At 45.3% G+C, this 142,930-nt stretch overlaps 8 protein-coding genes across 16 annotated transcripts in view; 1 reads left to right on the top strand and 7 right to left on the bottom strand.

Annotated features, from left to right (window-relative positions):
- b3gnt2a (UDP-GlcNAc:betaGal beta-1,3-N-acetylglucosaminyltransferase 2a) overlaps nt 1-3,803 on the bottom strand; it is a 10,538-nt gene extending 6,735 nt beyond the window's left edge. For 3 of the 7 annotated variants that reach the window (XM_027013759.2, XM_027013762.2, XM_027013763.2), the window contains exon 1: nt 3,545-3,735. The gene's annotated coding sequence lies outside the window, so the exon portion shown is untranslated. The other 4 variants (XM_035535040.1, XM_027013761.2, XM_027013760.2 and 1 more) reach the window with 3 other exon arrangements.
- A 3,606-nt stretch (nt 3,804-7,409) lies between these two features.
- On the bottom strand, nt 7,410-13,961 carry commd1 (copper metabolism (Murr1) domain containing 1). Its single transcript, XM_027013754.2, has 3 exons — nt 13,780-13,961; nt 12,691-12,972; nt 7,410-7,721 (listed from the first exon to the last, which is right to left on the bottom strand). Exons 1-3 carry the CDS (start codon nt 13,951-13,953, stop codon nt 7,614-7,616), a joined length of 564 nt encoding a protein of 187 aa, XP_026869555.2. The 5' UTR covers nt 13,954-13,961; the 3' UTR covers nt 7,410-7,613.
- A 16,232-nt stretch (nt 13,962-30,193) lies between these two features.
- usp34 (ubiquitin specific peptidase 34) lies at nt 30,194-75,284 on the bottom strand. Its single transcript, XM_035534656.1, has 78 exons — nt 74,912-75,284; nt 69,036-69,123; nt 67,784-68,264; nt 67,401-67,451; nt 66,361-66,510; nt 66,203-66,270; nt 64,941-65,133; nt 64,547-64,608; nt 64,128-64,209; nt 63,721-63,813; nt 63,434-63,559; nt 63,050-63,179; nt 62,759-62,889; nt 61,565-62,427; nt 60,987-61,201; nt 60,785-60,900; nt 60,495-60,622; nt 60,260-60,349; nt 59,782-59,877; nt 59,576-59,658; nt 59,345-59,499; nt 58,851-58,964; nt 58,605-58,704; nt 58,274-58,433; nt 57,944-58,070; nt 57,465-57,615; nt 57,191-57,291; nt 56,186-56,380; nt 55,936-56,061; nt 55,637-55,759; nt 55,076-55,159; nt 54,810-54,896; nt 54,330-54,530; nt 54,116-54,198; nt 53,969-54,009; nt 53,751-53,875; nt 53,361-53,513; nt 52,338-52,498; nt 51,911-52,215; nt 50,667-50,830; nt 50,347-50,412; nt 50,021-50,167; nt 49,761-49,817; nt 49,582-49,659; nt 49,221-49,315; nt 48,755-48,927; nt 48,455-48,605; nt 48,107-48,185; nt 47,608-47,661; nt 47,405-47,500; nt 47,261-47,325; nt 47,066-47,141; nt 46,892-46,939; nt 46,118-46,183; nt 45,765-45,845; nt 45,589-45,674; nt 42,602-42,770; nt 42,143-42,217; nt 41,752-41,903; nt 41,427-41,580; nt 41,309-41,353; nt 41,082-41,186; nt 40,436-40,583; nt 40,170-40,300; nt 39,498-39,671; nt 38,435-38,764; nt 38,170-38,327; nt 37,910-37,988; nt 37,653-37,779; nt 37,216-37,323; nt 37,024-37,128; nt 36,247-36,371; nt 35,931-36,054; nt 35,573-35,652; nt 34,951-35,091; nt 32,016-32,162; nt 31,664-31,811; nt 30,194-31,581 (listed from the first exon to the last, which is right to left on the bottom strand). The coding sequence occupies exons 1-78, from the start codon at nt 74,952-74,954 to the stop codon at nt 30,857-30,859; spliced, it is 11,013 nt and encodes a 3,670-aa protein (XP_035390549.1). The 5' UTR covers nt 74,955-75,284; the 3' UTR covers nt 30,194-30,856.
- Nucleotides 75,285-76,933: 1,649 nt separating this feature from the next.
- On the bottom strand, nt 76,934-89,036 carry xpo1a (exportin 1 (CRM1 homolog, yeast) a). Its single transcript, XM_027013745.2, is given in 28 exon segments — nt 76,934-77,470; nt 77,703-77,799; nt 78,280-78,439; nt 78,859-78,993; nt 80,102-80,270; nt 80,507-80,701; nt 80,885-80,991; nt 81,187-81,370; nt 81,720-81,854; nt 82,023-82,186; nt 82,350-82,506; nt 83,088-83,269; nt 83,572-83,710; nt 84,079-84,276; nt 84,424-84,582; nt 84,772-84,900; nt 85,268-85,387; nt 85,480-85,528; nt 85,704-85,743; nt 85,746-85,884; nt 86,086-86,109; nt 86,111-86,131; nt 86,242-86,303; nt 86,619-86,691; nt 86,899-86,925; nt 86,928-87,002; nt 87,321-87,450; nt 88,403-89,036. Coding segments are annotated over 27 exon segments (3,213 nt in total). The 5' UTR covers nt 87,447-87,450; nt 88,403-89,036; the 3' UTR covers nt 76,934-77,323.
- fam161a (FAM161 centrosomal protein A) lies at nt 88,588-98,573 on the bottom strand. Its single transcript, XM_035534883.1, is given in 7 exon segments — nt 88,588-90,258; nt 90,956-91,116; nt 93,873-93,972; nt 94,747-94,914; nt 95,265-96,512; nt 96,975-97,194; nt 98,308-98,573. Coding segments are annotated over 6 exon segments (2,091 nt in total). The 5' UTR covers nt 97,151-97,194; nt 98,308-98,573; the 3' UTR covers nt 88,588-90,020.
- Nucleotides 98,574-98,928: 355 nt separating this feature from the next.
- cct4 (chaperonin containing TCP1, subunit 4 (delta)) lies at nt 98,929-106,125 on the bottom strand. The gene is made up of 13 exons (XM_027013757.2): nt 105,837-106,125; nt 105,488-105,540; nt 105,236-105,325; nt 104,908-105,016; nt 104,167-104,431; nt 103,632-103,764; nt 103,113-103,252; nt 102,523-102,619; nt 101,347-101,457; nt 100,474-100,604; nt 99,599-99,833; nt 99,353-99,466; nt 98,929-99,087 (listed from the first exon to the last, which is right to left on the bottom strand). The coding sequence occupies exons 1-13, from the start codon at nt 105,949-105,951 to the stop codon at nt 99,073-99,075; spliced, it is 1,608 nt and encodes a 535-aa protein (XP_026869558.1). The 5' UTR covers nt 105,952-106,125; the 3' UTR covers nt 98,929-99,072.
- A 67-nt stretch (nt 106,126-106,192) lies between these two features.
- Nucleotides 106,193-114,742, top strand: pus10 (pseudouridine synthase 10). Of its 2 annotated transcripts, none has more exons than XM_035535039.1 (18): nt 106,193-106,452; nt 106,700-106,844; nt 106,975-107,220; nt 107,643-107,729; nt 107,851-107,885; nt 108,226-108,337; nt 108,751-108,812; nt 108,919-108,964; nt 109,352-109,416; nt 109,519-109,604; nt 109,739-109,864; nt 110,029-110,085; nt 110,519-110,595; nt 110,720-110,775; nt 110,935-111,052; nt 111,313-111,455; nt 111,675-111,774; nt 112,801-114,742. In XM_035535039.1, the coding sequence occupies exons 2-18, from the start codon at nt 106,719-106,721 to the stop codon at nt 112,837-112,839; spliced, it is 1,581 nt and encodes a 526-aa protein (XP_035390932.1). In that variant the 5' UTR covers nt 106,193-106,452; nt 106,700-106,718; the 3' UTR covers nt 112,840-114,742. The 2 variants fall into 2 exon arrangements, with proteins under 2 accessions (XP_035390932.1, XP_026869526.2); XM_027013725.2 differs by having other exon boundaries at nt 111,313-111,482; nt 111,667-111,774.
- A 2,720-nt stretch (nt 114,743-117,462) lies between these two features.
- On the bottom strand, nt 117,463-126,167 carry akt3b (v-akt murine thymoma viral oncogene homolog 3b). Of its 2 annotated transcripts, none has more exons than XM_027013722.2 (15): nt 126,060-126,167; nt 123,689-123,972; nt 122,931-123,056; nt 122,208-122,319; nt 121,799-121,943; nt 121,387-121,518; nt 120,782-120,847; nt 120,627-120,695; nt 120,377-120,499; nt 119,825-119,953; nt 118,953-119,051; nt 118,628-118,743; nt 118,464-118,551; nt 118,178-118,280; nt 117,463-117,885 (listed from the first exon to the last, which is right to left on the bottom strand). In XM_027013722.2, exons 2-15 carry the CDS (start codon nt 123,732-123,734, stop codon nt 117,800-117,802), a joined length of 1,440 nt encoding a protein of 479 aa, XP_026869523.1. In that variant the 5' UTR covers nt 123,735-123,972; nt 126,060-126,167; the 3' UTR covers nt 117,463-117,799. The 2 variants fall into 2 exon arrangements, with proteins under 2 accessions (XP_026869523.1, XP_026869525.1); XM_027013724.2 differs by lacking the exon at nt 126,060-126,167 and adding an exon at nt 125,779-125,865.
- Between the last annotated feature and the right edge of the window lie 16,763 nt (nt 126,168-142,930).

Genomic DNA, 142,930 nt, shown 5'->3' with positions numbered 1-142,930 from the left:
TGTGATGCAAAGGCTGTTCGTGCACCTTGGAAGACTGGCGGCACTAACCTGTGCGGTGCAGGGCGAGCTTTCGTGTAACACAAAGTCTTAACATTGCTGCCAGGTTTGCAGACAGGCAAAGATGAGAATAAAAAGATGAGAGTTCCCAGAGGGTTCCCGGAGGGTTTCCGCAGTGTTCCCGGAGGGTTTCCAGAGTGTTCCCTCAAAATCAACAGCTACTGCCAGCAGCACAGAGACTCACAACAGGGAATGAAGTGTGTGAATGGGGAAGACAGAAAACAGCGCTTCAGACAGGACACCACAAAGTGACAGAACAAAAAATATGCAGTTCATGAACCGCAACTAAACACACACACACACACACACACACACACACACACACACACACACACACACACATTCACAAACCAGAGCATCGCACATCAAGGTAGAAAATGCAGCAGAAATAGAAACCAAATTAACGGGTCCAGATTTTATACAAGAGTTGCCAAGAGAGTTCACAAAGAGAGAAGAACAACAGGAAACACTTACACTCTTCATTCAGTACTGGGAAAAGAAAAACAGATGTGAGTGGGCAGGGCCCGAGGTCAGTAACCCAGAGAAACCCGTGCTGACAGATCCAGAGCCTTAGGTCAGTAACCCAGAGAAACCAGCGCTGACTGTTGTTATTAAAGCAAATGACAGCCTTCTGATGTGCCAGGAGCTCTGGTTAGGGCAGCGTAGTTCAGTCCAGTCCATGCGGATCTTATGCCAGACCAGATGTTTGTTCTGTTTTCAGTGCATAATGCACAAGAATCAGGTAATTATAAGGGAGCAGAGCTCTGTGTTACCTGGGTAATGCATGTTGGTACTTGCAGAAGTCAAAATCCAGATGTGGCTGGTATTGAGGACTGGATTGAGCACCTTTAGGGCAGGCTGGGGGCTTTCACATGAAGTACCGTACAGGCTGTATCTCCACAGTTATAGAAATACCGTACAGGTTGTATCTCCACAGTTACAGAAATACCGCACAGGCTGTATCTCCAGTTATAGAAATATCGTACAGGTTGTATCTCCAGTTATAGAAATACCACACAGGCTGTATCTCCACAGTTATAGAAATACAGTAAAGGCTGTATGAAAGCCTTTTATCAATTATATTACATCTCCAGTCTGAAGCAATCTTTATGACATATGTGTGTGCATAGTCCAAGTCCAAGATATGCCTGGTAAAGGTTAATTTAGGGACATGTAAGAATGTCTTTACACTGTTTACAACTGCTCAAAGTATCCAAAGTGGATGGTTTTTTTCAATGATCCGTGACAGAAGCTAGGTGCACCTGAGTCAGTTTGTAACGTGACGATAGGGCTGACATATGCTGGCGCGAAAGAGGGTAAGTAGCAGTCAGGTAGCAGGATAACGACACCACATAGGAGCTTTTAAATGCATACTGGACTTCTGCGTTTAAATATACCAACAAGGACACGCACGCACTCATGAGAACCTCTGGACAGACGTGAGTGTCCTTTCACTGCGTAAGATCCGCAATAGTTGACGTGGTAACCGTTATGGGCGCGTTTTTGCTGCGACGCACGCATGCATTTTGAAAACTCGTGGTCGTGGCCAGTCCAAAACACCTGACTGGAGCTGTCTAATATTTCAGTTCACGGAAATTAGACTGACTTCTCAAGGAGAGACACCAAAGCAGAACATGATACCACAGGCTACGCAATAGCAAACTTACATTTCTGTGCGCTCGCATGCCAACAAGGGCACTCTCTCAAAAACTCCTAAAATATTAAAGCAATTAAGGCGTGTGTTTGCATACTCAAGCTGTGAATGATGATATCATCTGACAACGGAGACCGTTACGTAGCCTATTCATCTAGAAAAAAACGACCAAATTCTTTGTGGTTCAGTAAATGTTTCCTTGTGGTAACAACTCGTCGCAACATTTCCTTAATTAGATCTTTCCCTCTATACCTCATCGAGGTCGGGTGTCTATATCCTTCTATTACAACATACAAAAAAATAAATAAATAAAAGATAAAAGTCTCCCCGCTGACGCGCGCAGCCCCGCCCGTTATCTGCTGCTCTATTGTCTGTATTGAGGAGCGCCATCCAGCTCGCTCATAGGCGCGGACGGCACAATTACCTCTGCGAAACGTTTCGAGGATTCACATGACTTTGAACTACTTTGCAACTGTAGCTACGGCCAACGATCGCGGCTGTTTAAACTTTCCTATACGAGCCGTCCCTCTTAACTACGCCTATATTTTATTTTCCACGGGCTTGAACTTCTATGAACTGCGCGTAGACGCTGACGCGTCATTTATTATGAGGCTAACATAGGAAGAGGGGCAAACGATGTGGGGCACTTGAAATAACAAACCAAAAGAATTATTTAATTTGCCATTTGTAATGCAGTCAACCCATAATCCAGTACAAACCGTTAAAAACAAAACAAAAAGAACTAGTCCTACCCAATAATACGAAGCAGTAAAACTCATATGTCAAATGCACTATTGCACTGTTCACTATTTTTTTTGCGTGAATTTATGTACTTATTACCATTTCTCTCTCTCTCTCTCTCTCTCTCTCTCTCTCTCTCTCACACACACACACACACACACACACACACACACTCACACACACACACACACTCACACACACACACACACACAGCTCAATCCAATAGACTCTAAGGATGTACACAAATTAAAATGAACTCACAAATAATGTGGGACCCTACAGCCTATCTGGAATAAGGAAATATGCCTCTAGCTGTGGATGGCATGACATAAAAGTACTGTTATAGTAAGAATTCTTGTGTGGGGTGTTTTTTTCATTGTTATAAAAACACCAAAAAATACAGTAAATATGATTCTATGAAACAACTAAACACCATAACAGAGTTTTTTAATTCATTTATTTTTGCTTAAATGTATATTTCTGATGGATTGCGAATTTTACAAACACTCCAGGGGTTTGTATTTTGAACCACATCTGTATGAACAGAATGTTTCTTAGAATTCGAAAGGTATGTCGTAAAAGTATTTAAAAATGTGTTAATTAAAATGTGTTAAACATTTTTGCACGATTAGTTTCAGCATAATATTAACGAGCCTCGATTTTATAAATATATTTAGTTGCAAGTGCAAGAGAGTATATGTACAGACTGTGGTGAAATTTGGGTATATAAACTTACATGTCTGAATTCCTAAAAAGAGAACATGCATAAACCTCGTCAATCTGACCATTGTTTCAGATGACCAGAGTCAGAGCAGATAGGCAGAATAAATTAGACGTCCTGTCAATTAAGATATAAAGACTGAAAACATTGACTTCGCTCTCCTGTGACAATATACTGTTTTAAAAGAAGAAGTTAAAAAGCCCATTAACACTAGATGCTTACACACGCAGCTACTTTGTACATAATTCAGAAAACCTATGATTTACAATAGATTAAAGTCCTGCCCTGAAACCTTACAAAGAAAAAAGTGCCTACCGCCGTTGGCAAATCAGGCCGACTCAGACTGCACTAGTTTTAGCTGTAGCTCTTACCTTATTGTGGGTATCGGGCTCTTCAGACAGATCTCCTTAAAGCCGCAACATTCTTCCGGTAAACATTTTCGTTAGAACAAAACGAAGACACCAATTAAAAACACAGTGGCGCCTCCCGGTCTAAGTACAGGTGACATTAAAGCCCCGCCAAGCCCCCGTAGCCTGCGGGATGTGCTGGAGCTGACCGCCGCGGCTTCACTTACCACGTTCTGCAACCGTATCGGCAGCGCGAGCTTCAAACTTCACACGTTCACGCGACCGCCCATTTTTGAGGGCGTGCATGTTCCGGGATGGGCCGTGTTACTCAATCTTATAAATTCATATCAGTTGCGACAGCATAACAGTGGGACGCTTCGGCTTTGGCAAACTGAACCCCAGACGTTGTAATGTGGTAACTAAATTTCCTCCTTTGTGTCATTTGGTTATAAACCATGTCGTCTCTGGTTCAGAACTTTTGGGACTCGCTCTAAAGATTTCATGGGTGGTTGAAGGGTGACCGCGTAAAGGTGAGAGACCGATAAACAAACAAAAAAAAAGGTTCTTAGGATAAAGTCAGTACTCAAAGTCTGACCAGGGGCAAACTACTGTTAAATAGGACTCGGTCATTTGTTTTCCACGTATTTGTGGTCTGCAAGAAACGTATTTATTATCAGAAACAACGAAACCGTTTAGAAAAATGTATGCAGCACAGTGTTATACCGATGTTTAGGACTTTCACATGTGCACGCAAGTTTTCCCCTGCCATATTTTACTGAATATATACGGCAGGAAGAGAAGGCGTGCACACTTGCCTGAGCGTTAGGAAGCAACAGATAAACCGCATTTCCACGTGCATACGCACGCGTACTGGCAGAAAAAAAGGCCGGCCATAGGAAGGGCATTGTCACAGGGCATCTTCTGATTCTTGAGCTATACACAAAAGACACAATTGCACTGGTGCATTATTAATAGCCATCGACTGCTCCATGGTGCTGTAGCTAAGAGTCCTGCCTTTCCGATAGGCACTTAGCCTGGAGCCATATCTAGAAACGCCTCCTGCTACGGGAGCGCTGTTTCTGGGTCAGCGAAGTGGTCAGTCTCACAATGCTGAAAACCATAATGGAAAAGGTCCAAACCGATCTGAGATCAACCGTTTCGAACTGCTGTGAGAAACTGCGGGGCTGTGTAAGGCGAAGCTGGACATGCCCGGCGTCTCGTGGTGAACTCCGGCCGTGCTTCCTGAAAATTTGCGCGTTGAGTTTGAATAATCTTTACATTGCTTTCGGGTGAGGGCATAGCAGCCACCGCGACAGTGCAATGCACTCTGTGTGTGTGTGTGTGTGTATGTGTATAAAACGCACCTAAGAGAGAGAGAGGAACATTGTTTCAGACACAGGTCCTTCATCAGTTGTGCAAGCAAAATTAGTAGTAGGAGACAGTTTATATATGAAAAAGTAGATGTTTAAATGTAGATGAGTTCTTTTTCTTTGAGTTTCCAAATTTAATTTCTATCACAGCAACTGGTGATGCAACAGTCATTTATATATATATATATATATATATATATATATATATATATATATATATATATATATAAAATGACACACACACAATACGGTAGCCAACTCCTAATATCCAGAAGTAACAAAGTGCAGTAATTAGGGTGTTAGCGAGTCAGAATGTTCTTACACACACACACACACACACACACACTAGCTGTGGTGTACTAGGCTGTCAATGTGTTTTTGAATGTCTTCCAGCTTCTTCAGCACTTGATTAACCCTCAGCTCATCGAATTCCAAGCACACACACTGTGTGTGTGTATGTGTATAAAACACACCTAAGAGAGAGAGAGGAACATTGTTTCAGACACAGGTCCTTCATCAGTTGTGCAAGCAAAATTAGTAGTAGGAGACATTTTATATATGAAAAAGTAGATGTTTAAATGTAGATGAGTTCTTTTTCTTTGAGTTTCCAAATGTAATTTCTATCACAGCAACTGGTGATGCAACAGTCATTAATATATATATATAGAGAGAGAGACACACACACACACAATACGGTAGCCAACTCCTGCAGTTATACATACACACACACAATACGGTAGCCAACTCCTGCAGTTATACATACACACACACACACACACACACATATATATATATATATATACAGTATAAACTTTAATTTCTAGTTCATTAGCATTACACATTTTGTTATAGGAATGAACAAGAAACCAAATAAACATATCATAAATAAAAAACAACGTTCCCAATCTATCCCACATATAATATACTCCATGTTTTACTGTGAACATACAGTGAAGATGCAGGAATCCATGTGCACTCATCTCCTCCCTGCCCAAGAGTGTGTTCATGGATCTCACACCACTAGGACAGGATGTTTGTGTGTGTGTAAGATCTGATTTCTTTCAAAGCATCTCAGGTAGCAAAGCCAACAGGCAGGTGTGATAAACATCCATTAAACATTTAACATGACAGGGGCGTTCTGTTTTCTTTGTAGCTCTTCTCAGAAGTAACAGCTGCCTGGCTGATACCAGTAAATGGTAATGAATCAGTATGTACAGACACATGGGACAGTACAGTGCAGAAACCATCTCCCAATCTTGTTCTGTCTGAAACCACCACCCTGAATTGATTTATCAGGTCCATCATGAGGGAAGTGCAAGTTGCAGAGCAGACAAGCTCAGCTGAATGTTGGTCGCTGTGGTTCAGACCTGACCGTGCCGAGTGCCGTGGTGCAGACCTGACCGTGCTGAGTGCTGATTGCCGTGGTGCAGACCTGACCGTGCTGAGTGCTGATTGCCGTGGTGCAGACCTGACCGTGCCGAGTGCCGTGGTGCAGACCTGACCGTGCTGAGTGCTGATTGCCGTGGTGCAGACCTGACCGTGCTGATTGCCGTGGTGCAGACCTGACCGTGCCGAGTGCCGTGGTGCAGACCTGACCGTGCTGAGTGCTGATTGCCGTGGTGCAGACCTGACCGTGCTGATTGCCGTGGTGCAGACCTGACCGTGCCGAGTGCCGTGGTGCAGACCTGACCGTGCTGAGTGCTGATTGCCGTGGTGCAGACCTGACCGTGCTGAGTGCTGATTGCCGTGGTGCAGACCTGACCGTGCCGAGTCCCGTGGTGCAGACCTGACCGTGCTGAGTGCTGATTGCCGTGGTTCAGACCTGACCGTGCTGAGTGCTGATTGCCGTGGTGCAGATTTGATCGTGCTGAGTGTTGGTCACTGTAGTGCAGACCTGACCGTGCTGAGTGCTGATTGCAAGGTCAACAGAGGACTTCAATGCAATACAACAGCAGCACTTGTTCAAGTTAGGGAGCAGGCTGTCTCCATCACTTTGTACATTGATGACAGTAAAATAATAATGAAAAGATGTAAATATATAAGTGATAAAAAACCATTTTGTTTGGAAATAAAGTAAATAAATGTGACCTCTGATACCTCAACAACACACCTGACAACGTATATATTTAAGCATCAGTAGAAAATGCCGTTGTGTTGCTCTCAAAAAAAGATTTTTTAAAATAGTAATAAAAATCATTAAAAAAAGACAATCTACTTTTTCCAACCTCTGGAATATGACGGGAAGTTGGCAATAAAATCCGGGCCGCAGTGGTAAAACAGAGATGGTGTTCATTGATGCTGACTGTGTATCAGAGACACACGGCTGCTCACTGGGGTATTGTTTGAATTGCTTTGGATTGTGTGTGATCATGTCATCATGAGTAACTGACAAACTCAGGCTGTATGACAGTTGGTAACAATCTTGAACAACCGGTATGTGATTCTTTAGCTAAGGTCACCCCAAATGTTAAATACAATAATTAATTAACTGGAAAAACACTAATGAACACAGCAGCAGGTAGGAAAAATGAGTTTTTATTTTGATGGTTAGATTTCAAGAAAAAAAAAATGTTCACAAACATTCTTTTGTGGCCAAAATCACTTTGGCACTTAATGACAATATAATATCCAGAAATAACAAAGTGCAGTAATTAGGGTGTTAGCGAGTCAATGTTCTTACACACACACACACACACACACACACACACACACACACACACACACTAGCTGTGGTGTACTAGGCTGTCAATGTGTTTTTGAATGTCTTCCAGCTTCTTCAGCACTTGATTAACCCTCAGCTCATCGAATTCCAAGGACACAAACTCAGAGTCCTGCCAAAGAGAGAAAGGAAAACATTAATTTAAACGAGAAACATTTTAAATGGACACCCGCAGAAAAAAAACATATCACCATAACGCTGAACGACCCCCTCCACGTTCTGAAAACAAAGGGCACTCCTACAGGGTTCTGACCACTGGAGAGAGGAGTCAGATCACCTGTTTGTTCAAGAACGCTGACCTCCTGGTGAGGGTGAAAAATATTTGCCAAGAGATGAAAAAAGAGGAACTAGTCTGCAGCCCTCATCATCCTGAAGCAGAAGGGGAAGTCCGTCCTGAACACTTCCAACACACCCTGCCGCTAGCGTTCACTAGTACTCGTGCATAACGAGCTCCTCTTTGTGTTGGTTTGTTGTGGCCCAGAGCAGGACAGTGTGTTTAAAATGTCACACCAGAACAGTCTGATTAAGAGCCTTTCAGGAATCACAACACAAAGCCTGAAGCGAAAAGAGAGAGGAAAAAAAAAAACAAAACCACGAGAAGCGTAATGATATCTGAATGATTTATTAGCATGGGAAATTCGCAGCTGTGAGATTTATGGCTGAACTTCTCCATGACTGTGTTTTTGTGAAGTGAGGGGGTGAGATGGTGCTCTGGCAAAATTGTACCTGGTATAGTCATGCCAATAAAACTACCTTGAATTAAACTGAATAGAGAGAGAGCAAGCGGCATAGCTGCTGAATTAGAGACGCACGTTCACACATGCATATGCACAGCCCCCCCCCCCCAAATTCTGACTGATAAGTGAATGCACATGGAGGCATGGACACGCACGCACAAATTCATGAAGGTGCCCTGATACTTTTCATTTATGTTTACTGATACAATACTGCATATGGAACTGCTCATCAAGTGGGGACTCCAGAGACAGAACAATCAGCACAGAGATCCTGTGCTGGGGGTGGGCAAAAAGAAAGACAAAACAGAGACAAAAACAGACAGACATAAATATAGCAGGGTCTGTGACCAGGTTAATGTTTGGAAAGTGTAAAAAAAAAAATTAATTAAATAAATAAATAAATAAATAAATAAATAAATAAATAAATAAAGACGCGTCAATTCCAATACAACAAAATACATGCCAGCGAACAACCAGTGTATTATATTGTGCCAATTAAGAAGCGACGCGCCATACTGGAGGAGCAGGTCACTGTCTGTGATTACAGCAACGTTCGGCTTCAAACAGGTAGTGCAGGTCCTTCCCCCCGACATCTACCCTACAGGCATTCACAGAGGCACATGGCACTTATAGCATACCTACACCTCTCTGCGGCCCGGCCTGTGTGCGTGAACAGGCCAGGGAGTGCACAGGGCACAAGGGCACTTAACCTCGCACAGCAGAGGGGCGCAGGGCGCGGCCGCGTCTCGTCCCGATGGATAACTCCGCCGTCATCGAAATCCCACATTTCTACTGCAACGAGCAAAGGGGAGACTGCCGAGAGGAAGGCATTCGTCTCGATTTGATGGACGCTAATCTGGCTAATGCGCTCATGTTTCCTGTTATCCCGGCCGCGCAGGAGTCTGCCTCGAGCGGGGGCGCGGGGCCGCCGCGTCATCCCAACACCGCGAAGCAAGGTATCGCGCGCAGGACGCACTTCGGCCCCAGGCTGCAGGCGCGGGCTCGAGAGTCACGCACGACCGCGTGGGCGGTCGGTGTTACACTGCTCGACCCATCCGAAAACACGCCACAGTGCTCGTCATTCTTCAGATGCACCTTAAAATACCGCCGGAAGACGCCATTACAAGCCCTAATACGGTCACATCCCAAACGATGAGCATACGGGGTTGTGTTTTATGAGCTTTACAGACACCTTCGTAAGAAATAACCACACCCTCGCCGAGGGCATTCGCTCTGGGTTATGACTGAGACTAGCGTGCTTGCTGCTGCCAACATGACGCTACACAAACTAAAAGACAAGTCTAGGCTAGACCAGCTCCCTTACACAACATAGTCAACAGCGCATACACACCTAGCTGAGCCACTCAGAATTAACCTTCATTAGCAGGACGCCACAAAGCAAAGTACTAAAGTGTCATCTGGCTATAAGGCGCGCCAATTTAACCAGCTGGCATTAAAGAAAGAAGAAAAAAACAAAACAGAAAATTGTCTTCTGATGAAAGGCTCCCCAGCCTTGGAATTTAACATTAAATACTGTTTTGAAAAATAAATATACTGGGTTGTCCCCCACAGCAGAAGTCAGTATTTTTAAAATATCTTGCTGCATTTTCTATGGAAAGTAGACAGGTCTCTGTGCACGTCAGCTTCACAAATGAGCTCAGAATCTCATCACAGCAGAGGTGATCATGGGGTCAAGCAGAAACAGTAAACACTGATATGTATATATCAATTTGCTTTATTAACAATATCTGACCCCAATAAAATGCCAACACCAATTACCTTACAAGTCATGAGAATATAACTGGTTCCACTAGCCCTTTTCCCCCGTTAGCCTGGTTAGCATTTGTGGCTCACAAATTCCTTCAACACTTCTTAGATTTCTACCCGGTGACTACAACACGCACAGCTCAACTGCCACTGAAGACCTGAGGTTATTGTCAGGGCAGTGTGGTCAGATACTGAGGCGTGCGCGCGCGCACACACACACACACACACACACACACACACACCAGATGACAATGCCAAAGGAAATCCAATAAGCTCCCAGCCTTGGCTTGGCAATTTAGTTATGTGAGCTCCTACAGCAGCGGCAGTCCCACGAAGAGTAGCCCTGAACCACCAAGCACAGCGGTCCAGCGAAGGGGCCGCCATGACACGCCAAGAGGGTTGTCATGCTTACAGCCCCAGGGTCTGCCGGATCAGTGGGCTGGGTTCTAGAACAGGTGTGCAGGCTACATTTACAGCATTTAGCAGACGCTCTTGTGCAGAACAATATTGCTTTGTTGTCTCCAAGGCAGTAATCCTTACACTAGTACATTAGGCTGGAGTCTAAACAACTGGAGCCCTCTCAGTCAGAGAACACACACACACACACACACACACACACACACACACACACGAGCTTTTTGCTTTCCCATAAATACAGGCAGAGGTAACAATGAGAAAGTGAGAGAAGACACTACGCTTATATGTGTATATCGAGCCTCTGCATTCAACACTATGGTGTGTGTGTGTGTGTGTGTGTGTGTGTGTGTGTGTGTGTGAGAGAGATGGAGGAAGTGCTGCGTACAAAAGTTCCTTGCAGTTTATCCATGACTGTTGTTGGTTTATTAGGCTTCTAGTATAATGGACTGCGGGCAGTGTCCGCACCCCTCATGTGTTGGCACAGGCAGTGAGATGATGTCCAGAAGTGTGGAAGGTGGAGGAGTGCGTTTCCATTCACCACTGACTAGAACAATATCAGCACCTGCAGCAGAGCAAGATTTCTGAACAACTGAAAAAATGTACATCATGCTCACACAGGTAGAAACTTTAAAGGTTTACTTGACCAGATGCGGCTGCTGCAGATAGGTACAACTCGCAGATCTGCACCATCAGATAGAGGACAGAAGGCCCTGGAGTTTCTGAAGCACTTACATCACCAAAGACAAATGGATGTATAAGTGGTTAATTAAAATGAGAAAAGTGGCTCGAATGGACTTCCTGCATTGCTAAGTTGCCCCCTGTCTTCTTTGACCCCCCCCCCCTTCCGTTTAATCCGACTTGAGTCTCGGCTTCGCTGGCACAGTGCTGTACAGGGTCCAGGTCAACTGAAATTGCACTCCTGCTTATGAGTTGCAAATCACTCCTGCACAAACAGTGGCAGATGCTTTGTTGAGAAACTCCATCCCGAAGGAGAGCCACTTGTCCTCTTCTGCTTGTTCAAGCTGCCATTTGAGAGTGGCCAGAAGAGGCAGACAATGCTGTCTGGAGGACTGAATCAAAGGTGAGCGACTTAGAAGGCTCACGAACCACATTCCCGTGATCAAGCATCAGACGCGAGAAACGCAAACACATATTCATTAAACTGAGCCTTCAGATTAGCACCCAGCACCCATTGCCACGTTCTGGTGTGCTTTCAAGGACACACTGCCTCAACTATAGAGACCCCACACACAATTCAATTTAGGCTTGAATTATAAGGTATTCATAGTTGGCTGATGAGCTCAAGCAGGTGCGCCAAATACCAGATCTGCAGTGAAACGCACACTTGACGCTGTAGACATGCGTCCTGTTCGTCAAGTAGGAGCACAGACCTCAGATTAGCATTCATAGTTCTGAGAAGGCAGACTCCCGGTGTGGGCATGTTTGGTTTTACATGCACCATCACCGCCTTCATGCTGCCTCTTCATCGCTCTCTCTCGCCCCGAGAAGAATTTCACACTTTTACACAGATGCTCATCTATCTCCTCATTTAAACGTTTAAAAAAGGTGAACATAAGAGAATCTGCAAAACCGACCTCCGATGTTCTTAGGTCAACATTTGCTATTCCAGTCCTCAGGTGATCCAGTCGTTTGTTTTCAATCCCAACTCCCAGTAAAATGTCAAAATTCATTGGGCCTCATTCACCAAAACCATTCAACAGTTTTTTTACATTTGTTTTTCACTGCCATAAGAAAAAGTCTATGGAAGATGTGACCAGGATACTGTTTGAATCTTAGTTCTTATGATGATGAATTCCATCATCCTTGTACACTGAAAGCGCATGGCAGCTGTTCCTAAACACCCCACCAATCCCATACAGGGCTGAGTGCACACACAAATCTATGGAGGCCTGCTTCTGCCCTTTTATGTTTGCTTATTTGTAACTTTATTCCTTGGAATTCCAACTTTATTTCTCACAGTTGGCCAGGGAATAAAACACTGGTGAACGTCAGAATCTTTGTGAAAAACGAAGAAGAAAAAAAAAAGTGGGTTTTAAGAAGAAATTCTTACGAGTGGTGGGTGTATGAGGCTGTTCTTCAGCATGCTGGAATCTGGGAGAGCGCGACCCAAAGACAGGCCACGCCGGTCACAAACCTCACCTGCCCATTTCGTCCCAGCTCCAGCTCCACCAGGGCCACAGGGGTGCTGGACGTCTGCCCCCTGCTGGACGCTGTCTGTACATCCACCCTCCAGTTGAGGGCGCGGAGGCCTGGCTCCCAGCGGCTCTGCGTCTGCAGGCTGTCCCGCACCCGGGCGCGGTGTGCCTTCCAGAAACGGGCCAGAGCAGCCGCCTGTTCCGTGCTCACACCCCCGTGTTTGCGCGTCTGAGCCGTGAGGAATGCTTCCAGCTGTGTTTGGTCCATGTCTGCGCTAGCCATCGACTGGTAGGGAAGGCCAAGCCAAATGAACCAAAAATGAGCAAGTGAGAAACACATCCGGATGACGCTGTAATGGGTAATAACAATATTTTAAAAATTCTCAAGACACAACTTGAACTCAAATCTAAACACTCCTGAACCACGTAAGAATGCTGAATAATTGATATAGGTGTACTGAGCACTGGTTGGGGCTGAAATGTGGTCCGTCAGGTGAGAGTTGAGAAACTCCGAAATAAGTAACAGGTCTGGCAACAGGGTCGAACAAAAATGCTGCCATCTGGCTGCCGAAGTCCGACACGGGAAAAGATAACCGTTTTTTAAATTAAATAACTATGTAGTTAGACGCGTTGTGGATGTTAAGCACTGAGTGTATGAGTCGTTTCTAACATTGGCCCATCGTCTAGACCATCCTTGTTGGACCGGGCTGCGAAATAATCCTGTAACGTTGCAGATAACGAGCACAGTGTGGCTATCTGGCCATCTTACTGGAAAACTAAAGCGCTTTCGGTGTTTTAAAAGCGACACCCTGGCCAAGCACAAAAAGCAAGCCGAGCATCTTTAAAACGCCGCGTTGGAAACCTCCATCAGAGGACGTTTAAAGAAAGCGCATGAATGTTCTGGGCCCGCTCGCAAACGGTTTATTAGCATTACAAAACTGCAGTTCAGGATGGATTACGTCCAAACTGGGAAGACGATAAATAAATGAAGCTCCAAATCTCGTCTGCAGCACGGACGGTCTCCGATGCTGGACCAACCTCCCAGCTGGCTAACGTAGCTTAGCCTGTTTATTTACACACACACTAGCTTTACCTTTAAAAGGCCTCTCATTTTTTCGTGCAACGCGTGGAATTCCTCTTGCGACGCATCAGGGTAAATTTCGCTTTTCAGCAGCTCTTCTGAGATTTCTGACTTGCCGTAGTAAACCTTCTGCGCTATCCCGTTCAGTAAAGCGCTCAACGCTTTCAGGTCGTCCGCGTCCGACATAGTGGGTGCTGACGCGCAAATCACGTGACACCGGCGAGCCTCAGTGCAGACACACGTGATTTCATTAAACGCTCAACAAACGTTTACTTGTGGCTTGTTAGTTAGTTTGTTTTTTATTGTTATGTCAGATTACAGGACGCTGGCAAACCCACTGGTAACTTAAGCCGAACGTGATCCATTAACTCACTGAAAGATGAGTGTAGAGAGCGAAATGTGCCATGCGAGGGAACTGTGTGAAGGTTACACCAGGATCGCAACTCTTTCTGAAATATCAGTTTTCCGTACGTGTAAGCACACTCCTTTCGGTGTATGAGGGAGAAAGTGAAAAACGTATTCAGTACCTTCTAATTAAATGACCCCCGCCATAGACTGCACAGGCTATGACCGTTAAATTAAACCGTTTACTCTTATTTGTATTTCTGTATAAACTACGGAACTATTTGTGTAATCTAACAGTGTTATCAGCTGAACATGTTCTCAGATGTTCGTAGGTGTCAGTTACTAAGTGATAGCATGTACCTTGTCCTTGTTTAACAGCACAAAAAGAATTTAACATTAAGATAATTATGTGTGAAGATAAGAATAGACTTCAGATCCCGTAAAGGAAGATACTGCCTGTGGTGACACCATCGTGATTTTTCATTTGTAATCGTCATAAAATCTCCTGCCATAAATGAGCTGATAACATCTTTAATATACTTTTATACGAATCAATTGAGATACAGTCTGTCAATAATTAAAAGCTGCTGCTTGAAATACACACACACACACACACACACACACACACACACTTCGTCTGCTATGACATTGGCATGGTTGCTATGGACAGGCAGTGTCACATGCAGTCAAATGTAAGAGTACACATCTGGTCCAATAGGTCTCAGATGATTACCCTGCACTGACTGCTGTCCAACAGAGACCTTTGAGACATGTCGACACCTCTTTAACAGTAATCACCTTTTACAACAAGCCATAGAAGTGGAGAGAGAGAGAGAGAGAGAGAGAGAGAGAGAGAGAGAGAGAGAGAGAGAGAGAGAGAGAGAGAGAGAGAGAGAGAGAGAGAGAGAGAGAGAGAGAGAGAGAGAGAGAGAGAGAGAGAGAGAGGGTGATCTGCCCTGCTGCAGTTCTCCACCCTTCACTTCTGTCTGATCTCGACTGAAGTGAAAGGCATACACGTCCAGGATATACAGCGAGGTGTGAGTGGGAACCCCGCGTACCTGTTCTGTATGAACATGAACCTGCTCTCTTCCTTAGCCATTCTAGCTTGTTTGTTTGTACACAGCACATGGGCTGTCATTGGTAAGTACACGTATTCATGTACAAAGGATGGGTGAAAATGTATTATGATTAATGTGCTCTTTTAATTATGATGATTAAAATATCTTTAATTATAATGCTGACTGAAATTACTGGTGGTGCAGTCTAAACAAGACCTCTCAAAATCATGTTTAACCATCAGCTAAATGTTCTTTCTTGTAAATGTTGTCCCTGATAGAGACATACTTAAAATACCATGTCATGGATTATCCCATGATAATCCATCATAATCCATCAATTATCAGGGGATCACAAGTAAAGTGTGTTAATGTATCTTAATCCAAGACATTCAGGAGTATTCTGTTTAATGAGAATTACTAAAGTGCAATAATCTATTTTAATTCAAGACATTCATGAGTATTCTGTTTAATGAGTATTTCTAACACAGTAAAGTGCAGTGTATTGATTCAGATGGAACTGAACTGAGAACAATGAGTTTCGATTTCCCAGGATCTGTAATCTGCCTATAAACTCATCCAGTCTCCTCTATATATCTCTGCCTGGAGAATGAATCATTTGATCCAGAGATTATTATGAGAAAAGAGAGATATCTCTTCTCAGTGAGTTCCCCTTGGGACATGGAAAAAGAAAGAAATATTAAAAATAAACATTTGAGAATGGTGAAATATGGCTTCAAGCTTGAGAAGAAAGTGTATCTTAATGATGCTCAAGAACATGCCCGCTGTTTCCATCTCTGTCCCTTCCACACACTGCACTGCTTATTTCTCTCCTTCTCTCATTTCAAGATGAAAGAGAAGTGAGTCTAATTTGGCATCTGTAATGGAGGAGATTGTTACAGGGAGATGTGTTCACTGTCTGCCTTCCCCAGGTTCCTCAGCCATAAACTGCACAAGTGGAACTGACTACAATGTCGGCAACATCCTTGAGGGCTATGAAGGTACACATGTCTGTGCACACCACTGATACATGTAACAGGACTATTATAACAAACACCACTGATGCATGTAACAGGACTACTATAACAAACACTACTGATATATGTAACAGGACTACTATAACAAACACCACTGATGCATGTAACAGGACTACTATAACAAACACTACTGATATATGTAACAGGACTACTATAACAAACACCACTGATACATGTACTAGTGGTGTTTGTTAGAGTAGTCCTGTTACATGTAACAGGACTATTATAACAAACACCACTGATACATGTAACAGGACTACTATAACAAACACTACTGATATATGTAACAGGACTACTATAACAAACACCATTGATACATGTAACAGGACTATTAAACACCACTGATACATACACTGTAGACATGTAACAGGAATACTATATCAAACACCACCGATTCATACACTGTAGACATGTAGCGGAGCTGCCATAGCATATCACTGATGCACTGTAGACACGTAACAGGGGCCCACTCATACTTGCACTGTAAACATATAACAGGGGCCCACTCTGACACAATAGCTCAGTGGTTAAGGTACATGATTTGTAATTGGAAGGTTACTAGTTCAAGCCCCACCACTGCCAAGTTGCCACTGTTTGGCTCCTGAGCAAGACTTTAACCTTCAATTGTCATAATTGGTTTTGGATAAAAGCCTCAGCTAAATGTCATAAATGTAAATACATGCACTGTAGACAGTAGATCCCATTTGTACATGCACTGTAGACAAATCAGAGTGGCCCACTCATACATGCTGTAGAAGGGAGCTATTATACCAAACAAGTAAGATTGTGTATTCCACAATCTCTTTATAGCATGTTTTTAAAATGCAAATAAAATAAAAATAACAAGTATCTTATCAAGAGCAACAGATTTTTTAATGGAGGTATTTTTTTATTAGTTAATTAGCCAGTAAACACTAATGATCAGTGGCGTAGGTTTAATTTCAAATCTAAGGGGGGGCTGAGCACACCACCCAACCTAACATGTTTTATGAGTAGTATGAGCAGAAATTATTGGGGGGGGGGGGGGGGGGGGGGCGCGCACATATCCTTCTCCTACCCCCAAAACTCATTGTATTGTCTTTCCAATTTCATTCCTTATACTTAAATAAATTACTTTACACTTTGCATGCTGCCTCTACAGCAGCGATCCTGAGGTGACGCATGTAAAGTTGTAAAGTTGAGCTTCAGCTCTTCAGTAGCAAGTCAAGCTGTGTTACTGTTTCACTTCATCTTTGACTCTCATACAGGGGACGTGGAGACTCTCACCAACTTACAGCCCTCGGATAACCTGGAGCTGGAGCCTTATCTCTTTCCCAGTGGTGTGACCTTTCTGAGGCTGAGCTTTATTCCTGGAGACACCACAGCCAGCGTCCAAACCACCAAAGCTCTGGACGCAGACGCTCTGAAGGAGGTGCCTACTTCCTGCTTCCTTTCATTTGTTCAAGTTCAAGTTTGGTTTATTCGTCACATACATAGTCATACACAGTATAACGCGCAGTGTGGGCACCGTATGGCCACAAATACTTACATACAGTGTTTGTAAGAGTGGTGTGATGAAACCTATAGAAGCTGAATCTTTTTTCAGGTCATATTAATAATTACTATGTTCTGTTTTGCCAGTCTGGTGGAAAGCTGTATTATTCAGTGACCTGCAAAAATTCAAGGGTAGGTGCAAATTAGGTGCATTTTTGCAACTGATGTTGATGGAAGCTAAACCTTTTTGTCTTTAAAGACAAACAAACAAAAAGATGTCACTTTGTCACAGATGAAAAACAGACGTATCCTTAATGTTGGGGACATCAACGACAACGCACCAGTTTTTGAAAACAAACTGTACCAAACTACCGTGTCTGAAGTGAGTCCAGTCAAATTTTACACTATGTTCTGTTACACATTTATTTAAATATTTACATTTCATCATTCTGTGAACTTAACATATGTCACCACCTCGATAGGAATTCAGAATGACCCATTAACTGGGATTCAGGTCAGCTTGGTATGTTTTTACTAATACATTCAAATTGAAATGTCCACTTTGCCTAGAGAGAAGATGTGGGCTATATTGTGCTGAGAGTCCAGGCATTGGATGCTGATGTCTCCTCAGAGAACAGCAGGGTGTCGTACTCCATACTGGTGAGCTGTTTGCAGCGTACCATACAACTCAGTGCACTGCAAATAACATGAATGGAAACTACAAAACGGTTCTTCCTGTCATTAATGTGACTCACAGTCTTCCACATTAGCTAACTGTAGTGGGCTAGTGTCAAGCAAAATGACTACTTAAATAAATAAATGATCTAGTTGACACTAATTGCTTGATGCTGCCACTGTTGTTTCATTCCTTATTAATCACATTCGCACTGTTGGTTGACCTTGTCAAATGGTAACCGTGACTGTTGTTTGTTGACCTTGTCAAATGGTAACCGTGACTGTTGTTTGTTGACCTTGTCAAATGGTAACCATGACTGTACCGGTAACAAGCCTCCTGTTCCAAATGAGCTGGAACTGCGTAATGACGGGGTCATCATACTGACTAAGCGTCTTAACTACAACCTCGTCAATCTCTACAACTTCACTGTAGAAGCCAAGGTAGGCCTCAGCACCAACCCTCCAAACTAGTGACCCATGTGGGATGCCTCTCAAAACTCAAACCTTTAAAATACTCTGTGAGGACACACATTTTGGTAGTGAGAGAGGGCAGAGTTGCTCATTTGCCAAAGTTAAGACAGGTGTGTCAAATGGAAACATGGCACATTTGCAACATGAACCCAGTGGACATCAACCCAGACCTACAATACTACATTCAGCTAGTAAAGGATATCTGAAGAAGATGATAAAATCTAAATAAAACAATAATAAAATGGAAAGGTGTGTTCGATTGGGTTGGAAACAATCTCTGGTAGCATTGTGACCACTGTTGTCCAGTATAAACTCAGCTGCACGTTTCTGAGAACTGAACAGTTACAAACGGTTCCAGCTGTTCTCATAGCTTCGTTTGTATGAAATCCAATTAAATCACATCCACATATTTATAATTACAATTAAATCCCATCTATATGTTTGTAATCACACAACCTTCGTGCGAGACTGCTTTGCCCCTGATGTGTTTACTTTCTCAAGTTTGGGTTTCTATTCTCCAAGTTCTAAAAATATCTAATTTTAACACATAAATCCTGTTTTATAAAACATTTTTTGGGGTTTCTCCAGTTATCCCCACTATCCAGATGGGAAGCTTTACCTTTCTGTTCTCTGCAGGACATTGGCGACTTCAAAGATACGGCAAACATTGTCATCTCCGTGTCAGACTTTGACAACATGAACCCTTATTTTGATCACAGTCTGTACCAGGCATCCATTCCAGAGAATGAGGTAACTCAGCTACATTCTACATCAAATCTTGCATCGTTTTATATTTCTTCACCTTTTAAAAAGCTTCCCCACGTGACAGCGGCATACATCCTATAGTAGAAGGCGTTTTGGAACTTCCCTTTATGTTTCTGAACCTCAGGTGGGTCCTTTCCCATCGATCTCTCCAGAGGCTGTAAAAGCCCAGGATGGAGACACAGGGATCAACCAGCCTGTAGTCTACAGCATAACTGCAGGTGCACACTCCTACCAGCTCTCTCCTACATCTCTGAACGTTATTATTATGGATATAATGAGCCTCTACCTGCGAAACGTCACTCGCGGGAAATCTAGACGTCTAGCAGAGCGTTGGGATCTGGCTCAGCACTGCTCTGGAATTCAAAGCTGTGTCTTGAGTTGCCTTTGGGCAAATTCCTAATTGAAGTTTATTATAAACGCTGCTTTCTTTTTATCATGTCTGTTCCAGTAAACCCAAATGAGTATCTGAGCAGGTTCAGCATTGAGCCAAACAGTGGGGTCATCTCAGTGGGCCATGCACTGGACAGGGAGGAGATAGAAAATATTGTAGTCCAAATACAGGTATGTTTATCAACAAACAAAAAAAAACAAAACACACAAACAATTAAATGTGATACAAGGCCAGTGTTTACAATCCTAAGAAAAAAGTAGACCTCGAAAATCATTTGTGTGTGTGTGTTTAGGCAGTGCAGCAGGATGATGGCACTAAGACAGCCAATGCTGTGGTATTCGTCACGGTTAATGACATGAATGACAATCTGCCAGAGTTCAACCAGAGCGAGTACACCGCAGTTATTCCAGAAAATTCTCCCAGAGACCAGTTTGTGCTCCAAGTCCACGTAACAGACTTGGATAAGGTACTGTGAAGCTTCTAGAGATCTTAAACATTACAAAACTCTAAAGGCTGTATATATTTACAGCATTTAGCAGACTGTATTATCCAAAGCAACTTACAGTTGTCACTGAGTACAATTTGAGTAATAGAGGGTTAAGGGCCTTGCTCTGGGGCCCAACAGTGGCACTTTGGCTGTGGTGGGGCTTGACCCAGCAACTTCCTTTTTATTAGTCCAATACCCTAACTGCTTCACAGGGAGGCTTCACAGGAAAACTGCAAGTTATTCCGGATACAGTTCCTTTCTCCCTCAGTCCAGACGGTTCCATCAGAGTGAAGACACCTGCTGAGCTGGACAGGGAAACCATCAGGAGATTTGTGTTTCAGGTAAGAGTTAGTCAACAAAAAAACAATCTGATTGGTGTGTCCCTGTCATAAAATAATGTACCATAAAATGTTATGAGTTCAAAGCACAGGTGAGTTGCATAAAAAAACCTCCAATCCTTCGTACACAGATACCATCACTAGTGTGTTCTTTCAAATGAGAAAATGTAATACACATTTGTTTTTGAATTAATATGTATGTGTTAGGTTAATGAATTAACATGTATGTGTTAGATTAATGAATTAATGTGTGTTCGGTTAATGAATTAATTCATTAACCTAACACATGCGTGTTAAGACAAGTTAGGTTAATGAATTAACACGCACGTGTTAGGGTAATTAATTAATTGGATATTTAATGGTATATAAAGAGCTCCGCTGTTGCGGGTCCACACACAACCACTCACAATGCAGCACATCACAGCAGATAATTAAAACTCTTTACCCACAATGTGTATTTTATTAACCAATTGAAGTTATTGTTTCTTCCTAAAATGCCAAGATTCAAGCCAAAGAGAACCCCCCTTCCACCAACAGCGCACTAGCCAGTGTCAGTGTCTCCCTTTCTGATGAGAACGATAACAGTCCAGTGTTTGGACGTTCTAGGTACGAGGGCAAAGTTTCGACTGATCAGACCATTGGAATGCTGGTCGTCAAGGTAACGGAGTTATATGACTTAAATGAATTATAAATTTGATTATACAACATGGGTGTACATGACTGTAGGAATATGACTTAAATAAATTATAAATTTGATTATACAACATGGGTGTACATGACTAGTTACAAAAGCACTTTAAACAATAAACAAATGTAAGTCCTTTAATGCCATATATACATATATATTTGTTCTCTCGCTGTAATTTGTACAGGTAGAAGCAACAGACCTAGATGAAGGACCAAACGGGCAAATAAGTTATTTTATTGACTTTGGGAATGAAGAGGGGTATTTTCACTTGGATGAAGACACAGGTGTGATAACATTAAACAAAACCATCCCTCTTCTGGAAAACAAGATCCTCCAGTTTTTGCTCTATGTGACTGCAAAAGATGGTACGGCAATAACCCGAAAATGGAGAAAGACAAAAGCATTGTCAGAGCAGAACACAATGACAACTTGGCCTACTGTTACATCAATATTTGTGATTCCCCTCCACTTCCACAGGGGGCGCAGTGAGCAGATATTCCAATGTGCTTGTGGACATCAAGGCGCCTGGAGACTCCCGCCCACAGTTCCTTCAGAAAAAATATCAGGGGAAAGTTCTAGAAGAGCAAGAGGCAGGCGCAGAAATTATCAAGGTGATGTTCTGGAGCTTTAACATCAGTTAAGCGCCATTCTGCAAATAGTGGAGGCACGAAACAGTAGTGAGGTAGTCATGCAGTTACTGGATAATAATCTGGAACCACAACAATGCTACATTAGCCAAGATCATCTGACACTTTTGTTGTATAAAAGTTAAGGCAGTGAAAGTATCCGTCAGCATTTAATATGTTTAAGGAGTAAATTGCTATGTTTTGATCCACAGGCTGCTTTCCTTTCGGTGACACCGGCTGTTTCGGTTACCTTAACAGTCGAGACAGAGGCAGATAAGTTCTCCATCGACCAGCTGACAGGAATACTGAGTACAAGAGTCAGACTGGACTACGAGACCTGTAAGAACTACACCGTTCAACTATCCCTCTCAGACGGAACAATCCGAGATGAAGCCTCAGTTCACGTGGATGTGCTGGACATCAACGACAACAGCCCTGTGTTTCCACTCAGCACAGTTTCCATGGAAGTCCAGGAGGATGCAGCGATCAGAGACAATGTGACCACCGTATCTGCCACAGACGCGGACGCTGGACTGAATGCTCAAGTGTTATATACTCTAGAACATTCTGCGGGGATGTTTAGTGTGGATCCAAGAACAGGTTTGATCACTGTTGCAGCAGCATTGGACCGAGAGACCCAGGACAAGTACGAGCTGAGAGTGGTTGCGCGAGACCAGGGTCAGCCGTCGCTATCTGCAGAGGCCTGCCTGGTTGTTACCGTGACTGACATCAACGACAATGCCCCCAGCTTTTCTCATCAACAATATGAGGCCAGCGTCTCCGAGAACTCCACCGTGGGAACAGATGTGATTAGCGTCAACGGCACCGACACGGACGAAGGTCCCAACGGTGCTGTGACGTATCACCTCACCAAACAGCAGCCTCCTTCTCTCCCCATTGCCTTCACCATAGACCCCACATCCGGACTTATACGCGTGGCACAGAAGCTGGACTACAGCAAGGTTAGGAGATACACCCTGGAGGTGGAGGGCAGGGATGGAGGTAGTCCTGCTCTTACAGGCACTGCTGTGGTGAAGGTCTGGGTGGAGGATGTGGATGATAAGGCCCCGGAGTTCAGCCAAGACCAATATAACGTGGGCGTATATGAGAACATAGCCCCTGGCTCTGCGCTGGTGTCACTGGAAGTCACGGACGAGGACGAGGTGAGAGGCAAGGCAGGAAAGGAGAAACGGGACGATCACACCTGTTGATGCACGTTGATACCGTCAGCACAAGTGACTGGATCCTTGTGCATCCCTTGTTCATTCGATTTTATTTGTACATACCAATGGCTAAGTGAGCGAAGGCCAAGGTGTTTGACCAAACAGTTCTTATAAGGTTTGCAAAGAGAGAAAAGATAGAAGCTCATACAGCAAGCCTTCATTCACCATTAGCCACGTTAGCATCGACTGTTTATCATTTTTATATAATCTGTTCTGCTCCGCTTTTTTAAGGGTGGATTCCGCAATGGGCACTTCCTTCTGTCCAGTGACACTTTCAATATCAACAGTCAAGGTGTGGTCCACCTGCGGAGTAACGCCAGCCTTGACCGGGAGGCGAGAGACCATTACTCCATACAGGTGCAGTCCTCCACTGAGCATGGCGTTCAGTTCAGTGCAGGGTTAGAAAACCCCAAGTCAGTCTGAGTCAAGCGTGGAGATGAACAGTTATAGCTCAAGGTTTCCTTAAACTGAAGCGGTTTGCTTGCAATCGTTCCAGTCATTCTGCTGTTTAATGGTGTTGCTCAGATTTGACAAAAGGAACTGAGAATGTTTCGTGTGCCTTTACTCATATCTAGTAACTGTTTTCTAACTATGCTCATTTCCGTTGTGTGTTAATTGAGTAATGATACAACGCTAACGATAAACCTTCTCTACCTTCACAGGTGGTGGCTGTAGACCAGCCTGTCAACGGTTTAAGCGCCACCGCCCAAATCAACCTAACAGTTCTGGATGTCAATGACAACAACCCAGAGTTTCTTGCACTCCAAAATCCCCTAGAAATCCCTGAGAACAGAAGGGGTGAGGTGTATCGCTTCCAAGTAGATGACATGGACATTGGAGACAATGGAGAAGTCTTTCTCTACACCTCATCCCACCGTGATCTCTTTACCTTAACAATGGTGAGAACACAAGGGTGCTGCGCAGGTTTACCACCGATACAGAATGTTTATCGAAATGTTGCTTATTTGCTGTGTAAACGTCTTATTATTCTGTCTCTCAGGATGGGATTCTCATGGTGACCCGGGACCTGGATCGGGAGACACAAGACGTTTATGATTTGGTTATAATTGCAGAGGATAATGGTTTCCCACCAAGAAATGTAAATATTTTCATGTGGTCTTCACACAAGTGCACATCCTCATACACATGTGTGTACTGTGGGGACGATGCCGACGACATCTTTTTAACTACTACAGTAGCACGTCTTCAGTTCAGGAAAGTATTTTTGAGATGTACTACACCTTTAAAATCTAGTTGATCCCTGCTTCCCCAGAACGTTACCAGGATGACGGTTATCGTAACTGATGTGAACGACAACCCTCCCGTCTTTAGCCAGCGCTCCTACTCAACACGGGTCCTTGCCAGGGATGTTAAAGGAGGAGATCTGGTGCTGACTGTGTCTGCTACAGACCGTGACGCTGGGAACAACTCTCTCATCAACTACAGGTTAGTATGAAGCAGAACATCCGAGTATCTCCACGTAACAGGTTAAGGTTGCTCTCTGTTACGCTGAGTCACTTGTTTGTTAGGCTCACCTCTCCAGTGATGTGCTCCACCTTCCTGGGCCTTTACACTAGCATGAAGTCACCTGGGCACAGATTCTACAAGATGCTGGCTGCATAAGGCAGGAATGTGGTACCTTCCTGCAGAGGTGGATGGTTTTGCTCTGATGTGATTTGCCCGGCTGTGGACTGTGTGCGCTTGCATGATTCTCACCATTCTGCTCTGAGCCCACTGACCTACATGGGGACCACAGGGCCCCCACTCAGTAGTAGTGACTTCAGTTTTGTGTTTAAGTTTAAAAAATTAGAAATGGGGTCGTGCCCTAGAAGGTGGTCAAAAAACTAAAATCTAACAAATGAATACACAAAAACGTAAGAGAAAAGAATACAAAATAGATCTATGACTATTTTAAATGGGAATTTTTTTCAATCAACATAATACCATTAAGTAATTAAGTGCTATTAAATGGATTAGTCAATTAAACTAAATGTAATTCATTAATTAGGTGTAAAAGATGTAAGTAATCACTAAAATAGCTGCACAAATACAAATGTTTTCTATTTCCAGGTTTTCTTCAGGTTCTGATCTGGTGGATCTAAATTCCGAGACAGGAGAAATTACTTGGAGCCGGAACCTTAGTGACCTGAAGGGTGACCGGGATATAGACCTGATCGCCATAGCAGAGGATCATGGGACGCCACCTCAAAATGACACAGGTCTAAAGAGACTACAACATACATACAGTTACATGTAGTTCTAATCTCAAAATCTCACAAAAATGTTACAAGGCAAAAGGTTAATACTAAAACAGTAAACATTTTGATACATTTAGGTCATACAGGCTTTAAGCATTATAGATACTCAGGGAGTGCGGCTCTCTCACAATCTCATTCTTCAATTTTGTAGCTGAAGTCACAATCGAGATAAGAGCTGTTTCCCTGTCGGACAGTTTGACCTTTGAGAACTCCACCTACTACTTTGGGATAAAAGAGAATGAACCAATGGAAACAGAAGTGGGTGAAGTAAAAGCGTTGACAGGAAGTCAGCTAGACAAGGTCACTTACAAACTGACGTCGCACACAGATCTTTTCTCCATCCACAAAACTGGGATTATTAAAACTCTGAAGATGCTGGATAGAGAGGAACAGGAATGGTTCATCATCAAAGTGGAAGCTACCGACAGCAGAGCCCCTCACAATGTTACCATGGCAACGGTATTAGCCTAATTCTCTCTCTCTCTCTCATATATATATATATATATATATATATATATATATATATATATATATATATATATATATAAAAAACATTTGCTTGGTGTCCAAATACAGCATTCTTTATGATATGAGGCATTCTGATTAACAAAATCTGGAAGGAAACATTTATGGCAACTCACCTGCGTCTCATCCCTCCACAGGTTGTCATTCAGGTAGAGAACGTGAACGAAGCTCCTGTCTTCGAGGGAGAAAAATACAAGGCAGCAGTCTTCAGTGTGGCGCCGTTCAGATTTCCAGTAGTGACGGTGAAGGTGGGTTATGCAGTACAACAATTTATGGTTCCAGTTCAAGTTGTAACGTCAGTATAAGGTATTTTCAAATAACCGGTGACCCCATGCCAGGCCACTGTTCTTAGTAAGTGTCAGTGACACGGCAGCCCCATTTACGTTTCTTACGAGCGTTTACTTTGGTGGGCAAATGATTTCTGTGTTTTCACAGGCATCGGACCCTGACGTCGGGAACAGCCTGGACGTCCACTACTCCATGCTGGAGTCCAGTTCCCTCCTGGGCGTGGAGGGCTCCTCTGGTCAGGTCTATGTGCTGGATTTGACAGGCATGGGTGGTAAGGTGCTAACTGCCCAGGTCAAAGCCACAGACGCGGACGGCCTCTTCAGCACTGCCGATATAGAGGTAAGCCTCCACTCACATCTCCCCGAGTGTTTCTTATGATTGTAACAATTGTCCAGCTTGACCCCTTTGTCATATTAAAGTTTTATTCTTTAAATTTTTTTTTTCCTTAATTATGAACCATTAAGACCTATTAAATCCTTCAAACACGGTTTTATAGGAGAGGTTGACGGTACCTGTGTGTGGCTCTCTTAGGTGGAGGTAAAAGACAGCACCAGTGACGATATTGTGGTGATAACACTCAACCAGCCTGTATATATTGTAGAGAAGAAAGTTCCAGAAACTCAAAAGTGAGGCTCCACTATCATTTTTTTTTCCAATGCATATTTTCTTAAAAATCATCTTACAAAGGAGAAAAACTCTGATGAGAGAAACGGTGACCATGCCAATGATCAAAGGAGATTTTTCTGGAATATTGGAAAAAACTTACATTTTACATCACGTCATTAACCTGCTTCAATGTTATTAATACCTTTGTAATAAGACAGCGTAGAAATATGGTTCAAACAGTCCTTGAATCTGTAGAATCTGTCCTTTAAATTTTGTCTATAGTAAGAGTAAAGGGCCAACGAGAGGTCAGATATGGAGTTCAGATTATAGGTTAAGGTACCGGTCAGCTGCCTCTCAAAGTCTGAGTCACCTGTTTGTGCTCAAGCAGCTTAGTTGGAGCAATCATTTCAGTTAAAAATGTCACTATTTTCCACTGTGTTTACTAGCTTCCATATAGAAATTTTATTTAAGCCTCATCAATGACTGTTGCTAAACCAATACATCATTTATTCATAAAAGTGCATCACCCCAACCCCTTCATAATGCCATACGCAGAAGGGAGGAAGAGGTAGTCTGACGCAACGCTGCACCCATGGAATCAAAAACTCTGAAATAAATCCTACTTGATCAATCACCTCTCATTTTACCATACAACTCAATATGTGTTAAGTCTGGACTGAGTGCTTCACCCTTCACCCTCACCAGGTCTCTGCAGAAGGTGCTAGGCTGGACTGTGAACATCTTAAGGGTGAGAATCGAGAACGGACAGGACACACGGCCGCTGACGAGGTTAACGGCTGCCCAGACTTCTGTCAGCTTCATCGCTGTAGACAGAAACGGCGTGATCGTGAGCGCTAAGGAAGTCAATGAGTAAGTTCCCCCCCAAATGTAGGCTGAGGAAAATGTGAGGTATGTAAGGGGACCTCAAGGTCAAAGCCATTATCTTACAAAGAGTTATGCACCAATTTATAGTTTGGAGGTCAGTATGTTCAGAAACGTTTCAACTCCTCCAGGAAGCTGCAGAGTGAAAGGGAAAGTGTGAAGACAGAGCTGGAGAAGGTGTTTGGCCCTGGCCTGGAACTGCAGGAGCAGGGATCCAGACTGTGGGAAGACAGTAGTGAAACAGCCGTTATTACGCTCTCTGTTCTGCTGGCGCTAAGCATCGTGGGCCTTGTAGTCCTGGTGGTGGTGTCGGTGATCAAGTAGGTGCTTAAATGATGTGACCACTGGATAATTTGGAAGCACTGGTTTTCTTGAGCTGCATACAGGCTTCGATACAGAACGTAGTGGATCTGGCCTTTGCATGACAGATATAGATATATATATATATATATATATATATATATATATATATATATATATATATATATATATATATATATATATATATATATATAAAATTTTATTTTCTTTTTTGCTGACTTAAGGTTCAAAAAAATGAAGGACCTTGGGGATTCAGATGAAGAAAGCTTTAACATAGGAAAATTAAAGCTGTAAGTATTGCTGTTTCCTGTGCATTTCAAGTAAAAACAAAAACCCTACAAAAACAGTGTGATCCTTGAGCATTTGGCTTATGTGAAGGTGCCTTCTTGAGCGTTTTTCTTCTCTCCACAGCCACGCTGATGGCACCAGCTTTACTGCTACACTGGAGGTAGAGGGAACACTGCTGGTTGCTAACAATGCTGGAAACACAATGCTCAGAACCGCACGTTTTTAAACACTACAAAGCAACTCAACTACGTTTTAAGTCTGCCTTGTTGCTTTTATCTTTCATGCGGCGCCTACAGCTTTTTAATCCACTCACGTGTTTCCCCACAGGAGCAGGGAAGTTACCACAGCAGCAGAAAAACTTCAGACACATCAGAGAAGTGAACGACAGCAGACAGAGCACTGGACAATGATAAACTGGCCTCCACCTTCTGAGGAAGAAAAAGACAGCTACCATAAAAGCACTAAAAAAAAGCAGCTTCCATACGAACAAAACACTGGGCAGATTTCTAGTTTACGACCAGCGTTCATGATTTTTAAGCCCAGATGCATATTATTTTTAATTTAGAGATACAAAGTATTAAATATAACACAGCAAAGAGTCATCACTCGCATCATCCTTGGTCCTGAAGAAGCTGGTCACGTGTTGTACACCGCTGAGTCATCGCTGAGCATAAAACCAAATCACAGAGACATCGCTGAGCGCAAAACCCAACAGTCAACTATTCCTCAACAACAACAAGCTCTGTAGGGTTCAGTGAGACTTCCTTTTGCTTGGGAAGACAGGAACACAATAATTCCTTGACTGTGACACACTGTGGAGTTGAACAAGTTAGAAAAATAAAAAAATTAAGAAATCACTGCTCTAATTTAATTTTAAAAATTCAGTAACAGCTTTATAAATCTGTAGCTCTAGGTTAAAAAAAAAAAACCTAACATTGTTTTCATGCACTTAAAAAAACAACAAACAAACATCGTGCCTTTACATGGATATTACTGTTTGTCACTTGATACTAAACAACAGATATGCAATGGCACATAATTAAATTAACATATTTAAATATATTTACAAACTTTGCATTTGTATTGCACTTTTATATGATGGGTAGTGTACAAGTTCAAACATTTAATTTGCTTGGCTGGTTTATGGGATTGTGCAATAAATGTGTGGGCTTGTTAGCAAGAAGTAATTTCTGAGTATTACAAAGAACTCTCAGTCTGTCATGTGACTTGGTTCATAATTAAATCATATTAAAATTTTATTAAGTTATCCTATATTAAAACAAATCAAGAGGAAAAATGGAAAAAAACAAACAAGAAAACAGAAAAAGCAAGAATGACATTAGATTATGGAATGTATCTCAGTAAATAAAATATAGCTCCAACAGTTACATCAGGTGTGCTTTATTCAAGCAACACATACTCTGTGTCTGATAAAGCACCATTAGGTCTATATACATACAGCATATGTACATACACAGTAGACATATACAGTATATATGAAACCTTACCATATATACTGTATACATATATCTTACATGTGTGTGTGCGCGCATTTATTTTATATATATATATATATATATATATATATATATATATATATATATATATATATATATATATATCTCACATCACACACTCAATCTTCTCATTTACAAGGTATATATATATATATATATATATATATATATATATATATATATATATATATATAAAACACACACTTTTAATCATCTCATTTACAATGCCAGGCAACAACTATAAAATTCTTTACAGAATCAAGTTTGTCGTGGTTCTTTTCTTTCTGTTTAAATGTACAAGTAAACGTAGCTTCAATATTAACCACAGGGGAAATAAAACCTAAAACACCCCTAAATCAGCAAGGCAATGTCCTGCCTCACTCTGATGAGTACAAAACTGGCACAGAAGACAACACAAAGATTAAAAACGCAAATTAAATTAAGAACAGAAGGGACCTAATCTCTGTAAACCATTCCCCTGTGTCAGTACAGCAACCTCGAAATAAACACAAAACAAACAACAGAAAAAGGAAAATAAATACCTTTTGCCCTTTGAGAAATGTGCTACAGCTGCTATTCTTTCCTTTAATTTGTCATGATTAATTTTTCCCCCCTTCATCTGGGAGTGGAGCAGCTGTTGACTGTGGATGTAACTGTGGTAACCACCACTGGTGGTCAGGCTTCATAGGTCCTGACCATTTCTCCACAAGCAGGCGTGTATTCTAACCAACAGGTGAACAGAGAGCAGGGAACAGACGGACACTTTAAAAGGTGCGACAAAAAAACAAACAAACTGAAAATGAAGAGGGTGGAGAAGAAAGGAAGTTACGTCATGAAGCAGAGGGGCGCAACCCTCCTTTCCCACCAGTGGAGAGTTTGGTAACCACGGCGATGGCAGCCTCTGCGGTGCGGTACAGCATGTCCAGGATGTCCGTCTGTTGTGGCCCAGAATTCAGCAGCCCCTGTGCAGGGGTGTGGCCACACACCCCTGACTCCGCTTCCTGCAGCGTGCAGCTCCGCCCCTCCCCTGCATCCTGAAGGCTGGAGAGCAGGAGAATAGCCTCGTCAGCTGCAGCCTTGGGGGCGCTCTCCCTCTCATGCTCCTCTTTCTCCCTCGAGTCCTTCCTCTCTCCTTCTCCGTCACGCTCTTCCCGCTCTCCGTCCGCTGTCGGGCCCGAGCCTGTCGGCAGCGCTGCGTCGTCTGCCCGCCCGAACACCTCAGGCAGGGAAGATGAGGACGACGAGGACGAGGACGAGGACGAGGATGAGGTTGCCTCCATTTTCTCCTCCTTAGGCGAGGCACTATCGGGCGAGGGCGGGTCTTGTTCCGTCCCGGGGTCAATGAGGGAGGAGTCTCGGGTTTCTGTGTCCGATGTGCTGTTGGGTGTTAATGCCTCGGCTGGCTCCGCCTTTGGCTCTGCGCAGGGCACCAGCGAGGACGAGGCAGAGTGGGGGCAGACTCCGCCCACCAGGGAGCTGGTGCTGCCCTCCCCTGGCCGATCGTCGTCACTGCTCACACGGCGCCGCTTCACGGGGGTGGCACCCTCCTCTTCAGCTGAGGCAGAAAAGCAGAGGCCATGGGAAAGTCTTCTAGCTAACCTGAGTGTGTGTGTGTGTGTGTGTGTGTGTGTGTGTACCTTTAACTTTAGTCTCCAGTGTGTGCGTGGAGCGGTGTTGTAGGCAGATCCTGCATTTGGTCAGTAACTCCTGCAGGGCAGGTCCAAGGGCAGGGTCCAACTGCTGAGGGGTGTGTATTGATAACATCAGCACCAGGGCTCGCAAATCCTGTGTATACACACACACACACACACACACGTTATATCAATAACCTAAAAACACTTATTTCCCCAGAGCATGTTCAGTTACAAACTCCATTTACTTTGGCAAAATTGTACCCCATACGGTCATGTCAATAAAGCTACCTTGACATGAAAACTGAATGAGTGAGTATGTGAGAGCGAGAGAGATCCTGAGCTGTGTGGGACTGACTGCATTGAGCAGGCTGCTGGTCTTGCTGAGCTCTGCGCTCTGATTGGCTGGCTCAGGCTGGAGGGAGTGGTACTCATTCAGCAGGTTGGTGATCAGCACACTGATGAGATTGGAACAACTCGGTCCGGACAAGACCTGTGGCTGGACCTACACGCACGCACACACCCAGAGACAAACACACACACACACACACAGAGAGAGAGAGAGAGAGAGAGAGAGAGAGGCAAAAGTACACACGCACACACAGTGAGATACAAACACAGGCTTGTTTAGGAACAACAATGGAGTAACAAAACCAAATCCAAAACTGGTTAGTTAGTGTGTGTGTGTGTGTGTGTGTGTGTGTGTGTGTGTGTGTGTGTGAGTGAGAGTGACCATGAGAGAGCCCATGGCCCAATACACTATAATTACACACTTCACCCAGTAAGCGCTACATAATTAGACAGAATTATAGTTGGACCCAAAGTAGCAAAGAATGTACCTAATTACCATCTTCCCCTCTCAATAAAGAGAATGTCACTAACAACCTTAAACCTACTTCACTATTCCATAGGCAATTTAAAGCCGGTTTGATCAGAATTGTAAAAGAGAAAGACAAAAGATTCTTAGTAAACTACCAAACCAGAGACACCCAAACGATCCAGCTGTACGCTCTGCCCATTATGAAGAGAAAAAGGGAAAACGATGCATCCAAAATCTACGGAAAATGACTGAGGAGCCAATCCGTTGCAACAAATCCGGAATAATCAGAACTTATTAAACAAAGAGCAAATGCAAAGATTTGGTCATACAAAATGGATAAATACTGGAGCATCATTTTAATAACTAACATGGTGAAAGAAAAAAAGAACCCAAACCCAACCTAAACATGGCACATGATGACTGAAATGGAAAATCAAACTAACAACTACCAAAAACCCATTAGATTACTCAAGTACAGAGAATTAACTGACTGATAAAACTATTCAAAAGCTCAACCCCCCAAAATAAAGAAGCTGTCCAGCCTGGTACTGAGCAGGGGCACTTCCCAGACACCTGGACACAAGGTCTCATCACACCCATATTCAAGAGTGGAGACAAACTAAGTCTAATAATTACAGAGGATTCAACTTGGAAAAGTTATTCTGCAGCATTATGGCATAAATTACAAAACTGAACACAGTCTTACACTCCAGACAGATTCTTATTAAAAACCGCCGAACATCAAGAGTACATTTCCACCCTCCGTACTCCAATCAAATAATATGTACCAAAATAAATCGAAACTAAACTGTCTGATAGTTCATAGATTTCCAAAAGATCTCTGACTCGATTTGGCATGAAGGTCCATTCTCAAGACTTACTGAATATGGAATATAATGTGGAGGAAAACCACTATATTATAAAAACAAGCTAGTCAACCAAAGCCATTAAGACTGCCACTGCCTGCTTCCACCCACCCTCTTCAACATCTGCATCAACCAATCAGCTGTCACTCCACCAGACTCTTCGACCTCTAACAACCAATACGCTGTGCCACTCCATCAGTCGCCACCCTCGTCAACATCTGCATCAACCAATCAGCTGTCACTCCACCAGACTCTTCGACCTCTGTAACAACCAATACGCTGTGCCACTCGATCAGTCGCCACCCTCGTCAACATCTGCATCAAGCAATCAGCTGTGCCACTCGCCACCCTCTTCAACACCTGTAACCAGGTTTCACAATCACAGTCCTGCAGACTAAATATTACACATCTCAGGCTGAAAATCAGTTCACCGGATAATTTTAAAATGGTCTCGACCAAGCTGAAAGGTGAAAGCTGAAAGGGTTTTCTACGCTATTAAAAGAGCCGTTCAATTTAAATGGCTCAGAACTTTCCAATAAATTACAGAACCCACTGCATGACAAGTATGAAGTCCGCTAACCAGACCTAAATTCGAAAGATAGGACAAAGGCCCCACTGAATCCCTGCATACAGAATTCTGCAAGAGTATCCTGGGAGTCCAGAACAGCTCACCAAACACCAACACCCTCCGTCACTCCACACTGAACAAAGAGCCATCAGATTCAGTAAGCCCAACTCCCTGTTTCAGAGCCAGCGAAACAAGTCCCATCATTCAGCTGGTCCTGAAGCTCCACACACACTCACACACCAACCACCCTGGACGACCACAACCTTTCTCTGAGAATTCGACCCACACTAATGAACACACGAAGTATACAACCCAAAACACCGGATTGAAACAACCAACATCCAGGGTACGCATCAGTGCTGCGCATCCCTCCATAGAGAACACGCAGCTTTACGTTACCCGAGTACACAGATTATCTGGAGTACGGCAACTAATAACCAGCAGGTACATGCTAAGTAACCACAGCCTGGCAGTAGAGGTGGGCAGACGCGGACACTCCTCGCTGCCCAATTCCACAGCGTCTCTGTGCCCACTGTAGTCCAGCTGCAGTGGAGACAGGGCTAAAATTCCTGTAGACAATACACACAATGGACAAGGCACATTCTAGTCCAGACTCCTCATACAGAATTTAAAACACAAGGCGAGAAGTGTGGACCTGCAACATTCGCTTGTCACAGACAGAGGGCAGCGCCGAGTCAGTGGTGTGCGACATTACACTAGTTCATACATAGTGTGTGTGAGTATATGAATGAGTACATGTATTTATACACACACACACACACACACACACACACACACACACACACACACACACACACACACACACACACGGTATGTACTGTATTTTTACTGCCGTTTACTGCCCTGTTCATCATCTGCGTTTATACATTCCTGTTTGTGTACATGTTACTACAGTAATACATGTGTACATGTTACTATGGTAATACAGTATGATTTCGCTCATTTAAACTGAAAGTGAACTGAATCGAGAGAGAGAGAGAGAGAGAGAGAGAGAGAGTGTGTGAGTGAGTGTGCTTGCCTTGTGTAAGAAGCAGGTGAGAAAGGAGTAAGCGATATTATTATTGAGAAAAGTCCTTTCATCCATCAGAATGCACTTGATGTACTCTCCAAAGGCAGGGTCCTCACTCAGGAGATTCACACAAGTCTTAGCCAATGTGGACTAGGGAGCGAGAGGGGAGTGAGGGAGAGAGAGAGAGAGAGAGAGGGAGGGAGGAAGAGAGGGGGAGAGAGAGAGAGAGAGAGAAAGAAAAAGAAGGGGAGAGAGAGAGGAAGAGAAGGGGAGAGAGAGAGAGGGAGACAAAAACAAAGTGCACCACATATTGGAGAGAATCCACAAACGCACAACACAAACTTCAATGCTATTGGTCCCTAAATCGTGACTAAGGGAAGCGTTAACTAGGTCCAGACTCAGTGACAGAACCGGGCTAAACGCCCACTGCCACCTGGGAGAGGTGGAGACACAGATGCACTTAACCTAACCGAGTGTCCCAAATAGGGGCCAATTAGAAACCCATTCTAGGAGAACATCAGGTTTTCTAGACTTTAGTAATTAAGAGGTCCTTTGTTTCACTAAAAGAGTGAGACCGAGAGACAGAGCAGGAGACAGAGTGAGAGTGAGTGAGCAGTATAGTGTCTCTTACCTGAGACTGGCTAAGCTCAGTCCACAGTTTGGGGAACAGGGCTAGATGCAGTGGCAAACCTTCATACGCCATTAAGACACCTGAACACAAGTAAAGCATACACACAACACACCTGAACACAGGTACACCAGGCACACACCTGAACACAGGTACACTATACACACCATCACCAGTTTCTCCAGCATGAGCTGCATACACACACAGGTACACAGCTGTATACAGCGCACACACACATGCCTGTACACAGCTCCTCAATTAGACCAACCAACTTTTGCACTGTGCACACTCACAAACCTGTGCAGAGGTACACACACACACTAGGGGCAGTAGGGACACTAGGGGCAGTAGAAAGCCGTACTGAGTTTGACGAGAGTCTCTGTGAACTTCTCACAGTTGATGGCCACTCTACACAGCAGGTGGATGAACTGGTGGTAGGACAGGAAGTAGTCCATCAACATCCTGTCGTAGACCTCATCTTTACCCTAGAGGGCGAGACGGGAAGAGACATCAACTAATGGACATAGTGAGAGAAAGAGAGAATGTTTTTGAAAAATTTACAGCCATGTTTAAAACATTTAAAAACTGTGGGCAGTAGCAGCTCAGTTTACTTGATACTTCATACAAATCTTTACTGCATAACACACACACACACACACACACACACACATTCCTACCTTGCTGGTTTCCACCATGGAGGGCAGGAGGCACATGTTGAGTTCAGGTCTGGGTGGTCGAATGTTGTTCTTTCCCCCCATTAGTTTGATGTTCTCTCTGCAGGGCAGATACGGTCCGAACGACACTGCAGCACGCACGCACACACACACACACACACACACATGGCCAGAGAGACTGAGTAATACACAGGGCAGCACACACACAGAGAGACTAAGTAATACACAGGGCAGCACACACACACACACACACACACACGGCCAGAGAGACTGAGTAATAACACAGGGCAGCACACACACAGAGAGACTGAGTAATACACAGGGCAGCACACACACACACACACACACACACACACACGGCCAGAGAGACTCAGTGATACACAGGGCAGCACACACACACACACACGCGGCCAGAGAGACTCAGTGATACACAGGGCAGCGCATACACACACACACACACACGCGGCCAGAGAGACTCAGTGATACACAGTGCAGCACATACACACACACACACACACACACACACACACACACACACACACACGGCCAGAGAGACTCAGTAATCTCCCATTACTGCCACAAAATGTATCTATACAGTTACATTTGAATTAATTAACAAATTAACGTGAAGGCAGTTTGATTGGTACTTTGACAAAATTAATGAGCTATTGATTAAATACTGCAGTAATATTGCCTGGAGAACACGCATACAGCAACATTGGAACAGTAGAATTGTCATTATGTTAACAGTGTGTGTGTGTGCGCGCGCTTGTAACTTACTTGGGATGTTGCTATGGTGATAGGTGCAGTGGTTGTGCTGCAGGAAGGGCACGAGCGTGTGCAGGAAGTCGTGTGGGCTCAGTAGCACAAGCTCCTTCAGCACGTCTGAGGAAGAGCAATGAACATGAGCCAGTGGAGTGTGTGTGTGTCTGTCTGTCTGTGTGTGTGTGTGTGTGTGTGTGTGTGTGTTACCCAGGCAAGCACTGCGTAGCTCAGGAGGACTGTACGAGTTGAGCAGAGTCAGCAGTTTGTGTGCAAAATCAATCCTCTCCTGCCACTGAATCAGAGCCTGCTTCACATCTACAGAGAGAGACGGCACAAATGAAAGAGGACAAGGGACAGAGAACGGTAGGAGAAACAAAAAATGAGAAAACGTAATCATTAATAATTAGTCATTTATTAATAAAACTAAAACTTAATGTTCCGTGAGAAATTCACATAAAACAGCAACACCACCATTACTTAGTACTTTGTGTGTATTAGCCATGGCAGGGTGCATTATGGGTAATATAGTATCTGTTCTTCAGGAGGGGTGCATAACTAGAAAAACAAATTGCAAAGAGTAATTTGTAACGTAGCACTGAACTGTACGCATGTGTGTGCATAGTGCATTGTGGGTAATGTAGTACCTTTGCGCTGCAGGTATGGTCTGGTGGCCTTTAACACTGAGAGAAAAATGGACAGGAGCTCCACTAGATCACCAGTCACATGACAGGCCGTGGCCTCATGGTACATCATATGCAGAGTGTTAAATGACTGAAGGGGGGAGAGAGAGAGAAATGGTCTGTTATGCAAGGGTGGAGTGTTGCCTGTGGCAACAGCCTTTGGAGTTGATGATTATGTAAGAAAATGAAGGAACCCTCTATAATAATAATAATAATACCACCTCAGTCATGAGGATGAGCCCTCTGTTAAAGACCACCAACAACCTGTCCTCATCACTCTCCAACAACACACGGAAGGCACTGAAACACAAAAGCAGGCAGAGAGAGAGAGAGAGATTTTAAACGGCAATTCTGACACTTGGGCAGGGATTTGGCATTACTTTGTCATGCCAATAAAGCAACACCTTTGAATGTTAAATCTTGGGTGAAAGAGAGCTTAGACTGGCGTATATGTGAGAGAAAGAGAGGAGTGTGTGTGTACCTGATGAGCGTGGTCCAGCACGAGCGGCCGTCCAGGCAGCGGAGGTAACAGTTGATGGTGGTCTTCTTAAACTGCTTAATATCCTCCAGATCTTCCTCCCTCATGTCTGGCCTCTGAGCCACAAACAGCTGCATCAGGCTGAACAGTTCCTCTACCGCCTGGAGAGAGAGAGAGAGAGAGTGAAAGAGGAAGATTCATATCCACGTGTATTTAGATCCCCTGGGTACTGGCTGCCATGGGGATGTGTGGATGTGCACGTGCGCACCCCAGGATACTGGCTGGCGTGGGGCGTGAGGTTCTTGAAGGCCCACTGGATGTTCTGGTGAGAGGCCAACTGGCGGGTGAAGGCGGCTGACTGCTCACAGCACACGCGCAGGATGCCGTAGTAGGCGGGCAGCATGCTGCGATTGAACAGCACCACCTCCTGGTCGTCGTGGTCCGCCAGGATGTAGTTGAAAGCGATGTTTTTGGTCACCACGGGGTTCTGCACAACGAGGCGCACGTTCTCCGTGCAGTCCGCACACACATTGTACCAGAAGGAGAGCAGAGCCTGCTTGTTGTGGTTGGTGGCGATCGCCGGCTCAGAGAGTTTAGGCTGGAGGTGGGGCGGGACAGCGAGGGAGAGAAACATGGGGAAGAGGGTGGTGGAGGTCAAATGCAATTGGGGACACACAAAACACAGAAAGGCAAAAGTTCCATTTCAGAGAAAATGTCCCATTCTGGCCTGGGGTTAAGCAATAGTTGGGTAACTGTTATTGACAACAGGCTTTGTACTGCAGAAAGGCATGCAGTGGCGGAAAAAAAAAAAAATTGAGTCTTTTTTGTGACCTAATGTCTTTTTAACTTACTGTACTGGCTAGGATACATATGAGAAGATGCTGCATATATAAATTTATTGCATATATATATATATATATATATTATGTAAAAAAGTGTGTGTGTATGTATATATATATATACATACATACATACATACATACATACACACACATACATATATATACACATACATACATACATACACATTTAAAATACACGTAAACACATTATTATTATTAAAACCACAACATTTTACAAAACAACTTTTTACTCTCATCATGGTTTCCCAAGCTGGCTTGAAGTCCCTAGTAAAATTAATTTTAAAACAAACCCCCCCCCCACACACACACCATACAATAATATCTTTCTTCAAGCCCAATTATATAAAATAACCCCCCCCCCATGTAAATAAAAAGGGTGATTTCCAGCAACGCACCAGCGCTGCTTTACTGACACGCACGCACCCATCCACTCAGTCTCGCCCCTGCGTCTGCTCTTACGCGCCTCACCTGGAAGAGGTTCCACAGGTCCATGAAGTATCCGGAAAACATGAGCTTCTCCGTCTTGGAGATGAGGCAGTAGGTCATGAAGCTGAAGAACTGCACCAGTTTGGTGGTTCCGTGGACGGCCACGTCCACGTACAGCTTGGCTCGCCCCAGCAGGCCCAGCAGGAGGTTGTAGACCTGGGCGCAAGCGGAAAGCCACAGTTCACGCGCGAGTCATGGCCCGCGAGAACAACGGAAGCTAGCGGCCGCTGATTAGCACGCCGTCGCTGGGAGACATCTCGCATTTTTGCTCAGTTTTGTTGGCGTTTTTGACCGCGCGGCTGCTGTAGACGTCGACTGCGGATGAGGCTAAATACAGATTGTGCGGATGAGCTAGCTAACTAATGGGTCTCAGTTAACCCCAGAGCTTTAAATGCTGGGTTTCAACTTTAAAGGAATTTGGCTGATGTGCTAATGACAATGAAAAAGTTACAGACCAGTTTAGATAAAGCGCTACTGACCAGATGTGTTCGGACTGGACCAATCAGGTGTGTGTCTGTGGCTTTGTATGTTTGTGTGGGCGTGTGTCTGTGCCCTAACACAACAGGTGTGCTCCGAGTGTCCTACTGGAGGGAGACCAGGTCCCAAGCCATCGCAGGTCGGTGTGGTGTTCGTGCACAATGAGGAGGGACAGACCTGGTGCAGGACAACGGTGGCTTCAGGACTCAGGGGCAGGTCCCGCGTCGGGATGTGGAGGGAGCGTGTGGAGCGGAACATCTGGCGGAACGAGTTGCTAGGGATGAGGGACACCAGCAGGTATGCCGCAGCTGGAGAGAGAGAGAGAGAGAGAGAGAGAGAGAGAGAGAGAGAGAGAGAGAGAGAGAGAGAGAGAGAGACACTGAGAGCGTTACTTTATTAAGATTGTGCACACGTGTTAGGTGTGGGCGTGCGTGCGTTCTTACAAGTGCGGACACGAGGGTAGTTGTGGGCCAGCAGGAAACGCTCCACCCAGTTCTCCATGTTCTGAAGAACCCAGCTATGAGCGAGCTTATTACGGGGAGTCTGAACGGCCAACCAGTCCAAACACTGGGACGGGTTATACTCTATCACCTAGGCGACAGAAACACGAGTTAGAGACAAAGGGAACAAAAACCCCACATCAGTGTATTACAGCAATTAATTCATGCAGATTTGACCATCTGTCCAACATCCCAGGAGTTGGAATATCTCATTAATATATTAAGCACTACTACTTCCAGGTCCAACGATGCAGTCACCCCACGCCCTCCTGGACAAACGATGCGGTCACCCCACGCCCTCCTGGACAAACGATGCGGTCACCCCACGCCCTCCTGGACAAACGATGCGGTCACCCCACGCCCTCCTGGACAAACGATGCGGTCACCCCACGCCCTCCTGGACAAACGATGCGGTCACCCCACGCCCTCCTGGACAAACGATGCGGTCACCCCACGCCCTCCTGGACAAACGATGCGGTCACCCCACGCCCTCCTGGACAAACGATGCGGTCACCCCACGCCCTCCTGGACAAACGATGCGGTCACCCACGCCCTCCTGTTTGGGCAGTCAGGTGGAGGCGGCGTTTACCTCCCAGATCCGCTGCAGTATGTACGAGGCGAAAGAGGGCATGCCAGGAGGTCCTGCTGCAAACTCCATTAACATGGTCAGGAGCTTGAAGAAAGGGTTCGCCGCCTAACACACGCATGCACACACACGCAGAGAACAACGAAAGGCATGATACACTCGGACTGTGTTTATAGTGACGTGGAAAGTCCTCGTGAAAAAAGGCTGGTGTGTTACAGCAGGTCTCCTACCTCCGGTGTGAGCTTGGCTATAGATGTGAAGAGCATGGAGACAATCTGGAGGACAAGCAGGAGACAAGCATTAACAGGCCGTTGATGCAGCATCTGTGTGTGTGTGCGCGCGACGTACATGTTCAGCGAGCCTGTTGTTGTATCTGCAGAGGCTGAAGATGAGGTTACAGGTCTGGCGGATGTTGATGCTATCCCGAATGTGCTGGAACAGGAAAGGGAATCCCTTCCCTCCGGTCAGAGCCGCCATGTCACTCTGAGACAGCGTCAAGTGTCTATTGAAACAGAAAGAGAGAGAATTAAAATCAGACAGGAAAAACAAAAACAAAAAAAATCAGGTGTCATGCGTACCTGTATGTTTTTGTGCATTCGCATGTGAGAAGGGAATGTGTTAATGTGAGATATATTGCATAATTGTATGTTTGCAGGTGTGCATGTTGCAAGACCTCTCGGAACGCGACTGCTCCACCAACAGGGCGATGAGGGCGATCATCTTCTCCAGGGCAGCGGGGCGGTACTTCTCCTCTGCCAGGGACAGGATGTCCTCCTCCTCGTCCTCCTCCTCGCCCTCTTCCTCGGACAGCACCTCCACCTGTGGCTGTGGAGGGCGGAGAGAGGGGTTAGCTCGGTCACGCCCACGTACACACAAACATACACACGTATATAGAGAGGTAGAGTTAATAGTATTTGCATATATATCCTCCTCTCCCTCACGTTTCAACTATTGTTTTAACATGGAAAACATGGACACACTACTAGAAACACAGACATAAAACCATGATGAGCAAGCAGCGGGGTTTCACACAACTGTCTCCCAGACCCGCCCAATCAACGTACGTTCTCGGGGCCCTTGGTACCCATGTAGAAGTGCACCATGATAGAGATGGCCTGCAGTGACAGCAAGAACTGGCTCTGTAAACAACAACAAATCAAGTAAACAACAAGGCAACAGAAATAACTACAAATACTTGGCTCCAACTTAGCTAGAGACGATTCAATTCAATTCAAATGATCTCTTCTTTGTTAAGGAGGAGATTCCTTAGTAAAGTCATCAAGTGTTCGGCAGGATCAAACACACTGCCTTGGGACTGGGGGAAATGCTAAACCAGTCTGTGCACAGTCTTGGTACTGGGTGAAATATTAAACCAGTACGTGTAAAGCGCTTCCGCACCCAGTCCGTCCACCTTTTCCCTGGGTCGCTGTTCTATCACACCTGTAGCAGGTACGCCGAGTTACACCTCGCGTCACGTCTGAACTAATAAAAGTGTTGGTGGGAGAGTGAGTGGGCGGAGTCACCTCCTCCTCGCCCATCTTGGCGAACTCGTGGAGGAAGGCGAAGTACTCCGTCAGGTGTTTGCTGTGAGGCTTCACGCCGTGCTCCATGATGGACAGCAGGGTTTTGACGAAGCGCGTCACACACGAGCGGCTTCCGATGTCCTCCACGGGTGCATCCATGTCGTCCGACCTTTGACGGGAGACAAGGCACAGACGGGCTTTCAGAGACGCGCCAAGAGACCGACGTGTCGGACAGCACGATTAGTGGAACACTGGTACTCCCATGCATGATTCAGACGGGACAAACTGGCTGCTTCTAGCCTTCATTCACTGGTTGTCATGGCCTGTTGGTTCCCTATTGGCTCATTGGCTGGTGTGTGCTATCGGTTGCTATGGCTGTCACTTGGGCCCCAGCTGGTTAGCATGTTAGTGGTAGCAGAATGTTTTGGTCAGAACTACACTTTTTATGGATTCCAGCAGTGCTATAGCTCTGAGACTATGAGTCCAACATTTTTCAAATGTCCTCCTGGAAGCAGAACTGGAGGGCATTTTCTTTATGCTGTTGACAAGTTTTAGACCCACCTTTTGGCTAGCAATGTCTGCTGTTGAAAATCTGAGCTGGACTAAATTAAAAATGGGTTGCTGAGAGCACTCCTACTCACCCTTTCACTGTCCTTCTTTTTTCTCTCTCTGACCCTCTCCCCCTCACACACAGAGAGACACACACACACACACACACACACACACACACACACACACACACACACACGCTAGGCTTACCCATGACAGAGAGACACACACACACACACACGCTAGGCTTACCCATGACAGAGAGACACACACACACACACGCTAGGCTTACCCATGACAGAGAGACACACACACACGCTGGGCTTACCCATGACAGAGAGACACACACACACACACGCTAGGCTTACCCATGACAGAGAGACACACACACACACACACGCTAGGCTTACCCATGACAGAGAGACACACACACACACACACGCTAGGCTTACCCATGACAGAGACACACACACACACACACGCTAGGCTTACCCATGACAGAGACACACACACACACACACACACACACACACACACACACGCTGGGCTTACCCATGACAGAGACACACACACACACACACACACACACACACACACACACACACACACACACACACACACACACACACACACACACACACACACACACACACACGCTGGGCTTACCCATGACAGAGAGACACACACACACACGCTGGGCTTACCCATGACAGAGAGACACACACACACACACACTGGGCTTACCCATGACAGAGAGACACACACACACACACACTGGGCTTACCCATGACAGAGAGACACACACACACACACGCTGGGCTTACCCATGACAGAGAGACACACACACACACACACACACACACACACACGCTGGGCTTACCCATGACAGAGAGACACACACACGCTAGGCTTACCCATGACAGAGAGACACACACACACACACACACACACGCTAGGCTTACCCATGACAGAGAGACACACACACACACGCTAGGCTTACCCATGACAGAGAGACACACACACACACACACACACACACGCTAGGCTTACCCATGACAGAGAGACACACACACACACACACGCTAGGCTTACCCATGACAGAGAGACACACACACACACACACACACACACACACACACACGCTAGGCTTACCCATGACAGAGACACACACACACGCTAGGCTTACCCATGACAGAGAGACACACACACACACACACACACTGGGCTTACCCATGACAGAGAGACACACACACACACACGCTGGGCTTACCCATGACAGAGAGACACACACACACACGCTAGGCTTACCCATAACAGAGAGACACACACACGCTAGGCTTACCCATGACAGAGAGAGACACACACACACACACACACACACACACGCTAGGCTTACCCATGACAGAGAGACAGACACACACACACGCTAGGCTTACCCATGACAGAGACACACACACACACACACACACACACACACGCTGGGCTTACCCATGACAGAGAGACACACACACACACACACGCTAGGCTTACCCATGACAGAGAGACACACACACACACACGCTAGGCTTACCCATGACAGAGAGACACACACACACGCTAGGCTTACCCATGACAGAGAGAGAGACACACACACACACACACACACGCTAGGCTTACCCATGACAGAGAGACACACACACACACACACACACGCTAGGCTTACCCATGACAGAGAGAGACACACACACACACACACGCTAGGCTTACCCATGACAGAGAGAGAGAGACACACACACACACACACGCTAGGCTTACCCATGACAGAGAGAGAGACACACACACACACACACGCTAGGCTTACCCATGACAGAGAGAGAGACACACACACACACACACACACACACACACACTAGGCTTACCCATGACAGAGAGAGAGACACACACACACACACGCTAGGCTTACCCATGACAGAGAGAGAGACACACACACACACACACACGCTAGGCTTACCCATGACAGAGAGAGAGACACACACACACACACACACGCTAGGCTTACCCATGACAGAGAGAGAGAGACACACACACACACACACGCTAGGCTTACCCATGACAGAGAGAGAGAGACACACACACACACACACGCTAGGCTTACCCATGACAGAGAGAGAGAGACACACACACACACACACGCTAGGCTTACCCATGACAGAGAGAGACACACACACACACGCTAGGCTTACCCATGACAGAGAGACACACACACACACGCTAGGCTTACCCATGACAGAGAGACACACACACACGCTAGGCTTACCCATGACAGAGAGACACACACACACACACACACACACACACACACACACGCTAGGCTTACCCATGACAGAGACACACACACACACACACGCTAGGCTTACCCATGACAGAGAGAGACACACACACACACACGCTGGGCTTACCCATCCTCCATGCCGGGCTGCAGGTACAGGTGAGCATGCACTGGCCTCAGTCTCTGGATCACATGGATACACAACCTCTGGAACATCTGGAAACCATACACAAATCAGACGTCAGCGAGTGTGTGTGTGTGTGTGTGTGTGTGTGTCTTAGCCCTCTGGATTTTCAGTGCACTCACCTGTCGTACAATCTGGTTTGGGCACTTGATCAAGATCTGCATTGGCCACCAATTATCATCTGCCATCCGATCCAGAAACCACTAGAGACAAGACCACACCAGGACAAGAAAGACGGCGTCATTTATTGTGTGCAACGCACTAAAGTAGAGCCCGACCCAGCAGGGCCAGAGCACAGTGGCCAGACCTGGGCCCCCACCACACTACAGCACCTTTGGTAAAACAAGGTGGTTTGTTTGTTTACTTCGCATGCTGCCTGGTTGGTTGTTTACCTCACTGTTTGTTACCTCACACGCACCTTGACTGTTAGTTTGTTTACCTCATTGTTTGTTTACCTCATTGTTTGTTTGTTTACCTCGCATGCTGCCTGGCTGTTGTTAAACTGTTTGGTGAGAAGCTCGATCCACTGCAGCATCGTGGGCTGTAAAAACAAGAAAAAAATATTTTAAAAGCGTAGCTCGCCACCTATTGGCCCAATATTTGATTCACATGAGCGGGTGAATTTCCGCTAACAGCTAACAGTGTAAACGCACTAGCAGGCACAGGTGATGGCGAAATCATTTGGACACAGCAGCACAGTGTTCCACTGACCAAATACTAACATCCACTATTGATGCTATCAAACCCAAATCAATACAAGCATCCCCCATTAGCTTTACACACTGTAATCAGCAGTGAAGGAATGTATAGTGTGCAGTATACAGTGTGTAGTTGCATAGTGTTTTATTCTGGCTGTTTAATGACTTGGTAGTGTAAAGTGTGCAATGTTTAGTGTATACGCTGGGTGTGCAAAATGTGTAGTGTGAAACAGTGTTATGCTGCGTGCAGCATGTATAGTGTTTAGTGTGACATGTGAAACATTGTGTTGTGTGTATTGTTGTGTGTAGGATGTAGCATGTAAGGTGTAGCATGTATAGGGTGTATTGTGAGGTGTGTAGCGTTTAGTGTAGTGTCTAGTGTGAAACACATACTTTAAGAGTGTAGGGTGAAACGCTGACTATTATACTGTGTGTCGTGACTTTGTCCTGTTGTGTGTGTGTGTGTGTGGGGGGGGTGTTTAGGGTGTAGTGACTTTGTCCCATTGTGTGTGTGGGGTGTTTAGGGTGTAGTGTGTGTGACAGTATGTTACCTTCTCTTTGGAGTGAATGAAGGTCTCCAGAACAAACGATGTGCTGAGCTACAATGAATGGATACAAAATAAATCTCCCATTATACAGCACAGAGACACGCACACACACACACACACACACACACACTTCCATTTATACAAACACAGTAATTGGGTTTTGGTTTTAGCTTTTACCTTGGCAGTCATGAGTGAAACAGCTTTGGGGTCAGGTAAAGTACTAGGGATACTGCTACACAGCTGCCACATAAACCTAAACAAACAAACAAACAAAAACAAACATATAGAAAAGAGGACTACTGAAGCCTGTTGAGTCATTGTGCGGGTAAGGTTAACAGATATTCTTGTGGTCTTAGAATAATCAGAACTTACCCAAAGTAAGTGTGCTCAAAAATGTTCTTGTCCTGTAGAAACTGCATATTGTCATGCCATATCCACTGTGAAAGAGAGAGAGAGAACCAGTCATTTGGTGTTGTGCTGCGTGATGAGTGTGTGAGTGTGCAGGCGCGCCGTTACCTCCAGTAGGTCAGGAGAAACATCAAAGCAGAAATCCTTCTCATTCTCCTCCTCAGGCTCCACCCTCTTATAGAACAACATGTAGGCACTGTGAGTCTGAGAGGGATGGATGGAAGGGAAAGAGGGGAATAAATATATTAGCGACTTATCTAAGAAATACCATCAAAAGAGACAAAGAAAGAGGTCCGTTATTGAAAATGTACTTTTTCAAAGGAGAAGTCCATGAACTTATCAGTCACTGAGTCATACGTCTTGGTCTGCAAAGAATAAAAGGAACAGATTAACAGAAACAGTTTTTTCTAGGTTCCTCTGAAACAAAGGCCAATAAGATAACATTACAGTCCCTCCTAGGCCTGAAGTGCCAAAGCCCAGTTAGGTGTTTTCCTTTGCACTGTTCCTGCTCCTGACCTGCACTACACCGCAGAGTGCTGTGGCCAGACCCACCCACACCGCAGAGTGCTGTGGCCAGACCCACCCACACCGCAGAGTGCTGTGGCCAGACCCACCCACACCGCAGAGTGCTGTGGCCAGACCCACCCACACCGCAGAGTGCTGTGGCCAGACCCACCCACACCGCAGAGTGCTGTGGCCAGACCCACCCACACCACAGAGTGCTGTGGCCAGACCCACCCACACCACAGAGTGCTGTGGCCAGACCCAGGTCCCTGTTCTTGGATGAAGGTGAAGGGAGTCTTGCTATACCGTCATCTCCCCTCCAAAACACTCGGACGCCAGCTGGGCAGAGTCAAAGGGCTTCACCTCCGCATCATTGAACAGGTACCTGAGACAGGAAGTGATGTCAGCATGACAGCAAAATTAATGTAGAAAATAATATTATTAAAATAACAGGAAATAACTGAAGCTGTTACAGGTAAACACAATCTAAAAGGAATGAATACTCCGAATACTAGACATAAAAAAATAAGGTTTGATTAAAGAAATAGTTCAACAGTTGATCCAGAAGTTTGTACCAACCCTTATATGGGTGATGGGCTAACATGGCTAACTAACCCACCCCCGATAACAGGTTCCTAAGCGGCGACTCCTCACCACTTGTTGTTGCGGTAGGCATGAGGGTTGACGATGTCCCTGATGAAGCTGTAGTAATGGCCCCCGTCCGCCGTGCCTGTGTGCACCGTCACCCCGATCAGGTCATACTCGTAGCTCTCCGCGGCCTGGCCTTCTCCGTCGTCACGGAAACCTGACGGGGAACAAAGCAGCCTCCACAATCATCAATTGCTTACATCAACCGAACCAACTAACTTCTAAAAGGGAGGGAAAAAAACACCCCCGAGAAAACAGAACGCCCTCTGCTGGGCTGCGGGTGAACTTCATGGGGATGGCACGTACCCTCCTTCCTGTCGCTCTTGGCCATGAGGAAGTCCTCAGTGTACGGCGTCATGTCGAGGCGCAACGGGAAAGAGAAGTGGGTGTTCACCTTCTCCTTCATCATCGTCACCATGTTGAAGGTGTAGCGCATGGTGTTGAAGCTCAGAATGCGTGGAAGCTTCTTGAAGCACGCCCTGCGGGACACGAGTGGGTGAAAAGCACGCCCTGCGGGACACGGGCGGGCGAAACGCACGCCCTGCGGGACACGGGCGGGCGAAACGCACGCCCTGCGGGACACGGGCGGGTGATGCCACGGACACAAAACACTTTTTGTATTTCATTTACACCACTAAACATCACTGAAATTCTTCTTAGGTTTGTCTTGAAAAATTCAAACGTTTAAGTCCATGAGTTTGCTAAAATGAGGCCCAGGCTCCATGCAGACCAGGAGGGGACATGCAGACCAGGAGGGGACATGCAGACGTACCGTTTCTCCGCACGCACTTTCTTCCCACATTGGGAGCAGGTGTACATGTTGTCTCCCTCCAAGGTGTCTTTGATCGTCACCTCATCCAGAGACTCCTATACACACACACACACACACACACACACACGCGCACACACACGCGCACACACACGCGCACACACACGCGCACACACACGCGCACACACACGCGCACACACACGCGCACACACGCCAGTGAAGGTCAAGAGTGTTTTGTTTTTAATCTTTTAAGCATTAACATTGTTATTAATGAGATAAAGGAGTGGCTAGAGTAGTGCATTAGATCTCCATAAAAGATCTGTATTGGTGTGTGACTAAGTGTGTGTGCATGGGTGTCACTCACGTAGATGTTCTTCATGTCGGCTACCTGACACCTCACAGTGTAGAACTCCTCTGCTGTTTGACTCACATGGTCACAATCCTAGAGAGAGAGTCAGTTTACATAACACACAGAGACACACACACAGCCCCCTGCACCCACACACCAGGGTGGTGTGTGAGAGCGTGACAGTGTTCACTCACCAGTGAGACCACGTTGTTGGTGATGACTCCTCCAAACAGGGTCTTGACTGTGTTTTTCTGAAAGGAAAAGAAAGCAGTGAAGCGTGTGCATGCACCTCTGGAGAGGGGCCCCTGTTGCCCTGGAGACCAGACCCCCCACCCCCCACCCACAGTCTACTTCTCCAGGATCATCTGTACTGCAGCCATGTGGGTAAGCCCACCTCTACAGCTAAAGTGGGGAAAGGCAATAGATGTCTGCGCACACATGCGGACGCACGCACCAGTTCAGGGCTCATCTCCTCGATCTTGGTGATGAGGTCGGTGAAAAACTCCGTCATGTCCTTCTGCTCCCCTGTGTTGAGAGGCTGCTTGTCCATGGTGTAGGTCTTACAGAACGGCCGCGGGTTATATGCCTTCCTCTCGCTCTCCTACAGATGCACACACACACGCACAATACAAACAGGAATATATACACAGAGAAAAAAAAGAACCAAGACGTCAACATTTTTTCTGAGAGAGAAAAAAAATGAGAGACAGCAGTTGAAAACACCAGAAAACTACTATCAACACTGTGTGTGTGCGTGCGCGCGTCTTGTGCTGGTCTCACCATGAGATATGTGAACATCTTCTGTAGCTCCAGCAGTGTAGTCTTATGCTTGATGTCCTCTGAATACTGCACAAGAAGAGAGACAGAGAGAGTGATGTGCACGTGTGTGTGTGTGTGTGTGTGTGTGTGTGTGTGTGTGTGTGTGTGTGTGTGTGTGTATATATATATATATATATATATATATATATATATATATATATATATATATATATATATATATATATACACACACACACACACACACACACACACACACACACACACACACACACACACACACACACACACACACACACACACACACACACACACACACTCACTTTAGCAGTGAAGACGGCCTGCCTGGCCTCTGGGATCATGTAGAGCTGTTGGATGGTTGAGGCCAGGTAACACGTGGCCCCCAGGTTGGTCAGCCCCACGAAGCGACACTCGGCCCTCACGTCATCGTGCGGCCAGTAGTCCCATTTATACGGCGCGTGGGAGGCTGGTTGTGTGTGTGTGTGAGAAGGAGGGAGGAGAGACAGACAGATTACACAGCAGTCAAAACAACTAAATTCTAGCTTTATGTTTAGGGTATATGTGCATGTATGTTTGCAGGCATACAGACACTTGTGTGTTTGCATTGTGTGCATGCTCGAAAGCTAATCACAGTATTCTTTTATCTACTCTCTCTGGTCTGGGCACACCTGACTCTGCAGGGCAGGGGTGTGTCCTACCTAGAGGGGCACGTGCATCATCTGGCCCTAGCATGCTCGCCTCAGGTGTGCCTCAGGTATCAGTGCTTGGACCTCTTCTCTTTTCCCTTTGTGCCCAACATCCTCAAATGGGCTTCTCCTACGCATTCTACCAGGATGACACCCGAGTCATTTTCTACACTCCCTCTGATCTCAGCATGCTCGTCTGGCTCCAGTCGGCCAGAGATGGTCTGACTCTTACACAACCTTCCCAAGTTCACCTGCCTGTCTGTACCTCAGAGTCTCTCACTGCTTTCACAGAGACTGCAGCAGACTTGAACAATCTATATCTGAGGTTTCCAATCTACAGGACTCGCCACCTCGAGACCTGTCGGGGAGTGTGTGAGAATGCCGCAAACACGCAAACATTTAAACGGCAGTCAAATTGTTCTGCCGGTGAACTTTAGCAGGAACGTCAGACTGGCGTCTCCGTGACTCTGCAGGCCACCCGTCCACATTGTGTTCACGGAAAAAGCAGTCTGATGGCAAGCAAAATTCAAGGGTAGGGAGAAGAGAAGAAATATTGTTACTTCTGTAAATAAAAAGAAAGGGGGCCTCTAACTCCACGAACAGAAGGTGGAAAATAACTACTGAACTACAGTCACTTCAGGGCACTAGAATAACCACCATTCCTTCACTTCTCTACAAAAATGAATACAATCCAGAGATAACAATATGTACCGTGTGTGTGTCCAACAGGCTCCAGCCTTATGTACTGGTGTAAGGATTATTTCCATGGAGACAACTAAGCATGACTTAAAGCGCGTCTCCTGAACGCTGTGTGTGTGTGTGTGTGTGTGTGTGTGTGTGTGTGTGTGTGTGTCCTTTACCCTGCATGTGCTGGGCCATGACCCAGCTGTGCAGCAGTCTGTAGTTCTCCACGGAGCCCTTCACCATCTCCACCAGCAGGTCGTAGGCGGCGCCGCGCGCGGCCTGGCTCTTGCACTTGGGCTGCTGGCGGTCCTTCAGGCTGGGCAGCAGGAAGAGCACGTCATGCACGTCCCGCAGGAACTCCTGGCCCTCGCGGCAGAACTTGAACGGGGGCTTGTGCTTCAGGACGCTGGTGGCCAAGCGCAGCAGGCCCGTCAGGCCATCGTCCTCCACCGCGCTGTCCTGCTGGTCCAGAATCTCACGGCTGGGGGGGGGGGGGAGAGAAAGCGTGCGTGAGAGAGGGAGGGAGAATATTTCAGTTACTACCAATATCTGAGCTTGGTGCATATATGCTCGTTTCATATGCTTCAGGTGAGTGTGCGTCACCTGCGGATGCAGTCTGCCAGGTGCCGGGCCAGAGCGTCCAGGTCGAGGAGTGTGGTCTGACTGGCGTCTTTAACGTGGATGTTATCAATGAGCTTACACAACAACCAGAAATACTCCTTACAGCCTGATCGCAACACAGCCTCCTCCTCATAGTCCTCCATCTGTACACACACACACACACACACACACACACACACACACACACACACACACACAGGATCGACCAACGTTTTGTGTTGTGCATATTATACAGTATCTACTATACAGTGTCTATTGTCGTGGGTCTACTGCAGAGTCTGTTATATTGTACACATTGCACTATACTGCATATATTTGTTCTGTGATGTACATTACGTGTGTTAACTACACTGTGCTGATCTTACATGCCGTGTAGTGATGTGACAACAGGAGCAATTTGCTTTAACATGTGCATGTGTACACATTATGCACTTCGCATAAACACTGGAGAGGCTTCTCTCACCATGTGGTTCTTGTTTAGATTTTCGGCATACAAAATGCCATTTCCCCATATTTCATGACATGTGACATCTAGCAGTCTCCTATACATGTGCTGACACTGGGTACTAGTTTCCAAGGCAACCAGCATCATTTGCTTAAGGCGCTAAGCGCAACTGCCGAAAGCAGGCCACATCCCAAAGCGCCCACTGAAGTCGTCCTCGGGTAACCTTTGTGAGCAACCGACACGCCATTGGACCTCTCAGCATTAGCGGACACGCATTAGGGGACGTGTCTGGCAACAAGACACCTAGGACACAGACGTGCACGAGCTGTTTGCAACATGCACGTGCAGGCTAGATGCTAACGAGGGCTGTCTAATGGTGTTTGAGCCCCAGTAGGGGCAAAGCTCCAACACTGAGATGCTCAGAGTTCTAGCAGCTTCAGGAATACTCAGAATAGCAGTGTGTAAACGTGTACATTAACAGCAGGAAGTGTGTGTCTGTACACTCCCAGTGAGAGGTGTGCATGAGTGAGTACGGGGTGTGTGTGTGTGTGAGTACTCACTCTAAGAGGTTTGAGCGCCTGGGCGTCTGGGAGGAATTTTAGCAGTGTGGAGGCGGCCAGTAGCAGGAAGGATCTGTTAATGGACTCTCCTCCCTCCAGACCCGACAGAGAGAGCTTATACAGACCACTGCAGGCCTCATGTCTCACCGCGGGCTAACAGGGGGCAGACAGGAGTTGCTTGATAAGTTAATAAAAATGATTAACAGTCGACTTTTCAAATGACTACAACCCCCCACCCCCACCAAAAAACCCCCCGATGGTCTCCAGCTGTGTGTGTATTCTATAGGGCAGATGTTCTCCAGCTGTGTGTGTATTCTATAGGGCAGATGTTCTCCAGCTGTGTGTGTGTGCTCTGCAGGAGCTGCTCCACCTCCTCTCTAGTTGTTATACCTCAGGGATGAGCAGGGTGAGTTTTCTCAGCCAGTCGTGCAGATGGTCACTGTCTGCCAGGCTGGACTTCACCACGGAGCAGCAGTGAGCCCAGCTCACCAACAACCACATGGAGTAGTGGGTCACTGCACGCGTGCACACACACATACACACCATCATTGCACACTTCTACAAAAGGGACACGGGATGGACGTTAAGGTCAGGAGATGAGTTCTTACCTTCATGACGAGACCGGTGATCTGACTGAGCCTTCAGCACTCTGGAAAACAGAAGAAACGGCATAGCAGCGAAATGCAAATTGTGGTTGTTGGTATTTTTCTTTTTTTTTATGTGTGTGTGTTCTCAGTGTTTGTGAGTGTGTGTACCTGTGTGCCAGGTTGTCATAAGTGTAGGCCACATTAATCAGTCGCTGGATGAGGTTGGTGCCCTGGACGAGACTGAGGAACACCTAAACACACACACACACACACACACACACACACACACACACACACACACACACGATGTGTGGCCAATCTCAGTCAGTAGCGCATAGTGATTGGCTGTGGTGGAAGCCGATGGTTTAATGTGGCAAGATACCTCGGTAAGCCGTGGTATGTGCAAGCCCTTCCCATGATCCCCGGTGCCCTTGCGGGACTTCCCAGGCCACGCCCTCTTGCGCTGCGTGTCCGTGAGGCCAGACCAGGCGAAGACGTCATGGTACGCCAGGTCCAGATCAGCCGGGTCCACCGCAAACTGGCATATGAGCTTCAGCAGACATGCCAGACAGTCCAGCAACCACTACCATTCACACGCACGCACGCACACACACACACACACACACAGAGGGAGGTTCAATAGAAAGAGAGAAAGCAAGTTTAAGCTCTCACAGATTTCTACCACAGTCCTGCGTGTGAGGGGGAGACTCACCACAGTCCAGAGTGTGAGGGGGAGACTCACCACAGTCCAGAGTGTGAGGGGGAGACTCACCACAGTCCAGAGTGTGAGGGGGAGACTCACCACAGTCCAGAGTGTGAGGGGGAGACTCACCACAGTCCAGAGTGTGAGGGGGAGACTCACCACAGTCCAGGACTCCTGCTCCTTGGGCTCCAGAATGGCAGAATTAAAAATCTCCAGGAGGAGCTGAAGACCTCCGGACGCCACAAACTACAGAGAGAGAGAGAGAGAGAGAGAGAGAGAGAGAGAGAGCGCGTGTGTCCCAGCACAACTAGAGTCACTCCAGCAAGACTAGAGAGTGTGAGCACGCAAGAACACATTTACATTTGTGAGAAAATATTGGTGGCTGTGGGTGTGTATGTGAGAGAGAGAGAGAGAGAGAGACATACCTTGCAGCTCCACGTGTTTTTACTGTTCTCAATCTGATCTTCACTGGAGTCATCTGAGTCTGGGTACAGGTCACTGTAACTCCCCTGACACACACATTTACAGCGTTTAGCTGACGCTTTTATCCAAAGCAAATTACAATTATGACTGAGTACAACTTGAGCAAATGAGGGTTAAGGGCCTTGCTCAGGGGCCCAACAGTGGCAGCTTTGGAGTGGTGGGGCTTGAACTAGCAACCTTCTGACCAAGTCAGGTACCTTAACCACTGAGCCCCCCCCACTCTCAGTACTGCATTTGTGCACACCACTGTAAGTGTGTATTGTGAACTCGTCCGTGCAGGCACACGTGAGTGTATGTGAGCATCTCTGAGACAGTGCATTCTGTGTGTTTACCGTTGAGACCATTTTCATTTTCTGCAGATTTGTGTGTGCGTTTGTGTATACCGTATACGCACTGTATTCTACAGCTCTGTGTGCGCGTGCGTATACACCGTTGACACTCTGTATTCTGCAGGTGTGTGTGTGTGTGTGTGTGTGTGTGTGTGTGTGTGTGTGTGTGTATACCGTTGACTCTCTGTGTATTCGCCGGTTTGGTTTGCCCAAGGCTTCTATAATCTCTAGAGCGTACAGCAGCTTATGAGGAGACTTTATCCTTAACAGATCCTTCCAGCCAAGGCCATCAGAGCCCTGAAAACACACACACACACTCCCCTTAAGCAAGAAATTACAGAAGATATATGGACATATATGGAGAGATGTGCACTACTTGCTGACTGGGACTCTTCTGGACAAAACTGCTGATTTTCGTGAGTCTGTGGCAAAAACCTCTAACTAAACTAAAGTTGTAAGATCATACGACTGACCGCGTCTTCCGAGATGTTCTGGAAGGCCTGGAGCATGCTGGGACATGTAGGCAGAAGCATGAGCAGCTCCCACACGCGTCGAGAGAGGTTCTCCGCGTGCAGGTGCAGATCCTCACACCGTGCGCTCTACACGCACGCATGCACACACACACACACACACACGCACGCGCGCTTTAATATAAACTCAATTCCAGCGCTCCAACCGAACCACCACATGCAACAGAATCATCCCTCGTTAGAGTTTTGTTACCTGGGCAACGTGCGGTGGCGCCTTGGAGCAGGCGAGCATCTCGAGCAGGTCAAAGAGCGTGGTGAGGTGCGGCTCGCGCAGCAGGAGCAGCATGGGGATGTGCTCCTTCTGCGGTGGGGGCAGGCAGGAGGCGGGCAGCTGGACGCCCTCTGCCTTACGCTCCCGCCGGGGGGCGCCCAGGGACACAAACACCATCTATTGGGGGGGGGGCGAAGACAAGAAGAAGGGAGGAGGGTGAGGAACTGGTCTGAGGAAGACGCGGTAGAACGCATAGGGCCTGCGAGCTCCCTCCTGATTGGTTAATCCGGCCAACCTGGGTGAAACGGAGCCCAGGACAAACCAAGGCCGTCCTCCCTGTCAGAGACGCGCTCTCAGCGAGTGCTATTAGGACGTAGCTTCGGCTCTTCCGACGGGTTCACCCGTGGAGAGAACAAGCGGCACGGACTAAGCATTGGTCCGGAGGCGACTCCAGAGCTGCTTTCGATCCGGAACTTAGGCGGCCTTTCCGTTTCCGTGCAGAGGGGCGGAGCCCCACCCGCCGGCCCTTCTGGTGCCGACCCCGGATGCTCGCTAGCGAGGTGGCTGGTACTGACGCACCACTGAGGAAGCAAGTAGCCCGCTGCGCCTATGCGGCTAGCTGGCGAGATTCAGGCGCTTCAGCCGTGGGGAGCGGCGCCTGGCTTGTTTACCACAAGCACCATGGCTGATGATGCGAATATCAGCCACGAGACAGACGCCAGGCTCACACTTGAGCGGCCACTTGTCAGCCGGAGCGGTCGGAGTGTCGACTCGGTCGCATTTCTCAAATTTTTAAGGTTTGGCGAACGGAATTATGGGATTGCTATTTGTGAGGAGATGTGCGAGGCAGCCTTCAAAATTGCGAAATTGCAAAGTAAGAGCACTTAAAAGTAAGACCGTTTAAAAGGCAGCGGCCTTGCGTGGCCTGCACACGTCCAGCCTAAGGAACGCACGGCTCGTCTCAAGTTCCAGCTGCGTGTCGTTTACCTGCATGTCTTTGAAGCCCAGCTCATGTAGAGTCTTCTCATCGTAGTCTGTGGTGAGTTCATGACCAGAAGAGATCATCCGCACAGGCCCCATCAGACCACCTGTGCGCACGCACGCGCGCGCACACACCACACACACACACACACACACACACACACACACACACACACACACACACACAGATATATACACACCATTGTAGCATCACTTTTTTATCTTTTGGAATCTGTGTGTGTGTGTGTGTGTGTGTGTGTGTGTGTGTGTGTGTGTGTACCTGGGTACTCTGGTTGGCGTGCTGTGTTTTGGTTGAACTCCTGTAGCTGAGCCTGCTGGTTGAGCTGGTCCTTCTGCAGGTTCTCGTACCAGTGTGTGACCTCTGCCCTCAAATCTGCCACCTGATCGCTGGGGTACATCTCTATCGTCATCTATCATCACACACACACACACACACACACACCATATTAGTCATTACAGCACTGAAAAACTCTAAAAATAAAACTGAAGCCCCATTTATTTGTTTCAATAATAATAATCACGTTAAAAGCTGCAAGTGGTAGACGTGCTTGTGTGTGTGTGTGTGTGTGTGTGTGTGTGCGCGTGGAGGCAGGTCTGACTGGCCGACAGGCTGGTGAGGGTGGACGGGTGGGAAGGTGTGTACCTTGTCGGGCAGACCGGCAGGCCAGTGAGTGTGTGAGTGAGTGTGTGTGTGTGTGTGTGTGTGTGTGTGTGTGTGATGTGTGTGTGTGCACGCACCTTGTCAGGCAGGCCAGCAGGCTGGCACACAATGCGGAGGGGCAGAGACTGTTTATCACTGAGAGCTTTGAGGTGACTGCTGATTCCTGCCCCCTCAATCTGCCACTGACGTAGATGATATGCAAACCTGCAGAGAGAGAGAGAGAGAGAGAGAGAGAGAGAGAGAGAGAGCAGAACACATCTTCAAAGAGTGACACACAGTTCGTCTCTGGGTGCATGGTGTCAGCACTTTGCAATACTTTACCCAGCAATACTCACTTTGACCAGTCCTCAGTCACGCGTCTGTGTGTGTGTGTGTGAGCGTGTGTGTGTGAGCGTGCGCACGCGTACCTGCGCCTGAAGGCCTCCAGGTGTGTTTTGAGCATGAGCAAGCCCCTCTCTATGATGGTGAGGCTGGACTGCGGCTCCTTCTCCAGGTTGGCCGAGGCAATCATCAGACTCTCCATACACTTACTGATGAACTCCTGCTCCTTCTCCAGGCCCGTCTTCCCTGAAACACACACCCCGCTTCACCTGTCAACACGCCGCATCTCCATCATAGCATACAAACACAAACGTGAAGACAGCTCACAGATTTTATCAGTATAAATGGTTGCTTGTTTGTAGCGTATAACAAGCTGACCGTGCATGTGTGTGTGTGTGCACTCTTGATACAACTGACCATTGATGTAGTAAGAGTTGATATACTGGATGGCAGCTCGACTGATATCTGCTGACTGCGCTCTCAGGGCAATACCCCACAACTGATCCATCCCACACAGCTAGAGAGAGAGTAAAAAAATAAAATAAAAAATTACATAGTCTGTGCACTTTTGGTTCACGTCTGCCTTCCCCATTAGCCAGTGCGGAGGTGCCCACGATGCAACACGTGGGGGGGGGGGCTATGGAAAGCAAGGCGTGTCTGTACCTCACAGTTGGAGTTGCTGTCGTAGGCGCTGGTGGCCAGCCGGGCCAGGTTACAGAGATGCTGGAAGAGGTTGAGCCCCGTCATGCTAATGGTCTCCGGCTTGAGCTGCGGCATCTGACGGCAGGTGGAGGTGGAGGAGAGAGGAGAGGGAAAGGTGCATTTAATAACCTGGAATACCACATTAGGTGTGGGCGACATGACAAAATGCTCTCGCCACTGTGACAAATTACAACACGACGAGCTTTTCTGGCATATGGTCTCTTCTGACTTGGCGCGGATGTTGCACTGGTGTACAGGCTCACGTTTGTTCAGAAAAACTAAATATTGTGTTACTTCATGCATCATCAGGATAACATCTTCAAGCATGGTGGTGCCATATTTAAACCATATTGTTCATCTCTCCAGGGCCTGATGTGTTTCAACCAGGACGTTCAGGAGCGTTAACGATGGCTAAAGGGGCAGTAGGTCTGAAGCGAGGACGTGCTGGGACGTACCTTCTCCAGGAACAGGTGTTTGTAGGTCTCCATGCCCATGGCGTGCTGATCTTTACTGCGCACCTGGTTGAGGAACCAGTGCAGCGCATCGTCGTAACACTCAGAGTCCTCCACCAGGCAGTGCCACAAGATGTCAACCTGCTCCAGACTCAACCCTGACACACACACACGCTCTCAGCAACTAAAGAGTACTGAGTGGCACTGACATCTAAAGGACTCATATAGACTCACTGAAGTGATCCGGGGAGCCCAGCGTGGAGAACACACAGGTGAGGAACTGCAGTCGTACCTGCACCTCCGCACTGTGGCTATATCTGCCACACACACACACACACACACACACACACACACACACACACACACACACACACACACACACATCAGCATCTCTAGGTGTCAGCCTCAAAAATAAACAAAAACTGGTGCACGGGACTCACAGGGAGAACTTATGACGCTGCTCCCGCACTTCCTGGATGTAGTGCAGAAGGTCCTCAAAGAACAGCTTCATCATGTGCAGCTCCTTCTCTGCCCACCTGCAGTATACACAGTATCCTCCTCATCAACACACACAGTAAAGACCATCATCATCCTCATCCAAATACACACAGTAAAGACCATCATCCTCCTCATCAACACGCACACAGTAAAGACCCTCGTCCTCACCACTTCAGGAACATGTCTGAACAGTTTTTGCAGGTTAGGTTTCATGAACAAGCACCTCCTTGTGGAGAACTTCCTGCTTGCTAACAGTGAGGGAGTGAGCTACAATCCAGTGCTTCGCATCTAAAAACAAACATGGCTAAGAGTGAAAGGAAACTAGCCTGGCTAACAGTCTTGCTTGTGCTACTGGTAATCAATGCAAACAGCACCCCCTTACGGCCATGCACAAGGCAGTTGGATGACGGCCCCTCTTACATGGTAATCCAGTGTGTGTCGTAGCTGGAGCCGAACTGCTGGAAGGTTCCGAACAGCTTGGGTAGCAGACGCAGAGACACCACCACGGACCTGAGAAACAGGATCAATTAGTGATGCCTGAGGCCACAATAAACCGCGTCAACGAACAAGCTTCAACCCAGTCTGTGTAAACCGAATTACGCCAGTCATTTCACACGTAACATCCAGCTCAGGCGGGGTGTGGGCGGTGCCTGACCGGTGGTGGGCCAGGTTGTCCAGGCAGCCCTCAATGAAGCGCATGCGTATCTGACGGTCGGTGAACCAGCAGACGAGGGAACACAGCAGCTTCTCTGCCTCGCCGATCAGCCCCGCCGACAGGTGGATCTGAGGAAGGGAGGAACGGAGACGTGGCGAGGATTAACACCCTTCAAACCCACAGGCTCGCTTACCCTCTCCCCTTCTCTCTCCATTTCTCATTCATCTGCCCATCCCTCGTCCGTCCCCATGCCTGCGTACCGGGGCGTACATCGTGGGTGTGGGCCTTACCGCGTCCTCGTCCTGCACCAGGTCCCACAGCAGCGTGTTGCCTTTCTTACACACGTTGTCCAGGTTGATGTCCGTCACAGCGTGGCCTGCGTACTGGTGCTTATGGACTGCCGGCCCTAAGCGTGGTGGTCACGCAAAGATGAGAGTTCACAGGTGCGCGAACGTGCGTGCACATTTGTGTGTGCGTGCACGCGTGCAGTACCTTGTACCAGGTGTTCGTGGTAGATGGTGGCCAGGTTTGGCAGGTGCTGCTGCAGGTGGGAGCTGAGCTCCGCGTGCGAGTTGATCTGCACCAGCTCCTCCTCACAGCCAGACTCCTCGCCGTCGAAGTCCGCCATGTTCTTCTCCGACTTGGCACTGACCTGGGAACTGCTGCAGCTCACATCGTCCGCGCTCAGCATGTCCTCCACCATGTGACTGGAGAGAGAGAGAGAGAGAGGGAGGGAGGGAGAGATGCATAACCGCGCAGCTACAACCTAGAGTCCTAATCCAAGACTCCTAATCTAACAGGCTAATTCTATTTAGACTATGGGGTCAGGATTAAGGTTTGGTTCAGAGCGCCCTGCATCTCCCACCATCCTTCATACCGTCAAACCAGGTGAAGGTCATTCAATTCCACTCAGCACGCCAGCGTCTAGCTGTTCTTAAGGTAGCAACCGAGTTTGGCTTAACCATATTACATCACGTTCAGACCAAGTCCTCCTTAAACCACGGATTCCAGTTTTACAATAAAACCCCCTAATCACAGTAGACGCAGGGCTGGTGGCGCTGACCCCTTACCCTTCGTGGTGGTGGTGGTGGTGGTGGTGGTGATGGTGGTGATGGTGGTGGTGATGGTGGTGGTGCTGGGGGTTGATGAAGCGCCTACATCCAAACAGCTCGTTGCCCATGGCTTCGGACAGGAAGTCAGCAGTCCGTGGAAGGCACGGTGGCTCCTGGGAAGCGGGAGCCACGTGCGAGGGACCCATCTCCGCCCCCAGACCTTTCTGAGTCTGAGGCTGTGGAGGATTGTGGGATTGAGGGAGGGCGGAGGGGTCGACCCGCTCCCCGGACGAGCCCTCCAAACAGGCCGAGGAGGAAGAACAGGCGTCCAAGATCCGCAGGGAGGAAGAGGAGGTAGGGGTGACCATGGCAACGGTCACCTCCGGGGTGAAAGGCAGGGTTTTGGGTTTGGGGAGGCTCGGCCCAGGACCTGCGCCGATGGCCCCAGAGGCTGATGGCCCGGGAATTCCGGGCCTTTCCGGAGGACCCTGGACGTCCCCGAGGGCCTCCCCGGCCTTCCGTTTGCGAAACTCGGACGCAAGCGGCTCGCGGGAATCCCGCGCCTCCTTCCGCGGGCTGCCCTCGGCAGCGGCGGCTGGCCGCTCTTCTTCGTCCTCCTCTTCCTCGTCCTCCTCATCGTCCTCGTCGTCTTCCTCCTCCTCCTCTTCTTCCTCTTCCTCCTCCTCTTCCTTTAAGGCCTCACTGTCGGCCATGTCGTCAGAGTGGAGCTCGCTGCCGGGGCTGCCGGCCGATTGGCTGGCCCGGCTAGACTCCGCTCCGTTGCTGGAGGCCTCGCTCCGCCCACTGCTGCTGCCGGGACGGCTGCTCCCCTCCTCCTCGCCGCTGTTGGCCGTCTCGTCCGAGCTTCCCTGCATGGACTCCTGCGCGCGCGCGCACACACACACACACACAGGCAGCTGTTAGACCTACCTGGCGGAGGTCTGGCGCAGGCTTGTCCCTGAGAGCGCCAGACAGAGGTCGTAACCTCACAGGTTTAGTGTGACAGTGTAACCGCAACGTCAATATTTATACATACTGGCATGATGACATCAGATCATTATATACCTACACATACAACTTGGACTGTGCACTTTTAGGTACGTGTATGTGCTGTGTGTGTGTGTGTCTGTGTGGGTGCTATCTGTGCATTTCATGTGTACCTGTGTGTGTTAGAGTATTCACCTGTGTTGTGTGTGTTATTTGTGTGTTCACCTCTGTGTCAGACAGCCTCTGCTGGCCTCGTTTGCCGCTGCTCATGATTGGCTCATCCATCTCCATGTCACTTCCTCCACTGTGATGCGTGTCACTGTTGTCACTGCTCTCTGGACTCGCTGCCGGGGAACCTGGGAAATAAACACCACCACAAATAATCGCACACAGATACAACAACAAACACCCAATACTGAGAGAACTAATACAGAGAGAGAAAGTCTCTGACATGGATTTTTGGAAATGAAGTCAATAAAATACGTATACTTGTTTGGCCACACACACACACCCTACCTGTCTTGTTGCCCATGGGCAGGTTGGTGTTGAGAAGCGATGTGAAGGAGCTCTGTTTGGAGAGCTGGGCCTTAGCTGCTAGTGCGTTGTTCCATAGCGCCTTTATCAACATGGACGCCAAGTACAGCGTCTACATGTGAGCATGCACGCACATACATACACACACACACACACACACACACACACACACACACACACACACACACACACACACGGAACGAGCAGCCATTTGTTTTTGATTGGTGGCTGAAATATTTGCGATATCTGTATCCATACAGGTGAAAAACTGGCGCGTGTTTCTCAGTATTCGGTGTGTGCCGTTTACTGAGTACAGAAAGACTTATGACTGAGGCTGTAGCAAACTGAGTGCGTTCATGTGCATACCTGCTCAGTGTGTGCGCTGGGGTGGAGGCCAGACACTAGGTTGAGGACGTGTCTAAGAGGCACTGGGTCCAGGTTCTTGATGAGGGAGGGGAAGAGGTCATGGATGTACCGGCTACAGTGCTTCAGCTGAGGACACACATACACACAAACGATAAATGTCAGGTTTCCTGTCAGGGCTAAGTCATCACCCAGGGGGCACCAGGGGCACCCAGCAGGCCTCAGTCAGGTAAGCAGCAGAGTGTGTGTGTGTGTGTGTGCGCGCGCGCGCGCGCATGCGTGCGTCTAACCTGAGCTGCAGCCCATATACAGTCTATGTGCTGTGTGCTCAGTCTGCCCTCTGCAGCCAGAAAGTTCAGGATCACTTGGCACTGCTTAATGATCTACAACAAAAGAGACAGTTAAACACCCACACCCACACCCAGCCCTCCTCAAAATCACACACCCCCCCTACATGCAACCCTCCTCAAAACTACACCCCTATGCGCACGCACACCAACCCACCCTCCTCAAATCACATGCCCCTACGCACAAGCAACCAACCAACCCTCCTCAAATCGCACGCCCCACACGCAACCTCCCTCAATCACACACGCGCAACCTCCCTCAATCACACACCTACACACACACACACTGCATGTTTTCCCATGCACTCCACATTTCAGGGCACTGGTTCCAGGGGAAGCAGCACTCTGACCTCAATGTGCAAATTTGGTCCGAAAATGTGCTCCACCACACTGTTCCTGATGAGCCAATCGGCGAGCTCCTTCGCAATGGACCTGAAAGGGGACACAGACAGAGTCACGTTTCACCTTCACACACACACGGTCACATCTCACCTTCACACACGGCGAATGGTCACGTTTCACCATCTCACTCACACACACAGAGCACGGTCATGTTTCACCATCTCTCTCTCTCTCTCTCTCTCTCTCTCTCTCTCACACACACACACACACACAGTGCAGGGTCGCGTTTCCCCCGACCCTGTCCCATGCGAGCAGCTGAGCACGCAGGCCGCCGGCACACAGCAGGGGCGGACCACAGCCGCACGTGCGCCGCAACCCACACGAGCCCATGAGAGAGGGGTGTGTGTGTGGGAGGGGGAGCACTCACGTCTCCGTGTCAGACACCAGAGACTCGTTATTGCAGACATCGTTAAAGGTGTGCAGCTGGTTCTGCAAAGATGCAAGGGAAAACAAAACCACGTCAGACATTCGTGGAGGAGACAGTGGAAGACAGAGACGAAGGGATGGAGGACTGTGTGGACATGTGGACTCGACGTGTGACTGTATCGGTCTGTAGTTTTACTGCTAGGAGTCATAATCCTGTGTGTGCGTGTGTCGTTTCCTTCCTCGGTGGTCTGATTAAGTGATGGTAGCCTCACTGTAATTAAGGGTGTGTGTGTGTGTGTGTGTGTGTTTGAATGGATGTGTCTCTCACTCCCACAGAGTTCTGGCTTTGTACCAGGGAAGGACTAGCATGTACGCGTGCGTGCGTCTGTGTGTACCGTGATCTGGCTCAGGCCTGCCAGTCTCATGGTGAGCGTGGGGGACATGAAGTATTTGAAGGCAAGGTCCAGGCTCTCCTTGTCGAAGCACAGTGCGGTGTCTAGTGGCTCCTTCACCGTGCTCCACATCAGGTCCGCCATGTTCCGCGCCGCACTCTGCCTGAGCTCCTGGTCCGACAGCTTACACAGATACCTGAAAAAGAGAGAGAGAGCGCTAACACACAGAGCATTTCCGCATTTCTGATGCCGTCGGATAATCTGGCTCGACTCCTTCCCGTGATCTGCTGAGCCGGCTGTAGATTCTCTCCTGCAGACGGGGTGCAGACGTGCCCAGACAAACTGTCCCAGAGAGACGGGGACGTGGGGCTTTGCCCGCAGGCTCCAGGGTGACTCGTGTCTCCCAGTGAGCGGAAACGAGCGGTTGGAGTGGTCCGTGTCCGAAGGGTCCAGGCGGAGCGAGCAAAGAAACGACAGACACACCTCAACTCGCACGGTGTAAAGTTAGAACACTGGTAACAAATCTGAGTCTGTTCAAAAGTCATTTTGTGGGATTGAATACATAATTTTACTGCGTGCCCAACACCCTGGCATGAAAAAGCCTGAGCTCTCTCAGTCTCTCTCCAGCACACGCGCGCGCACACACACACACACACACACGACCAGTCTCTCTGCTTTCTGCCAGCCGTCTGGCTCCCTAAGGGTCATGTGAGGAAAACCACAGTGACTGTTGCCATGGTGAGAGATGCTCTTCCTAGCAACCCAGCAGAGAGGCACAACCTTGGCGGTGGCGTCAGCAAACCGTAAGTGGCCTTCCTTACCAGACTAAGCCAACACACATACATACACACACACCCACACACAAGTGACCCAGCCAATGCACACACACACCTCCCCCCACCCACACCCAAGCCAATAAACACACACACACACACACACACACGCATGCATACACACACTCACCTGACCCAGCTAACAAAGACACCCCAACACATACATCCTGACAGGACAACCTAAAGCGCAGCCCCTCAGCACACCTAGCCAACACACCTTTACCAGACACGGGAAACACACATGTCACACTCAGATTAAGGAACAGATTTATTCAGAGTTACCTGGGAAGGTTTCTAGCACATTCTAACATACTCACAGTGCTGATCTATCCTCAGCTATTCTCGCCCGTTACTGAAGGGCGGGGGGGGGGGGGGGGGGGGGGGGGGGGGGGGGGGGGGGGGGGGGGGCATGTCCCCGGGAGGTGTTCTCACCTGATGACGTGTGTGCGGAAGGGGATGATGTGTTGCATCACTGCCGGGATGTGCAGCCATATTCTGATCTGGAACAAGCAAACAGCTCACATTAGACCAACAGGAGAACGGTGTATCTTCCGCTCTGTGTGTGTGTGTGTGTGTGTGTGTACACTCACGTTAGAGACGATGGTTATAAAGGCGTGTGCAATGGGGAAGGGGAGGGTGTCGGGGCTGCCTGACTCGAAACATTCCTTCATCAGAGCCAGACCATGTTTCCCACAGAACAAACACACATAACGCAACAAGTGTAGAGGCACCTCCACATCCTAAAACACACACACAGCCCTCGTCAGATAGAAAGTATCCACAAAGGCACTGCTAAAATTATGTACATGATTTACTTCCTGACAAATGACCAAATCTACTCAGAATAAACACAGAGAACACAAACACATGAGCAAAGTCAAGGCTCCCAGTGCAACAGCTACTCACGAATGACTAAATATCAGAATATATCACATTATTCTGAAGGGCATCCTAAAGAAATGAAAAACACCACACACACCCAGTGCCACATTGATCAACTGAGACCTTCTACGTGTGTGTGTGTGTGTGTGTGTGTGTGTGTATTAATGCCTAATGCAGAGAGGGGGAAAACAGAAAAAGATCACATTGTGGTTTAAAGGGGAAAGCCAAAAACGTCCTCAATGCAAAAGAGACAGCTAAATGCGTTTACCCAACACTCCAAAATCAAACCGTAATGAAACCATATGATCTACGCTCTGTTTGTACAGAAGGTGGAAACGGAGCAGGTACTCCAGCAGATAAAGACCTCGGAGGAACATGGAGCTCTTGCCAGAAACAATGTCACTTTTCCCCGAATGAGCACGACAGTCATTTTCCCGTACGAACACAGAGCGCTCAGCGTCCGTTCTTCTCTACGAGGCACTGCAGACCACAGGAGACCAACAGCACACTAGTGACACTTCCGCACAGTTCAAGTCCATTCTTAATGAACACCACGTTTGCGGAACGTTTACGATCATTTTTGTCTTTTGCAGGCTTTCAGAATCCCTACCGAGCGAAAGCAAAGAGGTGTCCTGAGACAGAGGGGGCGAAAGAGTTTAACAGGGTCCAGGTCTTATTTCATCTGACACACTGCAGCAGAGACAGAGAGATGGACCCCTGGAGGCTGAGGGCTGTGTGGAGCACTTACATTCATATCACAGAAGGAGCCGAGGATGTTGCTCTCCTGTGCAGAGATGTCCTGAGGGAGACACCAGAGAGACAATGAGAGAAAATGAATATAGAAACAATAAATATTAAATAAACAATAAACAAAGAGTAAATTAGGATTACACCTGCAAAATAGGAAAGTTCTAATGATATGCTTGGTAGAAAACAACTACACTTACATGCGTGTTTAACCAGAGTGCAACCACAGCGTGTGGGTATATGTATGCATGTATCTGTACAGTCCCAATAACTACAGTGGGGGAGAGTTGTGCATATAGTAGTTGTGTGGGTGTTGCATATAGCGTAAAGTTGAGAGTGCATACCTCTATGTTAGAGCATGTGGGGTGTGTGTTGTGTGTGTACCTCTATAGTAGGGTGTGTGTTGTGCTTATAGGCGGTGTACAGGGGGAACTGGATCTGGAAGATCTTGGCGGCACACAGCAGCAATTTCTCCCCATCCTCAGTGCTCCACGTAGTGAAAGGGTCCAGGCTGGCGTCAGCCGCGCTCTCCCCGGCCGCGTCCTCATCCGCACTGGGCACCGCCTCAGCCTGGCCTCCCTGGCACTGGTTCTTCTGTGGCTCAGAAGACAGGGCCTCTCCTGCTCCGTCCTCCTCCTCTGCCGAATCTCTCTCCACATTCAGTGGTTCCTCCTCATTGGGAGAAGGATGTGGGTGGGCAGGGCCCCACCCTGAGCCCGCCCCTTCAACAGTACTGTTGCCATGGCTACTACAGAGGCGGTCCCTCAGGCAGGTAACCTGGGCGATAACCAGGTTAATGAGGGCATAAACCAGCTGGTTGAAGACCTCAAGGTGCTTGTACTCTTTGAAGCAGCAAAGACACTGCCTGCAAACACACACACACACAAACACACACACACACACACACACAGAGTTAACTATCTATTACTATGTTACTAGAGGGAGTATTTCCCATGAATTGTGTATTACTGTAGATCTAAAGCCAAGCAATCTAGTCTCACATGGAATCTCATCTTTAGATTTTTCCCCCCCAAACTGAGGTCTTTTTCCTTCATGGTGACCGGCCAAATGTACCCATGTCACAAATGTCACGATTCCCATCATCATGGGAACATTCAGTGGCCTCAAAAGGCTGAACACACGCACGCACGCTCAGGCAAAGCAGCTGCCGATCCCTGCTCTTACGGACGCCTGCAGGTGGGTGCAGTCCCCAGCTACGCTCCTCCACAGAGGGGACGCTGAGGAAACGTGGTCGTTTCATGTATGGATTACCCCCCCCGCCAAATGAGTAGATATTAGTTCCCTGGCAATGATAACTCAAACACCAGAGCATGCAAAGTAAAGTAGCCTAAAAGGTCCATCACAACAGACATCACAAAGCTAGAACAGGGGGCACATCCTCTCATACATAAATTATCAAATATATACATTATGTGAAATATTACTTTTATATTATATATATAATATATATAATATAGATTTTTATATATATATTATATATATAAAAATCTGTGTGTGTGTGTGTGTGTGTGTGTGAGAGAGATCAACAAACTGACAAGCTGTCTAAGGCAGACTACATACATCCAATGACTAAGTGAATAAATGGAGAGTGATCAGCTGGGTGGGTGAACCTGACCTCTGCGTCCATGTGCTGATGTAGCTGAACACTTTTAAGGCATGTTCCTTCTTCAGCTGGAGGCCATCTGAACTGTCTGCATCCGAGACTGTTGGAGACAGGAGAGAAACACGTGCTTACAAATCATTTTTACACACACACACACACACACACACACACACACACACACAACACACACTTACTTAAGGCTGACACTAATCAACCATAACTATTCAGTTTTCCAGAGGTAGACAGTTCCAGATACTAAAACGTCACACCAGGACTGCATTACTACCACCTGGCTTCGTTAATTAGCTCAAGCCAGACAGCAGAAGTATAGCACGGAGATCAGCTCGGTAAGACGACGCGAGGGCCAGACTTCCACTTTACCCTGCCCTAAACTTCCTTTAAACATTTTAAGCTCCTGTACATTCTGTGTGAAGGCCAATGTTCCTTTAAACTGCCAAGCGTCACGTCTCTGCTTTCAGGCCTGTGAGGGCGTTGGCGGGGCCAGACCCTCCCTGCTTCAAACCCCTCATCGGCCACACTGAGGTCATCCTGGGTCATTCCCCTGAGGAAACCGGGTAATGCACGGGTCACACACATGCACACACCGAGTTGACATTAAGGCTTGTGTGGTTGTGTGTGGGTGTGTGCTGTAGCCAACTCAGCCTGAAACCACAGAGCAGTACTTGTCAGTCAGTCGTGCAGTGCTGGGTTTTAGGGACCTAAAAAAAAAGTAGTAGTTTTGGAAAGTGACAAGCTGCTTGCTGAGAGAGAAGTGTGCCTGCTGCATTGGGAGTCTTTGCAACCTGTGCTGATGTTATTTGAATAACCAAGTACGCTACTGACACCAACACACGTACAGACACCACTGACGGTCAGTTGTAGCTGTTAAATCAAACAATTTCATTTTTCATAACACACCCCATCCACCTACACCACACACACACAAAAAAGAGGCAAAGTCGATGGCTCTGAGGATAGTCTGTGTGGGAGAGATTGCAAACGCACACAGAGTTGGTCGTGTTAGTGTGTGTGTGGGTGAGAGTAGGTCTGATTCAGTTAGGACAAGTGGAACATACAGAAGAGTGAGGGAGAACTTGTGCCTCAGAGAAGAATGAGAAGGAACTAAGGCTGAACAGTACATCATTTCGTGTTAGTATCAGGACATTGGCTCTTACGAACGCTGAAGAAGGCAATGTGACTCAAATGAGTACGCTAATCAACAACAGCAATACCCACCATGTGCTGTCAGGGCGTTCAAACAATGGTTATGTACGCCATCTGATGAACTAAAATATTCATGGAGTTTTGACAAACAGGAGTGGAGATGAGACACACCCTGGGTGGAGCCCGACACCCTTCGCGGACGACTCCCGACTCGACGGCCACGGTTCCACATTCACACAGAGGCGGGTCCTGTAGCAGCGACCCATGTACTCCGGACTCCAACACCACATCAAACCACGTATACTGAAATGCACTTCATTTCCAAACACGGAAAGCACATGGGAGTCTGGCATCATCCCATGATCCCTCACACAGCAGGGCCTGGGCTCTGCTGTCAGGCGAATTCTGCTCGCCAGTAGCCCCGTGTAGACATTTCTTGGGAGGCTGAGGAGTGTGCCTACTCTGTAACTGGAGCAGACCCTCTGGTGCCTGTTTATTATACCCAGGAACCACCAGTTCTGGTTTTTATAGACAGCTAAGGCTGGAGTGGTGTCCAGACCTCTGGGCTGCAGGGAGGCAGCATCCGTTATTTGCAAACGTGAAGCGGCTTTGATGAACAGCAGCACCTATACGTGAGGTCACGGTACCCTCCCACGTAAGAATGAGAAAAGACAACCTGCCCTTTGTGGTAAGGCTCAGGAAACAGCACTGATAAACCGATCAGGTCGGCCTTGGCAGCGTTGCTGTAGGATGATGACCGGTGTTCCGGTCAAGCCATGTCTCCGTGCTCACTTGTGGTCACGAGATATAGGTAATGACTGAGAGAATAAGATCACGGATACAAGAGGTGGAAATGAGGTTTCTGCGCAGGGCTGCCGGACTCTCAACCGTCACAGGGTGTGGAGGTCTGCAATCCGGGAAGGCCTCGGAGCAGAACCTCGGAGTTGTGCCACTGCTACTCAAGATCGAGAGGAGCCAACAGAGGTGGTTTGGGCGTCTCATAAAGCACGTCTCCTGATCAGCTCCTACTACCGCTGTTCCAGGAACGTCCCGCTGGAAGGAGGCCTGGAGGCAGAGCCAGGACTGCAGGAGGGATCATCTCACAGCGCTCATCGCATTAGTCATGACAATGATGGCATTCAGCAATGCAGGCACCAGGCGACGTTTCCCTGATACCGTTCTAGGAAACCTCTCCCCCCCTTTGGACAGAGCAGAGTCCATTCAACTCTGTGACCTCCTGAGACAACCATTCAACTCCGTGCGGCCCCAAGAGACCTTAACCTGACAAGTCAGGGCCAAACCGGAAAAGAAGGAACGAGAAAATAAAAACAAATGGAAACAGATCAACAACAAAGAAAGGCCGGTAAATGCCGCCAAGCTAAGTTCAGCTCCACATGTCCATATTTCCAAAACTTCTCAGGTGGAGTACTGTTCCACGAAGAGAGCATTGGTGGGATAGGAGGGTGAATGTTTTAAACCTAAGGACAGGTGCAAACACGAGCAGAACTCACGCGACATGCACAGAACATTCATGGCACACTCCCCTCCCGCAGCACAGCTGTTAAGAACGAGACTTTCTGCACTCATAAAAGGTTTTGTTTTTATTTCGAAGCTAGACAGCTTTAAAAATCCTCTTGCTTTGGTGAGCTGCCTACTTTTCCACAGGAGACCATTTCAAGCACTTCAGAAACAACAGCCTCACTGAAAACCCTGGTAATTGCTACCATGGCAACTGCGGAGTTGCAGGACTTCGGAAGATTACCACTAGGTTCTCGAGTTCACTCGAGCAGCTGGCTGGCCTTGACCTAAACGGGCTTTCTTTCCCTTCTTTCTTCTTCCTGCTTCTGAGCCCCTTTCTTACCAACAGTGTCTGCTCCAACAATGGAGCAGGGCAGTGAGACTGGGCCAACCTCCAGATCAGCCTGATAAGAAGAGAGAGCTTACAAAGATATCGTTTTCCCTTCCAAACCAGAAGGGCCTCAAAACTCAGCACCAAAGTAATGAAAAATCGGCTTTACAGTCAGACCTTTTGTCTGTAATAACCCAACGAGCGTCATTTGCATTGGGTGGATTTGGTGGGTAATTTTAGCTTCATTTTCTTATACTGGTCCGGGTATCAAAGGGTATTGTTTAAATATCTTGAGAACCAGAGCCATCAAAAGAGTCTGTGTGTCGATTACCAGAAAAGTCAAAACAGCAAACTTTTCACAACCAAGATGAAAAAGACTGTTTGGATAAAAACTGCTTTAAAGACGTTTCTAATTTAGTTGACCGCAGGAAGGTGGACCTGTCTGGAGTTAAGTGAGGAAAAGACGTCACTTCTGGGATGGCAGAGGAAAGCTCCTGAAGGAGCTCAAAGAGGAGATCTCTCTACGATGGTGTACTGTTGCTCACTGAGCATCATCTACCTTCTGCCATGGTGAGCAGCACCCAGTTCTAAAGATCTACCTTCTAAGACTTCTAAGGAGTTTTCCCTTACCACTGTGACCTTAAGCTCGCTCCCTCTGGACTTGAGCTCAGACTAAAGTTTCTTTGTGACAGCGGTCATCGTAAAAAAGTGCGTTCTGTGTGAACCACAGCAAAACCTCCTGCACACAGACTGGTGCTCACATACACAGCTAAGTCTTTCCATGAATGACCGAATAGCTTGCTGTGTCACTTGTGTTATCTACAATTGGTCGAGGTGAGGAAACGCATGAGCAGGCACATGCCTTAACATTATATCGATTTTCCCCTCCCACTGTGGTGTAAGAATTGAACATGGCTTGGCCTTTAAGTGTGTTAAGGTATGGAATATCCATAGGGATATTTCTATATTTATCTCCCACACTCAGACACCAGCACAGTGACCGGCTGTTATATATTACAACTTGTGTATTCCATTGCAAACACACACACACACACACACACACACACACACACACACACACACACACACAATTAAGTAGAGAATGACAAAGTGCACACACTCAACAGACTTTTGAGGTCACCGGTCAGGCCACACATGGCCTGCCAGTCAATAAAGGAGGCAGGCACTGAAATAAGGTACGTCCGTAGGCCCAGACGTCTGCTGAAATGTGTCCACGTTACAGCTCTTTGTCATAACAGCGATGCTGAGCTTACTAGCTGTCCAAATGCCTCACCCTGGAGGAATATCTTTACCCACACCCGTGACCTTATTCGTACCCGACCACAAAACAAACCAGTCCACGTTTACACGGACCACACCAGCACAAAGCAGGTAATATTAATGGCAGAATCAACGTGCCCAACACCTGTTGTGGACTCGGATCAGAAACCGATCAGCACAGAACAGCACAGCTTCGCCTCAGCGACACGGCACAGTGCAATAGCTGTGTTCGTTCATACAATTAAACCGTTGAACTCGACAGCAATTTGTTTTAAATGGCATCGCCTCTCTATGATAACTAAAACAAAGGGTTTTCAAAGTTTTAATTGTGAAGATTGACAGTTTTCGTCATATCAGCTACCGAAGTAAAGCACATGTTAGCTAGCTAGCGAACAGGGACTTTTATCAACATTGAGGTAACAGCAATGCAAAGATATCACTAAAGAAATGACGATGCATTGTGGACGAATTATACTAAAAACAGAAAACGACAGGTGGACACAAGAAGCTATGTATGCATGCCAAACGTAGCTACAAGACAGTACCACATCACAGTCCCAGCCACAAGCAAGCTACCATTAGCTCTGGCTAATTTACCTCCACGACCAACTGCACAGCTCGTTACAATAAACGACCTTTTAGCTACTAACGAACAAAAAACAAATATGAATTCATCTTTCCTCTTCAAAACAGAAGAATAAAGTGTTCGCACAGATCATTTTAAAGGAGCACAGAAGCGAACGGTGTAATTTCACAGCCATAGGTTAGCTCTCTTTTTTAGCCATGTAACAGAAGCTAGAAAGCTGGCTAGTTAGCAGACGGGCTAGCTGTCATTTCGTTGCCCACAAAACTTTCAACCGCATATGAAGTACGATGGAACATACTACACAATGCCTGTACATTCAGCAGCACGGACATACCAAGAATACCGTGTCCGCGCAAGGCTTCCATGAGAGTATGAAAACGCCTCCGGACAACGGCTGTCAAAGCCGAACGGCCGTGCTATTGCTAACTGGCTGTAGTAACGGGCGCCAGTCGAGGGCGTTTAGCTGGAGAGCAAAACACACAACAGCCAAGTTGGCTCCAAGAAGTGAAGTGGCGCAAGGCAAGGCCGACAGAAACTGTTAGTAGCGACACAAACGCCTGTTTTAACCACCCCCGTCGATAAAACCACAACTAGGGACGAGGCTGCTTGACTCGGGATACCTAGCTATTATGAATTTTGATGATGTGGACAGTGGGGGGGAAACTTGGTATCTTGACCACTGGCTGGATTAGCCAACCTAGCACACTGACCCTGTTCACACCGATGCACGGCCAGCCCAAAGGCCAAATTGAATAAAACATCACTGGAAAGATGACTTTCACCTTCAGGTGAAACGCACCGCTGTGTCGAGGCTTTGGTATAGTAAACAGCTGACAAATGCAAAAATCTAAAATAAATAAACCGCGCAAATGAGAAGTAAAACGATAAAACCAGACGTCTTTGCCAATGTGCACAGTCCGACAGCGATGCTAGCAAGTTGCTACAAGCAAGGCGGCGAACTAAACTTAGCAATCGGCTGTTAAATGGTGAAAAATAGGCTCTACTTACTTTCGTTCAGCACTTCCACCAGCTCGGCGCAGTTTTCGCACATTGTTCATTAAGAAAAGACGAAATCGGAAAAAAGTGTGCTCAAACCATTGGAAATTGTTGATGGATTCAAAATGTTGGCAGCTGGCTGTTTTAGTGGGGTGAAATGAAAGGCCCGACGCCGTGCTTGGTAAAGAATCGTTTGGAGAACAAAATAAGGGAAATTTCAAAATGCTAAACAGAATATTTTCCGAAGTATCGATATTAGAGACAGTATTGTGAGGCACTAAGTTGTCGAGAGTCGAGTCAATCTCCAATCGGAGCGTTACTGAAGAGACCAGATACAACAGCCATGTTGAAAAGGGGGGCAACATTCAGTAAAACATCGGGTGTTTTCGCCGTCTCCTTCTCCTCGCTCGGCAGTTTTCGGTAATCTCGCGGTCACGCTCTCGTCAAGACAATCGACGTAATTTCCTGTGCAGGCTGTCAAGTTGTGGCATACAAGCCCAAAATGCTCGACAAAACATATACCAACGTTAGGAATTTGATTGAAATAACTGAGTATGACAATTATTCTAACTATATTTAAAGAAATTCAGTGATTTCACAAATTCACCGCTCAAAACGAAGTCAGTACTTTTAATTGCAGTCTACCTATCAATACTTGAGTGTGAGAGAGAGAGAGAGAGAGAGAGAGAGAGAGAGAGAGAGAGAGAGAGAGAGAGAGAGAGAGAGAGTCATCTCAGGCACTTCCAGTAAAATGGTAACTCTCTAGGAAAGAATTTTTTATACTGAGTTAATTATATGACCATACAGGAAACGGAGTCGGTGTTATAAACTACTTCAACAAACGAATCTTAAACGGAGACTAGGGTTACAGCAATTAACAAGCAAGTTCAAGACATGGGACCTAAGGACTATTTTAGCTTTGGCTTTTTTCAGTATTTTATTGTAAAGCACTTTTTTTTTCCTTGTTGATTTCTACTTGTTTTTAAAAAGAGGTATACAAATAAAATGTTATATGTGTATGGTTATGTGTGTGTGTAATTTTATATATATATATATTATATATATATATATACACACACATACATATACACATATACATATACATACACACACACACACACACACACACACATATACACACACTCCCCCCTCCCCCCCCCCCAAATTGAGTCCAGGAACACCAATTATGAAGAAACACTATTCTATCGAATAGTCTACCTAGAACAGTTTAACCTCACCATACATTCACTGCTCATTTGGGAAAGGTAACTTGTATACTGTCATTTCGTCCCAAACACTGCACTGATTAGTTAAGGCTCCTCAGTCTAAAGGCTGAGTATTTACATGTATGAGGCTACTTTCATTTTCCATAAGTGATCACTACAACTCTCAGTATTTTGACTTTTCCATGAAGTTGTGTTGCGTTAATTTACATTATACAAAATGTATATTAAACAAGTAGGTGTACAAGCTTTTAAAGATGATCGAGAGAGGTTTTTTTTTTTGTAAAAATATCCAACTTTATGTTCCCATAGTACTAAGAGAGCGTTATAAACAGGATGATATGAACAAAGCCTTCATCAGTATGAGTGAGCTGTCTGGAACCCACTCCTCCCACTCCAACATGTCCAAAGCTGCCTCCCCCCAGATACTGCTCCTGTACCAAACTCGTATGATCCCTACACAAACAAAACCAAGGGCAAAAAAGCAGCATCTTTCCTTACTGATCCTTAACTGTCACATTCATTCGCTGTGGTTATAGAAGGGTGGGAGAAAGAGGGGGGAAAAAAAAAAAAAAAAAAAAAAAAAAAAGTCCAAACGGTCACAGCACAGTGACCCATCAAGAACCCCCCCCCCCCCCCAATGCCCACCTTCCTGCCCGTGGGGGGCATTTCTCTCATTTTCTTCCTTCCTTTCTTCCCTTTATTGGCTTGCTTTAATATATTTTACAAATTAATAAACCAATGAAAAGATCTGAAATGTGAACCCAAGTTAAAATATGGTTAAATTCATTAATGTCATGCTTTCTCTGGAGGGGGGGGAAAAAAAAAAAAAAAAAAAAAAAAAAAAAAAAAAAAAGATACCCAACCCAAAGGGTATTTGGATTTGATTTGAATTGATTAACATGGGATTAATAACACACCAGCGCTCTCCATACAAAGTGATCTCTCAAGTAAAAATGACATGGGCGGGCACTGGATATGAAATGGGTGGTGTCAAAGAAGGGAATAGACGTTCCATTTACACGTTGGCATTGATTTGGTCAAAATGTACACTTCGAACTGTTCCATCTTCTGCCTACCACTTCCATTTCTCTGTACACACACGCACGCGCGCAGAGGCGCACATGCACACCTTTTAAAGCATAAAGCATCGCCAGTTCCTGATTCCACTCTGTCCTGCACGAGACACTGTACACGCCGCTCAGTCGCACATTTCCTCTGGGAGCTCGTGGGGGTTCAGGATTCCCGGCACAGACATCTGGAGCTTGTGCTTCTCCTCCTGGGCCTGGCGGAGAGACGCCTCCCGCTCCTCCAGGAACAGATCACTAGTGTCTTCACCCGCAAACTCCTGCCACACAAAACACCAGAGAGCTGAACACTTATCAGAGAGCACAACATATCAGAATGAAATAATAATAAACAATAATACATACAGATTTGGGCTACACACACGCTTTTAACTAGGTGATCACAAGTGAATATTGTTTTGGCTTGTCCATAAAGAAAAGAGGTGAAACTGAATCTGAGTGGAGTAACACAGCATGGTGAGAACATCTTGATGATGACAGTGTGGGGCATACCTTTATCTGCACCAGGAAGTCCCTCAGGTGCTCTTTAAACGCAGGTATGTCCTGATTCAAGCTGAACAGACCCGTCACAAACACCTTCACCTGCGCACTGAGAAAGAAAAGGGGAAAACATTTTTAAAAATGTTTAAAAAAGAGAAAACCCCCAGCACACAGAAAACAATTACACCTCAGACACATCTGGTACACGAACAACCATCTGCAAGCACCACAAACACCACACAAGCACACTCAACAACTGTCTGAAATGACACAGTTTTGACACGCAAAGGCAGTGGAGTTGTGCTCCAACACTCAGACACCACCGAAGGCCTCGAAACTGTATCGAGTGTGCTCGGCCAGGGCAGGAAGTGGGCGCTTCTGTGATGAATGAGGTTTTTACAGAGATAATATTTGGAGACAAGCGCTATACAATTCAGTCATGTAACATTAATCGAGGCTTCAGGTTTAAAAAGGTTTGAATCTGCGGTCAAATTCCTGCTTCACAGTGCACCGCATGCCAGACCTGTCCCTTGTCTGGGACAATCTCCTTCTGTGGAGGTCTGCGGGCAAGCGGTGGAGGCGCTCTTACTCTTGCAGGTGTGGGAAGGCCGTTTTCAGCAGGTTGCCCACGTACTCCTGCACGTACGCCTGGTTGTTGACGGGGGCCCCTGTGCTCAGGGCTACGCTGATTTTGCCCTCCTCCACCAGGTTGAACATGTAGGCCAAGATGGAGGCGTGCATCGTTAAACCTGGGTGGTTTAAAAGAGGAAAAAGAAAGAGACAAGAAAAGCAGGCCTTTTAAAGGGAAGCTTCAAGCCAGCAGAGGAGGCTCAACACAAACAGTGAGAATGTTGCCACACAGTGAAGATTTCTTCCATTCTATTCACCGCTTGGCCTTTAAAAACACCGTCACTTCAAACCTAAAACAAGAACATTACCTGATGCAAAAAGGTGCTGAACACTTCACTCTGTTATTAGAGTTGTTCTCTGTTATGTAAAGTTCTGAGAAATATTATAAATGATTTAAAACCACCCAAACATACAGAAAAGAAAAGCCCTCAGTGTATTCTGGGTGAGGCCAGGGAGAGGTTTGTGCCCTTTCGTTAGGCGACCTTGCTGGGCAGAATGGAGGTACGAACTAAAGTGAAAACCAGCCAAATTGACCAACCAGCTGTGTGTGATGTGTCTGTGACCACAGAGAAGATGTGCTGGAGGATGTCACAGAAGTACGTCTGGTAAAAGCTCTGAGCAGCGGCCTCTTCCTGGGCCACATTCTGCAGCATGGTGTAAAGGATCTGCAGACCTGAGAGAGTAGAGATGGAGACATCAAACACACTACCAGCGCTCTCAGCAAGACCAGAGCCCCAACTCCAAGGTCAAATTCCCTCACTCTTTCCTGACTTTCACCGAGCAAAAAGCTGAATCTTCATGATCTATAATGAATGGGGAAAAACAGGTCGCCTTTGTTATATACGGACAAAGTCAAGTAGTCGTCATAACAACCACTCACACAGTAGGAAAAACGCATGAAAATAGTGTTTTGATGAATTGCAAACAAATTAAGTTAAATACAAAATAAAATTTTAAAAGTTGCTACAAACTATATTCTCTGCTATTCCATGACTTGACCCAAAAATGACCAAACCTCCCAACTTTCCATGTCTGAAATAGACCTTTTAAAATCCATATTACAGAAACTCCATGACCCATGAGAACCCTGCAAGATTCTTATTTTTTCATTTTAATTATTTGTTTCAGCCTCAGAACGGCTGTTAGACAAGCAGTTATGCTGATGCAGCAAACATTAAAATGAAATGATCTGAGAGAGAGAGAGAGAGAGAGAGAGAGAGAGAGAGAGAGAGAGAGAGATGAAGAAAGACATCCTCTGTGTACACGACTAAGGAAAGACGGAGGAAAATGACGATTGAAGTCCAAAATGCTGATCAGGATAGGATGGAGTCACACGTAAAACTAATTCCTGCTCGCATTTATTATGAATATATTATATTATATATTATAATATTATATATTAAGTAATTACAGCAGGGCTGCTCCTCGAAGAGCTAATGTCATCCAGAAGCATTCAGCACAGAACAAGCTCATTAGAAAGGTTTCATTATTAAATAATTAGATAGGGTTTAATCATTATTAAATTAAAAGTACTAAAAATTTAAAATTAAGTAACTATTTTAGAAATCTGCTTAAAATCAGGAATTTAAATAGAATTTAAATGGAACTCAGCCCCACCCTCAAAGCGAGCTAGTCTCAGAGCAAACACAACTAACTCAGCCTCTGCCCTGCAGAATGAGTGTTTTCACACACAGCCCAGGTCTTTGCTGTGGTAAAGTGTGTGACTATACAGGGCTGGATTACCTCAGGTTGGTCCTTCCCCAAGTGGGATGGGCACTCACCTGTGTCTGCTACATTCCTCATGGTGTGTTTGAAGGCCCAGATGATGGAGTCCAGCACCAGTTTGAACTGGGCCGGTGGGATGGAGAGGAAGGCGGGGAAGCACTGGGAGTTCACAGCCTGCAGCAGATAGAAGAAGTTCGTCCTGTGCTCGGGGAACTCCTCAAAGTCCTGCCCAGAAACAAGGCACGGCAGGAAAGGCGCCGATAGTCATTTATTTATGGAAGACGTGCTGTAGAAAAAACACCCGGCGGTTTGTGTAGCATTCATGCCAGGCCAAAAATGTAAAGTGAAAACTGTAGTCCTTATGTAATGTCACGGGTTTGAACCATATATAGAATCAAAATGATGTGAGAAGATGAATCAATAAGAAGCTTGTTTTGTTTGTTTTCTTTGTAAATATTAACCTTGTTGATCATGTTAAGGGTGCACTCAAAGACAGCATCAAAGATCTTGGGTATTTCCCCAGTGATGTGGCCTCCAAGCTTATTAACGATGGTTGCCATGGTGCTGAGCACTTCGGGTTCTCGAGCAGCGGGAACGTTGCGTTGGTAGTCAATGAGGACAGCCTCTAGGAGAGGAGGAACGAAGTTCTCCCCCACCTGAAACAAACACACACAGTCAGTATTCACAGGCAAGCAGAACTCCTCGGGAGCAGCCATGCTGTCCTGTCCAATTAACAGTTGTCTTCTCACATGGAGCTGTTCAGTACAGACCTCAGGCTCCTCCACCATCTTATACTTGTCTGCCAAAGTTAAATTGACCTGTATGTGTGTGTCTCATACCATCTGGGGATCGTTGGAGCGGCTGACCCAGCCAGAGATGAGCTTCAGAGTCTCTCTCTTCACCGTACGCATGCTCCTGATTAGTGGCTGCTTTGTCACCATTTCACCTAGAGAGAGAGAGAGAGAGAGAGAGAGATCCTTTTAAAAATTTGTCTTAAGGGCTCCTTTATTCCCCCCCCCCTTTCCTGTTTGTGTTAATTTTTTGGCAATAATGTAACTTGTACATGTATGATCAAGCATAGTTGAATTGAAGAGAATATATAGGTAGATAGAGAGATAGATAAATAGATAGAGAGAGAGACCGTTGGTTTGGATGGCGGAGGAGATGTTCTCGCTCAGGCACTTATAGACGTTGAGCATGTCCAGGTAGATACGGCCCAGCTGCACCACGAAGGGGTGGCCCACAGCCTTACACGCCCTCACGTTGGTCTTCAGAATGCTCCCCAGCTGACGCACCGTCTCCGGGTCCTTCAGGATGTCCACGTTCTGACTCGGGACACAGACAGGAGCACAAGACCTGAATGCCTGCCCTTGTGAAGCTGCAAAACCTTTTCAACAGGCTTCAGTGGACGCGATCACAGAGGCGATCATCAATAATATACGTACGCAAACAGATTTCACTACAAAATACAGCAATGGTATTATTCTTGACAAAGAAAGAACGGTTTACTTTTTCAGCACTTTTTTCAATAACTTGCAAAGAACATCTATCGAACCAGGTTACCAAAAAACTGCATTTAATTTGCATATTAACGCGAGCATGAAATAACTGCCATTTGGCCTGTTATAACGAAACGTATCCAGGGGCCTCGCTGACTCCATGTCCCAGCCTCACCTTAGTGGCCTGCTGGATGATGCTGTCCCACACCTGGTTGGGCAGCAGCATGTACTTCTCTATGAGGTGCTCCTGCACAGCCTGGTCCGTCTGGGCACCAATCATGTAGCCCACCGCCTCATAGAAGGTGTGCACCTGCACGGAGGAGGGAGCAAGCGTTCATCTACGGTGGCACCACGCAGATGTCCAAAATGTCAAACAAATACATGGATTCTGTTTTTCAGTATTCAGTGTAGGGCTCCGAGTCAGGAAGAAGCAGCTCGTTAAAGAACTGGGAGTGATGCGGGGGGGAACAGCGCTGACCTGCTGTGGCTGCAGGTCACAGATGATGGTGTTGATGTTGTTGAGGATCTCGTCAATGAAGGGCATGACTTCCCCGACCTGCACCTGCACAAAATGCCTCCTGCACTTCTGGGCGATCTTAATGAACGTGTCGCAGGCCATGTCTTGAACACCATCATGGGTTTCTGAGAGAGGTTACACAAAGATGCAGATATACCACACACGCACACATTCTGCATCCTTAAGACAAAGATTTTTAAACTGATGAAGTTTGAACCAAAAGATGTGTGCAGAGGAGTGCACGCACACACACAGTTCACGTGCAAAATCTAGGCATGTACGTCTCACCATGCATGAACTCAAAGAGTTTGTTGACAACAGTCTTGAGGAACTTCCAGTGGGCACGGAGGAAGCGTGGGTACTGGCCTACGATGTACATGATGTTGGAAGCGATGATGGCCTTGTTGTCTTTGCCTCTCTTCTGCTCACACAACCCCAGGAGATCCTGCAGTCACACACACACACACACACACACACACACACACACACGAAGGACTTCAGAGATTTTCAGAAACAGACCATTCCCCACCTTATTAAACTTAAAATATTAAAACAATCTAAATATTTTAAATCTGATAATTAAATATTTAGTTAATTCTTTCAATTAAGTGATAAACGTACTAACCTAAAAATTCTCCCTAATCCTCCCCAGAGAAAAATGAGCAAGGAACGAGGAATTAAATAGAATAAGTATATTAAATAGCATAAGTCTCTAGATCATTATGCAGTATGCTTTTTTTTTTTTTTTTTTTTTTTTAAACTGTGCTTCACACAGTCTCAACCTATAACATCCCTCCCCAGCCAACCCACAAACCAGCAGCAAAACCACACAGAAGGTCGGGGGGGAGGGGTGTTATTTTAAAGAATTTACTTCCTAGACAAATGAACACATCTACACATTACAGTCCAGGAAGCTTATTGCTCAGGAACAAAAACACACTAAAAAAAGAGGCTCATTCCACACCGGACACCAAAGCCCCTGTGAAACAAAAGCTGAAACGGCGGGTGTAGCGTTTCTGCGCTGACCTTGATTACAGTGACCAGGAACCTCTTCTCGTCCTCCTCATGCATGGCTCCGCTGATGGAGCCGATGGCCCAGCACAGTGTGTTCAGGTTCCTCCAGGACCACTCAGTGCCGTTCACCTGGTTGTGGAGCTTCTCAGTCATGATGCGCTCTGTGTCTGCATAGTCCAGGTGGGTCAGGTACACTGCACACCAGCGGGGACAAAGGGCAACGTCTTACCTTTGAACCCAACCTTCAAGGCACTTAAAATCTCCAAGAGCTACACAGAGGAAAACTCCAGGACTGCGTGACCAAGCATTCACACAGACCACAGGCTACACACAGATCACTCATTACTGCTAGTCAAATGTACGGAGAAGAAAGAGGTAACCTGACTGTGGACTTAGAGGTGACAGGACAGGCTCAGTGAGGCTTGGTGCTGTTCTTACTGAGCATCGTGTGTGTGTGTGTGCGTGCGCGCGCGCACACACACAAACGAGTGTTTACCGAGCGTCTCTCTCATGTTCTTGTAGAGGTTGATGGAGTCTGTGTCCTTCATGAACTCACGCACCACCTCGCCCTGATCGTTCTCCACCACCAGCACCTCCTCCGGCTTTGCCATGCGGCTCACCATCAGCAGACGCACCTGAAGCACGGGTAAAGAGACAGCACACAAGTATGGAGCACAGGTAGAGACAGCACATGCATGCAGTACTACTAACCTTGAACATTACAGGCAGGTAGAGGGGTGTGTGTGTGTGTGTGTGTGTGTGTGTGTGTGGCACTAACCTTGAACATAAAGGGCTTATGGGAGATGGGGTGTGGGTAGCACTAACATTGAATCGTATACTTATGGCATCTGCAGGGTGACAGTACAGGAACTCCCTAGGAACCCACCATGAACTAGAACCTGAATTAGCTATAGCAGTACAGGCAGGTAGACGTGTGTGTGTGTGTGTGTGTGTGTGTGTGTGTGTGTGTGTGAGTGAGAGAGAGACAGACAGAGACAACAACCTTAGACAGTACGGGCAGATAGAGGTGTCTGCGTGGGGGGACGTCAAAGTGCTGGCTGCCAGACAGCAGGGGGGAGGTGGAGGTGCTGAAGGGGCTCTCCCTGTACAGCTCCGCCGCCAGGTGGTTCCAGTACTCCAGACAGATCTTAAAGATCTCCGTCTCCTCCACCTCCGACACCAGCAGCATGTAGTGGAGGGCCTGTAGTGGGGGGGGGGGGGGGGGGGGGGGGAAGATGCTTTTGAAAGGTTCTCACAAGCAGCTTTACTGCTCTGTCCTGTGCATGTTTATCTCATCATTGGCATCTTCTCTACATGCGCACGTGTGTGTGTGTGTGTGTGTGTGTACCTCCATGAGAGTCTCTCTGAGGTTGAGCCTCTTCTCGATGAGCTGCCCGTGCTCTTTGAGGAAGGTGCAGAGGAACAGACTGAGGTTCTGGATGAAGTTCTGCTCATCATCCTTCCCGTTCGCGTACGCCAGACGGATGTTTGTGTTCAGAGGCAGCATCTGCGAAAAATAAAATAAATTAAATTAAATAAATAGAGGCACTTGGCTCAAGAAACATTAAACTAAGAAAACAAACGCCTCTTATATGGAAAATAGCTTAGTCATTTAAAAAATTATAAAATGTTTCATTACTGAGCACTAAATGAAGACACAAATGATGACGTGTGTGTGTGTGTGTGTGTGTGTTACCTGTTTGAGCTGCATCATGGTAAGTGTGAAGAGGCTGACGAACTGTTCCTCATACTGATTGACGCTCACCCCTGCGATCTCCGTCAGACACTTCAGAGTCACATTCCGGAACATGGGCACATTCAGGAACTGAGAGGCAGCGCCACGGAAACAGAACCATTAGAACTCCTCCGAATGGTCGGAACACCGCGGCTCCGTGTTCTAGAATCTCTGTTAACCTCGTAAGGCGTGTTTGAGTGTCAGCTCGACCCCACTGCAGGCAGCAGGGAGCCACGAAGGAGAAGCCAACACTCAGCATCATGTTCCTCTGGTTCTTACGCAGTTGCAAGCAAAACCAATGCAAATGCGCCTTTGTGAGAGGATATGGGAACGACCTTTGTGAGAGGATACGGAAAAGCACATCTGTGCTAAGGACTGAGGGTGGCGGGGGTTGTGACGTGATGCTCATTCTCACTGTTTAATGGTAAAACTTAAGTATGAAGTTTAGCAACGTTACCTTGTAAACCAGGGTGCTGATGAGTTTGGTCTCGAAAATATAGCCCAGTGGAATCCAATTAAGGAAACGCAGGAGGGTCTCCAGTGTGGCGTGGACCAGTGGAGCGTTCTGGGAATTCTCCTGGAAAAGACAAGATCATTGTCAAGACAAGATCATTGTCAAAACAGATTAAACAAACAAGTAGGCTTAGAGATTTATCAAAACCAACTTACCATGACAAACTGGCAAAGCTGGAAAATCTGGGAGAATTCATTGCACATGCTGGAAAAAAAAAAAAAAAAAGGGGTGGGGGTCTTTAAAAACTGAGAACAGTTAATCTGACAGAATTCCTATGAGATTACAGTCCTGACAAATGATAAAAGGTCACTGAGCTGCTCCTGCTCAGGTAGTGTGTTTGGGTTGTAGAGGTGTAGGGCAGGAGTCTGCGGAGGGGTACCTGTCCTTCAGGTGCTTGGCCTTGACCTGGGTCATCTGGCGCTGGAGAAGTCGAACACCTCCTCGCTGAGCAGCTTCAGGATGACCATGTTGTTCTGACAGAGGCTCTCGCTGGTGCGGCTAGCCCCCACGATGTCACTGATGAACGTTGGCCAGTGCTTGGGCCACTCCTGCTTCAGGATCTGGGGAGAGGACCACAGCAAACCAGACGTACATATACACACGCACAGCCCCAGACAAACACACACCTACTGATCAGGTTTGTCCAGACACACTCCATTCTGAATAAATGCATCAGTCTTAGGTTAATAATGTAGTTATCCAATCATACAGGAGTCCAAAAACTTTCACAAGACAGAAATTAGTTATTGCAGAGGGCTTACCTGCACCAAGATCATATTCAGTTTTTGCCAGGTAAACTCCCTCCTTCTGAAAAAAATCAACAGTGGAGCAGTTAAAGTATAATGAAACAAACCACAAAACAGAGAACAGTTAAAAAGGGTGTAAATATGGACAAACACCAACAGAGGGCGTTTTACCTCCACAACAGCAGGATCAGAGGAGGTCTTGATAATGAGCCCGACTACATACTTCTTAATTCCTAAAGTGTACATTGACGAAAAATGTAGTAGCCATGTGATATCTGGAGACCTTGAGTCATCTTTTAAGATATAAATCTCTTAAGATGCTGCCTTCACAGTAGAGACATTGAAGTTTTCAAATGTGACCAAAATATGTGTTAGCAGTACAACTGGCCAGCATTCACAGTTACTTTCCACTTTTTCCAAAATAACTGAAACCCAAATCAATGCATGATCCCAGAATGAAAATTACAAAATGCTGAGCTCACAGAAAAAGCTTGTACACAATTCATCCCCAATATACGTTAAGAACAGTGAGTGAGAGTTGCTTTTACCTTCGCACTGGTTCCTTGGGAGAATTTTCCAGCGTGTTTTAATGACAGTCTCAAGAATCTGTAGCGCGTAGTACTGTCAACAGAACAGTTGGGCTCTTATTATTAGAACAACAGCATATGACAACATGAGTAAGACAAAGCACAAGAACACGTTACAGTATTTTTCATGTTTACACCAAACCCATACATCCATCCATCCATATCCTCACCAAAGCAAAGATCACATGGAAAAATATAGGAAAGCCCATCAGTGGCTATTCCCATTCCCTTCTGAACATACCTTTGTCTTCATGTTCTGAGAAAAACTCCCAAGATGGTGTCCACTCTGGTCCAGGCGTCCGGGTGATCCTTTAAGTTGGTAAGAACTTCTTGTGCCAGTCGTTGCTAGGACACATGGTAAGAGGACAACTAAAGATTCTTATCCTCAAATACACAAGCAGCCATTCATAAGGTATGTGACTGAATGAATACATTGTTAATGTATGGTTAGTGTCCCCCCCCCCATAGACCAAACCACCCAAAGTGGTTCATCTTAACTGACAGCAAGTTGCAAAACACACTTGTAAGCTTTACAAAGTTTTCAGTAAAAGTACCATTTCCTAACTGGCCTGATGACTTCTATCAAACACCAAAATTGTCCAATAGAAGGCCAAACAAGAGATGCATTGCATCTCTACTTGTGCCACTATGAATATTTCTTACCTGTGATCCAACATCATAGTACATTGAGTTGACTACATTGTCCAGCAGATTGATATCCAGCTTCTGACTGAAGTCCAGCAGCTGCCGGGCTGTGTGGTCTGCTAACATTGTCATATCTGCTGGCATAGAGCTGTGGGATTGGCACGACAAAGAATCAGCTTTTTAAGACCAAACTGAGAACTACTTCATCACCACGACCACAAGACAACGAGCTGTTTGTCAACATGAAGACCTCCACAAACAATGAGTCTACTCGAAACTCTCAACTGTTCTAAATATTAACAAAATAACTTATTAATAAAGCAATGCAGCCACTTTCAAACCACGAGGGTTTTTTTTTTTAAATATTTTTAAGACACTTGTTTTGTAAAGCGTATACGTAGGATAGTGAATTTTGTAGCGTTAATAAAATCAACAAATTAATTAAACAAGCACAAACTACTAGTCGACATCGTGTACATATGCAAGAAATATTGCTAAGTAAGTTGCGCTTTAATTCTCGTAGTATGAGCATGGTCACTGGCCGCTGGCAGTGAAGAACACAAACCCCCTCCCTCTAAAGGCAAGGCGACAGCGCTTAGCTTAGCCTCAGCTAGCTTACAAGTCTGGCTCGCGGTAAGTTTCCACGCCGTGCCATGTTTTTAGCCAGTAGCTAGCTAGCACAGTGTGCTATCGTTACTAGCGCATGGCACAATACGCGATCAATTAAGTTTGCATTGGTTACGGCTAATCTACTTCTCGAAAGGCCTCGTTTGATCTTGTGCTCACGGCGTCTGCTCAAGAACCGAGAACACCGTTAGCCAAGGAGCTGGCGAACTAGTAGCTAAGGTCCATTATATGATTCATGTGCTTTCAAGCATCGTTAACGGTAAATTAGCTAGCTATGCTGCACTAATTTCAGTCCTCAAAACATACCTCGTTATTGTAAGCCAAAAAAATAAGTTAACGCCAGAAATGATGAACAGTATATAACCGTTATGGAGCAAGCCAAGTTTTGAAACTCTATAAATGCACAAATTTCAGGAAAAACCTTATATAGCTAGCTAGCTAGCTAGGATATCTTAGCTATCTAAATTACTTACCTGGTTTTTAAAAATACTCCTCTTTCCGTTGAACTGGTATATAAATATTTCAGGGCTGCTAGGATTAGATGCTTTTATGTATGAAGAAACAACACGCGCTACTGCAAGTAAGAAAAGCTCACGAGTGCGTTTTATCTCATGATGACGCGTTAGCACTATGCTAACCGCTAGCTGACTAGCTTTCGTAGCCAATGAACTTGATCAGACGTCGCTAATGCAACTGTTAACTAGCCAGGTAAATAGCAGGCTAACCAGCTAATATGCCAGTACTAAACTAAACCAAAGCGCCAAGTGAAAATGCAGATTAAAAAAAAAACAGCTCCTAAAGTACACCTGGCAGACGCTATCAATAATCGCCGTTTTGTGGCGCGTCCAGATAGCTTGACCCCTGTTAACAAGTTAGCCAGCGAAGCTAGCTGTGTCAGTGGTTATGTCTTGAGTTCCTAGGCTAGCCTGCTAGCAGTATTTACGGAGCCATGGCTAATGCGGTATCCCGGTTCATAACCACAAAGTAAAGCAGACGTTAGTTTATTGTTTTATCTATTCAAAAACCCGTGGTTTTAAAGCATTAGTCTGAAAGAGTCTGTAAGCCAGCTCTTCTCTCATCTCGTGCATCAAACCCAAGACCGGTTGAAACCGGTTCAGACTGGGATATTCCATCTCGGTTTAGTTTTCAGCCCATAGCGCCGCGTAAAATTTGGACTATGTACACGCCCTTTGTGCCGCAGGATTGGACACTTGCTGTAGCGTGAAACAGTTTCCTGTATATCCAATTGGACAGTAATGCTGTCACTCCGATTTCATACCCCTCGCTAGGCTGGAGCACGGGTTGCATTTAAGACCCATGAATTTCAATGCGATGTGGGCTGGACTGAGTTAGGGATGGAAAATTACTGAGATGATGTCCTGTAACTTCTGTGTTTGTCGGTGTTGTTGTTCATGTCTGTAAAATCTAACGTGTTTAATCATAGTTTTGTAAAGTAATTAATATTGTGAAAATTACTAGAATTATTTTTCCCCATTGTATGGAATATACAAAAAGAAAACAAGTATATGTAACCTAGGCAAACTGATTTAAACTCAGAGTGCATTAGCATATTTAAGTATGAAATAGAGTAGAGCTTTATTGTACCAATATCAATAATAATATGAAATAAACAGCAATATAAAATTCATAATTGCATAAATATACTCCATTTAAACTTATTGTTTGTGCAAATACACATCTATGACCATACCATATCATTGAAGATTTCATGTAATAAAAGTATTTTATGACATTATCAAATAAAACAAGGTAATTAAACATATTGAGGTAAATCCCAATGTTTTCCACAAGGGGAGCTAAAGAATAAATACATTTTAAAAATAAATAAATAAAGCGAACATGTTCAGTTATCCTCACCCTCCTTTCCTCCCTCTCTGTCCTCCCTTCTGAAGGAGGCCCAACTATCCTGAATGTTTTCTCCCATCCTTCATCTTCCTCCCATTCCTCAAAGATCTAATACGTCTTCCGCCCTCCTCATGCTCCACGATCTTGTTGCTATGGCGACCGTAGCTCCTCTTGCCAGCTCTGCCGCTGGAGCGGTGTCTGCGCTTACTGATGATGTCAGTCATCTCAGCTGTCGTCGACACAATCAAAATCCAGCTCATCCTCACAAGTGTCGTCTTCTCCCTCCTGATTGCTGGCACTTCCTTCGTATTCGTTTCCCTCGGTGTGTTCCCCCATCTCCTCGTCAGCCGTTGCTTTGCCCGTGATGTCTTGCTGGTAATCATCGTGGTCAGCAGGGTGGTCCCGAGGTAAAGAGTACTCAGGACTGACAGCGGACAGCGGACGATCAGCACATTGATGCTTTCTGGGAAAACGAGAGTTCACTGACAAACATGTACTCCTTTTGCTCGTGATCAGTCAAGACAAACGATCACAAAAGCAGAGATGGTTGTGTGGTGTGCGACTTCATGGTCTTACATCATATTAGGAGGCCAAGTTGGAAAATAGTCAGGCCAAGAAAGCCAAAATAAACAGTGTGCCTTTAATACAGCCAAAATTATGTTAATTCAGTTTAGTAATACATTATTGTTTAATGGATGAATTACATTTTAGTTTTTAGTTTCATTCTCTCATAGAACAGCCATTCTTTTATTTTCTGTTTTAATTAACACATTTTCACACCAAAACAAACTTAACTTGAATCACCTACTTATAATCAGCAACTCTCTACAGTTACAAAAACATCTAGAGACTATTCAACAGACTCCAGAATGACGAGGAGTCATGCAGAAAAGGTCTGATGATCGAGGCTTAGTGCACCTCTGTCCACATAGTGGATGATATTAAGATAAACTGATGGTCAGTCAACCATGTACGAGAAGTAACACGATTCCATAAAAAAATCCAACAAAGCTCATTAGGCTTCCTCCACTCTCTGACTGTTCATATGGCTCTTCAGTACTGCTAGAAAACAAGGGTTAGACACGTTCTCAGAGGCCAGTGAGAGTTTTCGTTAAATTGGAGCGGAGCGGTTATTGCCGTAGGCAGAGCCGGGTGCCGACCTGAGTGTGCGTGTGGAGTGGCTGTCTGAGGGTGAGCCGGGTATGGACTCGGGCTGCTGATTTCGACTGTTAGAAGCCATGGTGCCGATGAAGGCCTCGCTGAGGCCACACCGCTGCAGAGCTTCGACGTAGCGCCTCAGTGCCACCTGCTTAGCATTCATCTGTCATGGACATACATCATCATCATCATCATCATCATCATGTTCTTCATTCCACATTTGTTTTTAGGAAGAGGAGCTGGGTAGGGAGGCTGGGTTTTCAGCAGAACGCCAGTCACACACATCCTCATGAATATGACTTGTGTCTTCTTTCCTCTTGCGGTGGCCCCTGCCTTCTCTGATCACACTTCTGAAAATCAACTCGACTTTGACTGAGCCAATGACAGCATCCCTGCCCACACACTGAAAGCCTGGTCTATACACACAGCTATTTATATTAGAATCTGTATAGAATATATCTGTAAATTAGACAGAGTTTCTATTTGCACAAGGAATTTCAGTCTAGTCATTGTAAAGATCCAGTTTCTGTAGAAACAGGTCATAGATTGGACAGAGAGTTGTCTTCATCAGCTAAGAATTGCTGTGAAGGTGAAACTGGTTAACTGGTTACACAGCAGATGACAGACATCTGTCTGTAATGATCAGTTTCTCTGGCAATCTTGTGTACTTCAGTTTCAACCTTGTGCACTGCAATCTCTCTCTCTCTCTCTCTCTCTCTGTGTGTGTGTGTGTATACAGCGGGTGAAATAAGTATTGAACACATCACCAATTTTCTAGGTAAATATATTTCTAAAGGTGCTATTGACATGAAATTCTCACCAGATGTTGGTAAGAACCCATCCAATCCACACATGCAAAGAAATCAAACTGTAGATGTCCATAAATTATGTGTAATAATGAGAAATGACACAGGAAAAAGTATTGAACACACTTACTGAAATGTATTTAATACTCCGTACAAAAGCCTTTGTTGGTGACGACAGCTTCAAGACACCTCCTGTATGGAGAAACTAGTCGCATGCATTGCTCAGGTGTGATTTTGGCCAATTCTTCCACACAAACACTCTTCAAATCCTGAAGGTTCCATGGTCTCCTTCTGTGAACTCTGAGCTTTAGTTCCTTCCATAGATTTACAGTTGTATTCAGGTCAGGTGATTGGCTGGGCCATTCTAGCAGATTTTATTTTCTTTCTCTGAAACCAATTGAGAGTTTCCTTGGCTATGTGCTTCGGATCATTGTCTTGCTGAAATGTCCATCTTCGTTTTATCTTCATCATCCTGGTAAATGGCAGCAGATTTGTATCAAGAATGTCTCGGTACATTTGTCCATTCATCCTTCCTTCAATTATCCGAAGCATGCCAGTGCCGTATGCTGAAAAACAGCCCCACACCATGATGTTCCCACCTCCAAACTTCACTGTTGGTATGGTGTTTTTGGGGTGATATGCAGTGCCTTTTGACCTCCAAACATGGTGTGTATTATGGCATCCAAAGAGTTCAATTTTGGTCTCATCTGACCAGACTATATTCTCCCAGTATTTCACAGGCTTGTCTAAATGTTGTTGAGCAAACTTTAAACATGCTTCAACATGCTTTTTCTTCAGCAATGGAGTCTTGCGTGGTGAGTGTGCATACAGGCCATGGAGGTTGAGTGCATTACTTATTGTTTTCTTTGAAACAGTTTGTACCTGCTGATTCCGGGTTTTTTCTGTAGCCCTGCATAGGTGGTCCTTGGCTCTTAGACAACTCTTCTGATAATTCTTTTCATTCCTCTGTCTGAAATCTTGCGGGGAGCACCTGGTCATGGCCGGTTTATGGTGAAATGATGTTTTTTCCACTTCCAGATTATGGCCCCCACAGTGCTCACTGGAACCTTCGGTAGTTTAGAAATTCTTCTGTAACCAATGCCATCAGTATGTTTCACAACAATAAGGTTGTGACGGTCTTGAGAGCGCTCACTGGTTTTACCCATCATGAGATGTTTCTTGTGTGGCACCTTGGTAATAAGACACCTTTTTATAGGCCATCGGTTGAACCAGATGATATTAATTTGCACAAAGTGGCAGGATTGCTTTCTAATTACTGATAGATTTCAGGTGATGTCATGACTTTCCATGGCTTTTTGCACCTCTCTTTCTTCGTGTGTTCAATACTTTTTCCCCTGAGTCATTTCTCATTATTACACATAACTTCATTTATGGACATTTATAGTTTGATTTGTTTGCATATGTGGATTGGATGGGTTGTTACCGACATCTGGTGAGAATGTCATGTCAATAGCACCTTTAGAAGTATATTTAGTTGGAAAATTGGTGAAGTGTTCGATACTTATTTCACTCACTGTGTGTATAATTAAGCTTTTGTATTGAGTTAGGCAAATTTGTATGTTCACACCAGTGTGTATACTACTAATATGTAGATGCTATGTTAAAGATTTAAAACCAAACATACTATGTTCTTATGAGACTCAGAACATTTTCACACTTGTATTTTAGTTTATGTCAAATAATGCTGTGATGTGAAATGAAGCAAATTATTTTCTTCAAAATAAATAGAAAACAGTTGCACTATAAATGTATCTTAGACCACAGTGTCTATATGTATTGTATTGTTCAATGCTATTAAACACTTCCATAAAAGCTTTCGTGAACTTTCTGTCCCGGTCCCGTTATCTTTTATCCTGTTATCCTGTCAGTGAACTCACATACGTGAGGATTTAATTTCGCAAAAGTAACATGAATGTGAGAGGCAGCTGAGCTGAGTTCAACACCTGATCTCACACATTTTTCAGAGCCAAGTTATTCCCAAGATTATATGCAAAGCTCTTAACATGGTGGACTAGACCTCCTGGTCTCTGATCTCAGACACTGATCTGTCATGCAGGGAGACGGGCAGACAGACAGAGTTACACAAACTCACCTGTGCTACCTGCTCCAGTAGGAGTGGTCTTCTTTTAACTCTCTGTTTCATTTCTCTCATCTCTTCTTGGTACTCCCTGTGCCTGTGCAGGATCTGCTTCCTGTGTCAGCATACACACAGAAACTCACATGTACACACAGAGAGTGCAATAACTACAGCAGCCCCCTGTAGTAATTGATGTTTGTGTGTTTATCTTGGCACCAGTTGCAGGATCAGGTTATTTCCACTTGGCAGTAAGGATGGTGACATCAACCTGCATGTTTGCGGTTCATTTCTACAGCACTCAGATTCCTTTTCATTCACTAAGCCACTGTGGGGGCACACATTTGTGTGGACTACTGAGGAGAGTTGGATAGTGTTGGAATCCACACATTCCTTAAGGCACAAGTGAGCCCTTGCAATGAAAAACCATACATGTCCATTTACTGTTTTACCATATTCTACAAAATAAAAATCATATAAAGTATTATTGCAAGTTTTATTTTTAATTGCCCACATAAATGAAGTAAAGTAAGTCTAAATAAAGCACATTTAGCATTTAAATGGTATTTTAAAATAAAGGTTTTTGTACAAAAACTAAAATATTTGATTCCACAAAAATGGCTGAAGTGTTTTCATCACAAGGGATCAATCAATCAGTCGTGATAGAACATTTCTACATGAACATACGCAAAATGTAGGAATTATATGCTTTCATTTAAAATATTTATTACATCTTGGTTTGGTTTCAAACCACATAAGTTTTCCAATACAACAATAAAAATGTTTGTTGTCACTTAAAAATCCGTCAGAGATTAAAATACAAAACGACAATACAAATCCATAGTACAGTGTAATCCTATATTTGTTCCTAGTTTTGACTGAGCGTGGATACCTGAACTCTCTGAGTTTGTGCTGGTGTGTCTGTGCCAGGGTAGTGTGTGGGTCATACGCCTTCGCGCGCTTCCATATCACCTTCCTCAGCCTCCGGTCCTTCTTTTTTTGTTTCTCCCTCCATCTCTCCTCCTCTTCCTCCACCTTCTTCCTCTGTTCCAGAACTTTCCTACTCAGAAAGGAGAGGTGTGCTCTCAAGATTGCTGGGGAGGCTTTGGTAGGGGTGGAGACATACACCGGGGATACATTCGTGAATATTCGCAAAGGTCATGAATATTCATGTTGTTGTTTTTTTTTTGCCAAGATATAATGATAGTTGGTGAAGGTCTTCTCTTCACTCAGCACTCTTATTCTGAAACTCTTAATACAGATCAAGATAATCATGGGGTTATGAATATGGATCATGGGTCAAACAAGCAAACAAGCCTACACAGTCCCCCTAACGTTTGTATTCCAGCAGTAACATACAGGGCTCTGTGCTCTATCAGGTTCTAATGCCACAGGTTTGGACCCTGTTACCTCACAGCCTCATGCCGTTTCTTGGCTGAGTCAGTGATCTTGGCTGGCAGGTAGTCCTGGCTGGAGCACACCGGCGTTCGGGGGGCTGGGGCGGCCAGGGTGACAAACGGCCATCGCGACTGCCGTGGGTTCCTTCCGTCAGCCTCAAGGTCAGCCGCGATGCGCTGTCTGCGTGAGGTGATGTTGGCAGTGCACAGCCGGAAGGGCTCGCATACCGTCACGGGACGCACCTCCCGCCTGCGCACCAGCTGCCTCTGGAAGCGCCTGTAGCTGCCATCGAAGTCGGGCACTTTGCCGCCGGCCCTGAGCCGTCGGCCGGCAATGTCGGCTTGGCCTTCTGTTTCCTGCCCCCGCCGGCCGCCCGGGCGAGCGTCCTGCGCGCTGGGCGGCAGCGAGGATCTCCGTAGCATCTCCCTCGCCCGCATCTGCATCCTGATCGCCCGGTAGAGCTCCTCCTCCTTCTGCCGCTCACCCCACGCTGCCTCCCTGACAGCCCGGGGGACGGGCTTGGCCTGGAACGGCCTCCTCCTCCTCCGCTCCTCCTCCGCCTGCTCCAGGAGGCAAGCCTCCTTCTGCTCTGCCCTCGCACGCTCCCTCTCCAGGAAGCTGAAAGGTCTTTGGGTGGCACGGAGGCGCTGGTCCTCCGTCGCCTGTAGGTGGTGTAGCTGCCGCCGCTCCTCACGCTGCTCCTGGAGCTCCTTGAACAGGGGGAGGTACACGTGCGCCGGCACGGGGCCGGCACGGAACGTGCGCTGGCATTCCGCCAGCTCCTCCAGCTGCTGCCGCAGCTTGCCGTTCTCCCACTCGATCTCCGAGCGGGACTTGACGCCCTTCCGTTTGCACTCCGCCTCCCGCAGCGTCATGTGGAAAGGCTTGGGCACCGTGACCTGCCGACAGCGGCCTTTCACCTGCTGCTGTTTTTTCGACTGTTGACCTCTGACCTCGACTTTGGACCGCATGGTGACCCGATGGTTGTCCCGATGGCTCAGGAGCGAAGCCGAGGAAGGGTGCTGTTGCTGTGGAGATATTGTGTCCATGCTGAAATCCCGCCACATGTTTTTGATGTGCTTTTTGGCAGAGTTAAGAAGGCCTTTCTTCATGCTGTAGTTGCCATAGTCACCGTGCTTCCAGTCAGACTCACACTCCTCATCTGTGTCTGAGAAGGTTGAGTCTCTTCTGAGCTCGAGGGCAGAGGGGGTCTTCTTTAATGTACCCGGAAGCACCAGGCTGGACCCACCCCACTGCAGCCTATGACCAATCACCGAAGAAAATTACATAATTACAAAATAGCGATTCACAGTGTAATTCCTTCAAAGCAACATGCAAGTGACACAGTACTTCATGGTTTAAGGTTTATCCGCAATTTATTAGTTACTTGTCAATCTTTTTGTAAATCAGGCATCTTAAAGCAGAAAGAAATAACACTGCAGGAATGCAGTACAGTGCCATTTCATTAAAGAACACTTGGCCCCAAAAAGCCACTCATAAGCACACTATCACAACGTGTAAGGCATTTTTATATAACAAAATTCAAAATTCAACACTTAAATGCATTTTCTGCAATAACAAGTGGAATGATATAGACTAAATAAAAACTGAACAATGCACAAACACACATATGGGAATAAAGATGAAACAAGCCATACACAGATCTCTAGGCACTAATATGACCACACGTATAGCTTATGATGGAAAGACAATGCAAGCCACACACAAATCTGCGCTCACAGTTCGGGAGTCGCCACGCCCCTCAGCTGCAGGTTCCTGCGTAACATGTGCTTGAGTTCAGCCATGGTGCAGTGGTGGGCCTTCTTCAGCTGTGCCAGCTTACAGTAGTACTCCTCGTTGGAGAACTGGACCTCGGGCAGGTCAGTGTCATCGCCCATGGCCAGGTAGATCAGCTGAGGCACGCTGTTTATGAGTGGAAAATCTCAGTCACATCCAAGGTCCGGCCCAGAATTATATTTCATTTGGAACAAAAGAGAACCGCTATTGCACATCAGATTTGGGAGTTTCAGTGCAGGCTAATTTGTTTAACAAAGGTCAAACTAAGTGAAATACACAGAGATTTAATTCAAACTGATATTTGCACAAAAAGAATGACTTTTTGTTATTAAAAAAATCATAATCAGCATCTGGAAATGTGCTATTGTGGAGGGGGATCCTATCAGGTATAAACAACACATTATTTTGGTCTGTTAGGCAACAAGAAAAATTGTAATACAATGCAAATATTCTCTGAAGATGCATTCCTGCCATTACTGCGTAAGATTGAGAATTATGTACTGTCTGTTATTATGGTAAGCAATGCCCTTGTGCACTATGAGTTATTACGGCATGTGATGCTCTCATGCACTGCGTCCTTTGTAAAATGCTTTGTAAAATAGGCTGGCTATATCCATGACAGCTGTATAGGACATACCTGTGCAAAATTTCAGTATAACATGTTAGACATGTTTACATTTATTTAAATGATATTACACTACCTACACATTACATTAACGGTTACAAATGTGTTTTTGCTTGTTTAAGGTGACCCAGGGTGAACTTTTAATAATGAGCAACTGTGCTGATACCATAAGCTCATTATCTGCTAGCCGATTAGCTGGAAAGAGCAGATGGTCTTCTTCTGCAAATGTGCTGCACAAGACACGGTCCCTTCAGAGACAAGCCTAATACCACACAGGTGGTATTACACATCTATAAGAATGATCAGAAGCTGGTTTATGAAGACACACACACTCTCTCTCTCATATTCATTCATATATATATATATGTATGTGTGTGTGTGGCCTAATGTATAGAAAAAGCGTTTTAGTCAATATTGAACTTTTCCGGAAGAAGTGGATCTAATAGAGGTATAAAGCTCTATTAGTCTAAACCTAGAATCACAAGGGCACTCACATGGAATCAAAAACCTGCGATGTGTAGTTATAAAACACTCATGAAACATTTAAAAAAAACAGGAAAAAGATCAGTAGCTAGTTATTATCTTGGAGCACATCTTTTGTCCTGGAAACAACAAAACCTAAACTGTACTAACCTACTCCATTTTCGCGGTCTTCGTTATCCTAAAAGCGACCGGTGTTGTGACAAATGTCGGAGCGATGAGAACCGTCCATGTTTAGATATCGTCCATTTGTACAAATAAAGGCATCCCCTCTGCGAACCAGCTGGCGTTGGCGACCTCACATCATTCCGCCAGGTGAGCGAGGAGAGGTAACAGGTGTGCACCATAGCAACGGCGTCGCGTGGCAAAGCCGAGGAAGCGGCGATTGAGCGGCACAGGAAGTGATGTAAGGGCGACGAGGCGCGAGGGCCGTGCTAAACTATGCTAAAGTAGCTAGCTAGCTAATTAGCGCTACAAAATGTGAGACTAAGTCATGCTTTAAACAAATCAGTGAGAGCCAAATAAGTTTACCCATTAACATTTACACAATGAGGATTTAAAGAAATATAGCGATTGCAAAACCATAACTGACAGTTGCCACAAAATCATAAAATTATAAAGGTGAACCTATTAAAAAGCCTTACTTTGCTGTTTCCAGTAGTGTGCTGAAACGCCCTTAGGAATGAACCCTACTAACATCTATTATGGTAAAAGGGGTGGCACACAATTTAAAACACAATAAAGAATGGGGGCACACCACAAAAACAACTCATGTTGAGAAAAAAAAATATTTTATTAAATTACACAACGCAACATCCACAACTCTTGAGCAGTTGGTCATAGCGAGGTGTTGGCGAGGTCCCCACGTTGTTTAGGAGTGCTCCATCTTCCCTCAGCACACCCCCCCACTCACACGCCTTATCGCGTGTTTACCTGGGGAAGACGTGCATGTCAGAAGACTGCTGGACTGTGTAAAGCAGTAGCGGTTCTGCATCTCTAGCCCTGGAGCTATGCTGCTCTTACACGACCCAGTTCAGCTCATGATGACGGGCTTCAACACTGGACGGCAAACTAAATAGCACGAGAAGGGTTCGTCCCTTTACAGCTCTGAATGCTAATTTTTACTTCATTTCTAAACTGTGGTCTTTTAAAACCTTTGTGAACGTGGACGCCTGGAAATTAAAAATGCGCCACTTACAACGTCATCGATCTTGAGGATGCTGCGGACGGTTTCCGTGGCGAGGGTGAGCGCGCTGATCGAGACCAGCAGAGGCTGGACCACCAGCTCCTCCAGGATGTTGGAGATCCCACCCTGAGGGACAGAAGATCCGGCTACAGTCCAGCTCAAAGGCCACAAACACGAACTGCCCATCTCATTTACTTAACTGCCAACTGTGATGTTGCTGCCCCACCCTGCCTCCAGTTCACCTGCCAGGCTGCTCACCTTGCGCACATTGATCCCGGCCGTCTTCTCGCCCTGGGCGTGTCTGTTGCGGAGCTCGGTCACCGTGGAGATCGGGTTGAGGCCGGCGTTCTCGGCGAGAGTGGAGGGGATGACCTCGAGGGCGTCGGAGTAGGCGCGCACGCAATATGCCTCCATGCCACCCAGTGAGCGGGCGTACTCGGCCAAACGCAGTGCCAGCTCAATCTCAGGAGACCCGCCTCCTGCAATCAGTGCCCTGCAGGGGGTAGCAGATGTGCATCAGCTCATTTAGCCAAGAGGAACTCCCTACACCCCCCACAGAATCCCAGCCAGAGGGATTCAGTCAGCTGACAGTGAGGAGGTGGTCCTAGAGTCTACAGAAACCAATCACATTTGTGACAAAGGAAGATTTTTACCATAAGTGACAGTTCCATGTAAAAATGTTATATCTTCTATGAAGTGATTTAACCTTTGATTAAAGTTACCCGAATAAGTGAAAAATCTTGATATGTGAAATACACTAATGGACGGATGGGTTGAGGGTTAGTTTGACCAGAAAAGCCAGCATGTGTGAATACGAGTGTGGGCGAATTTGAACAGATGATGCCACCGTCACTCAATATCAGCAATTTTGGGACAGCTATTTCCATAACTGACATGGGTAGCTGTGTACCTCAGCAATTTTCCAACCAAAAATCAAATACACTAAAATTTATCCTTATGTTTCCAATTTTACTTTGGTTTTCACTTAGAAAACACATTTTTAGGACCCACATTTTCTGGAACAGGCCATATTCATTAGTGCCAGACACTAGCTTACAGCAATAGTGTACAATTTGTTGTGAGATGGGGAACGTGCAGCGTTTCCTTGTTTACTGTCAGTGTGAAGCAGTCACCTCTTTTTGACAAGGCAGCGGATGACGCAGAGGGCGTCATGGATGGAGCGCTCTGCCTCCTCGATCACCAGCTTGTTGGAGCCACGCACCACGATGCTCACCGTCTTACCGGGACAGGCGCAACCTGTGATCTATACACACACACACACACACACACACACACACACACACACACACACACACACACACACACACACACACACACACACACACACACACACACACATCAGCAACAAAAGACAAGAATCTCAACATGATAACACAAAGAAAGCAGCACAACTCCTGCTCTCATTAGTAACACTTCCCAGCAGGTGAGGAATCTCCAGATGGCCTCTTATGATAGAAGCTTAGCCAAAAATGCCAAAAATGAAAGAAAACTAACTGGAGCCTAATGCTGATGTTCATTAGAAAGGTTTGCATTTTTTAGGATTACGCTTCACTTTAAGATAATTTCAGCCCAGGTTTGCCAAGCCAATCCCGTCGTCGGGAAACCAGCAGAGGACCTACGGGTTAGTTCTATCCCTTGGGTCCCTACAGAGGGCAGAAGGTAGTACATATTCCTAATGGTTTGATTCAGATGTGCTGGGAGAGTGGACTGGTTGGGAATTCTAAAGGACAGGGTTAAGAAACACTGATTTCTCTTATACTGATAAAGCTGGAAAAATGAAACTTGGAGGGCAGGAGTACTTGCAGTGTTAAACAACAAACATGTTATTACTGGCCGGGCACTGAGATCAGCACGAGAGAAGAGCATTGAAAGTTTGAGTGCGCGTCACATTTATATGAGCCCATCCGTCTGATCTGGTTCCACCTTCTCCATCTGTAATCAGCATGTCGCATTGCTGAGCTGTTCTCAGGTCAGTGGGCTCTCACCTTCACCAGCTTACCAGAGCCATCCAGGCTCACCTCCTCCGCCAGCTCAGCTGAGCCCAGCATCTCTGGGGTGAACTGGTCAATGTGAGCAATTGGCTTGGTGCCAATCGTCTGTAAACGAAAGCACACAAAGGAAAATTGTGTTGAATATAAAGGCAGAATGCATTGTTAGTGTGCTTTAGACATTTATTGTCCGTCAGACTGAATGAGTCGATAGTCATCAGTGAAACGTGGACAAGGGGTCTCCGCTCATCTGTGGAGTAGTTAACTAGCTAGGTAGCCAAGATAAGTTCATGGCAGACACAAAGTACTGCAGTCTTTAACGATGTAAACACACAGTTTCCTGTAAAGTGATCACTGTTCCCCCCATTAACCATGCAACTAGGGATGAACAATTAGTTTCACTACTGTTAGCTAGTGACTTTGTTTGTAAAATTTTATATTGCTGGCTTGTACTGGAGTGATATTGCAGTGATAATGGTAACGAGGTCTACTGTAATTACCATGTCTATTCGGCATATTCTACTTTGCGGTGGTGGAGGGTTTGGAACTGATTGATTTTTGCTGCTTAGAACTTACACACTAGCTTATCAGCCAACTATGCAGCATAGATGTGATGCACTTTAACAATGATTCCTTGGACACAGCAATCAAGCATTCCTGGCTGTAATTCTCTGATTTTTCCAAGAGCAACATTAGGATCTGTTTACACAGGTGACCCCGTCCTTGCTACTAAAACACGCATCATGAAATCGAAATGGTAGACACAAAATAGTTTGATATCGGTGGAGGATATAACTAACAAGTGAAACATGGACTCAGTTTGGCATTTGATGCAGCAGATTAGCTTGCAGGTTACCACGCGTCTAGGAAACAAGGCATTTTTCTTAGCTGGAAGACTTATTTGAAGTAAAAACTGTCTGAGGCACCTAGAATATCCAATACTCAGAAGGGGTCACACTTGGAAATGTCGTGGTGCATATCTTGGGTCTTTTCCTCCGCACCCCATATCCTGATGTGTACAGTAATATGGAAACGAACACTCTTATTCAGGAGTATTTAGACACACGGACCCAAGTGCTCCAGGTGGGACTCGGACAGAGTGCCAGTTAGGCTATACATTAGGCGCTGTGTGTATCTGAGGGGAAAGACAATAAAAGGAAGTCTTCTCTCTACCTTGCAGATGAACTCAATCTCCTCCCTCTCGATGTCCTTCACCACCATTATCTTCATCTTGTTCAGGAAATGAAGGGCCAAGTCACTCAGTGCATCTCTGCCAGAGTCCCCGCGCACGCACACACACACACACACACACACACACACACACACACACTCTATAGCACTGACAACTCAACTGAGACTGGTTGACAACCTCATATTTCAACAAAAGATCAGAAGCTTGAGTTGAGCGTCTCAGTTTATTGTGACATTTAAGGCAGGAGACCACAGAAGAACTTTAGTCATCTTATCATGAGCTGGGGATGAGGTGGGTCAACTTCAAAAGATGCAAAGCTCTCACTCGCTAGCCAAAATGTCAATCTTCTGTTCTGCTTTTTTTTTTTTTTTTTTTTTTTTTTTTTAATAGAGAATAGACACATACAAAAAACCTAAAGGTATATATAGATATTTTACTACAGGGACTTCAGGAGAATCAAGAACCACTCACCCCAAGTACCTCAAAATGGAAATCTCTCATTCACAGGGACTGATCTGCCCCACAGCTAAAGTTCTCGCGTTCTTTTTCTTTCTTTCTCTCTCTCTCTCACCTAAGGATGGATTTCTGGATGAGCAGCACGTTGCAGCCGGCCTTCTTAATCTGTTTGACCAGGTTGAGGATGTAAGCCCTTTCTTCCCGGAGGACGCGGTCCATCTGCGCGTAGTCCGACACCACAATCTGGTTGTCCATCTGGCAAAGACCAAAACAGAGGGCTGTTCAAACGTCAATAGTCTGACCTTCCGAACAAACCGAGTGCTCCAAACAGAGAGGAACGTGGGGAACAAGCATAAGTGGTGAGGAGAGAAGTGCAGGCTAGAGGCCAGAGCTCCTTAGCTCTACCCAGCTCCTACGCTTACGTTTCCGTTATTTTGGGAGAAGAACTTCTCCTAAAAATGATTAATCCCTCAACACTTTTGATTTTTTGCCAGCTTCATCTTGAACATTTAATATCATAACAATGAATGCTTTATTAGGATTTTACATTGCTCATTAGCTCAGACTGAGTAATACCTAGCAGAAATAAGATGAAAAGTAAGAAGGTTGTGGAGTTCAGGGGGTGTGAACATACGTCAGTCTTTGGAGGGGACAGGCAGAACTGAATCAGGCCGATCTTGGCCTTCTCAACGCGGGACACACCGGTGTTCACCACTTTCTGTGTCAGAACCAAACCATCCACCAGCTCGCAGTCATCAATGGTTCCCCTGAAAACACCACACGACGGTGTGAAGATGAACCTTCATTGGTCAGGCTTTCATAATCTATCAGATTAAGGATTAATCCAAAATCTAGCAAAATACATGGGGCTTTATATAATCCAGCTATAAAATTGTTTCAATTGATGTGTTTATCTCCGGCCCAAATACGGAGGCCCCTGTCGAGTGTGAAGCACAGTATCTCCAGTAGATTTCCTCATTAGGAATATACTCTCCTCCTATCTGACAATCATGACTACTGACTAACGCTGTGTGGCTCAGGGACACCTTTCTTTGTAAAATACCCCCATTCTCTGGAAACCAGGCATGCCTAAGAAACAGTGGCTTGCATAGGTGGGTCTCTAGCAGTAACAACCACCGTTACTACCCAGCGTCCCTGCAAAAACCCACCCAAGCTTCTTGACGATGTTGATGTCACGGAGGTCAACGCTGGTGGCCGTCGCTGGGTCGATGACCCTCATCACGGCGTCCACACTCATGGGGGCCAGCAGGCTAGAGTACTGCGACACCACTTTGGAACACAGAGAGGTGGTGGCGCTGTTGAGAAGAGTCTCGCGGTCACTCAGTTCCACAGGCTGGCTGATGGAGGTGAGGATCTCCACGCCCTTATCCACCGCCTTCTGGAACGACTCTGAGATCGTTGTTGGGTGTATGCCTGCGGGATAAAGAAGGCACGGAGACATTTGGGAATCTGAGTGGGAAAGTAAAGCTGGGCTGGTAATGCTGAACCCGGAGCTCAACCTTACCGCAGATCCTACTCCAAACCACACCTAACACGTCATACTGCTGATTGAAGATCAGTTACTGTTGTTTATATAAGCATGAAGAAAATTTCAAGGACAGAAGGAACTGATCCTAGATCATGTCTCTGAATAGACAAGTGATAAACACGATCAGAAATGAGTCACTGCCCAGGGAACACTTGTCCCTAAAGTGACTTGGCAACTTAATTTGCACCAGTCCCAATTAACCTATTAAATCAGACAAAATGGCAACTAATTTTGATTCAAAGCGACAGTTAAATCATGCACGAATACTGGTTGTTGTGATGGGGGCATTTGGTTCACCGTCCTAATACATGGGCACATTCAGGAGTAAGAATGTGACAGTTAGAATCTACAGACTGGGTACCTTTCTGGAGGAGTTTAGCACAGGCATCCAAGAGTGCTCCAGCAATCACCACCACTGATGTAGTACCATCACCAGCCTCAATGTCCTGGGCCTTGGATAGCTCTACCAGCTGTCACACACACACACACACACACACACACAAATATGTCTACAATCAATTTGGTGTAATCAAGCTGTCTGCATCTCTGATGCACCGTCAGGAAAGACATACAAATAACGAGAGCAGTACTACATCTTTTTCAGGTTTGTAATGTAACCCATTGACCAATCTGAGCCACAGGAATCAGCAGGAATGAGAACAGACATGCAGACTTCCTTTTAGTCTCACCATTTTAGCGGCAGGGTGCAGGACCTGCATCTGCTTCAGAATAGTGGCCCCATCGTTAGTGATGGTGACGTCTCCCTTCCCGTCCTGGATCTACACAAGGACACACGATTGACTTGTTTCGGTGTCTCCTTGACATGCAGCGAATGAATGCAGGCTTGGGAACAGTTACTGAGACAGAGAAACATGGATGGACAGGACAATAAGTGTCTAAAAAAAAAAAAAAACCGGGGAGGGAGAGAGAGAATAACGTACCATCTTGTCCATACCCTTAGGACCAAGACTTGTTCTGATGGCATCAGCAACCGCTGTAAAACAAAACGCGATTGGTTGTTAGGCCCGTGCCCCACCCAAGCTCCCAAGCACATCTGCATCTTGAAATGGGAAGAATTTCAAAACATTTAGGATTTAGAAGTGTCTTTAGCCAATCTGCAATCGGCCAACGCACGATTCCAGGGCTGGAACCCCTGGAGCGACATCGCAGACATTGCACTGTCAGGGGCTAAAGTTAGCCTGCTAGCCAGAGAGATGCGCTGCAGCCAGTGCCCGGCTAGATGACCGACTGACCAGCCGCTGCGCCTCAGCTGCAAGATCAGCAACGAACCTTTGCCTGCGCTGATATTGCTGAAGCGGATCTGGGCGGGTTTGTCGCGGTCCACGTACATCCCTCCGTTGTTTTTACCTCCGCCGGGACCCTTAGATACGGCGGCGTCGGGCATCTTCAGTCAGATTTTTTGTCAGATTATGTTCACGGATGAGCTCAGACACTGACAGGATCTCCGGTGACCCGCAATAACGCTCCAACGGCTCGGATGGTTAGAGATTCGGTTTGGTCTGATGTCCCAAACGGAACCTTCGCGAGCCACCGGTTACGACGAAAAGAACAAAAGGACCCAAAGACAGGCTTTGCTGCGCATAGGTATGACGTAGATAGGCGTCCGACTATATGCCATGCTTTCATGTCAATGTAAAAGCCTTACTGAGGATTGAGTTGCAAGAGATGGAAAAGAAACTTACGTTTAGCTAGCTACCTCCCGCTTACTGTACATTATGTTAAGAATAACATGTATTAGGATATAAAAAAGAGCTCAAATTAATTAGATTCTATACGAAGATTAAAGACCTAATGTTACTATTAGCGAAGTCGTTTATTTTAACATTTTTAGCTAGCTAGCTACTAAAGAGAATTAACATTGTACACAGTGCATACCCTCTTAAAGGTAAGTTTAGTACGAGGGACCCAGGATGCAATTACATCTACCCGGCAGTTAACTGCGAGATCACTAATGCATTCTCCTAACCTCATGCCCTTTGCTGTGGGGCTAATCTGTTAGTATTCAGCCATTCTCTGACTGCAGATTTAAATGTTTTTGTTACTTTTTGTTGTCTGATGTTTTTACAAAGTATCTTAGTATGTTTTTACAAATGACTCTCTCTCTCTCTCTCTCTCTCTTTCTCTCCCCCCAGTGGTATCTTTCTCTTCACTATGCTTTCCCTCAAAGAAAAAGACCGTCCCATTGTTAGGAAGCTGTTGGATGCAGGCTGTTGTGCAAGATGTGTGCTAAGATTCTGCTGTGTGGGAAAATATGCTTCATATCAAAATTCCTGTCAGGTTTGTGTGTGCGCATGTGTCTGTTAAGAATATTCTCAATATTTCAAACCAACAGACAACTTTTTAGCCAATATAAATATATGAAAAGGTATTTTTACATCTATATGCTAATGTATGTCTTCCTCTGTAGGATATAAACAAGGAGCTGCTAGCTTTCCTCAGCCAGGCTGACAGTGGGCAATCCCATGATGCCTCAGGCCAGGATCAGGCAGACAACCCACCATGTAAGAAAATGAAGCTGGAGTCAGTGCGGGCAGGAGAGGAGGCCAGCGCTGAGCCGCCCGCACTGGAGGCCCAGCCCGACGCCCAGCCCGCCACGTGCGTCACATGTCTGGGCGTGCTGCAGGACTTCTGCCATCAGAGCTTCGTCACACAGGCGAGGACATGTGTGCGCCTCCTTCACAACCAAACAAGAAGGGGAAACTTGGATTATATGGGTGTTTCGAAGGGTTGTAGTATTTAGGAAAGTTTTTTTGTTTTTTTTTTAAATTTAGGAAGAATGTGTGTAGATTTTATTGAATGTGACCTGGAAGTGTTTTTTTTTTAACATGGCTAAAGTCATCGTATCCCATTGATTTGGTAACTAAAGTAATCTTGATCTATATTGTGGTATTTTAACGATAACACGTTATAATATTAATATTATAATATTAATACAGCAGAATAAGGCAATGTAATGAGGAAGGTATTAAAATGATTAAATACTTCCTGTTTATAACGTGCAGTGTGAAAGTGAAACATCAGAATACTTCATTACTCGTGCATGCTAGCATTTACATCTTTCGTAATGAACTCCAGGTGTGTGAGGTTGTGAAGAAAGGGGGCTACCAGTTCGACAGCCTGTTGCTGGCCGTCTCTCTCCCTGCGCAGCTGTCTGTTAGAGAGGTGCGTCTCACTTCAACACGAGAGCAGCACGCACGCTTTCACTCACCCCGTCTGCAGCGTCTCGTTTACATTTGCATTGTCTCTCTCTCCTTTTTTTGTTTGTTTCTTTTTTCTCTTTCAGCATTCCTGCTGGTTGCACATCAAGAAGGAACTCCGGTATGTGAACAACTTTCCCCTGGAGTGTCCAGACCTAAGATCAGTGTTTCATGTTCTAATTAACACAGTTATGACAGAGGGGCACTGATCCTAAATCAGCACTTTCCTCTCCGAGGACGCCTCCACGGCACTAATTAACAATTCCCTCACGCTGATGCTGTTGACCTAATTTTAAAAATGGCTTGATTGTTAGCTGATTATTAAATCTAGTGGTCTATGACAGGTAAGACACCAAACTACAAAGCATAGTAGACCTTCCTTTCTTTTACGATGCCAGCATCCTAGCGCATTTTACTGTGCTTTCTCAGAATGACGCTTGGCCCCAACTATTGTGTGTCAGGGAGAAGAGCATGTGTGTGGATAAGGAGGATGTAGTCCAGGTGAAGGACGCCTTTAAATGGGCCATACAAGCCCTGGTGGGCCGGGAGCTGGGGGCATCCATGCTCTTCAACGTAAGTGTAGACGTAGTAGCTGTCCTCTGTCTCGCCTGCAACACCCACGCCCGAATACTGATGCCCTGTCAGAGTACGCGCAGCATTACAGACTAAGCACGCCAGGTTTAGAGCAACACGTTTAGAGTAGAGCTCCCCTGAAACGAACAAGGCTTCACGTGGAGCATTTAATGGTTCAGGCTATGAGAAGATTGTATTTTGAACAGAAAGGGATTTGGTCTGATCTGCAAATGTTTTGTTTGGAAAGTTATTTTGTGACTTGGGTTGCACTGTAATTTCTCTGGGTCCTGTTTCATTCTTAATGATGCGTTAGTATAGTGTGGTAGTACTGTGTATGACTGAGGAAAATGGTTCCCTTTGTGGTTTATATGCCATCCTTTCAGGGCATTTACATGTTCTTTTATGTTGTGCAGAGTGCGTTTGAGGTCAGCATTGGTTTCACACACGCCGAAACGGACGGAGACTGCCACTTCCTGTGCGTTTTCTCGGACTCTCTTCATTCACTTCCAGTCTGGGTTTTTGTTTGTTTGTTTTTGTTTACCTTTTGCCTGTGTCATCCTGTGTGTCATTGGCCTCTACAGGGCTACGGCTTGTTCTGACTGCTTCAAACCAGCCAAGAACAAAGCGGTAAGTGCTGGAGAGAAGCTCCCCGTCTGCTGCTCTATCGGGCGCTGCCGCTGGCCGACGCTGCAGCAGCGGTTCACACAGAACAGCACAGCGTTACTGGTTCTGCTGGTTTGGCTCACAGAATGACTGTAAAGTTCAAGTTTAGAATGTCGGTTTGAATTTCAGGCTGTTTCCATTGTAACCATAGGAGTGGAAGGGCCATGTAAAAACAGACTGGTTCGTTCAGTATAGATGTAAATATCCGTAACTTAAAGACAGCCTCTTGCACCTCAAACTCCCAATCACTGCTTTATTTAAAATGTAAGACACATTGAAGTACAGAGAGAAAACAACAAAATTATGGTACACACGTTATGTGAATTTTCTCCATATCCTCCTGCTTTCCAGTCCGTGTTCACTAGAATGGCGGTGGTAAAGGCGCTGGAGAAGATCTCAGATGAGGAGTTTCTCAGGTGCGAGTCCGCTCCCCTGACCTCTCGCCTTGCCGAGGCCTCTTACAGTGTCTCGTCTCTTGCGTAAAGAACGTAGCCTGTCTGTGCTGTCGTCCTCCACAGACAATACCCATGCCCCCCTGCCAGACCAGCAACCAAGTGCACACCTTTGGAGACCACATGCCTCCATTCGTCTGTCTTTATAGCAGGTGTGTGTGTGTGTGTGTGTGTGTGTGTGTGTGTGTGTGTGTGTGTGTGTGTGTGTGTGTGTGTGTGTGTGTGTGTGAAATAAGCCGATGACCATTTCTCTCTCCTCCGCTGCTCCCCCTCTTTCTTTCCTTAGGAAGGTATAATAAGTTCTCACGGGAGCTTCCGCAGACTCCATGGGTGATAGATGGAGAGAGGAGGATGGAGGGATCGGTGGAGGAGTTGATTGCTGCTCCTCTACTCTCCTCCTTCAGAGCTGACGGTCAGCATGGAACTGAGGTCTTCTTTTTTTAGGCTGACCCGGGATCAGTTTTCCTTTAGGCACTATAAACTTTTTGCTTTACCACAAAGCTTCAGCCTGATCCTGGTCCTGGTACTAATTAGAGCTCTTTGTTGCATATTTAATGTCTGTTTTACTGTTTGTAGCTTTTAACTTTTCTTCGTCTGGGAGAGAAGATGTGGACGTGCGAACCCTGGGAAATGGTTTGTCCCAGTAACACGCACACACGCGCACACGTGCACAACTCCATCTAGCTCGTCTAGTGCAGTAATAGCTGCAGTGCATAAAAAATAAACAAGAATCACACAAAAAAACAAAACTTTAAAAGCAATGCTTAACTCTGTCTAAAACTATAACTACCTGACTTACAAATCAAAGACATTTAAAAATCTGCCATTTTCTTTTTTAAGGCGTGAGTGTTTCTGTATGTCCTGGTCTTAGTCCTGGGAGTTCACTGGGCTGCACTCCCTGGTGTCCCACTTGAACACAGTAACACAGTCGAGTTGTATTATTAGCTACTGATGCAGTCTCTCTTGGCCTGGGTAGCGTTCAAGCAGGGGGTCTGAGAGGGGGTGGGGTGAAGCCCTGGAGCTGGAGTCTGACGCGTTCCGGTTCTTTCCGCTGTGTGTCCTGCAGGACGTCCATTTGCTATGGAGTTGGTGAACCCCCACAGAGTGAGGCACACCAAAGCCGAGGTCAGACAGCTTCAGGAGGTATGGGGCCATCACACTGGGTTCTGGGGATAGGCCACATGTGCACAAACAAGCAGCTTTGTTTATGTTCTCGTGGTTGTGCAACTGTGAGTTCATCGAATCTAAAATTTGCTCGTCTGTGCAGACAATCAACGCGTCTTCTGACAAAATCCGAGTCAGGGACCTGCAGATTGTGACCAGGTGCGTGTGTGTGTGCGCTGAAATTTTCCTTGACAATGTGTTCGCTGTATTGATGCATATAGATTTATGTGGTTGGTAGATGAACGTGTGTGGGTGTGTGTGTGCGCGTGTGTATGCGGGTGTGTGGGTGTGTATGTGTGTGTTGGTGTGTGTGTGCAGAGAAGCAATGGGCCGAATGAAAGAGGGAGAGGAGGAGAAGACCAAATCCTACAGCGCCCTCATCTGGACGAAAAAAGCCATAACTAAAGCTGACCTTGACGTTATTGGAAACATTAAGGTTATGATCGTTAGTGCTCATTACAAAAACATGGTTTTTGTACACTTGCATAATGTTGTTTTTCAACTGCAGTGTTGGGGAAACCATTGACTGTTCAGCAAGGGTTTGATGGCAAGGAGACACTCAACCCTACAGTGCTATGCTCCTCCAGAACTAAAGGTGGAGGAGGGTAATATTAAACTCTGTGTGTGTGTGTGTGTGTGTGTGTGTGTGTGTGTGTGTGTGTGTGTGTGTGTGTGTGTGTGTATGTGTGTGTTTAGGAGCTGAAGATTGATCAGAAGACTCCGTTAAGAGTGCTGCATCGCAGACCTCTCGCTGTGCGGCAGAGAACGATCCACTCCATGAGCGCCAGCTACCTGGATACACACCACTTCACACTGCTGCTCCGCACGCAGGCTGGGACGTATCCTTACACACAGCTACAAATCATGTATGCCAGTTTATGAATGTAAAAATGTTTGAAGTGCTTTGCAAAGGAATTGGCAGGTCCAGTTGCATTTCAAAGGCAATTTTGCATTTAACGTCTATTTTCACCCTTTTTCTTTTTTCTTTTTTTTTTTTAAACACGTCGGCAAATTGTGTTGATTTTGGGTCCGCGTTCCCTTAATGAGCAGCCATGTAGCTACATTAAAGAGTTTGTGCACGGGGACTTCGGCCGGACTAAGCCCAACCTCGGCGGACTTATGGAGACGGAGGCGGACATTCTGGAGCTGGACGTGGAGGTCTGTGTCAATGTGCCACACATTTACAGCAGCTGGCAGGCACGCATGCCAAACATAACTCTCATTCAGTGTAGTTTGAGCAGTTACTGTATGTAAAGAAGCCTCGAAACCAAGCACCTTTTAGTATAAATAAATCTAATCCAGGTATAATGCAAGATCGTTTCAATGAATCCCCGTTAAAAATAACCTAATTCGGTCTGGGTTCATCCACAACCTGTGCCTTGTAGGCCATAGCTAATAAAAATGAATTTTTATTATTGGTAGCCAAACCGTCCTGGTCACCACTAGATGGCGCTATGGGAGTAGCTGCGGCTGAGTAGGCTGACTTTGTAAATACTTTTGCAGTGTTTAAAGTTTGGTTATCTTCTTCGGTTCAGGTATTTTACCCCGTTTAAAAATATCGCGGTTCTGTGGTGTTTACCTGGGACTCCCTGTAGTGTGAAATACCGCATAATGAATTATGTAAATCGGAGGTAAATTGTGATCAATAATGCAGGATTTAATTGATTGACTCTCAGCGTGTTGGAATGACGAGAGTTGAGACACAAAACTAATCTTCAAGTTTCAAGTTTGGTTTATTTGTCACATACATAGTCATACACAGTATAACTCGCAGTGAAATGGTTGAGAGTGCTCTGTCCAAACTGAGGAAAAAGAAAACGGGTGCATAGAGAAATATATTCTATATATATACAAAAATATATTAATAGTGCATGTACAATATATATATATATATATATATATATATATATATATATATATATATATATATATATATATATTATGTTTATATGTACAATGTATATGGTTATGTATATATGTGTGTACACAATGTACAGAATATACAGTTCCATCTTGTAAATGACATATTTATCATATTTATATTCATCTTAAAAACGCTAGCATTTTTCAGTTCTCTATGATTGTCGGTGGGATTAGGGAAAGGAAAGAAACCCATCATAAAATTACGAGTGTCGTGTTTTAATGAATGTTTCGGCTCTCTTCCTGTTGTCTCGTCGCCGTTAGTCGGTGGACGTGGACTGGCCTCCTGCTGTCCCAGAGTGAGGAGGCCGAGGTCGCCACCTTGTGGAGGTCTGAAAACTAACCATCCACTGCCATCTCTCTGGGACGGACACACTGGGCCTCGTTTGGTGAAGACTTTATTTCGTGTAAAATGTAGCTGAGTGAGACTTGGCTAGGGATTTTTATTTTATTTTCTTAACGTGAGCTCACTGTTTTATTAAACGTGGTTTAATATGTCTCGGTACTGAAACGCGTCAGGATGGATGCGAGATAAACCGACTCTTATAGCAGATAACCGCTGAGGGACAACGAACTACACTTCTAACTGTTCTGAGGATAAAATGTCAATTTTGGACAGAAAATAAGGAAAAGTGGAATAGCCCACTGTCTTTTTTATTGGTTTGCAAAACTACATATGACCGTTATTTAGCTGTGAAAAAAAGCTGTATTTGTCTCTAGCTGTTTTTTTGTTTCGTTAATTTACTGAAGTTAGAGTACATATGTGGATGACCCTTAATGTCCTCTGTACATTTTCTGTTAATAAACAACAAATCTGTTGCGATAGCGGGATGTTTTGATCGCTGTGCTGGTTTTGGTCGGAGTGTAACCATGGCAACCTAACTAACAGTGACATTGAAACACTTAAAAAGAAATTTGGAGAAGTCCATTAGCACAGAAAGCACCATCTTTTAAATACTTTCGCTTTAAATCATCTATAATTAGGCCTAGTGAAATCTAGACAAAACACAAACCCTCATTTAATTGGATTAAATAATGTGAAGCAGTATCTTAATAATTAACATAATCAAGCCCCCATAAATGCTACAATATAACGTTGTTACTTAGCAAAATTATCACGTCCAATTACAATTTGAATGTAAATGATAGCCTACACATCATTTTAGCTGTAGACTATAAAACTGCACCAATAGCCTAAGCCTCCTTAGTACATCGATGAATATAGACTCTCATTTAAGTTTAGGATATATATATATATAAATTCTTTTGCCATAATCTGCGTTTTTGACTGAATTGGTTTCCAATCCTGATTACATTATTTCTTCATCCACTACGAACAAAGAACTCTTGTTTTAGCCTACTCCAAGATAATAATAAAAATACCAGCCTTATTTGGCCCACATGCAATAAAAACTTGAATAGATTCGTTCTTTAACAGACCAGTTTTCTTGATTTTTTTTTTTTTCCTTCTTTTTTTCATAGGCACGAGCGAAATGTACGAGCGGTCCAGCCTTATTTCGCAGTATATGGCATCTCGCCAAAGGGGGAAAAAGCACCCATTGTCTCGTGGATTGTATTTCGGCTGTTTCATTAACTTGAATAAACTTGAGTTTGAATATGATACATCTTGAGCAATAATGACGTTACGGTTAATTTGTATGACAATAGTATTTGACTTCACTCTTCTATTCCCCCAGTGCAGTTTAAATCACGACTTACGTGCTTCATTGCTCACCGCCACGCTGCCTGTTCAATTAGCCCTCGATGAAAACGTGTTCATCACGTCGTTTGACAGCCAGTGATGACACCGTGAGTCGCTCTCCAGGGCACCGTCCTCGGAGCGCACGAAAGTGCGACATGACATATACCGGCTGTCTTCCCTTCCATCTTATCACGTCTTAGACATTCACCTTTGGTGAACACGATTTATTAATTCTAATCTTTTTATTAAAAAAAAAAATCAAACCATATCTTCTTTAGGAATTGAAAGACATGCGTGAAAATGACTACTTTGCACTTTGCTGACTTATTAAATCCACAGTTGGACAAAAATGCTGTTTGGTTTTAATACCTTTAGGAATTCTGTGCATATTTGCTTAAGGACATATGATGATGCAGAATTTTATGTACGTTATGCATGTTTTGGTCCAAAAGCCGTGTTGGTGACTGAAGTTTTACATTTACACAATAAAGTATAAAAACATTAGATTTGACTGGGTTTTTTCTCGCTAACTTTAAATTTTAGTTGTTGGGACATCATTTTAATCAGATTTAAGAAACTGAAATGACTCACTAAAATGACTCACTGGGGTTAGAACAAAATCCGCTTTTCCTGAAACCTTACTATTAGGGTGCAAAAAAAAGTATTTTACTTTTGAATAAACCATGTCATTGAGTTGGAAAAATTGGAGACTTTAACCTGACTTTCCTTAAATTCAAGTCACATTAATACACACTGCTGATTCGAAAGCAATAACATAATTAAGTTGATGCGACTTAAAGAAATTGTGTTCATCTGATTTGTTAATTTGGAAAAAAATAAAATAAAGGCATTTGTCTTACCACCTGAAGTAATTTGTAATTTTTTAGTTTGGCCTACACGTAGACGGTGTTATGAATGACACTTCCAGACAAAATGGACAGGATGCTTAGCCGTAATATTGCACGGGGCGTCAAATATTGTAATTCACAACTCTCGTGAGCATCGCACTTGTAAGAATGGCACTGTGTAAAGGTAATTTACAAACTAGTGAACTTACTGAACTTTACGTGGTGGCACAGATCTATAAATTGACTACAATGGCAGATTTTGGATAAGGATGCGAAAATGTTCTTAAGGCCCAATGCTCCTGTTAACTTTATAGTTGAATATAAACACAATTAAATGTTTCGACGCAGCAGACATTTTTAAAATTTTATTATAACTTAAAATAAATACTACCAAAAAACAAGGCAAGCCCTCTACTGGACACCTGCCGCAATGTTTTGGTGTGAAAACAAAAACAGGCAAACAACTAAAGAGGATTTGAACCGAAGGGAAAAAAACGAATCAAACAAACAAAAAAACAAATTCCGCAATGCGTCCAACGTTATCCTTCTACCGGAGAGACGCGTTCTCACAGGAACAAGCCAGGGTAACATGGCCATAAGCAAAAAGTAATTAAGTAAAAAACAAACAAACAAAAAAAAAACAACCTAAATAAATAAAACAATTACAATTATGGTACAAAAATACACTGGAAAAAAATCTCTCATAATAACAACATTAGAAAACCTGATGTAGAATTGTTAGCGAAACCAGTATCTCACAGCGAGAAAATGGGCTGGAACTTTAACGTACGAACACACGTCATTGTGACGATGAATTCTGCGGATTCGAAAAGGTTCAGAACGCTTGGAACTTGTAAGGAGGGGCGTGTAACCATGGCAACTCGTCCCTATGGAACGCTCCCTCGTTTTAGTTTGTCATTTGCAGTAGCTAATTTAACATTTTCTTCCTTCATGTACTTTTTTTTTTTTAATCATCCAACAATTAAGTACAGTCGCACAACACCTGTCACACAATTTTTTCTGTTCAGCTGTGACGAATAACGAAAGGAAGGCATTGCATATATACATCACACAGACACTGCAGCCTAGTGGAGAGCGGGACGTTGCTGGGGGAGTGGAGGTGAAGATTTGGGGCGGGGCTTACAGTGAACCGTAACGCCCACTCGCCTACACAGACGTGGAGCAGGGATCATGTCACGTGGACACTGCATGGCTCAGTTGCTCAAAGGGTAATGTGATCTGACGGGGTTACTGATTTCCACATACTGCCGATGTCACACGTTCATTAAACATTTTCTACAGCTAGGCAGAACTCGATAATGCTGGAAAAACAAACCAAAAAAAACCAATAGAGAGACAGATGTGTATTGTTATATCCTCGCTCCCAACAATTACGTCTGTATTACGTTGTGAAAAAGGAGTGTATTGTTGATTATAAACTCTTCCCTGCAGAGGGCTGTGGTTACCTGTGACCAGCTTTCACCCACGGTGTCCTAAAGAACTAATTAATCTAATTTCACAGGCAGAGTCTAGACCTTCTCTGAGATTAATGGTGTTAAGACACAGAACCAAGTCTGGCACTCGTGAACTATCGTAGAAGAGGGACCTGAATAAGTTTACCTTTCTGTCTATGTGTCGTCTTCATTATGGCATGAGAGGTGAAAACTGGCCTCAGGTTAGCACTATTACTTTATACACAGAAGGCTTGTAGCCGAGTTGTGTGGTAGGGGCAAAGTTACCCAGATGTACATCTCACAGACACACTTTCCACATTCTCTGTCTGGAGAGCACACAGTGGTCTGTCAAGTCAAGATTTCCGGGTGGAGTTGTCCTGTGGTTAAAGTGGTTTGCCTCACTGAGGTTCTCAGGTGAGGTTAACAGTAATCGGCAGTTTCGCACTGGTCTCCACCTACAAATCAGATCTTTATAGCGGAATGAAAACAAATCACGGAGAAAAAAAAAAAAAAAAAAAAAAAAAAAAAAAAAAAAGATTTGTGTTCTTCTCATTTCTATCTTGCACCTGTTGGTTTGTACGTTTTGGGTGGAAGGTGCGTGCTGTACAGGAACATATAAAGGTAAACTGGGACAAGTTTGTGAGCCTGTTGGGTCGGTCTACTGCCACTGCTGCTAACCCTGCACACACACCTGTCTGTCTGCTAACCCTGCACGCACACCTGTCTGTCTGTTGGTCTTAGTGTTTGGCTGACACTTAAGAACTACACACATAAGGCAACATGTTTTGGTATTGTTCCCCAAAATGGCTCTTTCAAAACAATCAAAAAATACAAACAAAACCAACCCCAAAAAAAAAAAAAAGCCAAAAAAAAAAAAAAAAATCAAACAAATAAAAGCACCAAAATAAAACTTTAGGTCAAGTCAATGGTAATACTGATGGATATAATTTAATGCACAAAACAAAACAACCAAAACCAAAACAACCTTCTGTAAACCACAACAATGCTGAAAACGAACGAGACTTTTTTTATGTGGGTTGACTAGGTTCAGTCCAACCCAACTGTGCAAAACCCCTTTTTAAAGTCCCACAACAAAAATGGAACAACAAAAACAATGAAAGAACAAAACAACTTCTCAAAGTCGATAAGTAATCAGAGAGAAAAGAGGAGGGGGTGTTTAACGAGGGCAGACTTCTCCTAGCATGGCTACGCAAGTTCCTTAAATGGCCTCAGCTGAATGCTGGCGCCTTTAAACGAGCTCACTCTCTCCCGCTGGCTGAATAAGAGAATTGTGGGAAATGTGGTCTCCTTTCACTATCAGCTGAGTCCATTCCATCCTCATCAACTGCAGAGGAGACACAGAGAGGAAGTGACTTCAGGAAATGAGGGAAATTACATCTACAGCTTGATAATATCTATTATTTCTTATATAAAAACATTTTAACGCTCAAAAAATCAATTGTTTACCCATTTACTGGTGTTTGTTTCTGATTTTGTGTATAAAAATACCTCATTAAAAAAACAAAAACATCAAGACAGACAATGCCTTCTAGGTCGTAGAACAGATGAGTACAAACTGAGAAGGTTGGGTTTTTCTGACCAAGATGGGCTGACATACAGGTCGGGTTTGAACTCACACTTCTCGGGAGGGGTGATTGTGATGGTCTGGGCTGTGAATTCCTCGTCAAAATACCTGGTGTCCGTCTCAGATGTCACCTGGGGCATAAACGGGGGGACCAGCTACAGTGAGAAAGAGGGAAAAGGAAGAAGGGAGACACAAGGGAGACACAATCAGTCGTCTTATCAACAGTGAACCTCCACAGGGCTGCTGAGCGTGTGCAGTCTGCAGTCTGCACCCCACACCCCCCCACACACACACACACCTCCATGGGGTCCCCTCAGTGGGTGTAGATGGTCTGTTACCTTTTTGTCATACACGTCCTGCCAGTCCAGTGTAGAAAAGAAACTGTGTCTCATGATCTCCTTCGCGTCGTCTGGGCCTCCTCCCAGTCTACACAGGGATTAGGAAAGGTTTGCAATTAGCAGGCATGCAAGCGCACATACACTCACCCAACTCACCCACTCACCTCTTGTTAGGGTCTTTGATGAGCAGTCCGGAGAGCAGAGACTTGGCATCTGCGGAGAGGGTCCTGGGAAATTTGATTTCCTCCATAAGAATCAACTCAAACAGCTTCTCGTGGTCCTGCAGACACATACACGGCGAGGAGTAATGACCTGATTGGTAGCTAAATATATAGACATACACACCATCATCATAAAGGTAAAGTACACAAAAGACCAAAAACATACAAATGCAAAAAACATTGCTATCCTAACATGCATGACCTACTTAACGTAAGCATAACAGCTGCAATTGAGCACGCACACAGACAGCCTCTCACACACACATACCTGATTATAAAAGGGGAGGCGACCACACATCATCTCGTACATGACCACGCCCAGCCCCCACCAGTCCACTGCCCGGCCGTAGTCGTTATCCTCCAACACCTGATCAATCATGAATACACTCAACTCACAGGTGGCCAGCACCTAAACAACATGCTAGAACGCAATAATGCAACGGCTTGTGTGTTCTAGCTGTTAGCAGGCAGTCAGTACAATAACCACCTTACTAACCCCCCAGTCAGTACAGTAGCCTACACTGATGGCGGAAAACTCAGCAGTAATTAGTGTAATCGAATAGAATCGGTTACTGAAACCCTTCAGTACATAAACAAATAAAGAGTGCTTGCATAATGCTCCAGAACCTGTATAGTAATCGTCATTGCCATAACGCTTTCCTCTAATACATTACTCCCCAACATGCTGTGTTCTCAGGCCTATCTAGTACAGCAGTGAACTCTACTATAGTGATGAATGAGCAGACACAGGTGCAGGTCACAGGTAAAAGAATTCGGTTCTCCTCTGCCACCTACTTCATTATTCATGAATACAGCCATGGTTTATTCATTTTGGTCAGAACTTCCATGTACGTGACCTTTACACGACAATTAATTTTTCAGTGCGGCGCACTAATGCCGTTCAGTCTCAGTACCCTGACGCGCGCCGTCATACACGCACATGTACAACGCGATCATCCTGTGAGTCACACGCGTCACTGTGGATGGTTCTGACCTGGATGGCTGCACGCGTCACATACAGGGATGATGTCAGGGCGTGATGACATCACCCACAAAAGTCAAACACAAAGCGGACAGACGGCCCGCATCTACAGCAGGGCCAAGTGTTTAGTGGCGTTGCTGCGGTTATGGGTACGGGACCTCGGGTGCCAGGTACTCCGGGGTGCCACAGAACGTCTTCATGGTGGCAGCGTCAGTGATGCCCTCCTTACACAGGCCAAAGTCTGTGATCTTAATGTGCCCATCCTTGTCCAGCATCAGGTTCTCCAGCTACACACACACACACACACACACACACACACACACACACACACACACACACACACACACACACACACTTTTCTGTATAGTACAAACCTTCCAGGACATCAGCAAATAAAAACCACTGTGTCCAATATGCTTACATCTTGTATGTTTACTGTTTATAATGTCAACAAGGCTCTCTTTAAAAGGAGGGACTGTTACTCCAGCACCCAGGAGGGCTGTTTCGAAACTGCAGACCGCATCTTTAAGCTGACGTCATTAGCATGATGAAGACTTCCAGTTAGTCTTAAAGTTACATTCAGCAGATTGCAGGGTGAGTCATGGTGAACACGACTATACCCAGCAGCTCTAGAAAACATGTTTTTATTTTCTCCAAGCCAAATGCTGATCTGTCAACAAAACGTACAAGTGGGTGGTGTTTTTGTTTACCTTCAGATCACGGTAAACAATCTTAGCAGAGTGCAAGTAGTCCAGTGCAGAGACGATCTCAGCACCATAGAAACGTGTCCGGTCTTCCGAAAACACACGCTCTCTCGACAAATGGAAAAACAGCTGCGACAAATTAAATAAATGAACAACAACAACAACAACAAAAAATCAACCAGAGACAGCACTGCTGTGCCAGCACGCTTCACTGAACGCCGCTCATGGTGCAGGCCAAACAAACCATGTGTCTTACCTCGCCGCCGTTTACGTACTCCATGACAAAACACAAGCGATCCTTAGTCTGAAAGGAATACTTCAGCGACTGAGGAGAAAGGGGGAAGAGCAGGTTTCAACTAAGACAGGGATATTGGTGTTGGGAGGAGCGGGTTTATTTTACACAATACTCACTGTTAAAAACGGATGCCTAGTGTTCTTTAATACTCTACTCTCAGTCAGCGTGTGGGCCACCTCATCCTAAAAGGAGTTAAAGCAATTAAGAAAGGGGGGGGGGGGAGAGAGAGAGAGAGAGAGAGAGAGAGAGAGAGAGAGAGAGAGAGAGAGAGAGACAGTGTGAGTGAGAATGGGATACTGGTCTCAGGCAGCGTGAAGAGATGGTTGAAGACTGGGGGTTTCTAGAACAGACCGTTACAAGCAGGACTGCAGTGTTCCCCAGTTAACTTAAGCCAAGTGTCAAGACTGTCCAGCAGAAATGTCCTTCAACTCTTCTCCTGTGGAAGTCTTGATTTGGGCCAAAGGCATTCAGCTAGGGAGGAATCCTCACTAATGCCACAAGTCAAGACTGTCCAGTCGGAGAGGAGGCAAGGGCCATTCCTACTGTGCAGTCCTCACCGTTGTCTTACATCACCTGGATAGTCAGATACCCTGTGCTGTGGAACACCCCACAGGGGCAGGAAATCTCAGCCCAATAACAGGACTCGGTTACCACCACCAAGCTGGAATCTTGGATCTTAGTTCCAGGAGTTCCAGTCTGGGTGGTGTAGGTGCTCCCTCACCTTGGCGATAATGACCTCCTTTTTCAGGATCTTCATTGCGTAATAGGTCCCACTGGCCTTCTCCTTAACCAGAATCACCTTCCCAAACGTGCCTTTGCCCAGCAGTTTCAGATAGTCAAAGTCATTCATTGTCTGGTGGGAAGAAGGAAAGACATGAGAGAGGCCATTTTAAAACCAGAGCGCACGGGGATCCAGAGGGGTCGAAGATCAGGTTCCATAAGAAAACATTCCGCCGTGGTTTTGCATCAGTCGTTTTGTTTTTCTGCTAATTATTTCTGCCTGCTGGCTTGAGCTAACCAGTAAATCCAGCCGGCTGGAAGAAGGTCCTGGAGAGGACCCGGACTAGCCGCCTTTGCTGAGGAAGAGTCTCTTGGTACTCTGCAAGGTGAGCCTAGAGGAGGCCTCTGGTTACCTTTCGTTTATGGTGACTGATGGATGTGTCCATCTCCTCCTCGTTGACGATCTCGATCTGGGAGGTGGGGCTACACAGGATTCCTTCTTCTTCCTGTTTGGCAAGCTTATCCGCCACCATCTGGATGGCCTCTACCCATTCGTCCCTGTTACCACGGCGACAGAAGTGCATTCAGGACTGCGGAAGGGTTCTCCCAGTGCTCAGCTTCTACACACTCTGACTGATGCTGTTGTTGCTAAGCAGTACACAGTTATCTGCTATATTTACACTAATCAAATGCTAAAGTGTTCTCCTGTCTCAGTTCTGGAGTGTGCCCTCGCTGTTCTGTAGTGCATTTACACCGTGCTAACCCCTGCCACCATCGGGTGCGTGTTGTGTGTTAGGGGCACTGACGTCATGGCATGCTCACCGCTCCTCGGGCGTGTCCACATGGAACGTGCGCTCTATCACAGTGGTCCACTGCAAACACCTGATGATGAAGGTATTGGGCTTTGGCCTCTCTGTCTTCATCAGCTGGCACTCTGTGGGGGGGGGGGGGGGTTTAAGGTGGCATCAAGATAGAAATATGTAAAATATCTGATGTGTACTCGCAGTGCAATGTGAGGCATTTGTTGTTTGGTCTGAGGCTGCTCCTTGCACTGCCACCATCCTGAACTATACTGTGAGGTATTTGTTGTTTGGACTACAACGGTCACCAGTCTAAGCAGTAAAGCCAAGTGTCTGAGGCATTACAACCGTCACTGTCCCAAACTGTAACCATGACTCATGTTGTAGAGAAAGTGAAGCTAGTGTGAGCGAGTGTGTAGGATTGTTGAGTCAGCCTGCTCTGAGCACAGCAGGTCTAAACCAATAGAACATTGATCAGACCTCATCATGGTGTGTCCAATCATGTCCAAAGAGGAATACAAGGCTACACTCTGCTCAGTCTTCCACAAAACATTGTGAAGAACGAAAACAAATTTGGAACTGGAAAACTTCAAAAGCTTCCATTCCATTTTATGGGTGAGTGGGTAAAAAAAGAGGGAGGAGGTGAGAAAGAGGTAGCGAAGGACAGAGAGATGGAGGATGAAGGACAGAGATGGAAAGAGAGATGGAGGGATGAAGGACAGAGAGATGAAGGAGGGATGCTCACTGGCCACAGAGAAGTTGTTGAGGGGGTAGGCAAAGTCTGCATCCTGGGGCTTCTCCTTATAGCCGATGAAGGAGCCGTCAGTCTTTAAGAGGAAGTACCGGGGCCTCCAGTTCTTTATATACTCTCCTGTAGGAGACAGAGAGAGGGGGAGGAGTCAGATCTCTCGCTCTCTCTCTCTCACACACACACACACACAGTTATTTATGTACTCTCCTGGGCAAGAGAGAAAGGAGTCGGCTCTCTCTCTCTCTCACACACACACACTTCATGTACTCTACTGGAGGTCCGATAGAGAGGAAGTCCTGAACTCACTCACACGCAAATGCACATGTGCACATGTGCACATGTACACATAAGCACGGGAGCACTCATGCGCATGTGCACGTGTGTCTACAATTCCTCATGAAACAGCAGGGTTTTTTAAAAACATATAAAACATCATTATATGATATGAAACAGCCTAACCTTAATCCTAATCCCATTTGCCGCAGTTTATTTCTGCCTGGATTTTAGGTTACCACATGCACATAAAGAGACACTCGGCTGGAGTTTTAACCCATTTGCTTATTAAAAAGCAACAAATTTTAATAATGTCCACCAGCACATGTGCACTTTTCTTTAGAACTTGATAAACCGCTAAGCGCACTGCTGTACGACATGCACAGGCGCGTGCTGGGACGCATTTCACATCAGGACGGCGGTTCATACTGACAAATGTTAAGGAACGCAGGCGTGCGGTTCGGGTTTCTCTTGCTCACCTCTCTTCTGAACCCATCCTTCTTTCACCACGTTCTGGTCATTCATGTTGAACCCCAGATCAGGATTCAGGGGGTCAGGGGGTCAGGTCTTAGCCCAGTGCTGTGCCTCTTGCAGCGGGTTGCTCGGTCCCTGCCACTGCTCGCGCTCTCTCGGTTTTCTTTCCCACCGTCCTCGTCTCTCTTACTCTGTAAGGCAGCGCGTTACAGCCCGGCCTCAACTCCTTCCTTCAGTGCTTCTCCACGTGTCTCTCTCGATCCTTCAGACACCCCAGCGGTGACTCAGCCTGGAAGGAAGCAAAAAAAAGAAAGAAAGAAAGAAAAAACATTTTTGAACATGAATGCACGCGCACGCACACAGAGTTTGCATGAGAAATTAAGTCATTGTTAAGCTCCAGAGCGAGTTTCCCACCCCACCCCAGTTCCAGCAGTCTCCTCACACACTCTTCCTCTCTCTCTCTCTGCTACTGGGAATCAGCAGACATTTTACCCTGGCCCACTGACCCAAGAGCAGCTGTGGTCTGACATAGATCTGAAAAGGCTGGATCATTTATTCCTGTGCACCTTCTGTACTGGAGTTGCCAAAACCCTTGCATCTAAGCACTTACTGCATTTGAGCTTAACCTTTGTTTGGAAAAGCAACCAGATCAAGCAATCTCCCAGTCTACATATCTGACAGATTTCTGATCAGCTGTTCAGAGCGCAAGTAGCAGGAATCACATAACCATGGTGCACATTAAGCAACAAAGACTGATGATCTGTGAGTAATCAGGATGGGTTTTTACGCTCCACATCCTTAGAGCCAAAGCCCAGGGCCCGTCCTGCCTGTTTAAAAAACGCGGTTCCCACGTTACTGCCTGCCCTGACGCTACACTGCACTACGCGCCAACAGACATACAAGTCAAGCTAACGGTTGTTTTTCCATGAGGACGCCAGTGTCTACACTATAAATCAGTCCCCAGGTTCTCATCATCATACACACATTCTTCTTCCCTCTTTACTAGTAAACTACCTATGACAGTTGAAACCAACACAAGCATAAATAGACGACAGCCTTGTAGAAAGCAAATGCAAACACGGCAACATTAAGGCCTTCAGAGGACAGGAAAACCAAGTGATTGCACCTCCAAGTGTCATTCAGATCTCAGCAGCTGTTTCAGAGGAGTGTTCCAGACAGACACTCAGCTATCACAGGATTCAAATGATTACTTACACAATTAACCACTGGCTGGATCATTTTGGCACCATGCTGCATAGCTGTTGTCTGGACCACTGTGCAGCACCAAACCAGAACACAATGACCAACACAGGTCTAACTAACTATCAAAACACAACAGTGACCAAACCTGACCAACACAGGTCTAACTCACTACCAAAACACAACAGTGACCAAACCTGACCAACACATGTCTAATGCACTACCAAAACACATTATTGCCACCCTTACGTCCTTTTAAAAACACGCACTGATATTTTCTTTGGCCATTAATTTTACGTCTTCTGATTTTCAAGTTACATAACTGTTCCTCGTTGCCAGTCAAAATAACGAGTTTTAACATAAAAACCAACAAACCTATCCTATGTCAACAAAAACAATGGCTGACGCTACGACCATTCCTCTGGTACAGACTCCGATGCTGGGTTTGTCATCACAACCCTGTTAATCTTTCGCCATTTCGATCTCCCCTGAAAACCATTAGTCATTAATTAAGTGGCCGGCGGAGCTCCGGCGGGGTAAAAACAAACCATGAAACAGTTTTCCTTCCCAGGGCGTGTAGTATCGTTTAGGCTGCAGTTATATAATATAGGGCCGCCACCGCAACGCTGTAAAACAGGAGGGACGCTGACCGGTTAGCAATAGCATGCGGCTGCATTAACCTGGAAAAATGTCTGCGGACACATCTCCTCATTTATGGGACGTGAGGAACAGGAGCGTGCAGGCCTGCCTCACAAAAACGATAAACAAATAAACACGCGTAGCGTGAACATATGTGCGTTTTGTTTCATTCGCAGCTCATTACAATCAAAATGGAGGACTAAGACAACGATTTTAGTCTTATTTGGTGCAAACAACAAAAAATAACCAAACAAACCCCAAAAAGCAAATGTGTGCACATTGGAGGCAGCAGCGTCGTGCCGAGGCCGCGAATCTCACAATTTTCGTCCAGGCCGAACCTCACCACTGAAGCATCAATGAGCACACGCGCTCGCATCCCAACTTACAGACGCGCTTCGCGAGCCAGCTAGCCGCGCGGCTAGCGGCGCGAGAGCGGGCCCCGCGCTCGGACGACCGCACGACCGCGCTCTCCCGCCGACACGTCCTCGCGGCGCCACGCAAGGGAAGAAAAAAAAGCATCGGAGCGTGTGTCGTTACCTGCCACGGAGCGAGACCGGGGAACGCGCAGGGTGCCTCCCTTCGGAACGAGCAGCTCTATGCTCGCGCCTTTCGCACGAGACTGGCAGATGTTGTTGGGTTTTTTTTTTTTTTTTTTGGGTTTTTTTTTTTCTCGGAAAGGCCGGCGGCGGTCATGAGGAAAACGGAGGCGAGGACGCCCGTGATGCTGCCATTGTCGCTGGCGTTACCCGGTGAACCGAATGACCCTGGATATGCTATATCGCCACCGAGGACAGAACGCGCGGCGGCGGCGCACCCCGTCTCCACTGCGCCGCTGGCACGGAGGAAAGCTCGTGACGTCACGTGTAGCCCGATTTCGGACGACCCCAACCCACCCCACCCCTCCCGACTTTATCACTTTATCCAAGCGTGTGTTTGCCGCCCCTCTCTCGTTACAACGCATAGAAATCCTGAATCAGTGCGGCGGAGTTTGCATGCCTAATGAATGCTAGCATCCTTCACGCGTTTAACGTGTCTCACATGGCTCCTTTTCCACATGCATGGGCTCTCACGGGCTGCAATTAAATTTAGGCCCTTTGTTTCATTTTTAATGCACGTTTCCCCTATCCAACTTCACCGGAGGCTACAGGCGGGAAGTAAAACAGGCGACTCTGGCCGGCTCTAGTCTAGTGTAAACCAAAAATATATTTATTCGAACTTGCAAGTCTGAAGAGAACTATTTATAGATAAGATATTTATATATGAAACTTATGGAGTGGTGCAGCACGTCGGGTAGACGAGGTAGAACGCGGTAATAGGTTAGCAGTACCAAGGTCATGGGCTTAGTTCGCTAGCGAGTGCACATACTGTCAGAAAGATGCATCTCTAAGTCACGCTTAAGTAACTCGTAAGTCTGCCAAACGCAGTAATATAATGTACGGAGACGTGAAGTCCTACCGTATAAAGCTACAGAATGGCGCCATCTCGTGTTTGTCTGGGGGTATGGCTTGCCGGGCCGCAAGTTACTCCTTATACAGTTATTTAATATAAAATCCTGAAAATTAACACTCCAAGGATTTAAACATTGCAGTGTAATGATCTAAAATCAGTGGTCTAAAGTTATGGTTGTACTATAGCAAATGTACAATTATATATGTGCATAGGACTACAATTGGAACAGAAAAATAACAGGCGAATAGAGGACAAATCTGCACAATTTAAATTTAGGCTTTCCCAAAGTGAAGCATTTCCTCTGCACAGAAGAATGATAAAAGATCCTATAACAGCTCCTATAAAAGTGTTCTCACAGGCAAAGGTCCAAAGACTTCAGAAAACATCAGTATTATACAACTAGGTGTCTTATGTGTTAGAGAGAATCCCCTAAGCATTAGTTATCATTCTGGTTGTTGGAGATGAACCACAAGAAAGTATCAAAGTATCTGTGACTGTGGTTGAGAGAGAGAGAGAGAGAGAGAGAGAGAAACAAAAAAAAGAAAGGAATGAGAGTCAGATTTCTTAGCTCAGGTAACTTAGGTAGCTCTCTACCCTGCTGGATTTGTGTCATTCAACTGATGTCCACAGAGAAGATCAGGGTACAGGTAGAGCACACAGAACTCACAGCTCCCATCTTCACTACTTCACATACAGGTAAGTGCACACATGTGTTTCACACATTATCAGGACAAATTAAAGAAAAACAATGTTAACCAACCTCGTCAGGACAAAAAAGGGTTCTTTCTTGAGTTTTTGTTAAGCAAAAACACAAACATTTCTGTTTGGTTACTGAGGTTAATGTAAGGTTTATATATAGTTCCCTATATATATATATATATATATATATATTATACATATATTATATAATATCTAATGTATAAAATGTGACATGTGAGTGTGTTTGTTTATACACCTTTCAGGACATGGGTCACTTCTAGAAACACACATTTTCTAAACCTAATCCCAGACATATCTGTCCCATTAATTTCACCATATAGAAATGTTTTTGCTGTTTCATTTTTAAAAAGGAAAAATGTAGTTCATACAAAGCACTTTACTTAGTCAGGACCATTTTTCTTCAGTCTCACACACACACACAAAGATGGACAGGATAATCATTGGAAATTGATGGGAACCCCTCCAAAAAAGAGCATATAGGTCAGGTAACAGACAAGCCTCCATAGATGTCCATCCATTTTCTCTGTTAACATGGCAAAAAAAGGAATGACTTGCTCTGTGTGACGTGCAGGGGGCGGAAGGTGTGGGGCTGGGGCTTCGGACCCTGTGGACCATCAGCGTGCCGACTGCGGGATGGCAGGACCAGGAATGGCACTGCAGCTTCACGAGTTTAAGGAAAGTCACAGGACTGACCCACAGCGTGGAACAGCAGGGGGAGCCATGACGTGAGTGGTGCGACTTCCAATACACGCCTGAACCGAGAGAGAGTAGACCTCCCCTCCTTTCAGCATCATTCAAATGGTCCCATTCTAACAAGAATGTGCTGACATAGGTGTGTGATTGTTTGAGGGAGGTTGGGGTGGGGTTTGACTACAGTTCAGGGACATAGAGGCTGCAGTTTCCTGCAGAGAATGAAGACACAAACGGAAACATGCAAGCTCTTTCAGACACGCCAAAGTGGCTGGCACATGCTCCTACTACTGGAACACAGGAAAATTATGTTTATCACGTATATAAATGTGACATGAGTCAACAATGAGGTGGCTGTGCCAGGCTGAAGGTGCTGGGTGTTGTCGCTTTGCAGACTCTCGCAGCAGGGCACAGACATGCTCGGACTGTAGCCGGGACAGCTGGCGAGAATTCAGGTCATCCACTCCAGGCGAGGGATTTTCATATCCTTTCATGATTTTTCACTGGCTTTGGCTGAAATCCATAATTTGGTTTACTGAATCAGAACTTCCCATGACTTTAGCTGCATTTTCGCCGTTTTCTAGGTGGCAGCTCAGAAGCTAAGGTCACAAACCCTGTAATCACCACAATTTAATCCAGCCAGTCCCCTTTAAGGACTTGGTTCACCGTGACACGAAGGCTAAGGGTCGGAGCAGTTCACTGCAGCTCCTGCACTGCCATTTCTAGCTCAGGCCAAAAATGCCTTGATAATTAGCAGCCAGCATCAGGTGTGTTAGAGCACAGAACACAACGCACCGCGGCCTTCCAGGACTAGAACTTAAAAAACAACGCGTCCAACATTACCACCCCTGTCACATAGATTGCCATACTCAAATGGCCACAAGGGGGCGCCAGTAGAATTGTTTTCAACCCAACACACCTCGCTCAAGTTTTCCTCCTGAATACCCTGACTTGATGTGTGTTAAGGAATGAAGCACAAGAGGCTACTTCTCCAGGAGCAGAGCCAGACAGACCTGATCTGAACATGACTCTCTCCCCCCAGACAAGGGCTGATGTCTGTGGAGGAGCCACAATGGTCACACGGCCTCAGGGAAGAGGAGCGATACCAGCCTAGCTTTGACCTTCTGACCCTGGAAATGTCAACCTGCGCAGAGAGGGATACACACTCCTTACTCACACCCCACAACCCGCACCACATACCAGGAAGAGTTTGGTCACCAGTCTCATCTATACCGTCAGTTCTTGGAGTTTAATCTCCAGAGCTTTCATGCACATGCGCGCGCACACACACACATGCACATGTAGGCCTAATGACTTAAATCTCATTTTTATTATACTCCAAGATGAATATATTGCAATCATTACACATAAAATAAGGTAACAAATGCTGATGTTTTAAGATGCACTTATGAATGACTGTACTACAGTGTCCTGAAGATGTGCTGTACTACTGTATGTGTAACTGTGACTAAAACAGCATGTATTACACACTTATCATTACATATGCTTGTATATCAAACAAAGCCATTTTTTTCCCTATTGAAAACTATGACCATGGCATATTAATATATTATAAGCTGGTAGTGTCTGTAGAACGTGTCCCACACCAGACAAACCAAGTGTTATTGATCCTTAAGTTCACTGGAAAACCACCACTGAGCGATCATGACATTGACTTTAATGTTGTCTTTCCAGTCTCACATCCTGCACCTCTGCTCTGCTGATGACCGCAGGATGATGCCAGTTTCCCAACCTCATCAGCAACAGTTCCACACTTAATAAAACAAATATTTATCTTAGTTTTTGCATTTCTTTCATACTAATTATATAATGACGGGGCAGTTGTGCTAGCTGTTGTCAATATAGCAGTTTATCCACCCAATTTAAAACAAACAATAATAAAAAAATTCCTTTAAAAAAAGCATATTGATACCAGATTATTAGTGTGTTAAAAAAAAGATTTATCAGTTGATTCTTTCTTTCATTAATGTTGTTTAGGGTTGCCTGGGGTCTTCTGGCTAGTTCTCCAAATTCTTTGCCTGTTGCTAATGTGTTAGTTTAAGCACCTCTGTGGTTGCGTCCCTCTCTTACTTGTGTTTGCTAGGAGGAAGTGCTTTATCTGGGCGACTGGAATCATTTTACAGTTCGAGTTCAAAGCCATGAGTTTACATCACCATTAGGTCTCACCCTGCTGACAGGAAGCACAATGCTACTGTTTACCTGAGCAGTAAAAATCCTCATGTGGCAGAACAAGTCACACCTGTTCTGGCTTACGTAGAGTTTTAAAATAGCAATCATAAAAGATTTTAATGAAATCTTTCCGGTATATTTCAGTCAGTCAATCTTGTCACCCATCCTTGATATTGCTCCATACAAACATGTTAGAATCTGAAACAATATAAGAACTATTGTCTTAATAAACCATATTAAAATGTTTTAAAATAGAAAAAATACAAGAACAAAAAGATTTTAAAGGTTTTAAGGTCTGTGTGATATTTGGTAAATTGGTGATATATGGCAAATTCCACAGAGGTCCAAGTTTAGCAGGGAGGATATCGTTGAGGTTTGAACTCTTGGGTGGCCATAAATGAGAAAGAGAGAGAGAAAAGAAAGAAAGAAAGATTGTTATCAAAAAAAGATTCAACTCAAAAAGGCCATAAGACATGGGAACAAATTCTCTTTACCCAGTAAGAAGCAGAACGCACAAAGAGTAAGCCTGACCTTGTGGTCTAAGTCAGGCTATTGTGTGGACTATTATGGCTATAATACACAGACCCTGACTTCATCAGTGAGATATAGTTTTATAATGACTGCAAAGTCAATGTGAAATATAAGAGTTTTATCTAAACAACAAACATAGAAACCCAAATAATAAGAACGTGCAGGTAAATCATTCACGTGTGGAAAGATTTTGAAATCCTAAGGAACAGGAACTCGATTGAATTGAAGAGGCAACAGCTGATATAGATCATATCTCCCTCTGCGTGTTATGCAAAAACATGGCTCCTATTATAGCGCTAATGAATTATAATGGCATAATATGAAAAACCTTCAACCACATTAGAAAAATAAATCACAAAAACAATCAAGGACTATCAGACACTTCTAGACTGACCACTTACAACAAAATAAATATAAAATCTAACAGAACCAGATACTTACATTATAGAGCCTCAAAATATAGAAGCGTTGGTTAAACTCGTCAATCTAATTCTGAAATTTTTTTCGGTTTATAAAAGGAGGCAAATTTGACCCCAGTAATTACAAAGACAAGCATAATACCTCAAGGAACTCTAATAGGATTTTTACCAAACCACTGCACCATCAGACCATATACATTCTTTACACCTTTCATATAGTTTGTAGATGTTATCTAAGCATTTAATTCAATTTGCCATGTGGTCTTAATATGTAAATTTATTCTGAATAGAACAGGTGGGAAAATATTTCTTTTTATAAAGTCACTATATTCAAAATTCACATTGCACGTAGAATTGGCCGACACTGGACAGAATGATTTTAACTGGGCTGTTTAAGTTAGACAGAGAGTTGAGAGAGGGAGCTGGCCTACACTACAATACTACACTTATCAGTATGCATATAGCTGACCTCAGACCAGCCCTGGACCTCCTGATCATCTTGAGCTTACCCAAGGGCTTGTTTTACACTAATGACCTGTGGGCAATTGTACATGTTATTTCATTGGCATATTTACACCACCCATAACCCATATATAGTTTAATCTTATAATTTGCTTGGCTGCATAACAAGGAATGATGACATTGCTGGATGGCCAGTATACTAGAATCACGTCACAGAGAGAAGAAGGAACTGTGGTCTAGGAAACCACTCACCTACTATCTAAACATCCACATATCTAGACATCCACACAAGAAGGTGGTGTCATAATTTACATTTAATCTGATGCTTTTATCCAAAGTGACTTACAATTATGGCTGAGTACATTCAGCTCACAGCTCAGCTCTGTAACCATGCTCGAAGCATAAAGAAAATTTTATGTTTTTCATTCACAGCTCACCTCCGGTAACTGCTCGACGCACAGACACCTTTTCTCACTCACAGCTCATCTCCATAACTGTACTTGAAGCACAGAACATTTTACTCACTGACTTCAGCTCTGTAACCGTGCTCGATGCACACACACACAAAAAACCTTTTCTAACTTACAGTTCAGCTCCTTAACCGTACTCGAAGCACAAAGAAAGTTTATTCACTCAGTTCAGCTAAGTAACCGTGTTCGAAGCACAAAGAAAATTTTACTCACTCAGTTCAGCTCCGTAACCATGCTCGACGTACAAAGAAATTCTCACTCACAGCCCAGCTCCATAACCGTACTCGAAGCACAAAGAAAATTTCTCACTCAAGTTGAGCTAGGTAACCGTGCTCGACGCACAAAGAAACTTTTACTCAGTTTAGCTAGGTAACCGCACAAAGAAAATTTTACTCACCCAGTTCAGCTAGGTAACCGTGCTCGACGCACAAAGAAACTTTTACTCAGTTTAGCTAGGTAACCGTGCTCGACGCACAATTTTTTTTTACTCAGTTTAGCTAGGTAACCGTGCTCGACGCACATTTTTTTTTTACTCAGTTTAGCTAGGTAACCGTGCTCGACGCACAAAGAAATTTTTACTCAGTTTAGCTAGGTAACCGTGCTCGAAGCACAAAGAAACCCTCTCACTCACAGCTCAGCTCCGTAACCGCACTCGAAACAAAGAAAATTTTACTCAGTTCAGCTAGGTAACCGCACAAAGAAAATTTTACTCACCCAGTTCAGCTAGGTAACCGTGTTCGACGCACAAAGAAAATTTTACTTAGTTTAGCTAGGTAACCGTGCTCGAAGCACAAAGAAAATTTATTCACTCAGTTCCGCTAAGTAACCGTGCTCGAAGCACAAAAACTTTCTCTCAGTTCAGCTCCTTAACCGTACTCGAAGCACAAAGAAATTTTACTCACTCAGTTCAGTTCCGTAACCATGCTCGACGTACAAAGAAATTCTCACTCACAGCCCAGCTCCATAACCGTACTCGAAGCACAAATAAAAGTTCTCACTCAGTTCAGATCCATAATCGTACTCGAAGCACAAAGAAAATTTTACTCACTCAAGTTTAGCTAGGTAACCGTGCTCGACGCACAAAGAAATTTTTACTCAGTTTAGCTAGGTAACCGTGCTCGACGCACAAAGAAAATTTTTACTTAGTTTAGCTAGGTAACCGTGCTCGAAGAACAAAAAAATTATTCACTCAGTTCAGCTAAGTAACCGTGCTCGAAACACAAAGAAAATTTTACTCACTCAGTTCAGCGTAACCGTGTTCGAAGCACAAAAAGTTTTACTCAGAGTTCAGCTCCGTAACCATGCTCGACGTACAAAGAAATTCTCACTCACAGCCCCAGCTCCTTAACCGTACTCGAAGCACAAATAAAAATTTACTCACCCAAGTTTAGCTAGGTAACCGTGCTCGACGCACAAAGAAATTTTTTTACTTAGTTTAGCTAGGTAACCGTGCTCGACGCACAAAGAAAATTTTTACTTAGTTTAGCTAGGTAACCGTGCTCGAAGAACAAAAAATTTATTCACTCAGTTCAGCTAAGTAACCGTGCTCGAAACACAAAGAAAATTTTACTCACTCAGTTCAGCGTAACCGTGTTCGAAGCACAAAGTTTTACTCAGAGTTCAGCTCCGTAACCATGCTCGACGTACAAAGAAATTCTCACTCACAGCCCCAGCTCCTTAACCGTACTCGAAGCACAAATAAAAATTTACTCACCCAAGTTTAGCTAGGTAACCGTGCTCGACGCACAAAGAAATTTTTACTCAGTTTAGCTAGGTAACCGTGCTCGACGCACAAAGAAATTTTTTTACTTAGTTTAGCTAGGTAACCGTGCTCGACGCACAAAGATAATTTTTACTTAGTTTAGCTAGGTAACCGTGCTCGAAGAACAAAAAATTTATTCACTCAGTTCAGCTAAGTAACCGTGCTCGAAACACAAAGAAAATTTTACTCACTCAGTTCAGCGTAACCGTGTTCGAAGCACAAAAAGTTTTACTCAGAGTTCAGCTCCGTAACCATGCTCGACGTACAAAGAAATTCTCACTCACAGCCCAGCTCCTTAACCGTACTCGAAGCACAAATAAAAATTTACTCACCCAAGTTTAGCTAGGTAACCGTGCTCGACGCACAAAGAAGTTTTTACTCAGTTTAGCTAGGTAACCGTGCTCGAAGCACAAAGAAACTTTTTTTCTCACCTCACAGCTCAGCTCCTTAACCGTACTCGAAGCACAGAAAATTTTACTCACGCAGTTTAGCTAGGTAACCATGGTCGAAGCACAAAGAAAATTTTACTCACCGAATTCAGCTCCGTAACCGTACTCGAAGCACAAAGAAAAATTTCTCTCAGTTTAGCTAAGTAACCGTGCTCGAAGCACAAAGAAAATTTTACTCAAGAGTTCAGCTCCGTAACCATGCTCGACGTACAAAGAAACCTTTTCTCATTCCCAGCCCAGCTCCTTAACCGTACTCGAAGCACAAATAAAAATTTACTCACTCAGTTCAGCTAGGTAACCGTGTTTGAAGCACAAAAAATTGTACTCACTGAGTTCAGCTCTGTAACCGTGCTCAACGCACAAAGAAACCTTTTCTCGCTCACACCTCAGCTCCGTAACTGGTCGAAGCGCAAAGAAACTTTCACTCACTTACAATGTGGTTGCTTCCTTTGGGGAATAAGGATTTCTCCAATTTGGTGTGTGCTGATATTGATCACAAGCCAAAATGTACTTTTCTATAGGCACACGATGTTAGTATAATTAGTTTGATTAGTCATTTATTTATGATTTTTAAAAATGTTTTGTCTGTGTTCTTAGGTTTCTGAAAATACATTTACCAGTTACTGTACAAGTAATCTATTGGCTCATTCATATATATATATATATATATATATATATATATATATATATATATATAAATCTTCAGTTTTTGGGGGGTAAACAACCAAATTCAAATGTTCTAGAACAAGATAAACAGTTTCAAATGTTTCCTGACATTTTAGTTTAGTCCTGGATAAGCGTCCAGCAAGCCAGGCCCTAGTTCAGTAGCGTGCGCAGGAAAAGGGCCGCATGCTCCGAAGGCCCTGCCCCTGTTCACTTATTAGTGCCCTTAGGAGGGCTGTACCAAATGTACTGCTCCTGTTCACTTATTAGTGCCCTTACGAGGGCTGTACCAAAGGTACTGCTCCTGTTCACTTATTAGTGCCCTTAGGAGGGTTCTACAAAATGTTGTATGCTGCTGCACAAAACGCAAGAGATTAAAATCACTCGAGAGGGCAGGTACAGTTTGCGTGTCAGTATATTCACAAAAGCATTAAATGATACCACTCTGATCACACAGCGCTGGTAGTTCTTGTGCCCAGTTTTTTTGTTTTTTTTACCCTGACATCTTCAGTTTATCCCATGCAACAGTAACGGCCGAACAGTTTGGTTTCACAATGTGAGACTTCTGATAGAGTGTGTGCAAATTGGCTGCTGTATAAATAATAACAAAACATTTACATTATAAAGGCAACACAGTTTGATATCTCTATCAGGACACCTATATCAAGGTAACAGTCCAGTAGAAGAGAGACAGGACTAGAAACAGCAGAGATGACGGAGCAGCACAGGCTAGAACATTAGAGAACAGAGCAGAGACAAAATTAAACAGTGAAACAGCAAAATAAAGGTTGAATAAAGTTACAATATGGTATTTAACAGGACACTTAAAAGGATTAGGGCAATTTCTGGTTATTGCTATGAAAAGTCATTTGCATAAATTTTACATTTTTTAATTAAAAACTTTGTCTATAATGGTATTTTCATATAAACATATAACACTAACACTTCAAGAAGTGACCCCACAAAGTCCTTTGGCTCCTAACCTTGCCAAAGTCACCCCAGTGCCTCAATGTAGCATGTGTGAACATTAAAAATGTCATAGCGTGTGGAGCTCTTGGGTGGTAATTCTTCAAACACCGACAGGCTTCCCTCCATCCTGTCAAGGCTCGGAAGATGATGAATATGAGCAGGAATGAAGGCAATGCAAAATATTTGGAGTGTAAACCACGCCGAACCCTGTTCTTTCTTTAGCTCGCTACTCCATAAGTAAATTCAAAGTTGACAAAGGTTTCAAAGTGATGTTGTAAAATGTCTCTTATCTATGGTATGTTTGCCTGCTTCCTTAAGATTACATCTTAATGTCGTATTACCAGGTTCCCACTCCAAGGACTGCCCTCTTGGGAGCAGTTCTGATGCACCTAGCTCCAGCGCTGGGTGAGGTCTGTTAGATTAGGGTTAGAGCAAATTCTTCAGGGTGGCAGATCTCCAGGACCAGAGCTGGGCACCTCTTAAACTACTCAATGTAGCTGATTTACACTATTTGTGGATTTTTAATGTTCTCTATGGTTTTGATCCTGAAAACTAAAAATGACCAAAACCATCCCTTCACCAAGTTAAACTAAACAAACAAAGGCTTCTTGATCTGGTGGCAGACTACACAAGGCAGTTGCAAAGATAAAATGCTCGGAGCAGTCAGATGACTCGGTTATTTAACAGTGATGAAGCTCGCAAAACACGAACGACAGCCCTGTTACCCACTCTGTAGCCGATGTGTATCTGTTTCTAGAGAGTAACCATGTGTTCTTGGTTTTGGATAAGGGAATGAAGTCTTACTAGGTGTGATGCTCTGTCACGTGACATCTGCCTTTATAAGCAGTGGAACCTGTCACACTGTATTAAAAGGTTGATGAAGATTGAGAATAATCTTCACTGAGCTACATTCTCATCACAGACCTACACACCAAGGGTAAGAGCTGAACCTAACTACGAAGCTGCCTATTTTATAGGTTGTTGTCATGTAGTGTATAGATGCTGGAAGTGTACTAAAATCTATAATTATTGTAATTTGATGTAGTATTACTCTGGAAGTGATCTTAAGCACGTTGACGTCCAGTCCGTTGTTATTTTAGGTTGTACCTACTTGAGTGTTAAATAAATTAAATCAATTGTCACAGCATATTTAAAAAGAAATATTTTTGTTTTTCTTTTTAAAGTATTCTTTTAAATCATTCTTATTTATTTTTCTCTCAATTATTTCTCTATCTTAATTATGAAATTTCACATTTCATGATTTTCTTATGTAAACATAAGGATTGCATTGATATCTTGTATACCGAATTATTTATTTATTTTTTGCCATTTTTTCAGAAGCCGTTAAAATGATTCTATAATTCTATAATGAACAAATAATGACAAATAATAAAACTCTTTTGAATGCATGTACTTTAACATTCCTGCCAATTCATGTAATCTATATCTAATATAATCTAGATATAAAGTAATCTAGATATAATGTAAAATCAAATTGAATATCTAATGTAATCTAGATGTAATCTGGGTAGGTGTTTAGGAGGAAGAAGCACTTTTCCGCAATTCCATCTTAAAAACCTTTACTCCTCCACAGTGGATACCTAGAACATCCAAAGTTTTTCAAAGATTTCCTTCTCAACTTCCATGTCACCTTTGTAAAATGCTCTAAATCGTGCATGCAAATGACCAAAACATACAGTCTCACTCACTCTACCTAGACACGTCACTCTCAAGAGCAGTGCACCCCCAAATGATAAGTTTGAGTTATATTCATGTTTCATCTTTTCTGTTTGCACAGACATTACCAGCACACATCTAGGGCAGGTGTTTAGGCATGTCTTAGGAGTGGCCCACCACTTAAAGATTTTGCTCTAATAGTGCTGTTCTGCTGATATCTCTGACATCTGCTTTAGGGCCTCTTCCAACTCCTTTATTTTGATCACTGCTTATTATACACATGCGGCTTAAGTGGCAAAACAATGGAAACTATTTAACTACTCTGCTTCGCAGGGAGACTCTTGGAATTCACAGTAAGCAAAACCAAGTAAGAAAAAAAGAAAGAAAGAAAGAAACAAACAAAAAAACAGTTTGGGCCCGCCTGCAGTATGGGCCTCTGGCCAATGGGGAGAAGCCATGTCCCGTGAATCAGTAATCGCACACTGTCAATCAGTAATCAGGCCAGGGTTCGTGAAGTCTTGGTGATGGCGACATGCTATTACTAGTGATGTTAGTAAATGGTATCCTGAGTAGGAAGATACCATTATGTAGACTAAGAGTTCTCTTCTCCCTTACCTGTTGTTCTGTCAGGGAAAGTTTTCCCTCTTTTTTTATTTTCATGGTTGTGTCTGGGGAGAAGTCTCTCCTGCTGTTTCTACCTCTCTGTCGGCTTCTGTAACGGTGTCGAGACATCCCCTTACCATCCACCGCCAGGCTTCACTCTCATCCTGCATCGTGTTTAGAGCGCAGCTCTGGCTCAGTTGTTCCCTGCCTTTGCTCCTGTTGCTGGTGAGTTGAGGGAACCTCTGATACTTTTCTTTGAAGTAGGTGCCTGCAGTGGTGTAAACCTGTTCTGTCAGTTTGGGTGTGGGATGCTTTCTCCAGCCACTCCTGCAAACCCGCTCAGTCCAGTAGGGTGCGGCATTCCTCTCTGTCAGTCTCCTTAATGAGAGCTACCACCCCTGTAATCCTGTTCTGTCCAGCTGGGTGTGGTGTTCTAGCTCTCTGTCTCAGCATCATTTAAACCCGCTCTGTCCTCTCTCCTTTTCCATTTCATTTGGTTGTTATTTTACTCAACTCATTCACAAACACTCCCAGATCATCCTTATAAAGTTTATAAACATATTAGTTTACAGCACGGTGTAGCACCTGCTCTGCTTCCCAGGTGTTTATTTTTTATTTTTGGTTCCTCGTTCACTCCTTGTAATTCTCTATCTGCAAATGGATCCACCCCCAGTGGCTTTTAACCACCAGAAACCTCACCAATGTGGCAACAAACCCACTGGAGCCCTGGCCATCCCTTCCCGGGGTTGTTGTCCTGTTACATAATGTTAATAATAATAGTCAAAAATGCTCAAACAGGGTTCAGGTACACACTTTGTGTGTATTAATACATAGCAAACATGGAAACATAAACAAAAAAGCTCACAATTGTATACACCAGCAGGAACCGAATCTGGGAAATATGGCATCATACAACACATAAAAAGACAACGAAGCTGTGACAGAAACACCCACTAAACCCTCAGGAAACCTCTCGAGGGCACAGGATGCTAACATGGCAGTTGATGACAAGAGAGCAGAATCAGCCTAACCAGTCGCTTCCTATTAAATAGGGGCCCAAAGAAAGAGAGAAGGCACAGGACGCAACTGATAAAGTGTCAAATCAAAGTGTGGACAAGAGAGTTCTGGGCAAAATAACTGTGTGACAAATGTTTTGTCACAATGACCAGGAGGCCTAACTTCCTGGTTGAGTTGCTCCAACTGCCTGTTATATTCTTGATGAGTGTCATGGAGAACCCCTGGTCTGAGGTCCCTGGTCTGAGACAATGTGTTGGAATAACAATGGAATGCAGAAGACCTTTGTCATCTGTAACACAGTGGGAATGAGATGAGTGGCAAATGGGATGGAATGGCAGAATTTGGAAAAACGATCACTTGTCACAGGACTGGTGGTATTGCCCTTTGGTGGAAATGGTTGGAGTTTTGGAATAAATTCTGTAATGGATGGGAGTTCTTGTCCAGAGTTCTTGTCAGTAATTGTCTCAACTTCAACACACATGTTGAGAGCTTTGACATATTCCTGCATGTCTGTGTGCACAGAATACCACCAGCAACAGGATCATGAGTTTTATGTCTTTGTAGTGCCTGGTTTCTGCAGCAACAATGGTGAAGTTCATTAAGAATCTGTCTAGCATTACAAAAAGCTGCAGCTCATTAATGATTCTGGGGCTAGGCTAGTCCACAGCTGCACATGAAGATGTCATGGATGTAGACTACAATTAACTGAGTAAGCATGGAACAGAAACCTTGCTGAAAAAGCTTGTTGAGGGTGCTCATGACTTCTGTGTGGCACATGGCAGTACCCTGTGGAAGTCCACCACACACTTCTTCAGTATGGTCCCATTGATGTTTAGCTAGGTGAACAGAATTTGCTCATGAATCATTTACATGGGTCAAGGAGACTTCCATTCAGGCAGTGGCTGATGATAGGTGGTTGACAGATTGTCATAGCTACATGAAGGGCTTGGATCAGTTGCAGATCTACAATGCTGTACTGGAGTCAATTATTCCTGAAAGACTGATTTGCTGAGAACTGGTCCTTTGCAGTGCAGATAGAGACAAGCCTTGAACTTCCTTTGCCTGGAGAAAGCAGCATATTAATAACCTCCACTAGCCCGGAGCTCTAGGTGACGGCTGACTATATGGAACAGATTAACATATTATTAACAGATTATTCAGCATGGTAGAAAGGCAAAATACAGGCCTGAATCATTAATGAGACAGTATCCTGCTGTTCCCAAAGAGTGGTAGCACATTTCAGAGCTTCACCACATAAGGGGTGCTTCCATAAAAGTCTTTGAGAGGTATGATGCAGAACTTTAACCAGCAAAGTCTTCTGTCAAAGATGCACAAAAGATCGAGTGGGAATGCAAATGTTTGTGGTTTTAACAAAGTAACACTGGGTAGAGCAAAAATAACACAAATACATAGAAAGGAAGATAGAAAGAATACCTTGTAAACACTGGTGTTAAAGAAGGCTATGCAAAGGACAAGTAAATCCAGTATGTGTGTGTGTGTGTGTCTGTGTATGTATGTGTGTGTGTGTATATATATATATATATATATATATATATATATATATATATATATATATATATATATATATATATATATATATATACACACACACACACACACACACACACACACACACACACACACACACTGTACATGTAGACATATCCAGACATCATTTATATCTGGATATGTTTGGATATACAGGAAGTTTTTAGGGAATCATATTCTACTGCTAATTATCAGGAGTGGCTGCCATCCTGGCGTCCCTGTTGTCATGGTTTCCCTATCGTCTGTTTTCCTGCACTTCCTTGTTCCGCTCCTTAGTTTAGTTTTCACCACCAATTATTTGGTAAGCCTAGCCTGTCTGTCCTGTTTCAGTTCCGCTAGCTGCACTGTCATCACCCGTGCTTTTCGTTTGTCTAGTTCATGTGTTGTTCTACATCGTTATCTTCCCCTTGCCCCTGTTCATTTTGCCCTTTGTGATTGTGTGTCCCTTATTAATAAACCACCCCCTGCACATGCATTACGCCTTGCCCTTGTTCCAAAGGGAATTCATTACACTAATAGAGATGACATGACTATCAATGCAATTTAAATCATAAAGGGCATGCTTGGAACTTTGCACAAGGGCATAGTTACAAAAAGATATAGAAAGTTAACTTTTTAGAGTGACAAAAATATGGTACTGTTTTAGTGTGGGACCTGGGGCTCCAGATTCTGTAAACCAAAAAATGTGTAATGTCCAAATTGTGTTTGATCACAGTATGTTAGAATTTTTTTTTAGGAATATATTAACTATTCATATAATCATGTTTCAAGCTGCTTGATAAATTTTGCCACTTAAAAGCAACATTCTGCATAGTACACAAAAGCAGAAATGATCTGTTTTAATATGATATCAAACTTACTTTAAAAATTCTATCCAGGACTGGGAAAATAAGCATCTGTAATTGCAAAGAACAAAAAGAAGTTTATGCCTGTAGCACTGTTTTATCAAACATTAATGAAAACTCATAATAACAGTGCCTAATATTATTAACTCAATCCCCTAGACCCCCTTAGTTTACAGGTTATTTTCAGTATAATCCATAATGCAGTCTTGATAAGAAACAGGTGTTAGCACTCACCTGAGGCATAATGCTGAGAAGATGCCCAACAAAAACAACAACAACAAATTTACCTAAACTTTAGAGTTTTACTGATTTGTTTGAAGACTAATACATTTGGTCACAAAAAACAAAACCCTTTTTTGTTCTGGGGTCCACAGAGGAGGCCAGAGAAGATGCTGACAGTTGTAGTGCTGGTAATGTTGGCTTCCAGCTGGAGTGAGGGACTTGTGCTGAGTAAGTGTGAGCTGAGGTCCCAACTGCAGGAGGCCTTCCCTGAGTTGCACAGTGTTAACCACAAGGACATACTCACTCAATGTAAGTTCATTTTTCTTGATACTGCCATAGATACAGTAGGCCAGAGGGGCTACAACAGATACAGGCCAGTAGTGTATATGCATAAAACAGCCAATTTCCAAACAGGAATAATAAATTCAATATAATTATACAGAAAACAATATTCAGAAGCCAGGTTCTCTCCCACTTTCTTATTTCTTATGTTTCTTATGATTTCCTATAAACTTCATGCAATTCAAGTTCATACCATACTAAATGTATAAAACTTCATAATCTATCTCTGTACATTAATTTGTGTAATATTTTATGCGTAACTGTGGTTTAAAGGTTATCATGTCATTTCTGTAACATTTTTCTGCAGTTGTCTGTACCGTGGAGCACAACTCTTGGTTCAACACCAGCTTTGTATCCATCGATTATGTCAACCCTGAACT

Source organism: Electrophorus electricus, chromosome 16, assembly GCF_013358815.1.
Source record: "Electrophorus electricus isolate fEleEle1 chromosome 16, fEleEle1.pri, whole genome shotgun sequence".
Lineage (NCBI taxonomy): Eukaryota > Metazoa > Chordata > Actinopteri > Gymnotiformes > Gymnotidae > Electrophorus > Electrophorus electricus.
This window is presented reverse-complemented; position numbering and strand designations above follow the sequence as displayed.

Excerpts from the sequence above, each read along its gene's own strand:
- commd1 (XM_027013754.2), bottom strand. The coding sequence starts at position 13,953 with ATGTCGGACGCGGACGACCTGAAAGCGTTGAGCGCTTTACTGAACGGG. Across the intron at positions 12,973-13,779 it reads AAATGAGAGGCCTTTTAAAG|TCGATGGCTAGCGCAGACAT; the intron begins GTAAAGCTAGTG and ends CTTCCCTACCAG. Across the intron at positions 7,722-12,690 it reads AGCTGGGACGAAATGGGCAG|GACTCTGAGTTTGTGTCCTT; the intron begins GTGAGGTTTGTG and ends TCTCTTTGGCAG.
- usp34 (XM_035534656.1), bottom strand. The coding sequence starts at position 74,954 with ATGTGCGAAAACTGCGCCGAGCTGGTGGAAGTGCTGAACGAAA. Across the intron at positions 48,186-48,454 it reads GCCTACCGCAACAACAAGTG|GTACCTGTTCAATGATGCGG; the intron begins GTGAGGAGTCGC and ends TTCCTGTCTCAG. Across the intron at positions 42,218-42,601 it reads CCAAGATGGGCGAGGAGGAG|AGCCAGTTCTTGCTGTCACT; the intron begins GTGACTCCGCCC and ends TGTTGTTTACAG.
- cct4 (XM_027013757.2), bottom strand. The coding sequence starts at position 105,951 with ATGCCCGACGCCGCCGTATCTAAGGGTCCCGGCGGAGGTAAAAACAAC. Across the intron at positions 105,326-105,487 it reads CTAAGGGTATGGACAAGATG|ATCCAGGACGGGAAGGGAGA; the intron begins GTACGTTATTCT and ends GTCCTTGTGTAG. Across the intron at positions 102,620-103,112 it reads ATCCAGAAATCCATCCTTAG|AGATGCACTGAGTGACTTGG; the intron begins GTGAGAGAGAGA and ends GGACTCTGGCAG.
- pus10 (XM_027013725.2), top strand. The coding sequence starts at position 106,719 with ATGCTTTCCCTCAAAGAAAAAGACCGTCCCATTGTTAGGAAGCTGTTG. Across the intron at positions 107,886-108,225 it reads CACATCAAGAAGGAACTCCG|GGAGAAGAGCATGTGTGTGG; the intron begins GTATGTGAACAA and ends ATTGTGTGTCAG. Across the intron at positions 110,086-110,518 it reads CGTGCGAACCCTGGGAAATG|GACGTCCATTTGCTATGGAG; the intron begins GTTTGTCCCAGT and ends TGTGTCCTGCAG.
- akt3b (XM_027013722.2), bottom strand. The coding sequence starts at position 123,734 with ATGAATGACCAGAACGTGGTGAAAGAAGGATGGGTTCAGAAGAGAG. Across the intron at positions 122,320-122,930 it reads CAACAACTTCTCTGTGGCCA|AGTGCCAGCTGATGAAGACA; the intron begins GTGAGCATCCCT and ends CCCCCCCCACAG. Across the intron at positions 117,886-118,177 it reads AATCACCCCTCCCGAGAAGT|TTGATGAGGATGGAATGGAC; the intron begins GTGAGTTCAAAC and ends TCTCCTCTGCAG.